Source organism: Amborella trichopoda, chromosome 3 (genome assembly GCF_054954075.1).
Source record: "Amborella trichopoda isolate Santa Cruz 75 chromosome 3, AtrichopodaSantaCruz75HAP2 v2.0, whole genome shotgun sequence".
Classification (NCBI taxonomy): domain Eukaryota; kingdom Viridiplantae; phylum Streptophyta; class Magnoliopsida; order Amborellales; family Amborellaceae; genus Amborella; species Amborella trichopoda.
Window position 1 is genome coordinate 55,620,512 of NC_142338.1, and position 144,179 is coordinate 55,764,690.

General features: G+C 35.4%; 7 protein-coding genes across 34 annotated transcripts; 2 read left to right on the forward strand and 5 right to left on the reverse strand.

The window, feature by feature from the left end:
• Window positions 1–26,784: 26,784 nt before the first annotated feature.
• On the reverse strand, window positions 26,785–51,884 carry LOC18429461 (uncharacterized). Its single transcript, XM_088861485.1, has 4 exons — window positions 51,699–51,884; window positions 51,162–51,518; window positions 27,592–27,699; window positions 26,785–27,401 (listed from the first exon to the last, which is right to left on the reverse strand). Exons 2-4 carry the CDS (start codon window positions 51,474–51,476, stop codon window positions 27,090–27,092), a joined length of 735 nt encoding a protein of 244 aa, XP_088717611.1. The 5' UTR covers window positions 51,477–51,518; window positions 51,699–51,884; the 3' UTR covers window positions 26,785–27,089.
• A 5,384-nt stretch (window positions 51,885–57,268) lies between these two features.
• On the reverse strand, window positions 57,269–60,783 carry LOC18429464 (ubiquitin-like protein 5). The gene is made up of 2 exons (XM_006838750.4): window positions 60,419–60,783; window positions 57,269–57,595 (listed from the first exon to the last, which is right to left on the reverse strand). The coding sequence occupies exon 1, from the start codon at window positions 60,642–60,644 to the stop codon at window positions 60,423–60,425; it is 222 nt and encodes a 73-aa protein (XP_006838813.1). The 5' UTR covers window positions 60,645–60,783; the 3' UTR covers window positions 57,269–57,595; window positions 60,419–60,422.
• A 13,041-nt stretch (window positions 60,784–73,824) lies between these two features.
• On the reverse strand, window positions 73,825–80,061 carry LOC18429465 (putative myosin-binding protein 5). Of its 3 annotated transcripts, XR_002280174.2 has the most exons (4): window positions 77,920–80,061; window positions 76,528–77,715; window positions 75,357–75,430; window positions 73,825–74,244 (listed from the first exon to the last, which is right to left on the reverse strand). XR_002280174.2 is itself a non-coding variant. In XM_020664556.2 (3 exons), exons 1-2 carry the CDS (start codon window positions 78,974–78,976, stop codon window positions 76,577–76,579), a joined length of 2,196 nt encoding a protein of 731 aa, XP_020520215.1. In that variant the 5' UTR covers window positions 78,977–80,061; the 3' UTR covers window positions 73,825–74,244; window positions 76,528–76,576. The 3 variants fall into 3 exon arrangements, 1 of the variants encoding a protein (XP_020520215.1); XR_016051805.1 differs by lacking the exon at window positions 75,357–75,430 and having other exon boundaries at window positions 76,528–77,834; window positions 77,920–80,050; XM_020664556.2 differs by lacking the exon at window positions 75,357–75,430.
• Window positions 80,062–82,441: 2,380 nt separating this feature from the next.
• LOC18429466 (CwfJ-like family protein) lies at window positions 82,442–97,131 on the forward strand. Of its 5 annotated transcripts, none has more exons than XM_020664546.2 (11): window positions 82,442–82,632; window positions 83,319–83,401; window positions 83,535–83,817; window positions 83,910–84,058; window positions 92,374–92,577; window positions 92,703–93,263; window positions 93,473–93,543; window positions 93,744–94,107; window positions 94,485–94,697; window positions 95,635–95,974; window positions 96,743–97,131. In XM_020664546.2, the coding sequence occupies exons 2-10, from the start codon at window positions 83,357–83,359 to the stop codon at window positions 95,965–95,967; spliced, it is 2,223 nt and encodes a 740-aa protein (XP_020520205.2). In that variant the 5' UTR covers window positions 82,442–82,632; window positions 83,319–83,356; the 3' UTR covers window positions 95,968–95,974; window positions 96,743–97,131. The 5 variants fall into 5 exon arrangements, with proteins under 5 accessions (XP_020520205.2, XP_020520206.2, XP_088717612.1 ...); XM_020664547.2 differs by having other exon boundaries at window positions 96,780–97,131; XM_088861486.1 differs by having other exon boundaries at window positions 83,535–83,802.
• Window positions 97,132–103,186: 6,055 nt separating this feature from the next.
• INDH (INDH1(iron-sulfur protein required for NADH dehydrogenase)) lies at window positions 103,187–117,325 on the forward strand. 22 transcript variants are annotated; one of them, XR_016051811.1, is made up of 9 exons: window positions 103,187–103,273; window positions 103,418–103,556; window positions 104,735–104,857; window positions 105,581–105,678; window positions 105,917–106,043; window positions 106,529–106,627; window positions 107,115–107,240; window positions 108,708–108,910; window positions 117,002–117,325. XR_016051811.1 is itself a non-coding variant. In XM_020664372.2 (9 exons), exons 1-8 carry the CDS (start codon window positions 103,211–103,213, stop codon window positions 108,879–108,881), a joined length of 936 nt encoding a protein of 311 aa, XP_020520031.1. In that variant the 5' UTR covers window positions 103,187–103,210; the 3' UTR covers window positions 108,882–108,910; window positions 117,002–117,325. The 22 variants fall into 22 exon arrangements, 14 of the variants coding, with proteins under 14 accessions (XP_020520031.1, XP_088717620.1, XP_088717616.1 ...); XR_016051808.1 differs by having other exon boundaries at window positions 106,542–106,627; window positions 107,104–107,240; XR_016051810.1 differs by lacking the exon at window positions 117,002–117,325 and adding an exon at window positions 113,984–114,882.
• A 2,641-nt stretch (window positions 117,326–119,966) lies between these two features.
• On the reverse strand, window positions 119,967–122,835 carry MUG3 (MuDR family transposase). Its single transcript, XM_006838754.4, has one exon. The coding sequence runs from the start codon at window positions 122,530–122,532 to the stop codon at window positions 120,487–120,489; it is 2,046 nt and encodes a 681-aa protein (XP_006838817.1). The 5' UTR covers window positions 122,533–122,835; the 3' UTR covers window positions 119,967–120,486.
• Window positions 122,836–126,651: 3,816 nt separating this feature from the next.
• Window positions 126,652–134,450, reverse strand: LOC18429469 (pfkB-like carbohydrate kinase family protein). Its single transcript, XM_006838755.4, has 5 exons — window positions 134,311–134,450; window positions 130,624–130,874; window positions 130,220–130,511; window positions 127,592–127,744; window positions 126,652–127,455 (listed from the first exon to the last, which is right to left on the reverse strand). The coding sequence occupies exons 1-5, from the start codon at window positions 134,341–134,343 to the stop codon at window positions 127,066–127,068; spliced, it is 1,119 nt and encodes a 372-aa protein (XP_006838818.2). The 5' UTR covers window positions 134,344–134,450; the 3' UTR covers window positions 126,652–127,065.
• Window positions 134,451–144,179: the final 9,729 nt, after the last annotated feature.

Here is a 144,179-nt window from a genome sequence, read left to right on the forward strand (position 1 = left end):
ACTTTCTCATGATTTCATTTTCACACCAAAACTTATTTTTTTACGTTTTCAGAGTTCATGTATTTCACTCATTGGCTCTATCGGTGTATTTGATAGGTGGTAAGAAAAAGTTCGAAAAAAAAAGTACTTAAATTTTTTAAAAAAAAATTATCTCAAGCTTTTTAGTGGGAAAATTTTAGTATAATGCAATTTTTTCTATATTGGATTATTGAAAATCGCGTAGGGCCTTCTCCCCTACTGATTTACCCAAAAAACAAAAATAGGGACAGAAAGTATATTAAATTTTAGAGAGAAAGAATATGTTAAAATTTTATAGAGAGAGTACCAAACTTTTTTAGATGGATGAACTATCTCAAAATTATAGAGAGAGAAATTATTTCAATTTTTTTTTAGAGAGAGACAATATATTAAAATTTTAGAGAGAGAAAATAGGTTAAAATTTTAAAGAGAAAAACTATCTCAAAATTTTAGAGAAAGAAACTATCTCAAATTTGAAACTATCTCAAATTTTAAGTTCGAGAGATAAACTATCATATTTTAGAGAGAAAAAGCATATGCAAATTTTTAGAGAGAGATACTACTCTCAATTTTTTAGAGAGATAAATTATTTAAAATTTAGAGAGAGAAACAATCTCATATTTTCATTTTTAGAGTGAGAAACTATATCAAATTTTAAGAGTACCTAAAATGTTTTAGAAATAGAAACTATTTCAAAAAAATTTAGAGAGAGAAACTATATCAAATCTTAAGTTTTAGAGAGAAAAAGTATTCTTAAAATTGTAAAGAGAGAAAGTATTCTTAAACTTTTAGAGAGAAACTTTTATAAATTTTAGAAAGAGAAACGGCAAAAAAAAATTTTGAAAAAAGAAATATCTTGTTTTTTAGAGAGAAACTATCTCAAATTTTTAGTTTTAGAAAGAAACTACCTTGAATTTTTAATTTTAAAAAGAGAAAATATAGTAAAATTTTAGAAATAGAAATTATAGCAAATTTTAAAGGGAGACACTATCTAAAAAATTTTACAGAGAGAAACTATCTAAAAAATTTTGAAGGGAGAAACTATCGCAAAATTTTTGTTTTAAAGAGAAAAAGTATATTAAATTTTTCGAGAGATAAACTATATCAAATTTGAAATAAAGAAAATACATAAATGTTTTAGAGAGAGAAACTATCTCAAAAAAATTTAGAGCGAGAAAATATCTCAAAATTTAAGTTTTACGGAGAGAAAATATCTCAAATTTTAAACATTAGAGAGAGAAAGTATATCAAAGTTTAGAGAGACACTATATCAAATTTTAAAGAGATAAACTATTTCAAAATTTTAGAGAGAGAAACTATCTCAAACTTTGAAGTTTTAGAGAGATAAAACATTTTAAAATTTAAGAGAGTAACTATATCAAATTTTAGAGAGAGAAAGTACATAATTTTTTTTTAAAAAATACACTATTGCAAAAATTTTAGAGAGAAATTATCTCAAATTTTAACTTTTAAAAAGAGAAAGTATCTAAAAATTTGAGAGAAAAACTATATCATAGTTTCGAGAGAAAAGCTATCTCAAAATTATTGAAGAGAGTAACTATCTCAAGTTTTAAGTTTTAGAGAGAGTATCTTAAAAGTTTAGAAAGAAAAATTATATTAAATTTTAGTTGAAGTAAAGTACCTCAAAATTGTAGAGAGAGATTGTAGAGAGAGAAATTATCTCAAAATCTATAGATAGATAATTTCAATTTTGAAATTTTGGATAGAGAGTATATTAAATTTTAGAGAGAGAAACCATATCAAATTTTAGAGAGAGAAACTATCTCAAAATTTTATAGATACACTATCTTAAATTTTGAGTTTTAGAGAGAGAAAGTATATAAAAATTTTAGAGAGAGAAATTGTATTAAGTTTTGTTATCCAACAATAGACACAGAAGTGATTACAAGGAATCCATTAATTTTGTATAGTTTATCTAAACTAGAGATTTGAGGAATTTATAATAATAAAATCCTTAATATTGAAAACTCATAGATTTTTTTAGATTTCAAATATCTAAGATTTCTAATTTCCTCCGATCCAAAAGGGAGTAAATTCTCTCTTTCTGAACGTAATAAGTAATAGGCAAGCTTTCTATGCTTCCCCTACAGCATAAAACTTATATACTTTCCCTTATCCAACCGTCCATTCTGAATGGAGGGCTAAGATCGCGCTAATCACAATGTCATGTCTCAACACTGTTTTATTTTTAATTTTTTTCTATAAACTATTTTGACACCAAAATTTGGACGTCTAATCGTCTATTAAACTCGCACTAGTGAAAAATAAAATAAAAAACCAAAATACCCTTGAAAGTTTCAAGGGGTATTTTGGTTATTATAGTTTATCAAAAAAAATATTTTTAATATTTTTTATACGTGCACTCTAATGAGAAGATGACACGTACCAAATTTCATATTCATACAATTTGTATAAAAAAAACTAAAAATAAAATATTTTGAGACGTCGGATTTAAAGTCAGACGGTGAGTGGCCCTCTTGATCAAAATTAGAAGGCTGGATGGAGGGAAAGCATAGATCTTCGATGCTGTACGGAAAGTATAGAAACATTTCCCATTACTTATGGGCAAGCTTTTTACGCTCTTTCTACAAGATAGAACTTATTTACTTCCCATTATCCAACCATCCATTCTGAATGGAGGGCTAAAATTGCCCCAATCACAATGTCATGTCTCTACACCATTTTATTTTTAATTGTTTTTCTACAAACTATTTTGACACCGAATTTTGTATGTCCAATCCTCTATTAAACTCGCACTAGCAAAAAATATAAAAACATTATTTTCAAAATATAAAATGACCAAAATACTCTTGAAAGTTTCAAGGGGTATTTTGGTTATTATACTTTATCAAAAAATTATTTTTAATATTTTTTATAGGTGCACCCCATTTATAAAATCAAACAGTGAGTGGCTATCTTGGTCAAAATTGGACAGTTGGATGGTAGGGGAAACATAAGTCTTCTATACTGTAGGGAAAGTATAGAAAATATCTCTCTCTCTCAAATTTATATGAGAATGCTTGTGTGAGTTTGTGCAAGTAAGTTGAGTATGTAAAGCTCCAATAGTGCCGTTCTTAAATTTCCAAAAATTTGTTTGAAAATTTTCACTATGAGCACCTCAATAATGCTCTAAAATCATATTCTCTCAAAGAGTAACTCTGATTTTCTTTTCTTTTATTTTTCTTTTTCTGTTTTTTTTTTTTTTTTTTTTTTGTCGGTAAGGTGAATCAAAGATTTTGGAGTATCTTTTTTTTCTTTTGTAGTGTCTAGTCGGAGAATGAAATATTTTGGAAGGGTTTAAAAGGCGAATCAAAGATGATATGAAAATTTTTGAAACGAGATAACCCCAGGTTAATAGTAGGCTTTATGGGGGATACACAACCATGATAAGGTGGTCATGAATTGATTTTCAGCAGAATATCATGTATATAAAGAGATCCACTAAAAGCACGATCCATATTCAAGCTTGGTGGGGTTCTGATATAAAGTGTATTTTGAGCTTCAAATATCGGTTTTTCCAAGTTCCTAGGAATACTCCTTGGGAGGAACTCAAATGAGGATTTTCGACTTGCGGGTCCACCATTTGGTTTGCCTAAAATAATGCGAGAACTGGCAAATGAACTCATGTCTAATAAAGAGGGACTCTGATGAGAAAAATGGAACTCAATGGACCAAAATAATGAATAATAAATCCAATGGAGATGATTTACATACGTCAAAAAAATTGTCTTATGAGGAATTCTCAAGTATTTTACTTCCTAACATAGGGTTTGTCCACCCTTCAAAATTTGCTTTGTGACTTAAACAGTCCCTTCAATAATTCCATGAATTAGCCTATATATGAGACCCTCTTTAAGGCGGTAATGGGTTCTTTACCAAAAAGTTGATTGGCAATTAATCATTTCTAGTGTATTGTCAGTCTTGATAAATTGTGATCGTTCAAAGACTCGTGGGTTTTTAATTTAGGATGTTCCTATCATATGTGACTTCAATGGTTCACTACATACAGGAGCCGTGACAATGGATCAGTTTTGATGGAGAATGACACAGCTTATAAAACCGTCGGTGTTAGGACATTTTTTATCAAGATGTATGATGGAGTCGTGAAGACCTTGACTGATGTAAAACATGTTCCAGATCTGAAAAAGAATATCGTTTATTTTAGTGCCTTATACTCCAATTGTTATAAATTTCAAATAGAAAATTAAAAATTTAAAATTCTAAATAGCTATTTTTCCCTCATAGCATTCTCCTAGTTTTGCTTGGTTAAAGAAAATACATAGATGAATAGAGCAATCCAAAAAGAGATTGTATACTATGAGACTAATTCAACTTTGTTACAAGAAGGTCACAATTACTTCTAACTATTAGAAGTCAAATTGGATGGCTTAAGACGCTTTATGAAGTTGGAGAATTCTTTGTTATTCACAGCTACCCATTTTGTGAGAGAGGGAGAGGAGAAGCATTAGAAATAAGCCTTCATAGAACTAAAATAAAAAAGACATTGTTGTGCACGGAAGCTTTATACCCGATAGGTTGATTTTTGGCAAATAAAGTATGAGAAATAAAACATGAAACGCATACCACAAGAATACAAAGATTTACGTGGTTCACCTCAAAAGGGTTACATCTACGGGCTCGGCAAACTGAAATCTACTATACCAATGAAAGTTACATCAAAGATTTTGGGACAAAGAGTTATCTCACTAACCTCAACAAACCCACCCTCTCTTCTTTATCTTTACTTATGGCAAGATGCTATCAAATAAAGACGCGAGAGCAACGAGAAACTGAATTTTTTTCTAACTAAAAGAAGAAACAATCCAAAATCTCTATGAGCACCACTTCTTTATAAGAAACAAGTTTCTCAATCTTCAGAGTCTACAAGATGCACTATCACATTGTTTCTCTCCATAAGAAGCTCTTCTCTCTAAGAGAAAATCTTAGCTCTTCTCTCTAGAAGAAAATCTTGCATCTTATGCACAAGAAGCCATGCACCTCTCTCTTTAGAGAAACCACCATTCCCAAATAGTTGCCCAAATAAGGCACACAAATTCTATACACTTTCATCTCATATATATAAGATTAAGAATCCATACTAATTGAGATACTTCATATAAATTTACATATATATATAAAACTAAGAGATATATCCATCCAAGTGTCCTAATTTTTTTAGATTTCTATTTTTTTTGGAAAACTTATGAATATCAATCTCAATCCTACATAATAAAGGATTTCTTTATATGGGTGATTTTGAATAACACCAACTCCAACGGACACAACAATTGTCTAACGTGTTCAATTCTCAAATTCTTCTTTAAGCATAGAGTAAAAGCACATCTTACTTCTCTCTCAAATTGTGAAATACCTCACAAGAATCACGGAGAGAGAAAGAGGAAACAATAAAATAGGGATGCAAGCAAAAAAAACAACTAAGAAGAAACTAACGGAAGCGACCAAGGAAGAATCAATCTATTGAGAAGGAAAATCGTGGCTATGATACTATGTAAAATTTTGGAGCACTTTTGCTGGAACTATTTTTCAATACTTTGTCTTACTCAATCCTGGGATATTTATAGGAAAAGATATTGGGCTTAATTGGATAGCACTTGGCGATTTGCAATGCATCAAAAAATAAATTGGAGGATATTTGTAGAAGATAACCCCTGAGGTTTGAATTTCAATTCAAAATTTTGGTAACTCGTGACTAGTGAGAGAATCCCTGAGGTTGGAGTATAGGCCATAGAGAGAGTAGTGCCTGAGCTTGTCGACCTCATACCATAGGGATTACAATGATAGGCTGCTAAAGCCAACCCCATAATTTTTTCTTTGTATTGTTGTTGTTAGTTACTCATAAATTCTTCTTTTCCAGTATGGAATCGCCAACAAGAACTACAACAATGATATTGCTTATTTTGCCATTAATTCTTACTGGTAACCATGCATGTAGAGTTTGCAACAAAAGTGGGACGAGATCTAAAAATGCTACCATGTACCGACCACATATTATCCTGAGAAAATGCAATACACGTTTTGGTCAGTGATGATAAAACAATAAGCCATCAGATTGCTAATTTATGTTATTCAAATTGCTATTTTACATTATTCAAGGGGTGTTAAGCAATCAAACGTAAAGCGCACCTTCAAATATGTCGAGAAATATGGTTTCAATACTGAAAATCATTGTGATAGCCTTAAAATATATTTTCATCACTAATTATATAATTTAATGCTTTAAAAATAGTGTAGATCAAGTAGATCTATGAAAACTTGAGAATCTAAAAAATTGACAGTCCAAAAATGCTATAACATACACTAGTTCCAAAACTTGGAATCCAATTTTTTCTCATGTCCATGCATCTTGAGCTCAAAATGATCAATTTGAGGATATTTGGGCATCAAAACAACCTCTCTAGTGAAATTTTTTATGTGCGCCATAATTTAATTTTTTAGAACCTCGCATTTGTATAAGCTTTTTCCTTATTCCAACATGCCATCAAATTGCTATTTTACATTATTCTTAAATTTTTAAAATTTAATTTCTTTTCTAGATTCATGTTGATCAATTTTGGAAGGGAGGACGCAAGTAAATTGACGAGTCATCGTACACATCAAAACCTTTCCGTTATACATTCGAACTCTGTAAAATTGAGATGGGACCATAGTTTATGCTGATGATGCAAAACACGTATCTTTGATAATACGGATGAAAGGGATTGTCATTTACTTCAGTATTAGGAGGCCACAATTGTTTGAAAAAATCTGATTACTCGGGTAACTTGCAAAATTTAAGAAATTTTTTTTAAAACTTTGAACTTGGTTAAAGGTATAAATATAGCCTCTCAATTTCACATCCAATTGTCAAGATTAATTATGATCGCCTTGTATAATAAGTAAATGGTCTCATTGTATACATTTCATCTTTCCTACATAAAAATTGGTAAGGAGGAGTTCCAATATTGCAGTTGGCATACGTATGCATTCGTAGCTGCAGAGGTAAAATCCACCTTCAAATTTTATCATGGCATATAATTTTGGTGCAAAATGTTCTTTGGATTATCTTAAGATCTATTTTTATATCTAATTATAAAATTTTAAATTTTAAAATTCGTTAAAATCAAGTAGATCTATAAACATATGAAAATCTTGAAAGTGTACGGTTTAGATAATATATTATAAAATGCACTATTTCTAAGACTTAAACCTTTTGATTTTTCATAGTCATACATCTCGATATCGAGATGATTGATCATAGGGTTTTTCAACATTAAAATTATCTTTTTCGATGGATTTTTTAGCTGCATCCGTAGCTATAGAGGTAAGGTTGCAACCTTATATAAACTTTTTCCATAGTTTTTATACACAACGTCTAGCCATATCTAACATGTGTATAAAGTATAAGGGAAAGTTTTATATGTTCCCCCTACAACATAGAAGTTCTTTCTTCTCCGTTATCCAACCGTCCATTTTTTAATGGGAGGCTAAGATTGCCCCAATTACAATGTCACGTCTCCGCACTATTTTATTTTTAATTTTTTTCTATAAACTGTTTTGATACCAAATTTTTTACGTCCATTCCTCTATTAAACGAGCACTAACAGAAAATATAAAAAAAATATTTTCAATAAAATAAAATAACCAAAATACCCCTAAAAGGTTCAACGGGTATTTTGGTTATTATGTTTTATTGAAAAATTATTGTTAACATTTTTTATAGGTGCGCCTCAATGAGAAGATGGCACGTATCAAATTTCATATTCTAAAAAATTATATTAACAAAAACTAAAAATAAAATATTTTAAGACGTCAGATCTAAGATGAAACGATGAGTGGCTCTCTTGATAAAAAATGGATGGCTGGATTGTAGGGGGGATAGAACTTCTATGTTGTAGAGGGAACATAGAAAGCTTTCCCAAAGTATAAACCATATAACAAGTGGAGAACTCCAAGTCTCCCAATGACAAGCATACCATACCCTAAATAAAAAGTCAACTATACTCTAAGGGTGTCTTTGATAACAGGAATTTAGAAGAGGAAGAAGGAACTTTACTTGTTACTGTTCATATTATGTGTTTGATAATTTAAGAACTCCCATTTACTGTTGAAGTTTCCACCTTTTAGGTTTGAGTAAAGTTTGACGGTAAACCATAGAACTTGAAACGGAAATATTTATATATATATATATTATTTTGTATTTATATAATAGATATTTATAATATTATATAATTAAAATATATACATTTTATAATATATAATATATTATTATATTATATATTATATTATAATATATTATATATACAATGTATAATATATTATTTTATTTTATGAAATATAAGATAATTTCATATATATATATGAAAAATAAATATAAAATACAGTATATCATATATTATAGTATGTTATAAAATATTATATATTTCTATTTAAATTATTATCTATATAAATATAAATATAAGATATTTACCATATATTCTAGGAGTTATAACTATGAACTGTTAATTTCTTAACGAGGTTATCAAACACATAAACCATTAACTTCTTAAATAACTTCTAATTTACAGTTTTCAGTAACTTCCAATTTCCGGTTCATGTTCTTACTTCCTGTTATCAATATAGTAACTTCCAATTTCCAATACATTCAAAAGTTATCAAACACATAAACCATGAATGTACTAGGCATCATAAAACCATAAATTTCAGGAAAGAAGCTCATAATTCACCCTTATTCTACGTGAGATCGTGGCTGCAGATCTGTCCCTAAATTTCGGAAAACTCCACGTGGATCGTGTGGTCAATGGCACATTTCTAACAAACGGACTCTATACCTGATGGCTAATAATAATAATTATTTTTTTTAATGGTCTTTGTATAAGGAAATTATTTTTCACAACGAAATGTTGTATGATAAACATGATTTTAAAGCCGCCATTTCTGATTACTTAGGTATTAGAGGTATCAAAATCGGACTGGCCACAAAATTAGTGTAATGTTTGGTCAAGTTTAAATTGGTTCGGCTGAAAAATCTAACCGTATTTAGAACGTATAGAGAAAACTAATAATAGTTTTAAAAAGAATAGGGAATATATATAAGAAAAGGAAAATGGTTGATAGGGCTGCAGCCCTATCAATATAAGTTAAGACTCACCTCATAAGTCATAAAAAATTGCAATTTTAAGTGTTGATAAACCTTTAAATCAATTGTCTCAACTTGAACATCATGGTTGTGCAAAAAAATTGAGATTTCAAATTCTAAAAATATTATATATTGTAGCAAATCATCTAGACCATCCATTTCTCGTTAAAAGTACGTGTTCATATCCACAAGATCTGCACCATTTTTTAACTTTCAAATTTTATTATCAGTATTGGAACTTAATTTTAGAGTCATTGTAAAGATTTTCAATGCTGAAAGTGCTTTTCAAATGAAGAATTTAAGGTGAGACTTTAATTTGTTTTCATAAAGCCAAGGCCCTATAAAAACTTCAACCTATAAAAATACATTTATGCCAAAAAAAAAAAAAAAATCTTCACCAAAAAAATCAAAATTATATACAAGAATTATAGAATAAACCTACAATTTTACAACTCTTATTGATTTATTTCAATTTTCCTATATACATCAAATTACATACAAAAATCGAAGTAAGCTCGCCTCGTTGCCGGAATCCACTCTGCAAGTCCCGTGACACTGATCTCTACCATTGTTTATCGCTAGTTCTCCCATTGGGCCAGGCGGGGCCGGGGCCAGGCAAAGCCCGAATCTAATTTGGCCCGGCCTGAAAATTGCAAGCAAAAAGATGGCCGGGTCTGAAAAAGAAACTATTAAGCTGGGCTTGTCAGCCCGGGGTTATTAAGACACTTTTTTTATTTTTTTTATTTTTTATCTCATTTTTCAAACTTTTTTTCTTTGTAGTAAGCCAAAAAAACATATACTAAAATATTTTTTAGACAATTTAATACTTCATTATAATTTGAGGTGTCCATAACCAAAAAAACAAATGTGGTATTCGCGGCCCACCCCGGATCATGGGCAGCCCTGCTTGCCCCCCTCGCTCCCCCAACCTGAACGCTCTCTCTCTTCCATCCACCATCTCTCTGGGGCTGGTTTCTAGAGAGAGAGAATGGGTTGTTTGAGAGAAAAGAGAAATTGCATTTTTAGAGAGAGAGAGCAAATGGGTTTTTAGAGAGAAAGAGATATTGGGTTTTGAATCTTTTGATAAAGAAAACATATTTTTAGAGATAGAAAGAGGGATTAGGTTCCTAAAGAGAGAAAGAGAGATGTGGTTCCTAGAAAGAGAGTGGTTTTAAAGAGAGAAAGAGAGTTTGGGTTTTTAAAAAGACAGTGAGTTTTTAGAAAAAAAAAGAGAGATGGCGTTTAAAGAGAATGCGTTTTTAATGAAAGAGATTGGGTTTTTAGAGAGAGAAAGAAAGATTGTGTTTTTAGAGAGAGAATGGATTTCTAAAAAGAGAAAAAGAGATAGGGTTTCTAGAGAGATAGAGAGCGATTAGGTTTTTAGAGAAAGAGAATTGGGTTTCCCGAAAAAGAACGAATTTTTAGAGATAAAAAAGGGATTGGGCTTTTAGAAAGAAAATGGGTTCTAGAGTTTCGAAATAATAATTTAATGTCTGTTTATTTTTATTTTTTATTTTTCTTATTACAAAAAACATTTAAAGAGTGAAGATTAAAAAAAAAGCTTCTAAGTGGGCCTGACCACATCGGGCTGGGCCAAAGTATATCCTGAGCTCACCGGCCCGGCTTGGTGTCAAGTCTTTAGGTTTTCCTGGCCATTTCGGACCAGCCCGTAACAGCCCGACTCGAGGCCATAACAGACCCGGATTAGGATGGGAAGCACGAGGCCCGGCAGACCATTGGCAGGCGTATTTGTTGGGAGTTCGCGGGCTTACACTACAGCTTTATGATAAGCTTCCATAGTTAATTAGTCTAGATTCGAGATCTCACATTTTTGGCAATTTTAAAAGGGAAAAGTTTATATAGAGCCAAGGATCTAAACTATCAAATTTGACTCTACTACAAAAATTTCATTAGAGGAGGTTGTTTTGATGTCTAAATATCTTCAAATTAATCATCTCAACATCAAGATGTATGCGTATGAAAAAAAAAAAAAAATGGATTTCAAGTTTTGGAAATAGTGTATTTTATAATGTATTTTTCTACCGTCAAGTTTCAAGATTTTCAAATTTTCAAATTTTCATAAATCTGTCTATCTATAGTATTTTTGAAGCTTTAAACTTTATAAATAAATATAAAAATCTGTAACAGATTTCCAATATTGAAACCACATTTCTCGACACTATTTGAAAGTAAGCTCTAATTTGATTGTTTAGAGCCTAAGCTCTATACGTACCCAACCCATTTAAAAAAGGCTTAATTATCTTATATTCCTCATCTGACAACTAACTTCTTAATAATGTGAACCACGAAGCCGGATTAATGGGGGGCTCAAGTCAATGATGTGCAGCCCAGAGGAAATTCAAACGCCTCTATAAATTTACTTTACCAGGATCACAAGCTCCACAGATCTCTATCCTACATTACAGAGAGAGAGGATCTCTATCCTACATTACAGAGAGAGAGAAGACAGAGAAAGAGAAATCGTTTTGCAAGGTATGGTCCCTTTCCCCTCTTTCTGATACCCATGCTCATGTGCGCGCACAGAGACAGAGAACCTGCTGTGTATTTAGACTGGTTTGCTTTAGAGGGGCTGCTCTGTATCAGGATAGGGAGTGGTTGCTATAGACGTGGAGAGAGAGAGAGCTTTAGTTTTCCTTGGTGGCTTTTCCTTGAATCTTCATAGCATGCACGGGTGTTCGAACGAACACTCGAGGCAAGCACCGAGCATAGTGAAAAGGAGTTGTATATGATTTTTTGCGGAAAATATGGGCCTCTTAATAAATCTATTTTTTGAGATGGATATTAAAACTTAATTTTTCTAACACGGAGATTATGAATATGAAAAAATAAATAATTTTAAAAAACTAGAATAATAATTATAGTTAAAAAACATTTGAACCGTTAGTTTCCATTGTTTTTAAATGAAACACCTACTTGCATCCATCTTTAAGATGGATGCTTTATACTTTTTGGACCGTATATGTAGAAATGCAATTTAACCCACATGAAACAATTTTCCATTGTATATTATAAAACTATTTATTTTTTATACAAGGAGGTCACAATCATTTTTATCTATTAGATGTGAAATCTAATAGATAATAATATATCATAATATTCAAAAAACTTTGTTTTGGATTTTATGCTTAAACGATGACACATTATTAACCACCCAATTTCAAATCTAACGGTAAATGATGATTATGACATCTTTATGTCAAAAGTAAATGGTCTCATTCTATACATTTCTTGGTGAAAATGTCTCCCTATACGAACATCTACCATTTCATTTATACCAATAACATATGGGACATGTGGTTTAAGATTTTTCGACCAACTCAGGTTCGTCGAGCGTGAGTATTCTTGAGTTGGGTATCCAACTTGGTGATCTTGAAAAAAAATTATAAAAATTTCAAAGAAATTAAGAAATCTATTTATAACATATTTTTTTATGTTCTATAATTTTGTCAAAAATTGGAAAGTATTTTGTCCATGAATACTTATTTTTATATAATCCCTTCTTTTTAAATTATTTCAAAAATATCCCCACTCACAAATTGATTTCTACAAATGGAAAAATTATAGATACCCCAAGTGAACCTGGTTGACATCCACCCCTCAATACTTTTAGTATCACACCCACAATCCAAACATTGCTTGTTCTTACTCTTACCCCAGTCAAAAAATTCATGATTAAAATGCATTTCTTCTCTATCACTCTCTATCCACCCTCTCTATATCTCTCTCTTTCCACCCTCTCTACCCTTCTCCCTCTCTATCCACCCTCTTTCTATCTCTATTTCTCTCTACCCACCCTCTCTCCTTTCGATCTCTCTCCTCTACCGTTCTCTCTCTCTCTTTTGGATCTTATTCTCTTTTTCTCTCCCTCACTCTCTCTCTCTCTCTACTAGCCCTCTCTTTCCTTTGGATCTCTCTCAACCACCCTTTCTCTACCTAAGAATAGAGATTGGAAGAGAGATTTTAGGAGAGAGAAAGAGAGCGGAATCATGGGTGAAGCCAAATGGCAGCTTTGACTAGTGTATTCTATGGCTAGCTTTATTATTCTCAATGACCCAACAATTTAGAGTGTTTTCGCTCTAAACGGAAAAGGGAGTGAGAGAGAGAAAGGTCTAATGGAGAGAGAGGGCAGGTAGAGAGAGAGATAGAGAGAGGGTGGGTAGAGAGACTAAGAGATGGAAGGGCTTTTTTGTTCTAAACTTTTTGAGGTTTTGACTAGGGGATAACAGTGTTTGGGTTGCGGATGTGATATGAAAAGTAATAGAAAAAAATGTATACAAAGTTCATTTGGGGGAACCTATTTTGTAACTTCATTTTGATGTGTTTTGTTTAATTTTATTTTAAACTCTTTTTTAAAATAAAAAAAAATTAACTTTTGTATTTTATTAACTTGAAATACTGGGGCCAAGTTACTCGCACTAAGCCGGAGTTGTTCAATCGAACACTAGTTTATCTTTTAGGTTGTCAAATTTTTGAAGTAATGATCGGTGTTTTACGAAAGAGCTGGTGGCCGGAATTGGTGGGAGCCAACGGTGTGCGTGCAGCGGCAGTAATCGAGAGTGAGAATCCAACGGTGAAAGCAACGATCGTGACAGAAGGGACTACGGTCGGCACCGATTTTCGGAAGGACAGGGTTTGGGTTAAACCGGACCTTGACATTGCAACTTGGCCTAAAATTATCATATTATAGGAAAGGCGAGGAATATCAAGGATCTTGTTGAAAATAAGTGGCATATTTATGTTTGTTAAAAATAAGTGGCCCTAATGGGTATGTGAGGGTCCTTGTGCATTCTTTTATTCTTCATTTTTTCCCATTGTATTTTGTTGTAATGAGTCGAAATGGGCCTTAATGTAAGAATGTGTTGCATCTCTCATAAAATGTTACTTAGTTGTTTAGCTTGTCGTGAGATTAGGGTTTCTTAAACAATAACAAAATATAGAGAAGAAACGAGGATGTGAAAGCCATGATGAGCTTGAAAAAAATAATTTCACAAAATTGAGTAGAGACTGTCAATATTTGGATAGTGAGATCTAAGTACTAGCGAAGTTATTCAAGTTTTTTTTCTTTTAAAATAATCATTTAGGGCCAGTTTGGATGTCAAATAAAAAATCTTTTACATTGAAAAAAATTGTAAGTTTTTTCATTCTTAATTGAGAAATATAATCATCTTTATTTATTGTTATGTTGAACGGTTTGGATGGTGTGTGAAAATACGAAAAGCAAATTTCGCATTCTTCCCTTTCGAAATTGTCTTGTCATTCCAAAACGTTTTTCTATATCCCTCCCATCAATGAAAAAAAAAAAAAATAGCTTCCATACAACTTTCTCTCTAAAAGCCAAACACTCAAACTTTCCTGAAAAAACTCCCACCCGAAAATCCCAAAAATTAACAGAACCATGAAACCCAAAGAAACCCGCTTGAAAGTAAGAAGACCATTACCCCTAAAACCTCCATTGAAGTAAATCGACCTCCATTGCTGTAAAGCGTGGTTTTAAGTTCAGCCCTTTCATTTGGAGCAACACCATTAAAATCAGCCCTTTTCTTTTTTATGAGATAGGACACTAAGGGGTCAAATTTACTAGGAGCAAAAATGCCCTGGTTTGGAAAGGTATGTCTATTTTACATAGAAAAGGAGTCCAAAACTTGAAAGACGGCTTTTTGTTATTTTTTATAGATGACGGGTTGCTGCGAAAACTTGTACGTCTATGCAAATTTGGGGTTTTATTAATGGCACAATCTGACCAAGAGAGCTCCATTAGCAGCATCACTCTAACTGGTCTATCTCTTGCAGTACAAAAGAAGCCATAGCAAGAAGTTTTGTTGACTGTGAAGCCTCAGAATCTTCATCCTTCAAGGTGCACCACAACCTTCCTTAAAGGTGCACCATAGATTCGGATTCTGCAACGCATGATGCGTGGTGCCACTAAACCATTAGCAGCAAGGAGCTTCTTAGATAGAGAGAGAGTTGGGTAGCAGGGTGCTAGAGAGAGAGTTTGGGTTTTTTGGGTTTGCAATAAGAGAGAGTGAGAGAGTTGGGTTGTTGAGGTAGAGGGAGCTGGGTGGGGGTTCTCACGGGGGTGAGAGTGTCGCACTTTCATCCAAAAAAATTTAACTCCGACTTGTTTTTTTTTTGCGGTAACTTTTGCATTGGCACTGCAATATTTTTTATTTTAATTTAAAAATCTAGTAAAATTTTGCGGTTATCCAACGGTTCAAAGTCCATTTCACAAGATTTTTGAATTGTAATCCAATAATGTTTAAATTTTGCATACATCCAAACCGGCACCTAGTGATTCTTAGGTGGATTCAAAAATTTCAGTTCTAAAAAGTCCTCTGAAGTAGGATACTAGCCGAGGGAATAATGTATAATATGCTCCCATTGGAGCATATTATATAGAGCATATTATATACGTGTGAACCATTTTTACAAGTTTAAATGTTTATCTCAATTTTTAAAGTATGCATTTACTATTCCTAGGTCATTGGCCAAAGCAAAATCAAGATTAGTCTCAGCGATCTCATTTCTTTTTGCGAACTCTATCCTTCTGTACCATTTCATATCCTCTACTATCTTATCCTACAGCACCAGTTGTGTCTCCTCTTAAAAAAATCTTTCTTCATTTGGTATTTCATGGATTAGTCCATCCAAAACCTCCCATAATTGTCTTTTAATTTTATCCTATAGGCCTACCTACGGGGCATAAGCACTAATTACTTAAATTTTCTCCTTCCTAACACAAATTTAATTATAACTTACTAGCCTCGCATCTACTACTTTTTCATTTAAAATCTTTGTCTACTATTATGCTTATGTCATTTTTCTTATTATCTTTTTATTTATTATGAAAATTTATATCCATCAATGTTTTAAGCTTTTGCCCCTTTTCACTTAGTTTCCAATAGGTAAGCTATGTTGAATATCATTCATCTCATTGTATTCACCAACTTCATACTTTTATCTACTAGATTTCTTATATTCTATGTGGGTAAATGAATCTTATTTTATTGGACACGCTTCTCGATCCATGCTTATCCAAAATGGATGAGGAAGCTTTGCCTATTTATCAACAGAACTAGACGATGTTGCCGTGCATCACTTCAGGGGAATGCCCTAGCTAATCGTTGGTCACTTCTTACTATGCCTGGTGCTTGCACAAGCGTCACTTGCAAAAAGCTCCTTATCATGAGTATATAACATTGGTTTAAGATTCATAAAAAGATGTCGAAAAGTTTTCCGCCTAACACAACTCTCCTCTTTTCTCTAAGCTTGGCACTGGCATGACCAGCTTGGGGCGGGCATGATGGAGTCAACACTCACTGTTAGTTATGATTTCAAAATCTCGAACTATGACTTGTAAGTTTGTTGTGCGATGTAAAACTACATAATTATTTTCAAAAATAAAATAAAATAAAATTTTGATACTATGGGCTAGCGCAATAGGTTTCCATTAAATCGAAATAGGGGAGAATCTCTCTTTAAGTTCACCCACGTCTAATATATCGGTTTAAGCTTTAAGGTTCAAAGGGAGAGTCCTCCCACACAATAAATTTTTTTTTTTTTTTTTCCTATACACTTGCACCACAGCACCAGAATTACTGATAAATAAACCTAAATTAAGAATAGAAGATAAGGATTAAATTAAGAGGTAGAAATATCCCACCTCGGAAGGCACCATTCAATGTCACGAGTCCTACGTGGAATAAGTAGTGTTTATTTCCTACTCGAATCTTCTATTTTAGTAAGTTTATTTACTACTTGAAAATTTGTGCTTACCCGAATTCGAATTTGTGCACGTAAAATTAAAAGCCAGAAATCTTATACTAGAAATATTCTTCTTTAATTTAGGCAGGATCCTAGTTCATAGTTTTTGAATTTCAAATGTAAAACAAAAAATACATGAAATTAATAACTCTAAATTTTGTCTTCTGGTGCATAAATACTTAGTGCCCCCATCATCTTCTACCATCACTAAGGGGAAAAGGAAGAAATATGACTTTACCATGCCCCAAAGCACGTAACTCTCACTCTCTCTCTCTATGTTTTGTGAAATAACGGGCTGCTATCTTTCTCTCTATGTTTTGTGAAATAACTGGCTGTTCTCTCTGTCTCTCTCTTTGTTTTGTGAATCAACGGGCTGTTTTTGTAAAGAAACACAATTGTAACCTGCATTGCTGCCAACGTTTTTTCTACATGCTCTAGAAATAAAATGACGCCTTTTTAAAGAGGAATCTTATTCAACAGTATAAAGTGTTATGAAATGTGTAGTGATGAATTTCTTGATGTTGTTTTCGACTCTCTTAGTTTTTTGTTACACCAGCAAACTCCTTTACATGATGCACAACGATTGTCCACCGTCTATCTGAACGGGAAGGTAGATTAACCACAGTACGGCAGTGGTTACTATTTGTAACTATCTGATGTGAAATCTAATAGTTTGGGTGTGTCACAAAGTTCAAAAAAACTTCTTTTGAAGTTTGAATTTGGTGAATAAAATAAATTCAAACTATCAAATTTCACGTACAACGGTCAAGATTAATTATGACCACGTTGTACCAAAGATAAATGATTTAACTGTATACTTTTCTATAATCTATAGAGTTGCTTATTGCAGTTCATCTTCACAACATATTTTTGGTGATGGATGGTGTTGGAGCCGATGTTTATTTTCCAACCATCCATATGGGGTCTTTTGGCCTGTAATGTCCTGGCTCCTTTTTAGATCTGACTCAGACAAATGTTATCAAGACCACATGTCATTTTTCTAAAATACAATCCAACTAATTCGATCGTTTGACCGATTTTGATTGTACCAAAACCTTCAACGGTTCAGTAATGGTTGGATCCTCATAACAACGATCACAATTGTCTACCTTTCCTCGCTTTTCATAGAAGTAGAAATGATAGAGTTTTGGAATGCCTTGTTTTCTCAAATTTCACAAAAATGAGATCAGCCATATCAAGATCGCAAATTAGCGGGAAACAACCCAGATCCCAATCAAAACCGAGAACAACCTGGTTTCCACAATTTATATTTTTATTACTTTTTTTTATTATATATTTTTTTCGATTACTGAAAGAATATGTAGGACTGCCGATCCAAACCAGGTTGTTGAATGGCCAGTACATGTACCGATGCGGGATCCGGATTTTAAAACATTGATAATTATAATGCTATTCTGTCTAGCTAGGACAAAACATATCAGCTCTATGGCATTAATGTGATGCCACTTATAAAAAATGTGTATGGCCTACACAACACATGCAATCGTATCTCACGTATCTCAGTATTATACATATCAGTATGGATATGGATATGGATATCTCGTGTTAGTATTGATATACATCATTACTGCTATGTATAATACTGATATGTACAATAATAATGATGTATATCAATACTAACATGAAATATCCACACTCTAACACTCTCCTTCAAACTCAAAATTACTAACATGAGATATCCATACTCTAACATATACTGGTTTTCAAATGAGAGAAAACGAGAGAAGACATGTGGTGTACACTCGAGATTAATGTCCAAAATTACGTGTAGGTGAGATGCAAGGTTAAGCAGCTCTATTAATAGCCAGCAGTGCCAGCATTCTCAGTGGAAGAGGGAAGGACAGGTGAAACAATGGCCGAAGAAATAATGTGTCCAGGTTAAGTATGAGCACCTCATGGTTTATATGAGGGTTCTCCTTCTCTTGTTATTTCGTTTTTTCTTTATTTAGTAGACATACATACTATTTGAAAAGGCTATGGGGATTGCTTCATGTCCTCTCGAGGAAATAGGATCAAGAGGATATGACCGAATCTTTATAGCCTTGTACAAGGAAATCATACAACGAGACCATTTGCTTTTGTTACAAAGTAGTCACAATTAATCTTGACTATTGGATGTGAAATTGGATGGATATATTTATTCGATTGACCAAGCTCAAACTTCAAAAGAAATTTTCTCGAACTTTGCAACCCACTTAAGCTATCAGATTTTACATTAAATGATTAAAAATAAGTATGACATCTTTGTATCAAAGGTAAATGGTCTAATTATATACAAATCCGTACCTCATAAAATAATATTATACAATAATATTAATAACTATTGTGAAGGAATTCTCTATTTCTCTCTCTGGAATTCTTTTAGGAAATTTTCTTTCTTTTTTTTTCTTTTTTAAGTTGTTTATCACCCAGGGTGAAAATTTTATAATCAGCCTTTTGTTAAGTTTCGATACAGTGTGGTTTTATACAAGGAAGTGGTATTGAATTGCAGGGAAAGGGAAACTTGCTTGGCCAGAACTAGTGGGAGCAAAAGGAGACAAAGCAAAGGAGATAACAGAGAGATAAAACCATAGGGTTGGAGCCATAATTTTGAAGGATGGAAGCATAGTCACAATGGATTACATATGTGAAAGGGTTCGGGTTTGGGTGGACTGATGATCAGATCGTTGTCAGAGTCCTGCATGTAGGGTAACAATCAATCCTATACGCCTACAACGAATAAATTCAAACCATGAATATCAACCAAACCCCATTGTGCTGTATTTTCCTCCATTTTGATGTCTCTCATCAGCTATTTCCCTCCATTCTAATGTGTGTCAGATAATAATAAGTGAATCTCTTTCTAAACATAATAAGTAATCTCTCTCTCTCGAACTCCCTCTCTCTCTCTCTCTCTCAAATTTCCATGTAAGTGCTTGCGTGAGTTTGTGCACGTAAGTTGGGAATGTAAACCACGATCATACTTCGTTTCCTAAATTTCTAAAAATTTGTTTGAAAATTTTCACAATGAACCCTTCAAAAATGTTCCAAAATCATCTTTTCTCAAAGAGTAACTCCAAATTTTTATTTTTTTTTGTCTACAAGGTGATTCAAACATTTTTTTAGTATCTTCTTTTCTTTTGAAGCGTCTAGTCTGCGAATCAAATATTTTGGAAGGGCTTAGAAGGCGAACCAAAGATGATATGAAATTTTTGAAATGAAAAAGCTTACGGTTAATAATAGGCTTTATGGGGAATACACGACCATAATAAGGTGGTCATGAATTGACTTTCAGTTGAATATCATGTATATTTGAGATCCACTAAAAAGCACGATCCATATTCATGCTTGGTGGGGTGTCTGATGTAAAATGTATTTTGAATTTCAAATATCAGTTTTTCCAAGTTCCAAACGAATACTCCTAAGGAGGAACTCAAATGAGCGATTAGGACTTGCAGGGCCACTATTTCTTTGTATGTATTGTTGTTGTTGGTTACCCATAAATTCTTACTTTCACCAGAATGGAATCGCCAACAACTACAACAATGATATTGCTTACTTACTATGTATGTAGAGTTCGCAACATATTTTCTACCTGCATGCACAATGCTACCCCGTATGTCTCCTGGAAAAAAACGAAATACACGTTGCGGTCAGTGTGATGATTAAACAAGAGTGATTTCCTTATGGATCCCAAAATTATAGGTAAAATACGAAATGCTCCACTCATTAAAATTATTTAATGAATAAATTTACGTACGGACTTTAAAATTTTAGGTAAAATACGAAATGCTCCATATATAAGTGGAAATTGCGAAGAAGGTTGGTCAATCCATTTTTTTTATTTTTTTCAAATTGTCCCCTTGGTCAATCTAAATTTGTATTTTTTTTCATTAGTAGGGCATTTGCCAAATCTAAGTGTGAATAGTGGTTCATTAGTTGATTGCATACATTGTGAGTTAAAAACTCTTTGTTTTACTGGATATTAATATAATTTGCTGGCCGGCCCTAACATGTTTACACATAAATTAACCTCTTTCTTTGACTCTAGTATTTAAGTCAAGTATGAACCAATAACATCTGTTCACTCGGAAGGTTTTTCTTAGCACTATTTTTTCGATGGCTAGTTTACTTGGCTCTCTTGTTTTGGACAAAGACCGAATTAATGGAAACGTATATAACAGGACTATTTATTTTTTGTAGGTCACAATTAATATTGACCATTGGATGTGAAATTGGGTGGCTGCATTTATTCCATTGACCAAGCTCAAACTTCAAAAGAAAATTTTTCAAATTTTGTGATACACCAAGCTATCAAATTTCAAATCGGATGGATGTAAGTAATTGTGGCCACCTTATATCAAAAGTAAATGGTCTCATTGTATCCAATTCCTAAATTCATAGCAACATTTTAGTTTAGCCAAAAGTTATTCTATTCCAACAGGAGTAGAAGGTCCAGTTACTCCCTTGGGTAAACAACTAAAATTAATTTAAGGCTCCTAAATGTTAGCCGTGTAACCTTTGAACCTATAATAAAAAGAAAACTCTAATTGTGCCGTTTATGCACCTGATTAATATCTAAGATTGAAGAGATTGCAGCGAGATCTAAGTGTTAAAAACTCAAATGTCAATTTACTTTTTTTTTTTTAAGAAATAATCATCCAGTAATTCCTGAGTGGTTCTCAAAATTTCAAACTAAAAAATTATCCCAAGTGGGAGTAGAAATAAATTATGCCACCGAGGGTGCATATTATACTTATCTTTTTAGTTTATCGATAAATTGTTGATACACTTACTCTTGCGTATGATTTCAATAAAGGTTATTTTGACTGTTAAATTACGGTGGTATAAAACTGCTTATCGATATATTATTGTTTAATTATGATTTCAACAAAGGTAACTTTGACTTGTAAACTACTGTGATGTCAAGCTGCATGTTATTTTCTCAAAAATTTTGATACTATGGACTAGGTATCCATTAACTCAAAATAGGAGAAAATCTCTAAAAGTTCACACGCATTTAAAATATTTAATTTTGGATAAAGATTCAATACCCATTAAAGGGAAAAATCTCTCAAATTAAATTTTTGTCATACATTTGCAGAAAACCTACTAATTTAATAAAGAAGAGATATGGATTAAATTGGATTAAGAGGCAAATAACCCACCCCTAATGTCTCTCTCCACAGTTCCTACTCAAGCTCAATGTTACGAGTCCTTTGTAGAATAAATAGCAGGTCTATCTCCTCTACTCGAATCTTTTAATTTAGTGAGTTATTTACTGTTTGTAAGGTTGTGCATATCCAAATTCAAATAAGTGTACATAAAATAGGATAAAATATTAAAAACCACACCACCGTACTCGAACCCGACGTAGGACCCATTGGGTATACCCGATACGGGTCTGAGTATGGGTCCAATATTTGGACCTGACGGGTTAGGTCTAGGTCCAAAACCTTGACCTGAAAACTATTCGGATCTGGATCATAGAAGTAGATGTAATAGAGTTTAGGAATGCCTTGTTTTAAAATGATATATCAGCCTTACCAAGATCGCGAATTAGTGGGAACCAAACCAGTTCCCAATCAAAACCGAGAAAAGTTTGGTTTAGGGGTGACCTGACCTAGGACCCGCCGGGTATAACCAACACGGGTTTGGGTATGGGTCCAATATTTGGACCCAGAGAGTCGGATCTGGGTCTAAAACCTGAACCCGAAAAATATTCGGGAATGGATCCAGGTCCGATTGGACCCGACTCGTACATATAAACTGTTGGAGATAAAATACTTTAAGGCCTATTCATTTGGGTGTATTAAGGATTGTATATAAAAAGAATGAGTAGTCATTTTTAGCTATTAAATGACAAATCAGACGGCTTAAAATCCAATGGCAGGTGATTGGGACCTTGTTGTCAATAATATGGGTATATTATGGTAAAAAAATGTCAAAAAAAAACATAAAGAAGAAGCTCATAATGAGGGTAGCAATGGACCCGACCATACTTAGGACCCGACGGGTACAAGTATGAGTCTAACTTTTGGATCAGACGGATGGGGTCTGGGTCCAAAACCTGGACCCGAATACCATTTGGGTCTAGGTTCGGATCCAGCCGGACCCAACTCATACCCAACACGTTGCCATCCCTAGTATGGCTCCCACAATTTATATTTTTCTTTTTTATTTTACAAGTATTTGTATTTTCTATTACATGGAAGAATCTGTCGGATTGCCGATCCAAACTAGTTTGTTGAATGGCCAGTTCACGTAGTGATCTGGGATCCGGATTTTAGGACCATGATAATTATAATGTCATTCTGTCTAGCTAGGACAAAAATGTTAGGAAACAGATCAGTTTCGTGTCACTAATGTGATGCCACTTATAACAAATGTGTATGACTACACAACACTTGCAATGTTGTCTCCCGTTGACTGCCACAAAGTAAAAAGGACTAAAGTATTCACATGCACGTAAGCAATTAAGCATGTGCAGTGCATCAGAGGACTATTTACTGCAAAATAAAAACCAGATCCACGTTGTTGACGCCGGTAACCATTGTCACATACCAAAGTTTGATATTTATGGCTTTTCAAATGCGAGAGAGAGAGTTCTTCAGATGAGAGAGAAGACATGTGGTGTACACTGGAGAATAATGCCAAACATTACGTGTAGGTGAGATGCAAGGTTAAGAAGTTCTATAAATAGCAAGGAATGCCAGCATTCTCTGTGGAAGAGGGAAGGAGAGGAGAAACAATGGCTGAACAAATAATGTGTAAAGGTTAAGTATGGGAGCCTCATGGTTTATTTGAGGGCTCTGCTTCTCTTGTTATTTCGTTTTTTCTTTATCTAGTATACATAGTTACATACTACTTAAAAAGACTATATTTTCATTTCCTCTTGAAGTATTTTCCATGACCTCTCAAACGTATTTTTCTCATGGAAAATAGGTTCCAGAGGATATGAAAAAATCCCTATAGTACTATACAAGGAAAGTATACAATAAGAGCATTTGCCGTTGGTATAAGGTTTTCACATTTAATCTTGACTATTGGATGTGAAATTGGATGGTTGCATTTATTCAATTGACCAAGCTCAAACATTTTTTCTCAGGTTTTCACATTTAATCTTGACTATTGGATGTGAAATTGGATGGTTGCATTTATTCAATTGACCAAGCTCAAACATTTTTTCTCAAACTCTGTAAACCACTCAAGCTATCAGATTTCATATCGATGGTTATAACTAATTATGATCTCATCGTGTCAAAAGTAAATGGTCTCATATACAATCCCATTCCTCATCAAGTAATATTGTACAATAATATTAATCACTATTGTGAAGGAATTCTCTATTTCTCTCTCTGGAATTCATTTAGGAAATTTTTTTCTTTTCTTTTATTTTTTTTTTAATCATCCTGTGGTGAAAAAATTATAATTGGCCTATTGTTATGTTTCAATAACAGTGTGGTTTTATACAAGGAAGTGGTATTGAATTGCAGGGAAAGGGAAAGTTGCTTGGCCAGAACTAGTGGGAGCAAAAGGAGAGAAAGCAAAGGAGATAATAGAGAGAGAAAACCATAGGGTTAGAGCCATAATTTTGAAAGATGGAAGCATAGTCACAATGGATTACATATGTGAAAGGGTTCGGGTTTGGGTCGACGACGATCAGATCGTTGTCAGAGTCCCACATGTAGGCTAACAATCAATCTTGTACGCCTACAACGAATAAACTCAAACCATGAAGATCAACCAAACCCCATTGTGCTGCATTTTCCTCCATTTTGTTTTCTTTCGAAGTGTATTTCCCTCCATTCTTATGTGCGTCAACTAATAGTAAGTGAATTCTCTCTTGTGAACTCTCTGTAAAAAGTAAACTCTCTTTCTAATGCTTGTGTGAGTTTGTTCACGTACGTTGGGAATGTAAACCTCGACCATACGGCCTTTCTTAAATTTCCAAAAATTTGTTTGAAAATTTTCACAATGAAGTATGAACACTTCAAAAATGCTCCAAAATCACTTATCTCAAAGAGTAACTCTGATTTTTTTTTTATTCTTTTATGTCTGCAAGGTGAATCAAAGGTTTTGTAGTCTCTTTTTCTTTTGAAGTGTCTGCTTGGCGAATCAAATATTTTGGTAGGGGTTAGAAGGCGAATTAAAGATGATATGAAAGTATTGAAATGAAAAAACCCCTGGTTAATAATAGCCTTTATGGGGGATACACAACCATAATAAGGTGGTCATGAATTGATTTTCAGCTGAATATCATGTATATTTGAGATCCACTAAAAGCACGATCCATATTCAAGCTTGGTGGGGTTCTGATATAAAGTGTATATTGAGCTTCAAATATCGGTTTTTCCAAGTTCCAAACGAATACACCTTGAGGGGAACTCAAATGAGCAATTTGGACTTGCAGGGCTACCATTTCGTTTCCTAAAATAATGTGAGAACCGTCAAATGAACTCCCTTGCGTCTAATTAAGTGGGGCTGTCTTCCCCCACTGAATTACCCAACAAAAAAAAAAATACAAAAGTACGTCAATGGAGTGGGGAAGACGGCCCCTACCCTTTTTTTCAATGAAGTGGGGCAAACGGCGCCTGCCTTTTTTTTTTCAGTAGATTAGGAATTAGCTTTTTGAAATTATTAATGAGGAGATGTTAGTGGTGGGAATGAAAACTATGCGTGATGATTAGGGTGTAGGGTGCTAGCACCACAACCAGACCTCTTTCCCAAAAAAAAAAAAAAAAAAACAAAGAGGCCTCTAACGAGAAAAATGGAACTCACTGGACCTACAAAATAAAGAATATATCCAATGAAGAGGATTTATATACCTCTAAAACTTTGTCCTTTGAGAAATTCTCAAGTATTTTACTTCCTAACATTGGGCTTGTCCACCCTATACAATTTGCTTTGGGATTTAAACACCTTGAATTTAAGCCCATGAATTAGCCTATATGTGAGACCCTCTTTAAGGCGGTTATGAGACCCACTTTAAGGCGGTTATGGGTACTTTATCTAAAAGTCGACCGGCAATGGTTATGGGTACTTTATCTAAAAGTCGACCGGCAATCAACCGTTCCGATAATAGATAATGATTGTCAGTCTCAATAAATTGTTACCGTTCAAAGATTCGTAAGTTTTTAATTTAATATGTTTATGTGCCCTCATTAGGATTAGTTCATCACAAGAGCCCTAACAAAAGATCATTTTGATGGGGCCTGACGCAACTTATAAAACCATCAAAGCTATGACAGGTATTATTAAGGTATACGATGGAGTCGTAGGGACCTTGATTGATATAAGACAAGTTCTAGATCTGAAAAGAAAATCTCAATCTTTTCCAATGCCTTAGGCTCCAATTGCTACAAATTTTTAAATGGTTAGACTAAACTATTTAGGGACTACAAAATCCAATGTTTTTCAAAATACTCTAGTGCTTCTAAAGTGGATCCTAAAATTTCAAATAGAAAATTAATTAAAAAAAATCGAAATAGCTATTTTTCCCTAGGGTGGAAGCACAATGGTCTCCTAGTCTTGCTCAATTAAGGAAAATACATAGATTTACAGGGCAATACAAAAAGATAGTGTATGAGACCATTTATCTTTGTGACAAAGTCACAATCACTCCTAACCATTAGATGTCAAATTGGATGGCTTGGGACACTTTATAAAGTTCGAGAATTTTTTTTTCCCTGACACTACCCAACTTGAATTATGACGAACAAACGTACTTGTAACCTCCTTGTATTATAGTCCCTATATATAGTTTTCAATACAAATATTTTTTTAGCACATTGAAAGAGTTTGAGAGAAATAAGCGTGCGTGTGTGGGAGGAGAGAAGCATGGGCCTTCATAGACATGATTTAATGTACAAATGTGGGACACGTTTCTCAAAAGAATGGAAATAAAGACAACGATTGCCTAACGAGTTCAATTCTCAAATACGTCTCTAAGAAGATACATACACAAGATCCTCGAGCAAAAGAAAATACAGCATACCAACAGCCAGCCAGATTATCAGAGAAGTAAAAATGATACACAACCAGCACACAGCAAACCTCAGGAGAGAGATACGCAGGGTATAATGAAATCGTATCAATGGAAGCAACAACGAGACAGAGTAAGAGAAGCAACCTAGAAGATGTTGTTGAACTGGCTAGTGAGAGAATCCCTGAGGTTGGAGTATAGGCCATAGAGAGAGTACTGCCTGAGCTTGTCGACCTCATACCATGAGTTGAGCACCACCTCATGCTTATCGGTGCCTGAGAAAGCCATTTGGATGCCAAGGCTGCAGTCAACTGAGCCTCCATGGCCCTTGCAGCTTGATCGCTTAATTGCACAGTCCTGGAAATTCAAGCAAGTAAAGTTTGGGTTTCCCTTGCAAGACTTGCATCCATCTCTTTTCCAGTACAAGTTTTGCAATGTTCCCTTCTTAAACTCGAGCACCTGAAACACACAAACTCAAGAATTAAGTATAGAGATGATAGGGATAGGCTGCCAAAGCAACACCCATAAGTTTTTCTTTGTATTGTTCTCGTTAGTTACCCATGAATTCTTCTTTTCACCAGAATGGAATCCACAAATGGACAAAAACAACTACAACAAGGATAATGCTTACGTTGCCATAAATTCTTACCAAAGTAAAGCTGGTGACTATGTATGTAGAGTTCGCAACAAAAGACGGAGTAGATCTAGCAGCATACTTTCGACCTGCAAATGCTACCATGTAGCCACCATATGTCTCCTGGAAAGATGCAATACATGTTGCGGTCAGTGTGATGATTAAACAATATGCCATTAAATTGCTATTTTACATTATTCTTATCGATATCTTATATGTAAAGAAGATGCATTAACTGGGCCCATGCATTGCCATCATTAGATCGTGCATGTCTCTTTTTGTGTGTCTTGTCTACATGTCAGATCCTGAAAAGTGAAAGGGGATGGCATAGATTCAAAACAAGATGTTGGACCAAGGGTGGGGGGAGGAAGCCCCACAAGAAACCTCTCCATATCTTCCCATGCATGCTCTACTGAGAAGAACCCCCCCCACAGGCACACAAAAAAAAAAGAGGAAAAGAAAAATATGACAAAGATCCACTTCCTAAAGTTTAGACCAAATCCTGCATAGAATGGAGCAAGACAGCCTCTAGGAAGCGAAACACAGCTTCTAGTCAAAGCAAGGTCGAAATACAGTTAGTAGGATAGAGCAAGACAAGTAACTTAGAGCAGACAGCTGATTGATGGAGGCACAACAGGAAGAAAAGCACTTGCGTATGGTCATCATCGATTATCTTCAATGCACGAATGATGACAAACAGGGAAGTGAGTCAGCGAATCATCCACTCAAAATCATTTCCTTCACCGGTTATCTTCAACAAAGAATAATGACAAACAAGGGTAGTGAGTCGGTGAATAATCCACCCAAGATCCATCTGAAATCAAATGGTTCAGTGATGAAGAACATACTACTAAGTTTTGGGCATTGGCTTCAATGATTACAGCATTGACGAGTGCAACACTACATCTTATATTCAGTAAACGTGCTGACCTCTACCAAAAGAAAGCAGCAGATACCACCGAAACCTCTGGTGTGACAGCAAAGAGACTTGTTTCACCACTCATAGCTCAAGCAAGAACAAATGGAAACAGTTAAAACACTAAGTTACAAGGGTGACACTTGCGGCTGAAGAAACGAAAGCCAATGGTGCAGAGAAATGAGACATGAAAGATGAAACAAGTAGCAAAGGGGGATGTTCCGTGTCATATATGCAAGCTAAACAAGTTTTCTTTGACAATAAATTGAGAAGTTTCTCTGCAAACCAATAGTCCACAAGAAAAAGTCACAAAGAATAAAAAATAACCTAGCATGCAGATGAAAACACAGAAAGAAAACAGCTTCAGAATAGAACACCACGGAAAAAATAGAATAATGCGATAAATGTGGCTTCCGAAGCAGCAGCATTGATTCATCAAAGAATTAAAGAAAAAAGAAGTAGGATAAGGTAAACAGTGAATTTAAGAGCTAAATGAAAAGGTTTTATGGGAACAATTAAGACATGCAGATAACATTAAGACTGGGATAGGCCAGGAAGTAGCAACTGCATGCCCTCCAAAAGCCCACATGGGATAATCTTGTCGTTAATCTGGAATCCTGTGCTAGCTTCCCCCTTCAGGTTTGCAGTAATCATTGAAGGACAGTAGTGGTAGCATGACTCTTTCCGGAAAGAAGAATTTACATGTTATGCATTTAGCAGGAATTTCGTCTCTTTGAAATGAACTTAAGTTGCTGTGATAAACAAAACTAGAGTAGTTTGGCTGAGACTCAGGAACTGCATTTTATTGACGAATAGGACTAGTTTGTCAAAGAGAGAGAGAAGACGAGAGTCAAAGTAAAAAGATAAGTTTCAAGATATCATCAAGTGCTTGCAGTTTAAACCTGGAACCTGCATTACTCCTGGGTATCATATGCAAACATGTCTGAATGAGATAATGCTTTAATATACATACTAAAAACACCAAGTTCATATTTGGAAGTAAAGTACCTAAAAGATGGGAAGTAAAGTACTTAAAAGATATTATTTTTGATATCTTAAATCGATAATCCATGAGAAAGGAGAGATTGAGGAAGATGTTGCTTATAGAATTAGAGCCGGGTGGATGAAGTGGAGATGTGCTTCTAGAGTCTTATACCACTAAAACTGAAGGAGAAGTTCTATAGGACAGCTGCAAGACCAACAATGCTTTATAAAACGGAATGTTGGGTGGCAAAGAAATAACATATCTATATAATGAGTGCAGTTGTGATGAGGATGTTGAGATGGATGAGTGGCAGGATAAAGAATGATAGAATTCAAAATGAAAACATTCGAGGGAACTTAGGGATAGTTGAGTAGCTCCAATAAGCAATAAAATGAGAGAAAGTAGACTTAGGTGGTCTGGTCATGTGAAGCGTTGACCTAGAACAGCATCAGTTAGAAGAGGTGATTCGGTTCAAGTGGAAGGTTCTAAAAGGGCAAAGAACAGGTCCCAAAGGACATGGATCGAAGTAGTGAGAAAGATACGGTGACTTATGGCCTGACTGAGGGTATGCCCTTTGATAGAGTGGAATGCCAATACAGGATTCATGTGGCTTACCCCAAATAGACGGTGTAAGGCTTGGATGATAATGATGATTTACTGCTCAAATAGTTTGAGGAGATGCCCTTGACATGAGTGGAAGGCAAAACAGGATTCATGTAGCTTAACCCCAAATTATAGGGATAAGCTTAGATGATGATGATGAAGATGACAATAATAGACGATTCTCAAATGAAACAGAATGTATGTCCATAACACACACACACACACCCCGCCGAAGCTCAAACAAGAATTATCAAAGATACAGCAAAGTGCAAAGTGCAAACATTGGATGACATCATTAAACATTCCCATCAGAAATGTCAAAAATCATTCTTCACGCTTCCCCCGAAATGTTAAACATTTTTTGAGAAGTGGTAGCAAGCACAATCAACACCTCTTTTCAATGTTTCCAACCCAAGGGAAGTGTCAATATGAAGTTTGCAATACTTTTTAAAAATTTAATTTGGTATTATTGCATTTCCTTATGACAATGTTGCAGTGCCCTGTTTTGCAGTCACCATGTCAAACAGTTTTGGCAATCACATGTCTTACACCTACAGCATGCAACACTTCTGCTGGCATCTGCATAATACTGCAAAATAGACTGGAGAAGAGTCTTCCTCCACAAGATTAAAAAATGCAACAAGACCAGATAATATTATCACTTAATGGAGAATGTTTTTTGAGAAATTAATAGTGAATGTTGAACATCTGGTTTGCACAAAGATCAATAACATTAACACGGGGTATCATGAAAGCTTGTATGTAGTGGAGGTCCTTTTTTACTAATCTGATAATCAGTTCCATATGGTGAAGCTGGAGGTCAAATTACTTCATAGATGATACAAAGTGGGGAAAAAAAACACTTAATTAATAAATAATCTTGACAACAAAGCTGTCAGAGAGAAAGTCGTCAGGGTTTGGACATTTGGATGAAATTACTGTGAACTTCTTGACAGGATAGTCCTCACTATGACAAGGATGAGAGTGGCTCCTTCTTTGCTTTCACAGGTCGGTGCTTGTTTTCCAGCTGTAAACCTTAATATCAAAGCCAAGAGACCAACCTGTGGTTTGAAAGAAAAGCCGAAAGCTATATGGAAGTTCAGGAAAATTTTTCAAGCATGCTAATTTTGACTGATGCCACATTTATAACTCACGCAACAAGAAAGGAGCAATATAGAACTTCACATCAGGTAAAAGATGGTAATAATTTTTTGATGTCTCCTTGTCTGGGCAACTCTGTTGAACAGTAAAGATTGGTATTGGGAGCTGGTGGTGATCAATTGCAGGACCTTATTATCTCCTAGAAGGTATCTTTCATTTGTAAGATGGACATAAATTTTTTTTAATAGGTTTACTTATCGCTCCATACTATGCATTGTACACCGTGCAATCCACAGTTCGCCAAACAAATGCACAATCACAAATTTTGCATTGTAGACAACATCTTATTACATGGAATGCACCATACACATATACACATCTTTTTTTTTTTGGATAAATCAATGGGTGAACTACCCATTTTTCACTGATAAGAATAGCAAATTACAGGTCATAAGTTTATAACCCTACAGTAATGCAATTGTGCAACATCATGACGTAGAGTAAGAGAATAAAGTCTGGAGGTGTGTGAGGTGCATGTGCAGCAATGGCTGTGAGGACTAGGGACGCAGTCATGGTGTCTATGGGACAGTCCAGCCATGGTGACGATCCTCCCATGGCGGACTTGTCCATCAAAAAACCTCCTGATCCTATGTTTTCTCTTTCAAAGTTGGGTGGAGTTTCCAGCGAATTCATTAATGGTGATGTGGCCAAGGTGCTGCAATCTGGTTTTCCAACGAAGAGAGATCTTGGATCTCCATCTTTTGGGAATGATATTTATGTTAATGGTGCAGATGTCGACACTGCTGAGGTGAATACTGCTGATGTTAATGATGTTATTGTTAATGTTTATGGTGGTTCTGTTGAGAAGAATGTTTTCCAAGGCAATGGTGTTTTAGATATCCAGGGATCTGATCCAGTAGATGTCAATGCTCCATTTAAAGATGCTGCTGTGCATGAGGATGGTGTTCTCGGTGTTTTGGAAAAAGTTGTTCACAGATCTGATCCTGTAGATAATGTTTACGATGTTCTATTGGATTCTCATATGGAGAATATTCACGGATCTGGATCTGGTTGCAATAGAGTACTAGGTGAGGAGGAGTTTCCACCGTTAAAACCAGATTTGGCTATTAAAGAGAACAACTCAACTTCTACTGGTAATGCAAATTGTTGGAGTGTTGACAAGTCATCAGAGTATTTATTTGACACAAAAGGCATCCAGAATGGAGTTTCCTTGTTTGATGATCTTGATGTGCTCCCTACCAAAACTGTTGATGGAAAATGCTTTGTGAAGATTGAAAATGAGCTTGTTGAGACATGTTTGGGTAGATGGGAGAATTGTCTTTTGGGATACTTTTTGGGTCGCAAGCAGAGTGGACGTACATAAAGAATATGCTACAAAGGATGTGGAGGCTAAAGCATGATCTTGAAATTTTCTCTCTCAATGATGGTTTTCTAGTTTTTCGTTTTCAAACAAAGGAGTAGATGATTGTCGCTCGAACTAGGTGCCCACGGTTTGTGAAAAAAAAAGTGTCTAGTACTTCAAGACTAGGATCCTACCGTGTAGCCATCTAGAAGAACAAGACAAACCGAGCCTGTATGGATCAAACTACCAAATCTCCCCACAGGATTTGGGGAGGCTGAGTTATTGTTTCACATATCATCAAGCGTGGGGAAGCTAATTTTCATGAATAAACCAACGCAATTGAGAACATGATCTAAGCCTCAAATCTGTATTGCAATGGACTTAAAAAAGACATGCTTGAAAGAGGTATGGTTTGAGATTAAAGGGAAGCAATATAAGCAGCAAATTTCTTATGAATTAGTTCCCATAATATGCTAGAATTGCAAAAGAATGGGACATAAGCCTGAATTATGTCGATCATTACCCATGTCTAACGGTCCAAACACTAGTAATGGTACTGTTGTTACATTGCCCTCTGGTAAGGATGGGTAAAGACCCGTAAAAGTCCAAAAGCAATTTATTTACAAGAGGAAAGAAGTGGAAAACACAAGAAATGGTTTTCAATTGCTGTCTAATCTAAATGATGATGTTGAGGTTGTTGTAGCAGAGGGATTGACGGCGTGTGAGCCTAGAACCTCAAAGCTCAGCAGCCATGGCTGCTGCTGCTGAAACAAGCCCACATGGCCTTGATGGTGACATGTCTTCTATAAGATTGCCCGTTGGCAGTGCCTCGCCACATCAGCTTGGGGGCAGCAATGAGATTTCCTTGATAACAGTTGAGCATGATTGTCTTTTGGTGAAGGTATCAACACCTGCTATTTTGGTGGAAAGGAATAACCAAGATAAGTGGGCCGTTTCTAAGTCCAAATTTTTTGAGAGTTTGAATAATATGGAATCCAATGGATTTAATGTTGGGGAGGCGGAAAACATCAGTGATGAAGCCTTTCACATGGACAGTTCATCATCATACGCCAGAACATGCGAGGGAGAAAACACGTGCTGCTGAAGATAGCTCTCGTGTGGAAGGAACCAAACATGCTACTGAGTTACCAGTACCACCCCGCCTTTTCCGTTGAGGACCACCATGGAAGACAGCCAATTAAGCTCACACGAATAGTTCGCAATGAAAATTGCAACGGAGGCAATGGTTAAACTGTCGATTTTACATGACAATGCTACTGTAGCATCTGGTATGGATAATCAGAGGACCGAAATGAGTAATTTGAAGAGTAAGGCACGTGCTAACGCGAATAACATGCATGCTGGAAACAGTAAGGTGATGATGAAGGCTCAACGAATTTTGAAGGAAGCCTTGCTAACTGCAAGTAATTCTTCTACCTCTTCATAATATCTTTAGGTCAGTAGTTTCATGGAATCCACGTGGCCTTCAGGGGAAGAATTCAGGACATTGGTAATCTAGTGAATTGTATAATGTTGAGCTTCTTTTCTTATTAGAAACTAAATGGGCTAGAAAGTTGGGTTTTTATGAAAATGTTGTTGCAAACAAAGTACATGGCAAATCTCATATCATGCTCTTATGGAAACCATGCATATTTTCAATACATGTGGTGGATGTCAACGACTAGATGCTCATAGTCCAAGCAACCCGTTTATGCAATGGCAATGTGTTAAGCAATGATTCAAAAAGTGGAAAGCCCAGCGCCTAGGCGATCCGAAAGGCCTGGGCGCATCGCCCAAGCCGCCAATCTGGGCGGTCGATCCCTGGGCGGCCACCTAGGCGGTACGGAACCCGCCTAGGCGGGCGCCCAGGACCTACGCCCTGCCCAGGGGCGGAAATTGTTTTTGGTAGGGGCAATTTTGGTCATTTTTTTTGTTTTTAATAGCCAAAAATCAGGGTTTTAGATTCATTTGAACCCTAAAACTTGTTGGAGCCAATTTTAGCGAGAGAAAGCCCCAAAAATCTAGTTTTTGGTGAATTTTTTACGATAGAAGGGTTTCTCCAAGTTAAAAAAAATTGATCAAAACATCACCCATTGATATTAGGTTTACTTTTTGATGTTTTGCAAAGTTATTAGGGGGTTTTTTAGAAGATTTTGAGTATTTAGAAGCATCTTTGAGGTGGAAGTTTGAAGATTGAGCAATCAAACTCTAAGTAAGTGATTTTTTTATTGCTTTAGTAATTTGCATTATTTTTTAGATGTCTTCTTCGAGATCTAACAAGAGTAGTGATCCCGGATGAAAATATGGCTATAACTCAGATCCTAATGATAAATATTGCATAAGATGCAAGTTTTGTGAAAAGGATATAGAAGAATGTATAAACTGGTTCAAGAAACATCTTGCCGGTATCAAGGGTGATGTTGCTCCATGTTAAAAGACTCCTGATGTTGTTAAAGAGGAAATAAACAATTTTTAAAATATGGTGAAAATGAAAAAAGATGAGAGATTTGCCTCTATAGCAGAGATTAGGTCTGGGGTTCGGGTCAATTTTGATGATGATGATAGTGATGAGGAAATGGAGGGATGTCACGAGGTTGAGCAATCCATTATTAAGGGAAAGGGGAAGGGAGATGTAATTGCTTCTGGTTTCGGGACTAAGGAGCCTCGGATTAGAGGCCCAATGGATAGTTTTTTACCTCGACTTGACCCTGAGGTTGCAGGAGAAAAAATAAAAAAGCAAACCACCATTGAAAATAGAATCAAGAAGGAAGAGAGACATAGAGCTGTGTATCTTGCTACATGGCTTTATGAGGCAGGCACTCCTTTCAATACCGCTCGCTTAAGCAGCTTCTATGCTGCGATAGAGGCAGTTGGCCAATTTGGCCCTGGGATGAAACTGCCAACCCCATATGAGCTTTCAGAGTCTTTTTTAAAAAAGGCAGTGAGTGCCACGAAGGAAGTTGTAAAACTTAAGAAGGATGCATGGGCTTAGTATGGGGTTTATATTATGACTGATTCTTGGAGTGATAGGAAGAGATGAAGTCAGATGAATTTACTTGTGAATTGTCCTGCAGGGATTGTCTTTTTGAGGTTTATTAATGCCTCTGATCATATCCATGATGCCCATTACATATTTCAAGTGATAGAGAAGGGAATCAAGGAGGTTGGGAAGCATCTTGTTGTACAGGTTGTCACAGACAATGCTGCTGCTAATGTTGCTGCATCTAATTTGTTGCGCATAGTTTATCCTAAAATCTTTTGGACACCATGTGCAGCACATTGTATTGACCTCATGCTTGAGGCTCTTAGCGGTTTAACCGAGATATCAAGTGCAGTGAAGAAGGTCAAGTTAGTTACAAATTTCATTTATAGCCACCATCTCACCCTCAGCATGATGCGTACCTTTACAAAGAAGAAAGAGATTGTGAGGCCTGAGGTCACGAGATTTGCGACTTGGTACTTATGCCTAGATAGCATACATTCGAGGAGAGTGCAGTTGAGGCAAATGTTTATCTCAGATGAGTGGAGCGCATGCAAGTGGTCTAAGGATCAGGTTGGGAAGAAGGTGAGAGATTTTATACTTTCTAAGGCTTTTTAGAGAGGGGTGAAGGGCATTCTAAAGGTAGTTTTTCCTCTTGTCAAAGTCCTTTGCATGGTTGATAATGACAAGCCTTCTATGGGCTACATATATGATGCTATAGAGAAATGCAAAAGAGAGATAGCCCAAAATATCAATGATTAAGAAACCCGCTACAAGCCTGTTTTTTAGATTATTGATGAGAAGTGGGATAGGCAGCTACATTGGCCATTGCATGCAGCTGGTTATTATTTGAACCCAGCTTTTTTTTATATTGACAAGGATATACAAACAAATGACATAATTATGAATAGATTTAATGAGTGTGTAGAGGTGTTAGACCTTGATCCTGATATGCAGGATATTATATGTGTTGATGAGCTGATAAATTACAAGTACCCATTAAAGTCTTTTGGAAGTCCAATGGCGATGAGGCAAAGGGCCAAAATTGATCCAGGTATTAATATTATTCTTAAGTTCAAGCTGTGAAGTAATCAAGTAATTTTATTATTTATTTATGATTTTATTCTATATCTTTGCAGCCCATTGGTTTAGCTAACATGGGTTTAGTTCTCCAAATTTACAAAAGTTGGTCATTCGGATCTTAAACCTAACCACTTCTTCATCCGGTTGTGAGCGCAATTGGAGTACTTTTGAAGGGGTAAGGCCGTAAGGGTAATTTGTATAACTTTATAAATAATACATGAACCATAGATTTTAGATTTTAGTTAGATTCATTTGATTTTGTTAGATTCATACAACGATAAGGAACAGGCTTGAATCAAAGAGGCTCAATGACCTAGTCTATGTCAAGTACATTCGATTCTTGAAAGACAGATTTGCTAAGAGATATAAGAGAGACCCCATCAGATCAAAAAATATGGACCATGCTATGGAGTGGTTAGTTGATGATGATGAGGTCGAGGGGCATGAAAGATTGACATGGGACATGGTCATGAATGCTTCAGGGACATCAGCTGACCCTCCTAGAGCCATTAGATCTTCAACACAGAGAACAAGGATGGAGGAAGAGGATGATTCAGAAGAGATGGAGGAGGACAGGGACGACCAATATGTCGAGGAGGGTGATGACTCCATCGACTCCGATGAATATGATGCCAATGCAGCTGACCCAAGATTTTATGATTATGAATGAATGATGAATGTTGATTGTTGAATAATTATTAAACTTTGAAGTTTGAACTTTGATTGAAGTATTGTGTATTGAACTGTTGCATATTCTTTTGAGTCTTCACGTATTACTTTCATAGTTTCATAATTCAATTTTGTTTTCTTCCTCATGGTGGTATACTGCAGTAATGGTGTAATATTATTTGATAACATGGTTTGATAATTTGATTGGTTGTAACTTTAAGTTTTAATTGGATTATGGATCTGGAGTATGAACCGACTTATAGATTATGGTTATGTTTATGGAGTGTGTGATAAATGCTAATATGTAGTATAATTTGAATTATGTACTGCAATACATATAACTGATACTGACATAACTGCACTGCAGAATCCTTATTTGGATTCAACTGGGCCACCCAGGTTCTAGGCGCGTGCCTAGGCGTTGGGCGGCCTGAACCACCCAGACCGCCTAGGACCCGCCTAGCGCTTTTTGAAAAACTAGTGTTAAGAATAACAGGAGTCTATGCATATAACACGGTTGCTCGGAGGGCCATATATTGGGATCTCTTGAGATAGATGTGTCAATATTATGAGGTCTTGGCTTAGTATTAAGGGACGTTAACACCATCTTAGACAATTCAGAGAAAATGGGTGGGCGAGTTCCTCTGCCTCCTGGCTAAGGAGATTTTGCTCACACATTAGTCGACTGTGCTTTGGCAAACCTTGGCTCTGCTAGAGGGTGGTTCTCGTGGTCTAATAGCCAAGCTACTAAAAAATGCATAAGGGAACGTCTCTTGCAAATACTGATTGGGTCCTCTCTTTTTTAGAATCAAGGTTGGATTTATTGTCAAAGGGTAATTCAGACCATTGTCCTCTACTGATTTCCCTTTTTCAATATTTCACAACATGGTAGAAAGTACCCGATTTTTTGGATATTCTCCCTAAGTCTTGGAATGGTAGGGTGGGAGGAACTCCTATGTATCTGTTTGTAATGACTAATGAAGTTAAAGAGAACAAGAAGGCATCTCCGTGAATGGAACAATAAATGTTTTGGCCACGTGGGGCACTAGATCTCCTCTTTTCACAAGCAACTCTCTTTATTACATGATAACTTAAGCCTTGACTCTTCTAATGAGAGTTTAATAATGGAGGAGAAGGAACGCACTAATAATTTGCAGTAATTATTAATGCATGAGGAGAGAAAGAGGCAGAAATCACGACAAATATGGCTTAGGGATGGCGACTTTAACACAAGGATCTTCCAGCTATATACAAAACATATGGTTGGATTCTTTGAAGATCTTCTAGCACAAAAAAGCAATATTGATCTCCATTTGGCTGATGACTTCTTACCGCCGTCACGACTCATCTTGCATGAGCAAAGGCAGCTTGTTGAGGATGTTACTTTAGAAAAAAACAAAGCTTGCATTTGGGTCATGAAGAGTGAAAGTGCCCCGGGTACAAATGGTTTCATAGTGAAAGTCTATAAGTTCAATTGGGAGATGATTAAAAATGACTTATTTGTGGCCTTGAATGATTTCTTCAAAAGAGGTAAATTTCTCAAACAAATAAACTCTACTTTCCTTTGTCTGATCCCTAAGACTAATTCTCCCAATATCATGAAGGATTTTAGACCTATTGAATTATGCAATGTTCTTTACAAGATAATTAACAAGTTTATCTCGAACCGATTGAGGGAAGTCCTGGGTAGTCTTACTGACCATAGACAGGCTACATTTCTTAAAGAAAGGTTCACTACATATAATATACTGATGGCAAATTAATTGATCTCACCGTCATAAGAATTTTGCTAAACCTGAGATGTGCTTACAATTGGATTTAAGCAGTGCATACGATTGGGTGTCTTGGGAATTTGTACTTGTTAGAATGCGAGCTTTGGGATTTCCAGATCTTTTCATCTCTTGTACTCGTCATTGCATCACCACGCCTTCTTTTTTAGTACTCCATAATGGCTCTCCAAAAGGCTTCTTCAGAGGCAAAAGGGGTCTACAGCAGGGTGATCTATTGCCCCCTTATCTCTTTCTGCTGGTTATGGACTTCTTAAAGAGGCAGTTGGACCACGCCATGACAAAAGGTATTGTTCCTTCAGCTTTCCCATGTGGTTGTGATTATGATGTGTCATATCTCTTTATGTAGATGATGCAGTTATATTCTATGAGACTTCATATAGAGTTCCTAGTGCTATGAATTCTATATTGTCAATATTTGAAAAGATCAAGGGGCAAAAGCTTAATATAGCCAAAAGTAAAGCTTTGTTCTTTGGGGTAGCGAAAAATACTAAGCATATGATCCTGAACAAATTGGGTATTGGTGAAAGTTCCCTCCCAATAATATATTTGGGGCTGCCATTTTTTCATGGAAGCTTGAAACATAACCATTGTAATAGTCTTGTGGAGAAGAATATAGGTAAGATTGAGACATGGCAAGCCCTATCTTTATCTTATGCAGACCGCTTACAGTTGTTAAAGTCAATGCTTAGTTCCTCAGCAATTTTTTGGATCCTATATTTCATTTTACTAAGCCACAAATGTAATGTGATAGAGACACTATAACGCAACTTTCTTGAGGAGGCACAGTTGGGAAGAAAGGGCATCATTTGTCTTCTTTACCATAGAAGAGGGAGGACATGGGATTTGTGATATTCTAGAATTTATTATTGCAAGCATGATGAAATTGGCAAAGAGAGTTGTTGCAAACCCTCCTCTTATATCATGTTTTTTCAAGCAAAGATACTTTAAAGATTTATTTATTTGGAGACCAAGTAGAGGAGTTGTTCTTATGCTTAAAAGGGCATCCAAATGTGGTTATCCAATCTTCAACATAATGTTAGATGAATTATTGTGGACGGTTAGCAGGTGGATTTCTAGGGGGACCCGTGGCTATCAGAAAAATCTATTTGAGAGTCCTATGGAAATCATATTCACAAGGATTTGGATGTTCTTGCCAAATCAAAAGTCTCAGATTATTTGGAAGGTTCTCCTCAAATATGGAATCTTCCCACTCCCACATCTGGCCCTTTACTCAAAGTTTGGAAGGAGACTAAAGGCATTTACATTCCCACTACAATCTCAAAGTGATTTTTTGGTTTGGACCCGTTTTACTAATGGCCTCTATTATGTTACGGATGCATGGGACTTTATTCGGAGTAAGGGAACCATATAGCCCATTTTCAAGGACTTATGGACTTTAGGATGTCACCCCAAAGCAAAATGTTGTTCTGGGTTGGCCCTTCATCAACGCCTTCCCACCTACTCTTTATTACAACAGCGAGGGATAGCTCTGGCATCTGTATACCCCTTTTGCCATCCTAACAATGACAATACATACCATCCTTTGTTTAATTATTTTTCTTGCGAGGCATTTGGACATCGATTGCATGGAGATGCGGTAAAATATTCTATTCAGAACCATCTATTGCAGCTATAATAAGGAAATGGATCGCCTTCAGATTCAAGACAAATGGCCTACTCAATATTTGGCTTTCCCTCTTTTTTACTACTAGTGGATGTTGTGGGAGGATCATAATCACCGAATCTTTTAAGGGAAGGTGTCCAAACTAGAACAACTTCTCAAGATGATCACTTCCCATATTAGAGAACTAGCATATGTTAAAGTCTTGCCTTCCACATATCAGAGAAGGCCATAACAGATAACCTCCACATCACATGGCGTCAACAGAAGATAAAATCTTCTATCCCATTTGCATGGTCTTTTCCTTCTCACCGTTTCAAGTCAAATGTTGATGGGGCGTCTCTTCAAAATCCAGGGCTCGCAGCTGGTGGAGGTGTCATTAGAGGTGACAATGGTTCTTTTATTGCTGCATTCGCACACCTTCTTGGCATTGTGTCAAATAACTATTTAGACTTCCATGCCTTGCAAGCAGGTGTGAATCTAGCCATCAAGTTAGATTGCTTCCCCCTACAGATTGAGAGAGACTCATCCTTACTTGTCAATGTAATTCGTGGTCGATACAAAGCCCCTTGGTCGCTACATATTGTAGCTCTCAATTACCGTTATAAACTCATTAATCGTACGTGGTCCATTTCCCATATTTATCGTGAGGCTAATATGGTGACTGACACACTTGCTAAGAAGGCCACAACCTTCTCAAATGCTACCATTTGGCGCTCTAGACCGCCAGATTTCATTTCTCTTCCTCTACTTCACTATATCGCTCAATTTCCCTACTGCAGGGTTATAAAATTATGAGATGTATTTTGTTATTTTTATTAATGAAAAACAAGTAGAGGGCCTTCTCCCCCACTGGTTTATTGAAAAAAAAGAAATAAACTTTGGAGGTCTAGACTGCCAAATGGTGGCATCTAAAAAAACTATGACCTTCTTATCAAGTGAATCAGCCACCATATTAGCCTCACGATAGATATGAGAGATGGACCATGCACGACCAATGAGTCTATAACGGCAATTAACGGCTACGGTGTGGAGCACCCATGGAGCTTTACAACGATCATGAATTACATTAACAAGTAAAAAGGAGTCGCTCTCGATCTGTAGGAGAAAACAATCCAACTAAATGGCTAAGTCCATACCCGCTTGCGAGGCATGAAACTCTGCATAATTATTCGATGCAATGCCAAGAGGGTTAGCATATGCAGCAATGAAAAATCCATTGTCGGCTCTACTGACATAGCAACAACCTGCTAGCCTTGGATTTGTAGAGAAGCCCTCTCAACATTCAACTTAAAATGTCGGGGAAGTGGAGTAGACCATATAATCGGGATAGAGGACTTTATCTCCTATCGGAGTCATGTTACTTGTAAGTTGCCCGTAATGGCCTTTTCTGGTATGTGAAAAGACCAAGCTTTATCATCTGCCATCTCTTTGACATGACAGGTGATCCTTCTCAGTAGTTGTTCCCTCTTGGACACCTTCCCTTGAAAAATTCGGTGATTTCACTCCTCATAGCATATAAACTGTAGTGAAGAATAAGGAGTGTTATATATTGACAAGCCCCTCGGATTTGAATCTGAATGTAATTCATTTCCTTACTGTCGTTGCAATGGATGGGTCTGGACAGAATATTTTACCACATCTACATGCAACCGATATCCAAATGCCCTGTGAAAAGGAAATAAAAGATAACATATGTTGTCATCTTTAGTATGAGAAAAAAGGCACATGGATGCCAGTGCAATCCCGCTCTATAGTAAAAGAGATGAGGTTTTAAGGCGACGATGTAGAGCCAACTGCGAGAACCACTTCGCCTTAGGTGGCATCACGAAGACCATAAAGCCCTAAAATGGGCTGAGGGGAGCCCCTGCGTAGAATAAAGTTTCATGCCTTCTTAACCAAAAAGAGCCAATTAATACAATGGGTCCATACCAGAAGTCATTCTGAGGCTGTAATGGGATTGTAAATGCCTCTACTTCCTTTCAAATTCTGAGTAAAGGACCAAATGTAAGAGAGGGAAGGTTTCATATCTCAGGAGAACCTTGCAAATAATTCGGTACCTTGAGCTTAGCAAGAACACCCAGATCCTTGTGAATATGATTTCCATATGACTCCCAAATAGATTTTTTGATAACCACATATCTACTCAAAAATCAACAAACCAGTCATTTCCAATAGCCTATCCAACATTATGGCGAAGATAAGACAACCATATTTGGATGCCCTTCTAAGCATAAGAACAACTCTTCTTCCTAGTCCCCCAGATAGACGAATCTTTGAATTATCTGTGCTTGAAGAAAAGTGACATCAGAGAGGAAGTATTATCCAGAACTCTCTATGCCCATTTCATTATGCTTGCGTTATTAAACTCTGAAATATCACATATCCCATGGCCTCCCTCTTCAAAGGTGAGACATAGAGTCTTCCACTTAACCAAGCGAACCCCTTTTTTCCCAGCTGATCCAGCCCAAAGAAAGTTGCGCTGCAACCTTTTTACCATGTTGCATGCATGCCTAGGTCAGCAACAATAAATGACCTGCATATGATTAAGATATAGCCTGTCAAATCCCAATCTTGCCAATAATCCTTATCAAGCTATGATAACGGATATGTTTCAAGCTTCCATGAAAACGTGTCAGCCCCAAATACCTTTTTGGAAGAGAACCTTCACCAAAACTTAACTCCTTCAAAATAATATGCTTAGGTTGTTTGCTGCATTAAGTTTTTGCCCTGTAGTCTTTTCAAAGTTCAAACGAAGTTTCACAAAAAAATAACTGCATCATTCGCATAAAAAAGGTGAGACACACCATAATCACAACCAGATGGGAAAGATGAAGAAATCATGCATTGCATCATAGCGTGATTCAATGGCCTTCTTAGGAAGTCCATAACCAGCAAAAGAGGTAAGGAGACAATGGATAACCTTGCCATAGACCCCTTTTGCCTCTAAAATAACCGTTTGGAGAGCCATTATAAAGCACAGAAAAAGTGGGTGTGACGATGAATCTAAGGGATAAAAAGTTCTGGGAATCCTAAGGCTCGCAGACTAGCAAGTACAAACTCGCAAGATACCCGATTGTATACACTGCTTAGATCTAGAGATAAGCACATCTTAGGCTTAGTAGAATTCTTATGATAGAGTGAAATAAGTTCATTTGCCATGAGTAATGAGCCTTCCTTAAGAAATGATGCATGTTTAGGATCAATAAGACTTTCCAAGACTTCCCTTGATCAGTTAGAGATAATGTTGTTTATTATCTTATAAAGGACATCGCAAGAACCAATAAATCTAAAATCCTTCATAATAGTACAAGAATTAACTTTAAGAATGAGGCAAATGAAAGAGTTTATTTGCTTGATAAACTTACCTCTTCTGATGAAATCATTCAGGGCTGCAAATAAATCCTTTTTAATCACCTCCCAGCTAAACTTATAGAATTCCATAATGAAACCATCTGGACCCAGAGCACTTTCACTCTTCATATTCCAAATGCATGCCTATGCTAATGTGAGCTAAGCAGTGATGGTGGCAAAAACTCATCAACCAAATGAAGATTAATGTTACTTTCATGTGGAAGAGGATCCTCAAAGTATCCAACCATATGCTCTTCAATTTGTGTTTTAGTAGCAATAGGACCCCCATTCTAGTCTTTGAGAAGTGTGATCTTATCATTCCTTCTTCTGATAATAGTGGATAGACGGAAGAACCTTATATTGGAATCACCATCCCTTAACCATGTTTGGCACGACTTCTACCTCCACAGGCTCTCCTCATGCATCAATGATTACTGCAAATCATAAGTACAGTCCCTCTCCTCCAACAGTAAACTCTCATTAAATGGGTCAAGGCATAAACTATCATGTAATGTAAAGGGATGCCGGAGCATAGAAGAAATTTGCTCTCCCACATGGCCAAAAGAATTTTTGTTCCACTCAAGAAGATGCTAATCTCCTCGACTTCTTTACAAACCGGTACATAGGTGTTCCCCCCACCCTACCATTCCAAGACTCAAAGATAATATCTAGTAAATCCAGGACTTCCTGCCATGTTTGTAAATTATTTGAAAGGTTTAGGGCCAACCGGAGCCAAATTCGATATCTCTGCTCGATTCAGTCTTTTGGTCATGCCTGATAGCTTTTGCAGTAGCCTTACCATGTAAAGCCGATGGTTTAGCTATAGAGTTTCGCACAGTTCTCTCTACAAACCATAGTTGTTGGCTACGGCAACAGGAACGGTTCCAAGATTGGGGGTGGGGCGGGATCGGCAGATCGAAGCTATATTGAAGATCACTATGTTAGAGATAGATGCCCGTACAACCTCAAAGGTGGGGTACGAGAACAGGAACGATTCCGAGATCGATGGATCGAAGCTATATTAAAGATCCCTATGTTAGGGATTGATGCATGTACAACCTCAAAGGTCAGGATCGAGGTCCATGTGTGTTGAGGATCGAGCTCCTTTATTACATAGGGTTGAGAGTTATTATAGAAAGGTGTGAGATGCTAAACTTGAAGAAAAGTTCCCAAGGGTTCTTAACTCAAGGAGCGCATTACTAAAAGTGATCCAAAATATTATAGAGCGAGGAATAACTTTTATAAGAGCAAGCTCCATTTTCTTAGAACACGAGTTCCTCGTGTGAGTAATAAGGATCCGTGGCTTTAAAATGTAGCTCCCGGTGTTGTTAACGAATAACATGTAAGCTTAGTCCTTCTATGAAATAAATAAGGAACTTTAAAGCGATCCCATATTGGTGGGATCTAGATGCCATATGTGGTGATGCTTGTGTTCCGTTATTTTGTAATCTAGATCCCAATACACTCTGGAGTACAAAGCATAAGACTAGGGAACTAGATCCTGTAATGAAATTAAATTGTAAGGAACTGGTTCCCTTATAAGATGAAGCGAGATCCCGAAAACACTAAATTGAGTTCAGACGAGATCTGCTCCGGGATCCAGAGAATCGAGGTTCTGCAAGAGATCGCCAAGCATGGGAGGAGATCCTGGTAACTATGCTACAAACCATACATGACTACACAACTGGTTATCCTCCATGGTGTCGCTCGAGGAAGTTGGGGGGGGAAATGGTATTGTTAATGTCAACAGCATTCTTGGTCTCTTTCACAAAGTGGGATCCACAGGAGCACACATGACCTCTCCCTCACACGTGATATTGTTTATTGGTGACTTGCCTGTGTCAATTCTTTCTTCTTTGGTGATTGCCTCCTTTCCAAAATCAAATTCATTGGCTTTCATATTATTCAAAACCTTCGAAGGCATGGAATTAGAAACTGCATTCTTGTCTTGATTATCCTTTTCCAGTAAAACAGCAAGAGGTGATTCCTTCTCTACCAAAAGACCATCATGCAACTCTATTGGCAACGAAATCTCATTGTTACCCCCAAACTGATTTGGCGAGGCACTACCATCAGCCAATCTTGTGAAAGACACATCATCACGAAGGCCACGTGAGCCTATTGCAACAGCAGCAGCCATGGCTGCTAAATCTTGAGCTTCTTGGCTCTCGCACACCGTCAATCTATCATTTACAGCAGCATCAACATCATCATTGAGATTGGACAACACCTGAAAGACATTCCATGTGCTTTCTACAACTTTGTTTTGTAAACAAATTGCTTCCGCCCTTTCACAACTCTCCAATAATCGCACTATTAATGGCTTTTGGAGTTTTAGAAATTGGTAATGAACTGCATAATTCAGATGTGTGCCCCATTTTCTTACAATTTGAGCACATCATGGGAATGAATTCATAATGGATTTGTTGCCTAAATTGCGTTCTTTTAATCTCAAACCATACCTCCTTCATGTCTTCTCCAAGTCCAGTGCAACACAGATTCAACGTTCGGATCGTGTTGTTAGCTTCGTTGGCTTGTCCATGAAAATTGGCTTACCCACACTTGATGAGATGCGAAAGAGAAACTCAAGCTCCCAAAACACCATTGGGAGATTTGGGAGTTTGATCCAAACTAGCACGATTTATCTTGTTCACGTAGATAGTTGCACAATAGCATCCCAGCCTTGAAGTACTAGGCACTATTTATTCACAAACCACGGGCCCCCAATTATGGCAACCATCTCCTCCTTTGTTTGAAAGCAGAAACCATCACTGAGAGAAAAGATTTCAAGATCAGGATGTAACCTAGGCATCTTTTACAGCATACTCTTCATGTACATCCATTCAAGCCTTCATCCAAAGAAACACCCCAAAAGGCAATTCTCCCATCTACCCAAACACGCCTCAACAAGCTCATCTTTAATCTTCACAAAGCACATTCCGTCAACATTTTCAGTGGGGACCACATCAAGATCATCAATGTAGATTAGCATAAAACTCCGTTTTGAATCCCCTTTGTGCCAAAAAGTAAACCTGACGCCTTACCAGCAGTCCAACAGTTTGCGTTGCTAGAAGTGATCGAGTTCTTCTCTTCCGTTTCCAATCACCCTGTTATGTGATGTGCATGCACAATATATGCTTGGAGCACCTCGCACAATGTTTCGTACCCCCACACAATGAATCTATGCATTGTGGATCTTGCATTTGCATTTAAGTGAATGCATTATTCATGCGCACCAGACACTGCTCAAAATGCACTGCAAACTCCACACAATCCAATGCTTGTAGTACAGAATATACCGTACCCGCACTTATGAACCGAGTACTAGTTCTTACTCACGGCATGAATTGAAGAGAATCCTCTCATACTGAATAATTTGAAATATGCGCATGCACGCTGTGAATGGGCATTGATCACACGGACCTCACGCCTGTGCATAGCTGCCCATGCACTGCGAATGCGCTTTGCTTTCCCAACATCGCCTAATTTGCACAAATTTTGCTTCCATACCGATGCTCATTGTGCAAGGTGCGAAATGAATCACATTTATCAGCAATGCATTACATTACGCAATGTTACACAACATATCGCACAATGCACAGTAAACGTATAGCCCTGCACAATACTTAAGGTATGCTACGCCCTACACAGCACGAAATGCACAAAGCACCCTAAACCCACACCATCCAACCAGTAACCTTGTCCTAGCCACCAACCCTGCGCCACCTAATAATTCACTTGCTTGTTAGACATTCAGTACCCTTTGCTGAAATCTCAAAGGTCAGTAAATGTCTACCAAGTAAGTGAAGTATCAAGAGCAAGGTTTTTTTTTTTGAGAAAGTATCAAGAGCAAGGTTGGTTGGCAATGCAGTATAATTCCATTAGGCCAAGTGCAATATTATATCTAACGTCTCACAAATTCATGGTAAATTTCAATAGTAAGAGCTTACCACATCGCACTTGATTTTATTATTAAAAGCAGTCACTTAACATCATCAGCTGGGTTGTCAAGAACTAACCATATCTATGGGATTTTTGCTCATGTCAAAAGGAGGCTCGAGATATGATAATATAACCATATAACAGTTAATTCCTTTTCCCGTAAACCCATCAGCTAGACTAGTGACAACTTACCACATCAATGATGTTTTATCAATGTCCAAGAGGAGGTTGGTCATTAATGATATGACCAAGCATATCTCTCCGCCAACATTCATTGATTCCATAGAAAAAAATCTAGTGGTGATTTCCTGTCAGCTTCGCTAAAATTCATTTCATGATATTTTACCTATGAGAGCACATGGACATTGTACTCTTTGTCCTCTTTAGGGCGTGTTTGTTCCTCAGAAAAGAACTCTCTGAGAAAGTGCTTTGCTTATCGACTCCTACTTTCCCATGTTTGTTTCATAAAAAGCATTGGACACTGTATCATGTGCGAAAGCATGTTCCCACCTTTAAACAGCGTTCTATGCATTTTATTGAGAAAGCAGCTTCATACCTATTTAGGTATTAAAGTGCTTTTCCATGTGACGGAAAGCTCTCTTTGCGAATGAATTCTCTTGAGAGAGCATTCTGACAAAACAAATGTGTTCAAGAATTTTGCTTTATCATGCAAAAGAAACAAATTTTAACTACTTAGTGATCAAAAATCTGCAGAGGAGATGGGAGGGCAAGCCATAGCAGTAAGCAACTGGTTGAGAAGTGGTGAGATTTGTGATTTGAACACTGTAGACCAAGATAAAAATGGGATTTACATGTCCTTTTACTTGAACAAACCTGAATAACCACACATTCAGGAAAAAAATAAATTCCTGACAAGGTTGGCAGTTTCTTAGGATGAATGTTGTTAGGAAATTAGCGCTAAACATAACTCAATACAAGCCCAATCTCCAGTTCTAGTTATAATAGCAACCCACATAAATGCAAAGAATGATCATTAATAATGTGGCGCTCATGAAGAGGAAACAAAAATTAATTGTTGGAACGATATTTTCAACAAATAAAAGTATAAATCAGTTTTGAAAAAACAAAATAAAAGTATAAAACTCCTTAATGAGATATTGACTACAGGAAGGTAGAGCTCTGATAATATTTCAACAGAGGCCTCCTCACCATCCCTACTTGTACAACTATTCCTTTGTAGACAAAAAGGTAGTGTATACCTCAAGGCACATCATAAACCAACTCTAAAACCCATCATTAAAAAATTGAGGCCTCCAAATACATAGTTAAGAAGATTTGTTGTACTTAGAGACCAGTGTTTGCAAAACCGGCCAATCTAACCGGGCCGATCGGAACCGGCCAATGGCCGGTTCCGATTTTGGGCGGTTTTGGTGATGGTATTTTAAACGTTAAATAGAATATTACTTCAAATTCATATCATATGTATTAGAATGGCTCATTGGTTAGCTTTCATGTTTAAGCTTTGTGAATCATGTTAGAATCTTGTCGCCAGCGGCTTTTCTTTTAGTGGTTCAAAAAAATTACTTTACGTTGGTTAAAAAAATTACTTTTCTTTTAAGAATCTTTTCTCGTTGGTTCAAAAAAATTACCATTTATTTAAAGAATCCATTTCATTGGTTCAAAAAAATTACTTTTCTTTTAAGAATCCATTTCGTTGGTTCAAAAAAATTACCTACCCACCGGAATCGAACTCGAAATAAAAATTACCTACCCACCAGAATTGAACTCGAAACATTTTATAAAGAAGTCTTTTAATATTAGACCCAATAACCAATACACCATTTACTACAGGATTGGCAAAAAGAAGGGCCTATATATATATATATATATATATATATATATATATATATAACTTAATTTTTTTTCATTTTCTTTTAAAAAAAGAAGTTGGTCAAGTCGATTTTTTTAACATTATTTTAATATTCTTTACATTATGGTAAAGATTAAAAAAAAATTGGTCATTGATACCCACTTTTATATTTTCCCATCTTTTACAAAATCATTTAACGCCATTTACTACTTAGTTGACAAAAAGAAGGGCCTATTTTATATATAACTTAATTTCTTCTTCATTTTCTTTTAAAAAAAAGAGTTGATTAAGTTGATTTTTTTAACACTATTTTAATATTATTTACATTATGGTAAATATTAAAAAAAAAATTGGTCATTGATATTCACTTTTATATTTTTCCCATTTTTTGCAAAAAGTTTTAAAAATACCCCTAGGTACAAATTGAGTCATTAAAATCCATTTTTTTCATTAATTTTCAACTTCATTTGAGTGTGTTTTGTTTTATTATATGCTTTTCATATTTCAGTATATTATTTTTGTATATTTTTTATCTTTTTCAATATTTTTTAGATCGTTCGCGACTTGTCCGGTTAGAGCGGTTGAATCGGCCGGTTTACCGGTTAGGCCGGTTAAATCGCTTCCGGGCCCATGTCCGGTTAACAGTTCCGGTTCGATTTTGCGAACAATGCGGAGACCAAGCAGGGACAAAATGATTTGGAAGAGTTCACAATTCCAAAACAACAGCAAATTCATATATTCAAAACCCAAATATTTGCCCCATAAACCACACAAGAATTCCCAAATTAAAAGTAAAAGATCATAAATCCTAATATATGTCCACTACCATATAATTATGTCCACTACCATATAATCACAATTTCTCTAAATACCAAAACAAGAAAAAAGGAAATCATGTGTTTGTGTTGCTTCATATAATGCACAACTCTACATCAAGAAATTCCCCACTCAAAGCATTCAACCAATGAATCTAACAAATAAAAACATAAAACCCATGAAATCCAAACAACCACATCCACCAAATAGCGCTATACCAAAACCCAATCTGCCATTCTTCTGATTCTCAACAAAAATCTTGAAAATACAAAGTATCTGCCAAATACCCAGATCAATGCCAAAACCGGATCCCCATTCCTATCATTCTTGAACAACCATCCATAAAAAATAGAAACAAAACATCCATAAAAAAAATTTTCTAGAGTCACACAAATAATGGAAACCCTTGAAGCAAGAGGAAGAATGTGCAAGGGGTAGAAAAAACTCATACAATTTCTCCATAGAAAGGGCAAAAATTGGCCAAAAGATGAAACCCTAGATTCATATTAGGGAGACTGCCAAAAAGCTTACCGGGGCAAAGTTGGTGGTATTAATGGTGAGGAGAGAAATTTGGTCCACCTTGGGCCTGAATATCGCAAGTTGGGCATTGTTTGTAGAGAGAGAAAGCCTGCGATCACAAGGTGAGAGCTGTGTGGTACCGTTGACAAAGAAAGAAGACCTCGAAGAGAAGGCGATACCAAATGTGAAGCCATCAGATTTCTGGATATGAGTGTCTTGGCAAGGCTGGAACACATTGTTATTGTCATCTGCCATGGCCACAACTGCCATTACTGCAATCATCGCGATAGCACTCTGTACCTTAAAGAGAAACCCCAGTTTTTCCATTGCCAAGAATTCGGAAGATAAAAGTTCTCTAGAATGCGACAACTGCGTAGATGAAAACAACGAATTTTTCAGGACTTCTCAATATAAATCAACCATAATAGACAGATTTCGCAATGAAATTGCAGGAGAAGACACAAATAGAGAGAGAGTTTTCCATTCATTTGGAAATCTGAAACAATTTACTATGAACTCGATCTTACATAGAAATTGAAGAGAGCTTACTCTAGGGTTTATAAGTCAATTGGAGTTCATCTTGGATCTCTGAGGAGGAAATTGAAGCCCTTGCTAGAATTTGTGGCCTCCTCAATGTTGAAATTGGGGAGAATCTTCGATTTTTCTTCGGTGGTTTTGAGCTTTTAAGACTCCTTTCAAAAAAGCAGTGATTGCTCCTGTAATACTAAGAAAAGCTTTTGTTTCATGCGGGCTGGACCGCATTTTCTACAACATGCGATCTAGAGGTATACGGCATCCCTATTAAAGATGCAAATAGGTGGTCCATCTAAATAACAAGTACGACTAACTGTCCAAATATTTTCTAATATAACTATTATTTGTTGTTTTTAAAATTTATTTACTTTTTTATATTCATGATCTCCATCTTAAGGATTCTCTAAAAATAAAGATCACATTATATTTAAAACATATATTTATTACCAAAGCTATATTTCTTCATTTGCGGGCTTGGCCGCATGCTAACCGTGTTCTAATGATAATAGAAGTGACTCAATTGCCCGATTTATTAAAAAGGAAAATTGCTTCATGCTGTGTGGACCGCATGTCTATATATATGGTCCACAAGGTATTAAGCATCCATTTTAAAGATGGATGCAAATAGGTGGTCCATCTAAAAACAATTGAAACTAATTGTCCAAATAATTTCATAATAGAATTATTATTTTTATTTTCAAAATTTATTTATTGTTTCATATTATGATCTCCATGTTAAAGATTTCATGTCCTTAAACAATATGTCCAAAAATTTATCTCAAAAATAGATTTTTAAGAGGTGACTCATTTCTACATGGCCTCATATAAAAGGTGTCCTTTGATTTGGACTTTGGATTGTGATGGTTGTACGTGGTTTTTTTTAATGTTAAATAAAAATGAATTGCAAAGTAAAAGATTAGAACTAATTTAAATGTTCCTCGCAAAAGCTAATATAATTAGGGATCGTACACTATAATATCATTTATCTTTGTTATAAAGAGCCCACAATTATTTTTAACTATTAGACATCAAATTAGATAGCTTAAGATGTACCATTAAGTTCGAAAAACAAAAAAAACTTAAACTTAGGTTTAGTTAACGACACATCACAATTGTCAGATTTGAACTCTGACGAACAAGAGACTTTTCCATTTTTCATCTCCTCATTCTCTTTTCCAATGAGCAAATAAACAAAGGAGCATAAATAACAGAAATTAAAGGAAATAATAGAATACGCCCTCACTCCCATGGGAATGATATTGTGTAATAGTATTTCAAAATGGGACAGATCGTCCACCCTATAAATCTATGTTGGTTTGCTATATCGGCGATCAAGATCTTTCATAATTGACAATGTCATAATGATATTGGGATTTTTTTATCCGAGATTTTGGTGATTCATCAAATTAGTCATCAAATGATTTTTTTGAAAAGGAAATATTGGATTTTGATTTCTTGAGTGGCCCAAATCTTGCCCTACAAAAATTGATAGGTTCCGATTCAATCTTGGGATGTCTCTTTCTTCTCTTTTTTTTTTTTTTTGAAACACACAGAGCATGCAATTTATTTATTTATTTTCTTTCAAACAGTTGTTAGGGCAAAACTAAGAGTACAAAAAAAAATTAAGAGTCCAAAAAAACTAAGACCTTTGATCCTAACAGGTCCCCAAAATTAAGAGTCCAAAAAAATTTCCTAGCTTGAGCTTGACCCAAAGCGGCAAAACTTTCCTTTTAATGAAATACATTCAAAGATTGCAGCTTAGTTGAGCATACCAAAGAAATGACTATCTATGTGCCCTAAGTATTCTACTTATAGGTTACCATAATGTCAGCCTTGATAATAAGAATTAACTTCTTTTTTTTTTTATTCCTAGTTCATTTAATATTATTTTTCTAGCTACTTAATTTTCCATCTAGCTTTTAAAACTTTGTATTTTTGTTTGCTCCTATTTCATTTCCAGACTATATTTTAAACATTAAAATTTAGGTAAAAATAAAAGAGATTTTTTATTTATGATACACTAAATTAGTTTAGATGAGGGCAAATTTTCTATGCTTCCCCTACAGCATAGAAGTTCTATTCTTCTTTTTATCCAACCGTTCATTTTGAATGGAGGGCTAAAATTGCCCCAATCACAATGTCACGTCTCTACACTATTTATTTTTAATTTTTTTCTATAAACTATTTTGACACCAAATTTTGAACGTCCATTCCTCTATTAAACTCGCACTAACAAAAAATATAAAAAAAGATATTCAATAAAATAAAATGACCAAAATGCCACTAAAAGATTCAAAGGGTATTTTGGTCATTATATTTTATCGAAAAATTATTTTTAATATTTTTTATAGGTGTGTCCTAATAAGAAGATGGCACGTACCAAATTTCATATTCATACAATTTGTATAAAAAAAACTAAAAATAAAATACTTTGAGACGTCAGATCTAAAATCAAACAGTGAGTAGCTCTTTCAATCAAAATTAGACGGCTGGACGATAAAGGGAGGATAGAACTTCTACGATGTAGGAGAAGCATAGGAACCTTTCCCTTTAGATAAAACCCAAAAACAATGTTACGTAGAGAGATTTTAAGATAAAATTTTAAGGAGACACAAAAGGATGGAAATTTTTAGAAATTTTGGAAGAAAAATATATGACATAAAAAAAATTAACAAAAATAAAAAATAAAAAAGAGAGAGAAGAAGAAGATAAAGAGTATGAGCTGACTAGCCCTAGCACGTTATGATGGATGGCGCAGATTGAAGGAGAAAGCAACCAACGGACAAATTTACATGTTTTTTTATTCTTTCTTTTTCTTTCTTTTTCTTATCCTATAAATAGAAGAAAGTAGGGAGCTGATGGAGTCCAGATTTTGTGCATGGAGGCCTCATTTGTGCATCCGCTATTGTCGGCTGTCTGGTTCATCTTTTCTCGAGTATACCTCTATTCTGATAACTGCATATCCAACCTATAATCATGATGCCATTGAAATTTAAATTTTCAATTTTCTATTGTCGTGGTAACTCCATTTTTTATCATTTACAAAAGGAAAATTCATCACGACCAATAATTAAGGTTTTACATATTCTTTTGGGCCTGCTTTCAAAAAGTTCATCAAGATACACCTCAAGTACACATCACACATTGCAAGAGATCACATGTTGAAGAAGGCTTCTAGAGAAAATACCAACATCTCACGTATTGAAAATTAATTTTAAAAGGGATTGTCTGCAAAGAGATCAATCATCTTTGTATATAAAAGTCACAATCATTATTATCCTTTAAATTTCAAAATGGGAGGTTGTAAGAATGCTATTAAATAGACACCAAGTTCCAAAAAAAAAAAAAAAATATCGAACATTATAACTCACCCCCAAATAATCCAATTTATCTAAAGAGTAACAATAATTGTGACGTCAATATACAAAAGATAAATGGTCACTTTATAAACCATCCCTTAAAAGAAGAATACCATACCAACATCTCACTCTAAACAACCCATGAGGTAGATTAAATATCTCACAAGGGGGTTAGTAAAATACCACATACTGTAATTGGTATAGTTTCATCCAATATCTAAACGGGGCACCAAATGAAAACATCATATCTCATCGAGTGACTTCTTTGGTAAGCAATGTTGTTGAAAAACTACCAACATCTTATAAGGTACTTAGCGTGAAATAGTAAGTAGTGCTCAAACATACCAGATATCTTGTGTGCAATATAAAATTAAGGAAAGAGTTTATATAAGGTTGCAACCTTTAGAATCGAAGTAAAGTGAACCTCAAAAATCCAAGTGAGAGCGTTTCAAAGTAAGAAAACCTTCCAATTGATAATCTCGACCTCAAAATGTATGAATGTAAAGAAAAAAAACAAAACAAATGCTAAAAATAATGCATCTTAAAACAAGTTATTTAAGCCATCTGTTTCAAGTGTCTATATATCTGCTCGACCTGCTCCATTTTTAGAATTTTAAATTTCACAATTAAGGTTAAGTTTCTCACACCAGGATTATATCTTCAAGCAACATTTAGAAGTGCGACTTACTTGTATAGAGTGGGCAACTTATACAAATATCACCCTTAGTAGAATATCCTATCCAAAGACACCAATATAACTGAGTGAAATATTGGTCTTCAGATATACTAATATCTCACAAGATTGTATACAATGCGACCATTCAGTTTTTATAGAAGGAGGTCAAATTCAATATTAGTTATTGGATTTCATATTTAATATATTGTAGTTTGTCTCAACATCTGAGATTTTTTATTTTCGCGAGACATTCTCAACCGCCGATTTCACATGTAACGGCCAATGGTAGTTGTATTCTACTACTACCAAAAGTAAGTATTACATTAAAGACATTTCCATCTCACAAAGGTTCCTTAAAAGACACATCTAGCATAGATGGAAGATCCAAAGGAAGCTGCCCCTCCAAAAATTTCTAACCCATTATTCACTCGTTATGACATTGTCCTTTGATATCTTTTTAAAAAGGACAAAAATAATATAAAGTTGACACTTTAAAATGTATAATTAAAGCACACCTCTAAAATCCTAAAAAAAAAATATTGTTTTGATGTTGGAAAAATATCTGATTAATCATCTCAATATCCAAATGTATAAATATAGAATTTCAAGTCCTAAAAATAATACACATTGCAACACATTATCTCCATAGTCCATTCTCAAAATTGTCATGTTTATAGATTTGCTTGATTTGAACCATTTTATAACTAGAGATCAAAATAGATTCTCGCACCATCCTGAGAATTTTCGGCACCAAAATTATCTCACGATAAAATTTGAAGGTACATTTTAATTTGATTGTTTAAGGTTGCAACCTTATGCAAACCACACCCTATTAAAAATAGAGGAAAAGGAAAAAGTGTAAAATGTTTGATCGTGCACATCAGTTGTGTCATTCAACAAATTCTCCATTCATAAACAAGCCATATACCTTGAGTTGTCTTCAGATTTTTTATTACAAACTGGACATCAAAAGATTCTCTCGGGTGGGTTTCATGAGATGTCCAATTGGGCCTTCCTCCTAAACTGCCCTAATTAGGTCTAAGCAGTCACCTCAATAATAGATTCCATTCGTTTATTCAATTCACTTGGCCAACTACCGAGCATTACAATAACGCAGTTGACATTATAAATACCATCTCAAGTGCAAACCTTCAAGCCCAATCAGTGACACGCAGACAATAATTAGAGGCACAGAGGATGGAGTCAGAATGTGATTGTAGCATCTACGGATGAATGTTCCTGACGGACCATGGCGAATGGATTCAAAATGCACAGGTAATGTGTGTGTGTGAGAAAGAGACCACTTTAAGCAGCTAGGAACTTGTGATGTTGATGAAACAGATGGCTTTTGAATGAAATGTTTTGAAGGTAAAAATTCATGGCCCAAACTATTGGGGATAGATGGACATGAAGCAGCGGCAATAATCAAAAGAAAGAACCTGGAGGTGACTCCATTGCGAAGTCCGGAGAAGGAATCCCACAGAATTTCCAATGCAGTAGAGTATGGGTTCATGTAGACAAAAATGGCATGGTTAGAGTACTTCCTGTGATTGGATTAAAAACAGTGTCGCTCCTCTCGTGATTCTACACCCAAATCTCAGCGTTATTACAGTTTCATCAATGTTATCCATCTCTCTAGAGCCAGATATGTGCTAGTATCCTTACACAATCCTTCAACTTAAGTATGTTAGGAAGTTCGCAAGTTCAGATACTTACTGACAATTTGCCATCATTCAACATCCAGCAGAGAAAACGAAATTACAGTCCAAGACACCATATATACCTGCCCTATTATTGTAGAATCTTGGAAATGCACAAGTCATCTTCCACTGGTGTTTGGACTTCCATCATCCGATGTCCCTTTCCATTACACAGACCTGCACATCAAAGATCTATAATATGTAGGTATTCACAAATGGAACAATTTGAGCAAATTAAATAAAGTGAGACGAAACAGAAGGGCATTCTGTTTTAAATAAGTGAAAGAAAAGGCATTGTGGAGAACATGATTGTTATAGTTGGGGCCAATTCAAATAGCCATTTATAACTGTTGGGATCAATGATGCATCCAATTTCCCCCTCTTTTTTACTTGATACTAAAGCAAGCATCAAGTATAACACACAAACCACACAAATCATTTTCCTATGAAATGTCAAAGCATTCTCTTAAACACATACAGTGATTACATTGCAATCTCTGCAACTTGTGTTCAAGCTATTATAAATGTCCAACCTGCTTCATATACCAAAAACCCTTGTGTCCTCATGATGTATATCACAGGTTCAAGTCATGGCGATAATTTTTTCAATTCAAACATGAAAGATATGGAAGAAGGGGGCGGGTGTGTGGGTGGGGGTGGGGGAAGAGAGAGGGAAAGTAGAATGTCCCAAAGAAGAAAGTGGCTGCCATTGGACTAGTATTAATTCACCAGATCACATCAAACTTCCAAGTTTTAAGCATGCTTTTACAGTAGTAATTCTACATTGGGTAACTTCCCATGTGTGTACAATAAGGGTTTCATCTAAATACAGCAGTAACATACTTTGGCATACCTCAAAGAGCAACTTTGACGATGTTTAGTAATCCATTAAAAATATCAAGGGTGTTCCATAAAAAATGAATAAACTACAACATTCCTTTATCAACAAAAAACAATTGAACTCTTCACTCACTTGTTCTCGCTTATCTTGGCCAAATACCATGAAACTGGTGTCAATCTTGAACCAGATATGCTATATGCACATGGAGACAAATAGAGAAGGTCCGACATGAATTTAAGTCAGAAATCAAGCGCAAGTAGAATTTAGCAATTGTAAAACATGCTGCTTTCATGTCGCAATGGCTCATCTCACACAGCATCATAATCTACAATGTAACCAAATATAAAAGCTCTGAAGTCTGAACCAACACAATTCATTTACAAACATTCCAAGATATCTCCATGACTCTTCTACTCAAGGGTGATTTAATTATAATGCTGTTTCACATCCATGTGTCTTGTCACTCGACTCACTTACGTCTAACATAACCTTTGAAATCTTGTCTAATATAGGCACGGTCACACTACATCCATCAAGAAAATAGACAAGGTCAACAATGTTGCACATATGATGGGATGAATTTAGGGACGAAAGTTCATTCAAAATGAACGATTCTCCATTCCCAAATCACCAAGGAACATCTATTTGCTGATACTCCAAAAACCTTCGCTGATACTACTCCAAAAAATAAACTATCTTGTAAGTTCTTCCTTTTCAAAATTTCTACCTACAAGGATTGCCCTCAGCTGTGAGTAACTAAACATCAATTTCTGAGCTCGCCAACTCCAACAAACACACAAGTATGACTATGAATTATGCTCAAGGCTAGCTCAATTTATTATCGAAGTGTTCACAAGTACATCCCTGACCTCATGCTTTTTCTGGGTAATGCCATCGAAGCACTCAAATCATTTCATTCAAGAAATCATTTCATTCAAGAAAATAACTCACTTATATCACAACAAAATATTCAATATAGATACCACATGCGTACAAGGCACATGCAGGTATCATATGCCCACAATTGTCATACATCTAGAATGTACTATAAGGATCAGCAGAAAATGCGTCATAGCACCACTCAGTAAATACATAACTTCAGAAGTGCTGCCTTTGCTCATATAGTTAGTACAGCACTCTTTATACGATCACTGACTCGGACTTTGACTCGCCGAAGTCACTCAGACATGGCTCCGGATGAACAATCTAAATATCGGTCAGGTCTCAGAGAGTCCCAGTCCCCCTATGCAATTTAACTAGAGACTCAGCTGTGTTGGACCTCTGACACGGCCAAGTAGGCGGTTGACTTGGGCTCAGAACCCTTACTAGCCCGACCCCAAGTCCTGGTCCCGAGTCCAAGTCCTGGTTTTCAACACCGATTGTCAACAATTGTATATTCTCCAACCCCTCAATTATTTGAGGAGCACAAGAACAAAAATGCTCGTGATCTCATAACCTTCAAAAAACAGGCTTCACAAATTGCTACTCTTAAAATGCTCAACTTCACTTTATATCTTTCTCCCCTCTCAACTACATTCATGCTAGCAAGGAAACCCATTATTCTCATCAATTAAAAAAGAATAGGAAGTTGCAGACAGTTTGTTTCATACCAAATTTTGAATTGACGTTCTGTCCAAGTTAAACAAATAAAGCTTACAAATAATCAATTATTACTCCCGGTACAAAGAAAGATAGAAAGCACATGGAAGCGTAGAATTGAGGAACTTGTGCAAAGGATCTGAAGTTCAAATGCTTCCTAAATACTCCACAAATAGTAACACAACATATTGATAAAAAAGTAACCACCACTTATAAAACCCTAATATCCACGAATTCTCAACAAAAAAAACCCTAGAACAAAAGTAACAAAAGAAAGGGAATCATCCACAAAGATTACTATACAATAGCAGTAGCTAGTAAAGATTTTAAGAAAACCTGATTGGCAATCAAAATTCACACATAAACCATATCAAACACGTCCCAAACCCATCCATCAGTAGAAATAGGTGAATTCACAACAAGCCCATACAGAGCCCTAAATCTCCAAAGACCTAGTTGCCATGGAACATCTAAAATCTCATAAGGAAAAAAAAATTATGATAGAGAATAAGATGAACCCATTCCAAACCCTAGAAAGATGTTTTGAGAGAGACGAATACCAAATCAGTTGTAGTAGAGTTCAAGGCCCATTCCATCGTGAATCTCGTAGTCCTTGAGGGTTATGTGGTCCTTGTAAATGTTGTACCATTTCTGAATGCGAATTTTGTCAGCTCTTGTACCAGTTTGAGCAGCTACGAGCTTCTTGAGGTCCCCAATTGTGTCATCTTCGTTGCACTTCACCCTAACCTTCTTTCCCAAACGATCGTTCAACACCACCTCGATCATCTTCTCTCTCTCTCTCTCTCTCTCTCTCTCTCTCTCTCTACAAAAACTCCCTTCCTCTCTCGAAGGAAGACCCTTTCCTCTCCCTTCCCCGCGTCCTCTCTCTCCCCTGCAACACTCGCGGTAGCTCGATTTTTCTCTCTCTTACTTCACTGCGTCAAACTTATAAATAAAGGGAAAATTAAGCGATAGTGAACGGCGTGCAGAGCAAGCAATTTCTGCCATGGTAGAATTCCAGATATGCCACCGGCTCCACCAGCATATTATTGGACCTGTGCGATTTGTATAAGGCCGAGGCTCTAAACAATCAAAGTAAAGCTCACTTTTGAATACATTTGAGAGATGCGGTTACCGTACCCAAAATCTTTGCGAAAACCTCAAAATATATTTTCATCTCTATTTATAAAATTTAAAGTTTTAAAAATAGTATTTTATACCGAACATATATATAAAAACTTGAAAATTAACAATCCAAAAATGTATTACAAGATACACTATTTTCAAAACTTAAAATCTATTTTTCTTCATGTTCATTCATCTTGATGTCAAGATGGTCAATTTGAGGATTTTTGAGCATCAAAACCCTTTTTCTATTGAAATTAGTTTTCACAAACAACTTTTTTATTATTCTTATTATCAAAGTCTTTTTCTAACTAAATGGTGTGGGCTGTATAAATCTTGATCCAAGTTCTATACTATATCTATATAGAAAATAAAAAACAATAAATTAGCAAGTTTATGCTCACACAGGAACATATTATGCGTACTCTTACATCGAGCGACAAAGTTACGGCTATTTTTTACATATGATATTTTAAGATTCATGAATCATGGAATTATTTTTTAAAATTTTAGATATGGAGTTCTCCAATAATATGATTTAGGTATCGAAAATATTTTAAAGACACACAGGGCGCCTGTGAATTTTTATTTATTTATTTATTTTGAGTTGGCTGATGGGTTGTAGGAAAAATTTCTTCGCTTAGAGTTATATGAGAAAATGCTCTACGAAGGTGAGATAAGATATTTTTTTACAACATCAATAAAAAATAAAAGGATGAGGTTTTGTGGCAACACCTCAAATCAATGATTTAAAAATCGGCGTCCGGTTCGACTCTGGAATCTGCACAGCCCGTGCCGGTTCCAGCACAAAATCGGGAACTGCCCGATTCTAGAGCAGAACTGCCGATTCCCACCCGATTCTGTCAGGTTCCCTCTCGGTTCTAGTAGTTCCCACCCAGTTCTGTCTGGTTCCCTCCCGGTTTCAGCGGTTCCCTCCTGGTTCTAGCCTCAAAAGCACCTTCACACGTATGTATGCATCACATGTGCGACACGCACCACTGCCACACATGTGTATACCACACACACTCCCACACATGCCATACGCACCTGCACATGTGCATCGGTACACACTCCCACACGTGCCACGCACGCCATATGTGCCATCGCACATGCACTTGTGCATCGGTACATACTCCCACATGTGCACGCGTGCATGTCACACTCCCACACGTGCCATACGCACATGCACATGTGCATTGGTACACACTCCCACACGTGCCACACACGCCATACGTGCCATCGCACATGCACTTGTGCAACGGTACACACTCCCACACGTGCCACACGCACGTGTGCACATGTGGTTCAGGCCTCAAAAACACTCATACGTGTGTACATGTCACACGTGTGATACACACCTCTCCCACATGTGCACGCGTGCATGTCACACTCCCACACATGCCATACGCACATGCACGTGTGCATCGGTACACACTCCCACACGTGCCACACGCACGTGTGCACATGTGGTTCAGGCCTCAAAAACACTCATACGTGTGTACATGTCACACGTGTGATACACACCTCTCCCACATGTGCACGCGTGCATGTCACACTCCCACACATGCCATACGCACATGCACGTGTGCATCGGTACACACTCCCACACGTGCCACACACCATACGTGCCATCGCACATGCACTTGTGCATCGGTACACACTCCCACACGTGCCACAGGTGCTGCCACAGGTGCGACACGCACGCGTGCACATGTGGTTCAGGCCTCAAAAACACTCATACATGTGTATGTGTCACACGTGTGATACACACCTCTCCCACATGTGTCGTACGATACACACCTCTCCCACGTGTGGGAGTGCCACAGGTGGGCCACGTAAATGCATGCGTGCACAAATGCCCTAATGTTTTCACACTTGTATTTATCTTCCAATTACATAGTTATTTATATGACATATTTGAATACTCATCATTCGATGTGGGATAATTCCCAAACATCATTAAATGAAAACAAAATGTAAATATATACTATTAATAGGCAATTGTAAACACATATGCTAAGGAGGCATGATGGTTATCACTAATATTATTTGCTTTGACTTCTCAAGTTCAAATCCCCCCTTGGGCCATGTTTGAATCCCCCCTTAGGTCATATAATAGTTTATTTCCTCTTGAGTTAATTTTTGTTCCCCCTTGAGTATATAATAATTTTTTGTTCCCCCCCTCTTAAGTTAATTTTTGTCTCCTCTTGGGCATATAATAAATTAAAGTGTTATTTTCAAAATTTTTACGCATTTTATTAATTTTTCCATTGATAACCAAATCTTTTATTTTATTTATTAATTTTTATATTATAAATCATGTAATGTACTATTTTTCTTACAGTTGTTAATACTACATTTTAAATTAGATAATATTATAAAATATTTTTAATTTGTTATTATTTATCTAATAAAATAATTATAAAATGTAAACTAATAATTATAATTTCAGTATATAATATTATAATTAGTTAGGTTGTAATAATTTTGGATTATAGTTAGTTAGGTTGTAATAATTTGGGTTTTTTTAGCAGATTAGGATTTTTTGCCAAAACGATATTTTAATGGCCATTATTTCATTGATTTAGTCTACTCTTTATTATAGTCCATGAATAATTATATATTTTATCCATGATAATTCTATGATTTATTTTTTATGTGCTGCAAATTTAATACTTAAGTTTATACAGGGAAAGAGCATCTCAATATTCACAAATTGATGAAAAAAATGAAAGTTAATAATGTAGTATCCTTATTTCTTATTGGATTCCTAAAAAACAACATTTATAATGAATTTTAACAATTTTTTCGGATTTTTTTAAGCTTTAATCCGACCGATTCAGCCTATTCCCGATCTGGATCGCAAATTCGCTGATCTGAATTGGTTTTTGAGGTGCCCGATGCGGGTCACCGATCCGCTTTTTAAACCATTGTCTCGAACTATTTTAAAAATTAAAAACGGATCTCTAACTGGTTCGGATTGGCAATTTGGACTAGTTTAGTGGGTCCAAACAATATTATAAAAAATAAAAATTTTAAAACCAGGGATTGGGCGATTTGGGTTTTCCTAAACGCATATTACCTCTCTACTTTGAAATTCATGCTGAAAAGTAAAAAGAAAAACCCATCTCCCATCACTGACTCAGAAAAAAAAAATAAAAAAAAAATAAAAATAATAATAATAATAAATAAATAAATAAAATAAAATGGGAAGGCCTACAAAAGGTCATCAGTTTTTAATAAATTATATATCTCAAGTCTTCGTGGGAGCATTGGAGCTCTAAATTCCACAACAAGAACAAATGGATGCAGTAATCAAGGTACTCAATCCATCTCCAAGGTGGTTGTTGTATGATGTCCAACCTCATACAACTCTGATCTATTTCGAGAAGGGTGCAGTTTTCTTAGGTCCAGATGATTATTAAATTTGGTAAAGCCACACTTCAAAAACCAGTGAGGTTATGCCTGATATTTTCCGTTTCCAAAATAAAATGGATCTCAATGAATGATAAGGAGGGGTTTACACATCTTTCTATGCGTCAATAAAATCCTTTTTTTTTTTTCTTCTTTTTCTTCACATACTCAAAAAAAAAAATGTTTCATGCGAGCTGGACAACGTTTCTACACATATGGTCTAGAAGTATAAAGCATCCATCTGGTCCATCTAAAAACAATTGAAATTAATAGTCCAAATATTTTATTAGTAGAATTATTATTTATAGTTTTTTATATTTATTTATTTTTTTCATATTCATGATCTCCATGTTAGAGATTACATATCCTTAAAAATTAAATCCAAAAAATATCTCAAAACAAATTTATTAAGGGCACGGGTTTCTACATGTGCGGGCTTGGCCCGCATGCTAAATGCATCCCATACTTAAATATATTGTACAGTTACTCCCACGTATAGAAAACGTATTTGTTTTTTTTTTTTTTTTTTTTCTGGGTGCTATTTGTATAACGTTGCAACTTTAAACGATCAAATTAACAAGCACATCCATAATTTTGGGGTCAAATATTTTTAGGATGGCTTGAGAATCTATTTTCATATCTAAGTATTAAATTTAAAACTCTAAAAATGATTCAAATTAAGTAAGGAAAAAGTTTATATAAGGTTGCAACCTTAAAATATAGAATCATAGATGCACCTCATAAATCTATCGGAAATGTTGTTTTAATATTGAGAAAACCTTCTAATCGATCATCTCAACATTGAGCTGTATAAATATGAAAAACGAAATAGTTTTTGAGTCCCGGAAATAGTGCATCTTGCAACACATTATCTAGACCGTCAATTTGCAACACATATATTTATAGATCTACTTGATTCTAACCATTTTTGGAATTTAAAATTTTCTAATTAGATATGAAAATAGATTTTAAGATAATACTAAGATTTTTTTCTAACAAAATTATATGCTATGATAAAAATTTAAGGTGCCGCCTTGATTGGTTTGTTTAAGGTAGCATCTTTATAGAAACCGTACCCATTAAGTAAATCTATAAACACTTGGAAATCTTGAAAATAGACTATCCAGGTAATGCGTTACAATATATACTATTTTTAGGACTTGAATTTTTTTTTTTCTTTTCATATTCATACATCTCGATATCGAGATGATCTATTAGAGAGTTTTCGAACATCAAAACAAAATTTTATGATGGATTTTTATGTGTAACTTAATTTAAGGTTGCAACTTGATATAATTTTTTTTCCTCTTTTTTATCCTAGATTTTGGAGACTAGATAAAAAACAGTAGAAGATTATGCTAAAAAGAAAAAAAAAAGAATTTTGAGCTTTCTAATACTTAGATTTCACTCTTTAAAAATTGGATAAGTTCTATTTAATCTTGAGGCATTATTTTTTTTCGATCCTATAGAACTGCTATTTGGGAAAAAAAAATGGAGTTTAACATATGGTTTGAAGAGGTTACATCCCCAGAATTCGGGGTCCTAGATATACTCCTAGGTTGGGTTTTACCTAAGGGAGTAAATAGGCATTATGCTCCTTCAAGAGCATGAAATCTTTTGGCCCTATATTGTGTACAAGAGCGACAGAGAGAATGAGAGGAAAACGTTTATATAGGGTGTCAATTTTAGACTATTGAAGAAGGGTTGATGCAAATAAAAATCAAGGTTTTTTAATTTTTTAATTTTGATATTTTAGAAAATATCTTATTCTAGCTTTTAGTTTTATTTTTTATTCTTTATTTGTAAAAATTTAAGGAGTAAAATAATAAATTTTCTATGAAAGTTAGTCCGTATAGCAACAAAACAAAAGAAAATAGATTAGGAAGTGCAAAAAAAGGAATTAGGAAGTGCATTGAGATGAGTGGGAGCTTCTTAAAATTGTAACGTTTTACGTGAAGTTTGGAATGGTGGATGGAGAGGGAAAATCATGGGGATAGAAAAAGAGGGAGCTAGTAAGTATACAAACAGAAAAAAAAAAAAAAGAAGGATTAGGAACGCAAAGAAAGGGATTAGGAAGTGCATTGAGAAGAGTGGGAGTTTCCTAAAATTGTGAGTTTTATGTGAAGTTTGGAGTGGTAGATGGAGAGAGAAAATCATAGGGGAGAGAGTGTGTGTGTTTATTTTATTTTTCAAGAAAGAGTTTGATATTGTGAAAAGATTATGAAGGTGGACTCCTGACTCAAAGATAGTATATAATCTCTTAAAATCTTTTTATTTTTTTTTCGTGAATTAGTTGGTATCAAATATCCATTAACTCTATGGAGCGTTAGGAATGATTTGAGCCATTGGATCAACCATTTGATAAAACATGAAATACCTTCACAGAATAATATATCAATACTTACAAGATCGACTTAGTAAATTGCAACGAGAAGAATGAGAATATGAAGCAGTAGATCTTGATACAAAAGACGATGTTGATAACCCCAAAGTGTAAAAAATTATGAAAATCAACTATGAAGAAGAAGGGTTTCTAAAATATTTAAGCTCCATAAATTCAAGGTTGAGCTTTTATTAACACGGGAATAATGATGCAAATAAAAATTTGGGTGTTTTAATTTTTTATTTTACATTTTTAAATTAAAAAAATTGTGTTATTTGAGGTTTTAATTTTATTTAAGGGTATTCTTATATTCTTTAGTTGTAGATATTTAAAAAGTATAATAGGAATTTTTTTATAAGAGTTAGTATTAATTTTTATTCATGATATAGTTTTTATGTTTGGGGGGTTGATGTTGTTATCTCTGAATGGTAGATAAGCATCACGAGAAAAAATAAAAATAAAAAAAAAAAAAAAGGGAGAAAAGAATTAGGAAGTGCATGGAGACGGATGGGAGCTTTCTAAAATTGTGGAGTTTCATGTGAGGTTTGGAGCGGTAGATGGAGAGAGAAAATCATAGGATAGAGAGAGAGAGAGAGAGAGAGTTTTTTTTTATTCTAAATTGTATTTATAGGGGAGATGCCTCTTATTTGAAAAAGAAGTGATTGGTGATTCAATAAAAGATTGATGTTGTGAAAAGATGTTAAGGTAGACCCACTTGTAGATAGAATATCTCAATAAAAAATATATATATATATATATATTCCTGTTTTTTATTTTTTCGAGCATCAAAGATGAACCTCAAAAATCATCTAGAAGATAGTGTTTTCTAGAAGATAGTGTTATGACGTTGGAAAACACTAACTTGTCATCTTGACCTTAGAACATATGGGCATGAATTTTTTTGTATAGATTTTGTACTAGTTTTAAAAAATTAAATTTCATAACTAGGGATAGAATAGATGTTCATACATGTTTTCAACATCAAAACAAAAACCACATGTCCAAAACAAAGTACACCCATCTGTTTTTCTGCTTTTCTTCACTGACTGCAGCGTGCATCTAGTTTTCTTTTCTTTGCTAGCTGGTAAAAGTAAAGGGTTTTCCTTCCGCTCTTCTCTTCTTTTCCATCTAAAGATGAAAGAAAGAGATTTGATTCAAAGTTACGATCCAGTAACTAAGCAAAGCAGCTTTATTTGTCAACGTGAACTGACGTAGGCTTCAGAGAAAAACAGTCCCTACCAAACGTTATAAATATGAGGGTAGAGCATGCAGCGGGTCATATCTACCGTCCGTCCTTCCTTCCTTCCTTCCTTCCTCAGCGATGCGATGGATGGTGATGGTGGTGGTGGAAAAAGGATATTAAAAATGAGAGGGTGATCTCTACCGAACGTAGGTGAGGATGGACGGTGGAGCGGATATGGTACAGATTTCTATATTGGATAGTCCCCCACGTGATTCTATTTTCCACAAGTGGTCCACATTAGTGTCTCCCAATCCCCACGTGCGTCAAATTCTTGGACCGTTCAGTAACATCAACGTTTTATAAATGTCATCCTCATCCTCACCTGAACCTCCAAGAAACAGCGCTGCATCGTGATCCGTATACCCCATTCCCATGCTATATATACGAACACCGCTCTTTCTCTCTCTAGGTTTCCTGATTGTTTTGCTGTCTCTCTATCTATAGAGATCTTAGAGAGAGAGAGAGTGTGTGTGTCTTTTGAGAGAGTGAAAAGGAGTCTGAGGTAGAGAGAGAACGAGGAGTGTGAGGTAGAGAGATGGGACTACCCCAGGCGGTTTTTTTTACGCGAGAGTTCTCACGGCCGGTGCTCCTCATTTTCTCTCTCATGTCCATGCTTGATGACTGCATAGTTTGGCTTTGGGGGGTTGCAGAAACATGGGAACTTGAGACGGTGCAGCCTGTGGAAGATGCTCTTGGGAAGATCCAAATTACCAGCTTTGTTCCTGGTGTGAGACAAGTGGATGCCTGCTCCGTCTGCCTCTGCGATTTTCGGAACAGGGACAAAATTGGAATTCCGGTAAATTGTGGACACCACTTTCACAAGGATTGTATTTACAAATGGGTGAATTTAAACAAGAATTCTTGCCCCCTTTGTCGATCTCCAATTTTCTAAATCTCTCGCAATTTGGGACTGTTTGGTTGGTGCTTTTGTTAAGATTGCCTTTGTTTCATCCAATTCAATGTATTCCTTCTTATGCATACAAACGAATAATGTCAAATTTGAAATATCAATTACCCCTTGTAAAGTAAGTGATCTCTCTCTCTCTCTCTAAAACCTCTCTTTCCTGCATTTTCTCTCTCTATAAAAGCAACCTAAATAGAAAATAACAACCCAAAAATGACCTCCTAGTTTCCTAGCTCTAGCATTATTCTAATTTTGGGTCCACATGTCCATTCCTAATTCAAATAGGACATCACCCAAACTAAACTCCTAAATTAACAGTTGGTTGTTAATACTATTTCACCCAAAACAAACTCCTAAAGTGAACGTAGGTTATTAATATAATTCATCAAATAATGAGAAATACCCATAAAAATAAGAAACCTAGAATAAAAATAAATAATTCCTTAATTATTTGGGATCCGAGACGTGTCCAATATCTTCAATGTGATAAAAGGACAAAAAGGAGTACATAGTACCGCGTAGATATATGCTTTTAGGACTATATAATACATTAAAAAACATGGGTTCAGATTGTATAGAGTCTAGCTCGGAACATTTAGGGCCTACCTTCAAATAGTATCAAGAAATGTGGTTTTAGTACTGAAATTTTTTGTAATAGCTTTAAAATATATTTTTATATTTATTTATAAAGTTTAAAGTTTCAAAATAGTGTAGATTAACGGATCTATGAAAACTTAAAAATCTTGAAAATTGACGGTCTAAAAATACACGTTACAAAATACACTATTTTCAAAACTTGAAATCCATTTTTTTCTCATGTCCATACATCTTGATGTCAATATGATCAATTTGAGGATATTTGGGCATCAAAACAATCTCTTCTAATTAAATTTTTGAGGTAGGCTCTTATTTGATTGTTTAGGGCCTAAGCTCTATATAAACTTTTTCCTTAAAAAATTGACCCAAAAGGGCATTGCAACATGCCATGTTACAAGGAACCGGTTTCTATACCGCCAGGCCCGCATACGTAGAAATGTGAGCCTATGGATAAATCTATTTTGAGATATGGATTTTTTAACTTAATTTTTAAGAACATGTAATCTCTAACATGGAGATCATGAATACGAAAAAATAAGTAAAATTTTAAAAATTATAAATAATAATTCTAATAAAAAAATATTTGGATCGTTTGTTTTTATTGTTTTTAGATGAAACACCAACTTGCATTTATCTTTAAGATGAATGCTTTACACTGTTTTAACCGCATATGTAGTCGGTCCAGCCCACATGAAACAATTGTTGTTGTTGCAATTCACTTTTTTTGGATTAAAACCATTCAGAATTTGACCTTTTTCTGGACATTTTATCCCTTCTAAATTCTATTTTAATACAATACAATTACATTATGTCTCGTTCAACTTTCAATGCATTTTCCCTTCTTTTCATTTCTCTCTTACACCTGTTTGATACAGGCAATTTTACGCACGGACATATTATTGATCCGTTATCGGAAAAGGCCCAGAAATGAGATATTATTATTGAGGACAGAATCCCCATTTTTTTTTTTGATAAATTTGCCCTCGGTTCATCATTTTGCTTTTTAACCTCCCATCTCTTTCTTTACGGACATGCCCTTGAGTATTTTTCTTTTTATCTTTTTTTTTTTTTATCTTTATACCCTCGGTTCGATGTTAGAAACATCTTACCGCCAATTGTTCAATCTTTTTTATAAATCAAACGATCTGATGTTAGAAACATCGGATCGCAAATTGTTCAATTTTTTTTTTTCCAATGTTATATCACAAGAACTCTATTTTAAAACAGTGTATTTAAATACTATGGTCGAAAACTTCTAATTTGCTTTGATTGAACTCGAGTTTCATGAAAACCTAGGATACAAGGCAATGGACTTGATGTGAATGCAAACGTAATGACATGGGATAAACTAGGGGCACATGTTGGTTTAATTGGGGTATGGCATGCACGTTGAATAGCTTGATTTGGAAAATAAAAGTTTGAACACTAAGCGGTCTGCTTGATTTAGAAAATAAATTGAATAATTTTTGGGCAGCTTATTTTTGACAAAAAATTTGGAAAGTCGGTGATTTGATGTTTCTAATATCACACCGAAGGTAAAACACTAAAAATAAATAAAAAATACTCAAGGGGACCTCCGCAGATAAAGGGATGGGGGGTTAAAAGCAATGGGCAAACTTGTCAGGAAAAAAAACAACAAAAATTCCGTCCTTTTAGGTAATAGCAGCCTATTTTTTGGCCATTTCATTATAACGGATTAATAATCCGGTTCGTACGTACATTTCCCTCTAATATTTAAATCTCGAACATGTTCTTGCAATTTTATACTTCGTTCTTTTTTTCTTTTTTTTGTTTGTTTAGTGTGTTACAAAATTATACTTAGTATTTAGAATTAAGATACTAAATTATGGATTATAGACTGGTTCCGACACTTGTTACTTTTGAATAAATTAGAGTTTACATTATAGCTATGTAACATGTTACAATATTTTTTCGTATCTCAACACTACAAAGACGCAACGGTTGTGTCGAGCACATTAAAAACCTTGAACACTTTTTCTTGACAATCTTGCTATAAAGTACTTAATATCACATAATCAGTCATCGCCATTTCTTTAATCAAATGGTGTAGAGAATTTTGAAGATTAGCACTCTGACACTCGTATCCAGTGTTTAAAAAAATGTCGAGTCGAACCGACTGTGTCGGTTCCGGCATAAAATCGGGAACCGCCCGCTTCTAGAGCAAAACCGTCGGTTTCCACCCGATTTTAGCGATTCCTACACGGTTCTAGCCGTCACATATGCCACACACAAACTCCCACACACATGCACCGGCTCAGGCCTCACATGAGTGACATGTGGCCATCGCACAAAAGTGACACGTGGCCACACATGGCAACTCATCTCACATTTGCCTCCATCACGTTTCTACACGCGCAACAAAAAATCTAATACACATGACTTCATAGAAAACCAAGCAACACTTATCCTTCAATGTAGGATAATTCCCACAAAAAATCATTAAAGCAATATCATTGAATATATATTATCATGGAAGCTAAAAAAATCAGATGTGGTGATGTGGCTATGTTGGTTGACAACATTGAATTTTGGATGTATGTCTTGAGTTCGTACCCCATAGCAAACACCAAAAAGTATTTTGAGTTCGAACCCCTTAGTGCACAACAAAAAGTATTTTCAGTTCGAACCCCTTAGCGCACAGCAAAACAAAATTTTAACAAAGGTTGAAAATACTGTTGTAAAAAAATAGGAAAAATATAAAATAAAAGGCTCTTAAAGATAAAGATAAAAAAGATAATACAACATTCTTTTATTTTTCTTGTAAAAAAAATACAATTTGTTGTCAAAAAAATAAACAAAGGCAAAAAATACTGTTGTAAAAAAATATAAAAAATATAAAATAAAAGGCTTTTCAAGATAAAGATAAAAAAGATAATACAATAATTTTTTATTTTTCTTGTAAAAAAAAATACAAGGTAATATAACAAGTATTTATTGCAAATAAAATAAAACAAAAGGCATAAAAAAATAAAATGTACTTTGACAACATCATTTTTTTATTTTTCTTGTAAAAAAAAATAAAAAGTAATACAACAAGCAAAAAAAAAAATGTAGTACAACATAGTCTTCTTTTGTCAAAAAAAAAAAAACAAAGATAATCAACAAGTATCATATTTTTCTTGTAAAAAAAAATAAACGATAACACAATAAGTATTTATTGTCAAAAAAATAAAAAGTATTTTCTTCATACAACCTAGGAATAAATGGTCTAATTATATTTTTTATTTTTATAACAAGATGGTCTTTAACATAAATTTAGTAATATTAATTTAAAGATAGGATTCATACAATGAGACCATTTGAAATCTCTCTCTTTCTGCTAACAATCTCTTCCACTAATTTATTCTAGAAACCTAAAAAATTAAAGAAAATTGGTACGCATTCTAATAATTTCTACATTGATAACCAAATCTTTTATTTTATCTTTTAATTTTTGTATTATAAATCATAGTGTACTATTTTTCTTACAGTTGTCAATAATACATTTTAAATTAGATGATATTATAAAATATTTTGGATTTGTTATTATTTAAATAATAAAATAATTATAAAATATTGTTGGTATATAATATTATAGTTAGTTAGGTTGTAATAATTTGGGTTTTTTTAACGGATTAGGGTTTTTCACAAATTCGATATTTTAGTGGCCAAATTTCATCGATTTAGTCAACTTTTTATTGTAGTCCATATATGATTATAATTAATTCATGATAATTCTATGATTTCTTTTGTGTGATGTAAATTTAATGGTCAACATAAGTCTATACAGGGAAAAAGCATATCAATATTCACAAATTGATGAAAAAAATAAAAGTTAATAATGTAATACCCTCATTTCTTATTAGATTATTAAAAAACAACATTTATAATGAATTTTAATAATTTTTACAGATTTTTTTGAAGCTTTAATCCGACCGATTCAGCCGATTCTCGATCCGGATCATTAATTCGCCAATCCTGGATCGGTTTTTTAAGGTGCCCGATCATGGTCACCGATCCGCTTTTTAAACCATTGCCTGTATCTATATGTCATCGTGCTTATGCACCTGTTTGTGTTTTTGTAAGGCCCTCACCAACCGACTGGCTACTTTCTGTATTTCATGATCAACGCGCAAATCACAAGAGATGGTATATGCATGTATTTGTTGGAGTTGTATCCAATCATGCCGTCTACTTTGGCAACCAAATATATTCATCTCATTAACATTCAATACATATGTGTGTGTATACACTCATCTTATGTGAATTTCAGTTTTTTTGCTATCTTTTCCTCATGATGGAGTTAAAATATCACTACTATAAGCAAACCAAGTTAAATCCAAATTTGTTACAATGTACAATATCAGAAGGTGGGACGAAAGGACACACATGACATTCATTGCTCATTACATCATGAGAAGAGGGAAAAGAAAATACAAAAAAAATAAATAAATCAAAAATACAATTATGGACACTCAATCCCCAAAAAAATGATAAAATCAGCCTTTTCAAACTCTTCGCGCTGAGGACAATATTTTTTGGTCTAATTCAATAAGAATCAACTTCGACGCTCATTCCATTGTCTAATTCAATAAGAATCAACTTCGATGCTCATTCCAATGTCTTCCCTTATGAAAAGAGGCCTGAACCATCCCCGAAAAGAGCAGCGTCTCATTACCTCTTCCTTTTCAGTTAACAATTGGTCGTTCATAGCTATCCCCTGGAGGAAAGAAGTCAAGCCAGTGGGCTTCTTTAAATTATTCTCTGAAGAAAGTCTAATTGGTATCACTCGCATTGAATCAGAATTCCACACGCATACATAGATTCATGCATGGGTACGCACATACTGCGCATGCAAACACATATGCACCCATACTCATACATCATGCGTATGACTCATGCACGTATATCAAGCATTCAGGTGCATATATCACTTGCACATGAACATGAATGTAAATAAGTGTGTGAGTCAAGGTTCTAAAAATCGGATCGGATGGGCTGATTTTCCTGGTTCAACTCGGAACTGGTGAGTGACTGGTCCAAGTTTCTCACTAAATCGGAACTTGCACCTACTCACCCCAAAATCATATTTGTTTAATGCAAAAAAATATATTTTTAGAATGATTTGAGGTACCTAAACTTTGTCTAAACTTTAAAGTTCGGTAACTTTATTTTTTTAGGAGAAGTTGGCTGAGTCAAGTAAGTCAACTTGTCAATTCAGCTGGTTCGTCTTGGAACGAACAGGGGACCGTTTCGACCCTTCCAATCATTTAAAACTGGTGTGAGTACAATGTCTGTATGCATCATGCACATGCATGATAGCAGGCTTATCCAACCATTATTTCCACCATTCACACCTTGCTACAGCAGGGCAATAGGGCAAAATCCCAACAACAGCATGCATAAATGGATTGTAACTACCAGGACACGTACAGAGGACACTTCTATGATAGACTCTAAATTCCATAATTCGGAATTCTCCATTTAAAGCTGACTGAAAAACTTTGGCAATATCACAAACAAAAGTACAAAGAAGTCTAAAGATTCTAACAGTAAAAGTATTGAATTGTGGTTTATCTTAATCCAATTTGACCGACTGTAAAGTAAGATTCTTCACACCCCAAATGTCACCATGGAAATGATCATAAATTGCTAATAAGGTATTCTTTCATGGGAAGTGATCATGAATTGCCTGTGCAATGGCTGATTCTTTTACGTTTGTCAGATATATAACTGGCTTTATGTTGTCTTTTTGTGGTTCCATTGGGCTAGCAAGCTGTGAATACTGAAGGAATTAATAAATGAGTGAAGTGGAAGAAGTGAAAACATTACAGTAAATTAAGGCAAAACTTGCAGACAATCTCCCGAGTACAAGTTTCTATCCGAGCTGCTTCTGATTGTGGCCACTGCGTTAAAAGAGTGGGGTTTCTTAAGCAACTCCCATTGAAATGATGAGCGGATTAAGTTAATCAAGCCATGAATACAAGGTTAAAATGCCCACAAATCCTTGAAAGTGAAGAAGAAAAAAGGAGACCACTAATTAGATGTTTTTGGTCTAATCTATACTTTCAAAAAGGAGACCACTATCACGGAAATGAGATGTCTTCTAGGTTAGTCATGGATAGGATGCATCGTACACTTCAAAAAAAAGACATTAACTATTTTAAAATGATGAAATAGCATACCCAACACAAAAGAACAGTAAAGTTTCTAGAGAAAAGAAGGGATGAGAGAAACTGGGGCAGGAGATACCTACCTTAGCACTTCTTGCTCCCATACCAAATGGTCCAAATCAATGAAGAGAGCCCAAATGAGGACACTTGAGAATAAGATATGATAAAAGACATATAAGGGTTGGATTTTAGTCTTTTAAAAGAATTTTTCCCTTTAGTTTTATAGCAAGTTCTCTTTTTTAGTAATAGAGAAACAATGTGATACAAGTTGGCCCACATTTTATTGCTCCACAACTTTCCTAAGACTCGAAAGTCTTGAATAATTCTTTTCACAGTAAATTGAATTTTCTTTTCAATTTGTCACATCTGCTTCCACAAACTCCATAGAGTTTTGGGTGTATTTCCAACCCTGTTTCAAAACCATGACTTAAAAAGGTTTCAGTTCAAAATATAGATCTCTTGATTGGTGGGGTTGTTGGTATTTGTGATGATAACAGAGTTTGCATATGACTACAAATTGCTTTGAGAACAAAGTTCAGTTGACTTTTGAATGAAATGTAAGCATGCAAGGTTTCCAATAAGTCAGCTGACATAAATTCCATTGTCTAAAAAAAAAAGAGTCATTTAGGAAAAAAGACAAGACTTAAAGAGAAAAGTCATAAAGGCCATTCAACTCTCGAATTAGGTATTAGAGCGATATTTTCACTTCATGCTTACATGACATGACCCACATCTTGCAAAACCGTTCAATGAATTCTCATGGAGAAGCAACAAAATCAACAGAGTCAGGTGTTTCAAAAAATAAGTGGCAGGGGTTTAGAAAGTGTTACCATAGTGATTATCTGCCGTAGAAGATCCCCTAGCAAAACCATGTATGTTTTACTTCTGCATTCCTCTTAAGCCCCTCAAGTGTTGACCAACCTCTTGAATGAGATTTATCCCTGTATTTCCTTTCCTCAGGGAATTAACAATGTGCAGCAGAAATTCACGGTCCTCTTCAATGGCTTCCAACCTCGCTCTCAATGTCTTCACTTCACTCTCAATGGTTCCCAAATCATTCTCTCTCTTAACATTATTTTCCGGAGTACTAGTGTCCACAACACTGGTATATGAGTACAGCCTCTTCTCCAAGTTTTCCAGGCATTCTAAGATGTGCAATCTTTCATCTTCCGGATCTACAAATGTTTCCTCTAAGATACCCATTTTATTCCCTTTGCTTTCTCTTACTTCCCCGTCTTTTTGCTCTTTCCTGTACATTTTGACCTCTTCCTCAAGATCTTTCATTTCCTTCTCTCTCTTATCAAGAAGATCATTCAATTTCTGCAATGCTTCTTGGTCATATTCTGCTTGCTCCTCCATCATTCTCTGGTATTGCTGAGACTCCATTTGCATCATCGCTTTCTCCTCCTGCAACCGAGTAATCATGGCCATCGCCTGGTTCACTGAGATAGCAGATGCACTCCGCTCTTCTTCGAGTTCTCTATACAAAGCACGCATGGACTTTCGATCGAATTCAACTTGCCTTTTCAGGCGATCCACCCCACTTTCGCCTTCAATTTCACTCAGAACACTACCATCCAGTGACTCCATGCCTGATTCCTTTCTATCCATAGAAATCTTCTTGTAAAGCTTATGAAGATCAATTGGACTAGATGCACCAGCAAGCCTAAAAGCTTCATTGGTCTTCTGGGTTCTTGGACTATCAGCGGGTAAAAACTCAAGGCCACGAAAAGATGGTAGGGGAGATAATAACAATTTCAGATCATCTTGAATTCGACTTGGGTCTTTTCCAATAGGTGGGCTGCCCTTACTTCCTATAGCCAGAATGTATGCCTCATTTAGGTCCAAAGTCGTAGACCCAGAAGGACCAGGCTCACCTATTCCCCTTCTTGATATCAAGTTCGAATCAGTTCGAATGAGCGCTTCTTTGGCTTTGATGGTTCCACCCTTGCTACCCGAAGATTCTCCATTTGTATCATGATGAAAGCACTCTGCTTTGTCGATATACTTAGCACCCACTTTATCAAAGTGCAACAAATAGAGTATAAGAGTAAGGTTAATGGAACAGTTAAAATTATGACAGAAAGAAACAAGCAGCTTTAGCTTAATCACATGGCTTTGTCCAGGCAACCTTGACCTACATACCAAAAAACAAAAAGAAAATAAAAAAAAAACATTTAATTTTGTAGAACTTATAGAACGAAAGTACAATTCAAACTCACTCTTTTGTTTGGCTTCTTTCGAAACATTGCCTCGGTCATGCTCCTCTGAATCAAGTCCAACTAGAACAGCTTCCTTTGTCTCTTCCATAGAAGTCCTTTCCATACTGAGGTTATCATCTGAACCATTATTTTCATCATAAGGCAAGCTTGTTCTCCTAAACCCTAATGGCTTGTCTGAAACCAACAAAGGAGCCTCAGATAAAGGAACTGAATTCTGTCTGCTCAGGCTCTGCAGAATGGGTCGAGGATTTCCAGATTTAGGTCTAGAAGTGATTATATTTGACATAACAGCTGAAGCACTAATATCATCCTTGTCTGAGAAAGGAACTTCTGATTCTGAATCAGATGTAATGTTCAGTCTTTCATATCTGAAATGTGAAGAGTCGGACCCAAACTTCGTGGCATACCCAGCAATTTGGGATGATTCATATCCCTCTCTCTTTTTCTTATTCAAATTCTCTTGTTGGGTTCCATGACCATCGTCTAAGGAGTCAGATATTCTCCTTAAAGTCACCCCACAACAAGAACAATTTCTCATTTCATTAGAATCATCTGCAGAATTCTCAATTAAGGGATCATGATCCAGGTCATCAACATGCACATCCATGGAAAATCCATCGTAATCAACGTCATCATTAGTTGCAGCCAATTTTAGCATATTTCTGCGATCACCTGTATCGCGTCCGATGCCCAATTTAGAGGAGATAGAACCCTTCCCGATTTGAGAGGGAGGAAGGCAATTCCCACATATTTTCTGGACATTTGCTAGTTTTTCATGGACGTGGCAGTAGGCGAGAGAGGATATCTCCAAACCATGGAAGTGGCAGATCAACTTTCTGTAAAAACCAGGTTCATGGCTCCCTATTTTGTGATCAATTCTTGAGCATAATAGACATGGAGTTTGCAATCCAAAGAAATCAGCAAATTCGGTCACGACATAAGAGAGCACAGCATTGAGGAATAACAAGAGTATTAAGAACCATTCAAGAATCGCATAGACCAGTAAGGAACTGAAATTTCGAGAGTAAGCTTGGCATGATACGGAAGCCCCCGACATAGCTAGTTTTCTATGTTTGAATTGGTTATGGAGATCCAAATTGATAATTTCAGAAACAGAATGAATTGTATCAAACCAGAAGTCAATTGATGTAGAATTCAATAAAATTCATGGCATCTGATCGAAATTCATGATATAACACAGGAATATCTCTCATGTGGAATATTGGCATCTGATCGAAATTCATGATATAACAGAGGAATATCTCTCATGTGGAATATTCTAACAAAACCCATTTATATCTTTTCATTTAAGTCAACAGAAAATTTGGCCCAAAAAAAAAGGTTATCGAACAAAAGAGGAAACTGGGACCCAAGCCAAAGATTTTTTTTTGAATGATAGGGGCCCAAGCTAAAGATTCCATATTTACTTTTCACCATGAAAGACAAAGAACAAAACAATATCACCAAATTAATAAAGCAAAAAACATGTAATTCACTAAATTATTGAATAACAAAACCAAACTGGGAATAAAGAATTTTGCAAAGCCAGAGGACTCACCTCATCGACAGAGAGAGTATAGAGATATCAAATCATAAATCTATGAAAAACTCCAGTTTTTGTTCCACTTGCTTCATTGTGGAAATAAAGAAAACCAGAAATACAGTTAAAGACAAAATTTTAAGAAAGAGAACAAGATCAGGTGAAAAAGGTGGTAGTTAACCAATGATAAGGAATAAAACTAATCAGATAGATCTGCCCCACTGATCAAAAGCAAAGTTGAGAATAAAGAGTCGGCAGCAAAGTGTCAAATAAAATTGCAGATCCAGTTATTAAATAACGCATTAGGGATTATAATAAAACACCTAGAATTAAGAGGGAAAAGGGGGGTTAGAGAGAGAGAGAGAGGTGGTGAATACATAAGAACGAGGTGATTGAAGTGGGGATCATGCACAAATAATGTGATCATTTCCTTTCAAATTTTGAAACAAATATCTTCCATGTGAAATGTATTGAAGCCCACCAAGCTGGCACCCTGAAAATATGTTCTTGAAAATTTCGAGGAGAGAGAGAACTGAGGGCTCGTGGGAGAGAACTTTGGGGGGCATATGAGAGATGGTTAGCGGTGAACAAGCTTTATTTCCAGAATAAGTTTTCATCTGTGTATTTATTTTTTTATTTTTATTTTTTTTAAGGGTGTGATTTGTATAATGTTGCAACTTCAAACAATCAAAGGTGCACCTCCAAACTTTGTCATGTTATGTGATTTTGGTGTAAAAAAATCTCAAAGAAAGTTAAAACTCAAAAAATAGCTCCAAATCAAGCAAATTTATAAACACGTGAAAATGTTGCAAATGAACCATTCAGATAATATATTTTAAGATGAACTACTTTTAGAACTTAAAATCTTTAATTTTCTCGATATCCATGCATTTCGATGCCAAGATGATAAATTTGATGTTCTCAAAAGATTTTAGAAATAAACCTTAATTATACATTAACATGTCAATCTTATATAAACTTTTCCTTCTTCTTTTTTAACTATAAAGTAAGGGATGACGAGATTTACTCCTTACATTGGACATCAATTATTCGAAATTATTAGAGAGGTTGCATTTTTAAATAAGAATATATCGAAAATTAATTGTCAAAAACTCAAATGGGCCCTTAGACTTAAGTTTGATTCCGACTACCAAACTGCCCTAAAAGAATATGGACCCCCAGAAAAAAAAAAATTTCCTATCTTGTTGAAAATTATATTTTTTTTACATGGGGTTACCAAGTCCATTGTGACATTAAGTGAAGGATTTTGTCTAGAGACCATAAAACCCTAAAAAGAGTACCTTGTTCTTCCACTCCTAGTTTTGAGGGCAAGCCCATTGGTGCTTGCCATGAGGGCTAAAGTTGACATGCAATGGTGAGGCTTGGGCCTTCAAGTACTGTTTACTTGTTCATCCCCCCAAAAAACCAAAAAAAAATGTGTACTCAAGTGGTACTTGCCTGCTAAAAGCTTAAGGCAACTCTGATTTTATATAAAATTTTTTTTTTGCTTGCCCTGGCCCTTTCTCCATCCGAAGGGAGGCAAAGCTGGGGGACCTGGTCCATCCCAACTTGGGGTGCTGGGGCCTTTGATGATTTTCTGAAAGAAATAATTTATGTTTCGTTTCAACTTTACACTATAGAAGTGGGGTGCATCTAAAACCCCCTCGAAAAGCGATTTGTTCCGATCGTCATTTGAAAAACCGTTTATTTCGGTTCAATTTTGTAAACACTAGTTCCAATTTAATGAGACAATTTACTTTTGATATAAAGTAATCACAATTAATCTTAATTGTGGGACGTTATTGGGTGTTTGCATTTATTTTATTGACCAAGCTCAAAATTTAAAAAGAAATTTTATTGAACTTTACAACACACCCAAGCTATCAGATTTCATATTGAATGATTATAAACAATTGTGGCCTCCTTGTATCAAGATAGATAGCATACAATTGCGGCTTTATACAATTGTAGCCTCCTTGTATCTATTTAAAATTAGATGTGAAAACAAATTCTCAGACAGTAAAAAGTTTCCACCGCCAAAATTGTTTCTTCCGGTGGGTGGTAATAACTCACTTAGATTACCGCATGAGGGTTACAATCACACTAACAACCAGAGTGGTGACAACTCGTCCTAGTAGTGAGCTCATGACCACATTGAACCATGCATTGGGGAGTAGAGCTAGTATTGAAGATAAAGTCTATTGTGAAGGGTTATCATGCGATAAAATAGGGAAAAAGAATATCATAAAGACAATTGTGAAGGTTTATCATGTGATAAAATAGGGAGAAATAATATTACAATAAAAGCATGTATATTATGCTCCCTTGGGAACATAGTTTACTTTTATTCTTTTGGTCAAATAACTTATTTTGCAGGATTTGTTCAATCTGAAATTTTGTTAACCGCCTTATAATTATTAGATGGTTGTTCTTAAATCATTTTTTTGAAAAAATTTGAGTTTCCTACCCTCTAAAAATTAGATAATTTCTATTCAATGTTGAGACATTATTATTTTTAAGTGCTTAGGGGATGCAATTAGAATTTCTTTTTATTGATGTTAACCTATATGTCAAATAGGTTATATCCCCAAAGCTAATCCCTACTTGGGGTTTTGGAATAAATAGATAGCATACTCCCAAGATAGCGGTATATCTTTCGGCTTACAACAAAGCACATTGACATAAAAAAGTACGGACGAGAACGAAATTAGGCCTTTGATGGGTGTTCTTGCCAATGTTGTTGAGAACTGGACCTGACCGGCTGTTTCGAATCTAAAACCTGTGAACTCGTTGCTAGACCCGCGTATCTGGTGTATTGAACTGGATGGTCTATTGGACTAGCCATGTATCACTCACCGGACGGTCCATACTAGACTGAACCGTCCATGGATCTGTGTCCGGTTTAATGCCGAACGGGCTGTGGCCTTTACTTTTACTGAAAATATTACTCTCTATAATCTTTTATTTGGTCTTTTTTGAATCATTCAGGGGTTGTTTTAACGAATTTGTAGAGAGTTTATTCACTAATTTTCAGATATATTGGAGGGAGCGATTGGTTTGGGAAATTCTCTGTACAAAAACTCTACAGTTCCTAGGGCGTTTCTTATGCGATTTTCCTTGGCTAATCGCCTTAGCAAATCGGGCCATCATTTGGCGCTCTTTTTGAAGCTCAAGTAAGTGTTTTCAATCCCCATGTTAATTGCTTGATTTATTGTTGGAAAAAATTCGGTTGATTTATGGTTGGAAAAAATTAGGAAAAATTCGGTATTATTGGGTTTTGCAATAATCTTACTATGAGCCTTGAATCTTCTTGATTTGTGATCATTAAATCTCAATTCAATATCTATTATATGGGATAGTTTTATCATAGTTATTTATGTGTGAAAATACTTTTCTTAGGTTTTTTCATAATTTTTTTTTTCTTTTGTTGGTTTTTACGAGCTCTTTTTTTTGTTCTGTCTAGAAGTCATTTAGGTTTCCACCAAGCAAGATTTTTATTTTTTTTGTAATAGTTGAACGAACTTTTGTTTCTAATAATTGAACAAACTTTGAAGTTGATAGTGTTACTTTATTAGAGACGTTTTGATTTGGGGATTTGGATGGGTCCTTTAATATCAGGGATATTTTCTATTTATGCTTTTATGTGATTTATTATTGTGATTTTTCAAAATAGTAATACCCACTGTTTTGTTGAAGCGTATTTTCTGTTTATACGAAAGGTGTTATGGACTTATGGTATTCTCCGTCATGGAAGCGTATTTTCTCTCTATACAATTTGGGGTTCGTTCATAAATTCTAGTGTTTATAGATAGACCTTCCTTTCTTGTTGAAGCTCAGAGTAATTATCTGTAATTTGCAGTCGAAATCAAATTGTAGAATACCTAATTCTGCTATAAGATGCTCTCTGGTGTAAAGTTCATCCCTCGAGATCATCTCCACAATGTGAGTTTTTTTTATCCACTTGTGTAGAGTCCTTCTCTTTCTGATGCTAATTTTCTTTTTCTCAGTTATGGTGGTTTCTATATGTGTGGTTTATTGAGAACCTGTAAAAAAAAATTGAATCTCATGTTCTTAGGTTCAAGAGAAGCGTGATTTGGATTCTTCTCCAAAAGCAAGAAACAAAGCCAAAAAAGAAGAGAAAAAGCATAGAAAGAAGAAGAAGAAATCTCACCATGATAGCTCAAGTGATGAAGAGAGGTGGAGGAAGAGATCAAGAAGGAAAAAGGCACGTTATTCATCAGAGGAGTCTTTATCGTCTCTCTTTGGAAGTGATGGAGAGAGCTCTAGTGATGAGAGAGAAAATAATCATAAGAAAAGTAGAAAAGGTTCCGAGGCTAGCGAAGGTGCATATGCATCTGGTGTGTTCTCTCGCTACTGTTGTTTTTTTGGAATTATTAACTGTCTTGTAAAACCATGAATCTAATACAACAAAGTTATTGCTGTTGTATAGATGATAGTAGGGAAATTCTCCCTCTAGAAGACATGGGGATTGCCAGAAAAGAAATGGGACTAGAATGGATGTTGAGACCTGCTCAAAAACCAGATTTGAGACCACCCACTAAAACTGATAGTCCTCCCGATGAACCTGACATTGATGAGGTAAATGAATTCACTTATAATATATAAGACAAGTATGGAAATAGAGATATTTGAGTATATAATTGCAGCCATGTTTAGTAATAGTTCTCAGGATCTCACACGGGTATCTATGTCCTTTTCGACAATTTTAGATAGCTGTGCACAAGATATAGGTTGGTACTTAAATAAGCCACCCAATCCTATAGCAAATTTATGTGTCTTTTGAATCTACTTCTTCTCAAGCTACCACCTTCCAAACAATTTAATATTGTTTTCTTATAAAGATTCCAAGAATCATGTGATTTCTTGTCATGAATTTTAAATTATCGTTTATCACATAATGTTTAATACATATTTGCATGGCCATCCCAATTAATCTCTCTTATGTTATGATTTTATCATAACTTCTTCTGAAAAGTTGTGCTATTACTTCAAAGACCTTAATCTTTTCAGGTTTTGCACTTATATATGTTCTAAAGAATTCTTTTTTTTTTTTGGGTAAATCAGTGGGGGTCAGGCCCCCCTACCTGTTTTAATTAACAAATACAAGAAAATATTGGGGATACATCAATATACAGCCTAGCATAGGGAATTTGAACTACATTGTAAGGAAGCAGTAAAGTTAAAAAATCTAGTGGGCAGGCTCTCCACACAGTGGCTTCTGAAAAGCCGGCGTCTTTCTTAGCTCGAGAGTCTGTGACCATGTTCGATTCCCGATAGGCATGTGAGATAGTCCATTCATAGCTAGAGGAGGATAGTTTGTAGAGACAATTGGTGGCAAGGTTATGTAGTCTCCATGGGACCTTAAATCTGCCACACATCGTCTCTACGAGAATCTGGGAGTCGCTCTAGATGAATAGAGGGAAGCAGTGTAGTTGAATGGCCAAATCGACCCGATTCTAGTGCTTTAAACTTTGCAAAGTTGTTGGAAGCAGTACTGAGTAGTTTAGCAAAGGCAGCAATAAAGCGGCCTGTGTCATTTCTGAGTATTCGCCTTTGCCTGCAGCACCAGCATTTTGAAAGGAGGCCTTGTCGATGTTTAATTTGAAGGAACCATAAGGGGGGAAGGACCATGAAATGTATTGTGCTTCCGGGTTTTTGCAAGCGCCATGGGATCTTCATATTATGTAGATTTGATTGTTTGGATGGGTCGAATGACCAAAATTTAGCAATGGCAAGGTCTTTGACAATGATATAGGCAACTAGGGAATCGCGCTTTGAACACTTCCCTTCGGAAATCCGTCTATTGTGTCTAGTGAAGAGGGCAAACATTGTGTAGTCCAGTCAATTTAACGAGAATTTTATCCACTTTCCAAACATGAATGGATCGGACTGTTTTGGGGGCCATGAGTTTTCTGCATCTCCAGAGAACCTGTAAAAAACACATTGTGATAATAAATGGTTGGCATTTTCGTCTTCCCGAAGACAGAGGGCATCTGGAGACCAAGGTGAACCCTTGAGACTAGAGGTAGGTCATAGTGGGGAGGCTCTGGTGTAGAGACAACCAAGAGAACCACTTGGACCTTGTGTGAGATTGGGAGGACCATAGGGCTTTGAAAATGGGTTGTGTTCCTCCTGCATCTTGTCTGTTCCCAGGTGCTCTTCACAGTAAAGTGATTATTTGGGAGAATAGATGCAAACCAAAAAACTCGTCCTCAAGTTTCATAAAGGAATTATTTTGCTCCTAGGCATGTACAAGAGGGCTTGAGAAGGGATGAGACAAGACTTGCATAGGTGGAGTGCCTTGTAGGTAGTTGGCAACCTTATGTTCGGTGAGCCTGCCTAGATCTTGATGAATATCTATGCCAAAGGAGTCCTAAATACTTTTTTTCAGAAAGCCACGGGTCGGCCTAAAAATCCCATGAGGCACCATTGCTTATAATCCTTCTCACATGGTACCGCTGCTTATTGATACCCGTCCTAATGCCTTTCCGCGAGTAAGAAGATGCTTTAATTTTAGCATACCCAATTGATGAATTCTAGAAATATCTATATTCCTCACAAAAAAATTCTAGAAATATCTGTGCTTAAAGAAGGGAGCAAAAAAAGAGGAGGGATTCACAATTATTCTCTAGGCCAATGTCATCATCCCGGCCATGTTATAGTTGGCAATAAGATGGATCCCCAAACCTCCTTGTATTTGAGGCTAACAGTATTCCGTTAACCAGGTGGAACCCCTTTTGTTTTGATAAGCTCGTCCACAGGAACTTGTGCTGCAATCTCCCAATTATGTGACAATTGCTAATTGGAAGTGGAAAGGATAGAATCTAGTAGATGGAAGATGTGTTGAGGATGAACTTGAGCAATTGGAGGTGGTCAACGAATGACAGGAATAGGGCCTGCTTTTAGCCAATTTTTTAAATGGTTTTGGCAATGAGACTATGGCAAAGAGAATGCTTAAGAGAGCCTTGAAATAAAGGTAAACCTAAATATTTCAGCGGAAGGGCCCCTTCACCAAATTTGAGGATGTCTCAAATCCTAGATTTCAAGTTGTTATTCGCCCCAAAGAAGAGAATTTTGCTTTTGGCAACATTCGGCTGTTGACTATGGAATTGCTGAAGGATTCTATAATGACTTTCACAGTTTGGCAGATTGGGTGGAAGCCTCACAAAAGCCTAAGGCATCATCTGCATATAACAAATGAGAGACCCCATAATCACAACTCTAGGGGAAGGCTTTTGGTAGAAATCCATTGGAGGTTGCTTCTCCTAGTCGCCGGCTAAGGAAATCCATGACTAGAAGAAAAAGGTATGACGATAGAGGGTCACCCTAACCTAGACCTCTATTCCCCTTGAAAAAGCCTTTGGGGGACTTGTTATGAAGCACCAAAAAACGGGAGGTAGAAATGCAGTGACGAGCCCAGGGCACAAAAACTTGAGGAAAGCCCAAAGCCTCTAACCTGTCAAGAATAAACCTCCAGGATACCTAGTTTTAGGTGCCACTCAGATCAAGCTGTAGACACATCTTAGGTTTGGCTGCATACCGGTGACATAGAGAGAATTTCATTGGCCATGAGGATATTGTTTGAAATGATTTTGCCCTTGAGGAATGCTGTCTGGCAAGGATGAATGAGATTCTTCAAGAAATTTTGTAGTCTATTGGCAATAATATTGTTGGTTATTTTATAGAGCACATTGCATAGGCCAATTGGTCTGAAATCCTTCATAAGGCTAGGAGACTTGACATCAGGAATGAGATAGATAAATGTCGAATTGATCTTGACTTTAGGAATGAGATAGATAAATGTCAAATTGATGTCGTTTAAAAATTTACCCCTTTTGAAGAAATCAAAAAGAGCAAGGCCAAGGTCTCTCTTGTTAACTTCCCAACTGAATTTGTAAAATTTAATGGCAAAACTATCAGGACCAGGTGCGCTTTCACTCCTTCCCATATGCTGAGCGTTCCTTCTTTTGAGAATCTGAGAGCTTTGATTCTGGTAGAAAATCATGCATCAAAGAACGAGATGTTTCAGAAGGCCATGTAAATCTGTTGTTAGTGTGGCAATATTGCTGTGCATGTGTTTTCTCTTTTGAGATCAGGATCTACAGAGAGGTCGCGACTTAGTCTCTGTGATGGCAGCGTGGCGATGCTCAAATGCGGTAATGTGGTGTTGCCCTAATATATTCAAGCGTGTGAATGTGACCAGATATAAATGATAAGTATCTCTGTCCTCTCTATGTGGTTTCTAACATTGTACTAGGCTTGCCTGTCCTTGTTGCCCTCTTTCCCTTTATTTTATATACTCATGAATAAGGAAATTGAAATACTTGACTGAGGACAAGCATAGTGAATTTGATAAATGATATGAAGAATGGATGAAGGAGAATTATATAATCATGACCTGGTTATAGAGTCGTACGGAACCCCAACTAAGTGCCAATGAGCTGTTTGAGGAAATGTTTCAATTGCAATAGGGCAATAAGAGTGTGGGAGGAGCTGAACCTATATCAACCTATATCTTGTGATTTGGAATTACAGAAGAGGCAGCTTGAAGAATTTAGGGTTACCAATTTTTTCTCTGGCATTAATCTTGAGTACCATTTGGTACATGGACAGGTCTTGGCAATTAGTGAACTCCCATCTCTCACAAATGTTTACTCATGCATTTAATGAGTCAATATATCTGCTTCTCCCACCCCTTTTGACTGAAGTATTAATGATGGATCGGTCTTGACCCTTGAATACAATAGTAGGGAGAGATTATGGAGATAGAGGTCAAGGACGTGGTTGTGACTTAGGTTGAGGTCGAGGTGATGGTGGTAGGGCATGTGGAACACGCAAGTGTACATCTTGTAGGCATTACAAATCATACGGTTGATAAGAGTGATAACCATTATCTGAATAGACCCAGTGATCGCCAAGAACAGTAGGATACTACTGGTGAATTTGTTGTGCTTTCCAAAAGAAAATATAACAAACGTGTTGAACAAGTACATAGGTCTATGGTTCCCTCTTTCTCTTCTACTACCTCCTTGCCAATTGAGGTTCTTTTGTGCTTCTTGCTCTTAAAAACCTATTCCCTGGCTTATTGACTCAAGAGTCTATGATCAAATGACTGTTGAGTCCTCTTTTTTTGTATCTCCAAATAAGTGTATTCCTAACTCCTTTGCTGCATGGCTGATGGATCACTCTCCAAATGTGTTAGGGTAGGATATAATTATACCTACTTCTTGCCTTTCTCTGTCATCTGTACGATACGTACCAAAGTTCTTGTTCAGTTTATTATCTGTGAGCAAATTAACCAAATCTCTTCATTGCTCTATAACCTTCTATTCTCCTTCTTGTGTCTTTCAGAATCTAAAGGCGAAGAGGACTATTGGTGGCGGATATGAGTCAAATGGCCTTTACTACTTGGATCATAGCCTAATTAGTGCTGCTTTTCACTCTACTGGTTCTCCTTTCTTTTGGCATTGTCAGCTTGTTTATCCTTCTCTCAAGAACTTGAAGTTGCTAGTTCATTATTGGGAGTTTGTATCTGCTTCAAAGTGTGAAGCAAGCTTGTTAATTGGGAAAGCAACATAGGTTGTCATTTCGTCTAAGACTTGTTCCGTTTACAGTGGTTCATATATATGGGGTCCAACTAGAGTACAAAGTTTGTCTTGTCATAGGTATTTTCTAACTTTTGTGGATGATTGTTCACGAAAGACGTGGTTCAATTTAGAAAAAGAGAGAGAAGAGATTTTCACCATTTTTAGATTGTTTCACAAAGAGATCCAAACTCATTTCAATAAGAATGTGTATTTTACGTTCTGATAATGCTAAAGAGTATCTTTATTGAGAATTTCAGAATTATTTTTCTCAAAATGGGATTTTACACCAAACCTCTTGTGCGCATACTCCTCAACAGAATGGGGTTGCTAAAAGGAAAAATCAACAATTGAAGTAACCCATTCTTTGCTCATTAATATGCATTTTCCAAAGGTTTATTAGGGAGATGCCTTGCTAACGACATGCTATTTAATTAATCATATGCTCTCTTCAGTCTTGAATAGAAAAACACCACATTTGGTTCTCTTTCGTGATGCTCATCTGTTTGTTGTTCCTCCTCAAGTGTTTGGGTGTATTTACTTTTGTTGATAGGTTAGGTACTGTAAATGATTAGCTCTATCGCGGGGCTGTCAAGTATGTCTTTCTCGGGGTATTCACGCTTCCAGAAAGATTATCGTTGTAATCATCCTGGTTTAAGAAAGAAATTTGTTTGTATTGATGTTTTTTTTTCAAAAAATACTCCTTAGTTTTCAGAAAAGAATCGTGTGCTTGATACGAATATTTGTTATCCTGCTTCTAAAAAAGTCTCAGTCATTGCCTTCTATAATTCCTCTTCCTATTCCTGTTGATACTTATTCTTTACCCTAGTTACCTGACTCAACTGAGTCTAGTACATCTAGACATCATAATCTTTCTCAAGAGCAGACCATAAAGGTTTATAGTATAGAAAAATATAGGGTGGACATCACCCACCAACTCAGCTAGCCACTCAATCATTATCTTCGTCTACTGATCCACTTTCTTCTTGTGACAGGATGTACCAATTGCGATACCTTTATAGTATCAAATCTTGTACTTAACATCCAATTGCACATTACAAATTTGTTTCCATCATATTAAAGTTTTGTTTTAGCCTCTTCATCTCTTTTGTTCCTAAGACTTATCAAGAAGTACTTGCTCATACTGGGTGGAAGAGAGCAACGAAAGAGGAGATGGATGCATTTCAATCAAATGATGCATGGGTTACCAATTGGAAAAAGGCTTTTGGGTGTTTATGGGTTTATGCAGTCAAATATCAACCTAATCGCACTGTAGAAATATTAAAATTCAGATTGGTAGCCAAAGGATACACACAATATTTGGCATTGACTACTCCTAAATATTTGCCCCTATTGCTAAACTTAATTAAGTTTGAGTGGTATATCTGTGGCCGCCAAAAGGATGGCCGTTGTGGCAACTTGATGTCAAGAATGATTTTCTCCATTATGATTTACAAGAAGAGGTCTACATGAAGCAACCACATGGTTTGTTGCTTAGGGGGAGTCAAATAAACTGTGCAGAAAGCCATTTATGGCCTGAAATAGTCCCAACGTGCATGCTTTGAAAAATTCAATGAAATTATTATAGCATATGGATTTTGGCACAATCATGTTGATGATTTAGTGTTTATTTGGAAATAGGACTCTAGGATAATTGCTTTAGTCGTCTATTTTGATGATATTGGTGTTACTGGCAATAATCAAGAAGGAATCAATCATTTGAAGAGACATAAAACAATACCTTCAGGTGAAGGATTTAGATCAACTAAGGTATTTTCTAGCATTTGAAGTAGCCATATCAAAGCATGGCATTAGTTTGTCTCAAATAAAATATGTGATTGATTTGTCGATAAAAACTAGAATATTGGGTGCAAGACTAGTGGATATGCCTATGGATTCAAATACAAAATATTACTTTATCAAGACAAGTTGTTTGAGGATCCGGGAAGGTACATAAGACTGGTTGGTAGGCTGATTTATATGACCATTATGAGGCCTGATATTGCTTTTGCAGTAAGTGTTGTGAGTCAATTTATGCATGCATTGAGGATTCCTCTCTGGGAATTTGTTCTTACGAATTTTTAGGTATCCGAAGGGAGCTCTAGGTTGAGGTTTTATTTACAAGCCAAATAATCATTTGACCATTGAAAGATACGTAGATGCAGTTTGGTTAGGTTCACCATCTGATAGGCTGTCTATCACAAGTTATTGTACATTTATTGGTGGAAACCTGGTAACATGGAGAAGCAAGAAACAAAATGTTGTAGCTAGTACACATGTGAATTGATGTGGCTGAAAAAAAAGATGCAGGAGATGGGGTTTACTGTTGCTATCTTGTGAAGATGTATTGCAATAATAAAGCTGCCACTTGTATAGCCAGTAAACCAGTGTTTTATGAAAGGGACAAGCACATTGAAGTATACTATCATTTTATCCGAGGAAAATTGCGAGAAAGTAGGTATCTATTCCGTATGTGTAATCTAAGGATCAGTTCGCAGACATCTTCACCAAAGGCCTCGGCCGTAATATGTTCCAAACAATTTGTTCCAAACTGCGCATGGGTGACATTTATGTTCTAGCTTGATGGGGAGTGTTAAAAGTCCGTTTATCTAAGCTCTAGGACCTAAGTGTCCTTTCTATTTTGTATGGACAGTTTTGCCTTTTAATATTTTTTAATAATATTTTAGTAGTTTATGAGGTGGGTGAGGGGTTCAACCTCACATCACTCTCTTCTCTCTCACATGTCTCTCATATCTATCTCTCCTCACTCTCCGGTTTCTCATCTCTCTCGTCTTTTTCTCTTTTCTCACTCTAGATTCTCTGACACATTTAACGACTTACTTCTTCTAAAGACTTCTTGTATTACTTCAACTCAGTTTTTTTCATGGTTTTACAAATGATTCAAATTGTCTTTGGTTAATGGACTTCTAATCAACAGTCCTACCCGAGAACTCGGATGGATGACTTGGGAAAATTATCTTATTTATTACAGAAATGGATATATATTGTATTTGATTCGAACATTGTATAGATTGTATTTGTTAGTAACAGTTTTGTTGCAATAGATTCTGAAGAATGATCAATCATATAGAAACATTGATAAATCAAAAGATTGTGGGATGAAATATTGTGTTCTATATCTCAGTTCTACGACCATTTATCCCATGAATCATTGATATACTATTTTCTTATCAATTAGCATTACTTATGTCAGAAGACTCCTTTTCCTGAGAAAGTTGGGTTGTCTTCTTCAGTTTTTTTCTTTGTTTTAACTCACAGCCGCTGACTATTTCTCTTGTTTATTCATAGATTAAGAAACCAAACCCAAAGGAGCTAAACCCGTACCTCAAGGATAATGGCTCTGGCTATCCAGATGAATCCAATATGAATACAAAGGATGAAAGTCTCCTTCCACCTTCTCTTGTAGTTGGTGATGGGGGTGCAAGTTGGCGTCTAAAAGCCTTGAAACGTGCACAAGAGCAAGCTGATCGTGAAGGACGCAAACTCGATGCGGTAATGAATCGTACTTCTTGAGAAAGATAGGGTGTTACATTTTTTGAGGCATGCATATGAGACATAATTAGATAATTTTTAAATATTATATTTTTCATTATTATTTTTTATTTTATTTTTTCCAGGTCATTGAAGAGCGTTGGGGTTCTGCAGGTCAAATGGCTGTATCATTGGCTTCTACCAAAGCTGCTCCTGCTCGTGCTCATCTACATGCAATCAAGGATAGAAAAAGGGGAATAATAAATTCTAGTGAAAAAGTTGCAGGTGATGAAAGAGAAGAGAGTAAGGATTATTTGAGGGATGTATCTTCTTGCCATCCCAAAATGAAAGCACCCAAATTTGATGATTCTTTGTCATGGAGAAAGAGGAAGGGACCAAATATGTCCACTAAAGATGCAAAGCTCGTCTCGGCGGCTGCCTCTAGTGTTAATAAGTATGCCAATGATGGTCGTTTCTTGGCTCAGATTAATCAACACCTGAGCAAGGATATTGATGGTGGTGCCAGCCCGTCTTGTAGACTTGACAAGGCAAATGAAACCAGTGAACCTGGAATGGTTTCTAACAAGTATGATGGTGCTAATGGTGAATCTTCGGTTAGTAATCAAGTATTAAGTGCAAACCAGTTGGCTGCTAAGGTATTGCAATTACGCATGAAAGGGAAGCATGAAGAGGCAGAAAAGCTTTTGGTATGATATACTTGTCACTTTATCAGCTACTTTTTTTATCCTGTCTACTCTTTATTGGATGGTTTTAAAGTTATATTTGGCACACTCATGTATGATTTTATAGATGTGTACATGTCTATGTTTGTATGTACCTTGACGACTATCTCTATACTATTCTTTTTAAGCAACTATATGTAACCTGAGAATCCGTTCTCTGTATTTTGTTTCAGAAAGAATCAGAGTCCACAAGTACCACATCGAATCGAGAGCACAAAGCTATCATACAGGGTAATGCCACTAGGTAAATATGCTGACATTTTAAATCATCTTTGTTTTGCATCAGAAATGTTGAATTCTTCTTATGATCAATTTTTATTGGTTATGGTTTTCTCTAAGTACTACAAGAATATTATAAAGTTGTTATGAGACAAGTACTGTACATTTTTTTTGGTAAGACATTATACACAGTCTCTGGTCAATTGCCCTGACACACTTTTATAGACGTAGATCTGGGGACTTTTATGCTCGAAAGAAAAGGGAGGAGGATGCTGACATGCATCTAGCCAAGAGAATAGTTCAGAATAAACAGTACACGACTTATGGACAGGCAGATGATGAGTATGATTTTGATGAAGCACCAAGAAAGAAGCAAAAGCAAAAGGGAAAAGCTGCATTAGAGCAAAAATTAACTGAGAAACCCAGTTTCCAGAAGCGATTAGGGACTCAACAAGAGCGATGCCACTTCTGCTTTGAGAATCGTGATAGACCAAAACATCTTGTCATATCCATTGCTAATTTCACATACCTGATGCTACCGCAATGGCAACCTGTTGTTCAAGGGCATTGTTGCATTTTACCAATGCAGGTAAATTGGTCATGTTTATCTCTCAGGGGATGTGCACCATAAAGCCATTGTCCGATCGGTATTTATCTTTGTCCATGGAATGCTGAATAGTTTTGGAGAGAGATTGGGATCCATCACTAGATTGTACCTTGTTCTGGTGGGTTACACTGTCTCCATCACTATCTATTACTTCATTGGATGAAGATGACCCTATGGACAACAGTTTCCATAGTCGGATATATTATAGCATACTTTCTCGTTCTCCTATTTATTTCCTTTCATAGGACTCCTGTGGATATATGACTTTCTTGATTTTTTATTGATAGTGTTGCCATCCTCTTTGACATTGAGCTAGTTGTGAAAGCACCAATTGTTTAATGTTATGATTTTATTTGCAGCATGAAGGATCGACTCGAAACCTTGATGATGATGCTTGGAACGAAATCCGTAACTTCAAAAAATGTCTTATTAGAATGTTTGCTGAACAAGAAAAGGATGTGATTTTTATCGAGACTGCGATGGGCTTGTCACAACAGCGTCGTCACTGCATGGTTGAATGCATACCTATACCACGTCATATTGCACCTGAAGCCCCCATGTATTTTAAACAGGTTGGTTTCCTTTTTGTTGCCAACTTTTTTTTTCTTTTTTTTGAAATATAGGCTGTTATTTGTGTTGCTACCCCAAAAAATTACAATTTACAACATAAAGTCAGCCGACATACAGGCCCCTGTAAATGCATGTACAAATTAGCCATACATAAGCCAAATGTTTCTTCTTTTTTGCTTGTAAGTTAATTTCAATGCTTGAGAGTCTAGTGGTGCTAAGAACCTGTCTTTCTCAGTTTTGATGATCATGACATTGCCTGCAATTTTGTTGGTAATCCTGGTCATGTAAGTGTTAGGTCACTTAGGTATGATATTGGAGAACTTAAGTGATGTTTTTCTGGGACTAAGAATCGTCTTGCATTTCAAAGCGGCTGAGGATGTTTCTTCATGGTCCTGGAATCTTGGGCGCCTATTTTTCTGGTCCTTTTATAGCTGAAGGGGGACTCTTTTACTATGTCATATCTGTCAGTCTCTTGGACAATGGAAGAGAGCATATAATAAAAGAGGGTTCTAATGATTGCTGGAGCAGATTTATTGGCTACAGGATATTCATTCTAACAAATCTGCAGAAACTTGTTAGTTCTTGAACAGTATCTTATGTAAATCATGCATTCTTCATGTTTTGCTTGACGATAGAACTTACATGCAAAAGTTCTGGTCGCTAAATTGATGGCCTGATTTTATAACCAAACCCTTCCATTTCTCAAGCTCTTCAGTGTACTTAGATTAGTTTTAAATAAGGTTAAGCTAAGTGGCTCTCGCCAAACTTACAATCCGTGATCACACTTTCGAAGTTCTGCTCTTTCGTTTTGTTTTTTGTTTTTTTGTTTTTGAAATGGTAATGTTTGGGACTTTCATATTTCTTGATTCCTGGACTTTAAAATCACTTGATGAACAATTTTATGATTGAAATTAGCTTAAAATTAATATGATTTTGCAGGCAATTGATGAAGCTGAAGAAGAGTGGAGCCAACACAATGCGAAGAAACTTATAGACACGAGCGTGAAAGGGTTGCGTGGTTCTATCCCAAAAAATTTCCCCTATTTTCATGTGGAATTTGGTTTGCAAAGGGGTTTTGTGCATGTCATTGATGATGAAAAGCAATTCAAGAGCAACATGGGCTTGAACGTCATTAGAGGCATGCTTGAGCTCCCAGAGGAAGACATGTACAGACGTAGGCAGCATGAATCAGTTGAGGCCCAAAAACAAGCAGTCTCAAGGTTTGCTCGAGAGTGGGAACCTTTTGATTGGACTAGAGCATTGGATGAATAGAGAAGAGGTATGTAGGTAATTTATGTTTTCCTTGTGTTTACCTGTTTGATTAGTCTGAATAGAATATAAGAAACGATCCAATGTCCCGTATTGTTTTAGAAGGTGATGGGTCTTTGTTAAGTTTATCGAGTGATGAAATGGTGAAAGTTTTATAAACTTGTAGGAAGTGAAGGATTTTTCTGCCCTCTGTTAATAGTTATTATGGCTGCTATAAACTTTTGGGATTGTGGCGATGTCAATTTCAGGCATTTTTTGTTTCAAAAACTATTGCAAAATATGATTGTTTTGGTTTTGGTTTTGTTTTGAATTTTAACTTCTGCTAAGGGTAAATTTGTCATCTCTTCTGATTTACATGATTGTCTCATTAGGAGAGACAGCGGTGCCATTTCATTTCTGAAAACTTTCTGGTGTTACTCTGTGCTTGGGAATGAGTTTGATTATTTCTTAATGTTTGAATAGCTTGACTTTCATGGTTTATGCTAGCCCAGCTGCTTTATATTGAAAGCAGTTTGGCTAGCAATTGTTGTATGTCAACTCTATCATTGTTTGCGTCATATAGCACCTGTGTTTTTAATGGCTATGCACACACAGGTGAGTTTGTCTGTGTGTGTGTGTGTGAGAGAGAGAGAGATTTTCAACACTGGTGCGGTATTTGGTTTTGTAATGCATTTGGGTTTCTAAGAATGAGTGGGTTTCACTTCTTGCTTTCTACCCCTTTTGCATACTTCCCAATTTGCGTGCTTCCTTCCACCCCATTCTCTCCAAACTGGTACAGGGAAACCAATATCAAGAAATCAGTACAAACTGTGCAGTATCTGGAATCCCAAATGTGGAGGTGGACCTTGTTTATGGATTGCAGAGGATGAGCAACATTGGGTCTGCAGGCTCTTGAATTTATGGTCCACGCAATGTGTAATACTGTAGCCTAGTTCTTTACTTGTTTGGCATAAGTTTTGTAGATTTATTTTATGCTATCAACTCAATTTTATTGCGGTTTGAGCTGGGTTTGGGAAAGTTAGTCAAGTCTTATTAAAACATTGGGTTTAAGGTGCACTTAAAAAACCACTAGAAAAAGTTGTTTTTATGCTGGAAAACCCTCAAATTGATCATCTTGATCTTGAGATTCATAGACATGAAAAAAAAGGAGATTTCTAGTCCTAAAAATAATTCATCTTCTGACATATTATCTGGATAGTCTATTTTTAAGATTTTCAAGTGTTCAATATCTGCTTGATTAACACCATTTATAAAAAAATTTAAATTAGATGATTGGGGGCAACAATAGTTTTTAATATCATTGCAAGGCTTTGCGGCACGAAAACCGCATTTTCAGCATAGTTTTCAGGTGCACTTTACGTCAATGGTATAAGATTCGACACTTTATGCAAACCTCACCTTTTACAATAACATAAAGCAAACATAAGCCTTATGAGCAGAAGCTAACCTGTCCATCTATATTACATGACCATAGATCCATACTCAAATCGTGCCAAAGTTGGGCTAAAAAGAAACTTGCAAAGACGGGACAAAACAAATGGAATTTAGAGTAGGCAATAACAAACTTGGCTTTTCATTCCACTTCGTGGAAAGTACAATTTTGACGTTGAAAAAACTCTCTCTAAACCCTCCGTCATGTGATATCTTTCTCCCGCCATGTTGAATGCTTTCCATTACAGCACATTCTCCTCCCTTCTCGGCTTCCTTCGATGGCCATCAATACAAGCACAAATTCCTTCTTAGGATCAGGGCAAGTTGGAATGAATGCCGTTGGAACCGAAAATTCACTATGTTCGCATACGGGTCTACGAAATTCAGTTCAATCGTGTTCCGATTCATTAGATGATATATCGCAAGAAATACACTAATATGACATGGGGATATAATGGACTTTTTCAATTCGCCGATTTAATAAGGCAGAAATGGTGTTGAAGAAATAAAATATCAGGAAAATGATAAAAATGAACTATTTAATATTTTGGGATTGTATACAATGAGACTATTTATCTTTGGTATAGAAATGTCACAATTACTTATAACCATTAGATTTTATATAAAATCTGATAGTTTATGTCTGTCACAATTACTTATAACTCAATAAAAAATACCTAAAATATTAGGGAAAGTGTACAATGAGAACATTAACGTCTAGTACAAGGTGGTCACAATTAATCTTAACCATTAGATGTGAAATTTGGTGGCTACGTTTATTTTATTTACCAAGCTCAAAGTTCAAAAGATATTTTTTCGAACTTTGTGACACACTTAAACTATCAGATTTTACATCTAATAGTTATATATAAGGGTTATGTTAGGGTGCTCACATATAGAGTAATTTATCATTGCACTCAACAAATTTTGGATACTTCTGTGCTCTTGTTTTATACATGGAGTATATTTTAATGAGGGTATTTTTTTATCATTATGATAGGTGTGACAACATCCACATAGGGTGTGACATCATCCACATAGGTTGTAACATCACTTACATGGAGCACACTAGTGGCATTTAATGCTCCATGTGGGTGATGTCACATCTCATGGGAATGTCATCACACCCTCCTAATGACAAAGAATATCCTTATTAAAAAAATGGTTATCTTAGAATGCTCACATTATAGAGTAATTTATCATTGTGCTTATCAAATTTTGGACATTTATATACCTTTATTTTGTACATGGAGTTTTTTTTAGTAAGGGTATTTTTGTTCATTAGGAGATAGAGTTTTTTTTAGTAATGATATTTTTGTTCATTAGGAAAGGTACGACATCATCTACACGGGGTGTGACATCACTCACATAGTGCATTAAAAGCTACTAGTGTGCTCCGTGTGGATGATGCCACACCTATGTGGATGACGTCACACTTATCATAATGACTAAAAATACCTTTATTAAAAAATACCCCATGTACAAAACAAGGGTATAAAAGTGTCCAAAATTTATTGAGTATATTGATAAATTGCTTCATAATTTACTCCATAGTGTGAGCACCCTTACATAACCATTTTTTGTTTACTTTCAATAAGCTCATCAAATACATATACTCAGAGTTGGAATTTGAAAATAATTAAATGCATGGTGGTCACAATTAATCTTGACTATTGGATGTGAAATTGGGTGGCTGCATTTATTTCATTGACCAAGCTCAAAAGAAATTTTCTCAAACTTTGTGACCACCCAAGCTATCGGATTTTATTTCATGAACTTTGTGACACACCCAAGCCATCATATTTCACATTGGATAGTTATAAATAATTGTGATATTCCTATATCAAAGGTAAATGATCTTATTGTATGCAATCCTTTCGTCAAAATACCCATGAGAGATGCCTTATTCAACATTTACATATTTGTACCTATTCTAATTCATTAGGGCAGGTATTTGTGCTCCCTTGGGAGCATATTTATTTCTCCACCCTCGGTTAGAAGAATTGTTTGGGGGGATTTTTTCAATCTTAAAATTTTGGAACCACTTAAGAATTTACCAGATGATTATTTTTTTTTTATTTTTTTTTGAAATTTAAGTTTTTATAACACTTAGATCTCACAAGTTAAAAATTGGATGATCCCTATTCAATTTCAAGACATTATTTTTTCAAGTGTATAGAAGGTAAAAGTATATAAAAGGTACAATTAGAATTGTTTTTTGTTAAGATTTATCTACGGGTTGTGGATGTTATATCCCCAAATTTTGGGTTCCTAAAATTAATTCTAAATGAGATTTTACTTGAGGAGTAGAATATCTATTGGCATTCATAATCATGCATCTTTTGATAAGTATTTTGATATTTAATCAAATGATATAAATAAAATGTTACATAGTTAATGCCTAATAGGTATTTTAGTAAGGAAAATTGTTTCATGCAATAGGGGTCGCATTTATACATTTGCGGTCCCCGAGGTATAAAGCATCCATTTTAAAGATGGATACAAATATGTGGTCCATTAAAAAAAAACAGAAACTAACGATCTAAATGTTTTCTTAACAGAATTATTATCTTTAATTTTTAAAATTTATTTATTTATTTATATTCATGATCTCAATGTTAGAGATTACATGTCCTTAAAACTTAGGTCAAAAGTTCTATCTCAAAAATAGATTTTTAAGAGGTGATTCATTTCTACATGGACTCATAAAAACCATGTCATTTCCTTAATAAAATATTAAATTGTTAATAAGAGAAGCATTGACTTGGTGAATTTCCCTAAAATACATAAATGAGTGGTGAACAGTATTCACAAAACCAGCCGATCTAACTACTAACCGTCCGGTTAGATCGAAACCGGCTAGTGACCGGTTCCAATTTTGGCTGGCTTTGTGGTCACCCAGTATTTTAAACTTTAAGTAGAATTATACTTAATATTTATATCAAATATGTTAGAATGGCTTATTTGTTAGCATTGACAATTGGTTTTTATGTGACTAAGGATTCGAATTGTTTAAAAAACCATATGCCATTTATTACTTAGTTGACCAGCATTTACTACTTAGTTGATAAAAAAATGGGTTTATATGATATATAACATAATTTTTTCTTCATTTTCTTTAAGAAAAAAAAGATCATTTTCTTTAAAAAACCCCAGCGTTGTTTTCTTTTATGTTAAAAAACCATATGCATTGTTTTCTTTTAAAATACCATGGTTAAAAAACCATATGCCATTTATTACTTAGTTGATCAACATTTACTACTTAGTTGATAAAAATATGGGTTTATATTGTATATAACATAATTTTTTCTTCATTTTCTTTTAAGAAAAAAAATATCATTTTCTTTAAAAAAAAAAAAAAGATAAAAAAAGATCTTTCTTTTTAAAAAAGGAATATCATTTTCTTAAAAAAAAAGAGTTGGTCAAGTTGATTTTTTTTTTAACACTATTTTAATATTCTTTACATTATGGTAAAGATTAAAAATATTTTGATCTTTGATACTCACTTTTATAGTTTCCTATATTTTCAGAAAATTAAAAAAAAACCCCTAGACACAAATTGACTCATTAAAATCTATTTTTTCATTAATTTTCAACTTCATTTGAGTGTGTTTTGTTTTAATCACATTCTTTATATATTTTTCATATTTTAGTATATTTTTTTTGGATCTTTTTTATTTTTTTAATTGTTCTAGACTTATCCGGTTAGAACGGTTGAATTGGCCAGTTTACCAATTAGACCAATTAAATCACTTCCAGGTCCATGTCCGATTAACCGTTACGGTTCGATTTTGCAAACGCTGATGGTAAATCTCCAATCTCCTCAGGCATCTTAACACGATATTTAGTACTCGTGCCACCCATCATTCAGAGTATAAAACTTTTTAGGTTTATAATATGGACCTGGTCTCTATGCGGCCAGTATATGTAAACATGCGGGCCTTTTAAAAATCTATTTTGGAGATGGATTTTAAGATTTAATTTTTAAAGACACGTAATCTCTAATTTTAATATTTAAATCATGAATATAAAAACATAAATAAATTTTAAAAGTTAAGAATAATAATTCAAGCAAGAAAACATTTGGAGTGTTACTTAAAATGCGGTCCAGTTCGGCATGGAGCAATTTTCCTAATAATATTTGGGCCAAGGGTTAGTCTATGAGAATAATGCAATCGAAGGGGTAGGCTCTCTCTGCAAACCTCGCTAATGAAAGTCCTTTTCCATATTTTCTAAAGGGAAATAATCAATCAAGCCAGGAATCACGAGGCTATATAATTTTTGTAAATTTTTGAAATATGAAAATGACATATGAAAACTCCGAGGATGTTTAGTGATATTTCCCTCCTATAAATCTGAGATCATCTTTATATTGTAACAGGACCTGTCCTTTATCTCGCCCCCAAAGGAACTCTGTCACACGAGAAACGCAACTCTCTCTCCCTCTTTCTTGTGAGGAATGCACCTCGCTCCCTTTCATTTTAGGGCTTTTGTAGTTTTGGTGTTTATGAATGCGAATTCTTTTATCTTTAAAGAATAAGTTAATTCAATCCAATGGAACGATTTCAATGGTGGGATTTTCTTATTTTAACTGTGGTGATACTGAAGAACCATTTTTTAAGGTGGTATGTGAAATTTTTTTATTGAAGGCTTTTATAGCTCCAATTTTTATGTCTGCTGAACCTTTTTTTGCAAGAATATTAGATAATTGAATCCAATGTAATAATTTTAATGGTGGAACTGTCTCATTTTAATGGGATGATCTTAAAGAATGTTTAGGTGTGCTGAATGAATGTAATGTTTATAACTCCAATGTTTCAAGCATTTTCAGGTTGCAATGATTCAGTTTTTTTTCCCCCTCTTTTATTGAGCTTTTTGAGCTCAAGAAACCCCGATAATCGTGGAAGCTCGATGGTTCCATTGCTATTGGTAACTAAAAAGGAAATTGAATAGGATGAAACTTCATATCTCATTAGTTATAAAATTCAGGTTTTCTTCCAAAATTACAGTATATGATTTAGAAATTCGATGAAATTTCACTTAAGTTTGAATACTCTAGATGGTTAAACAACATTAAGCTTTATTTATGCTGATTTGACTTAGAGGTCTTATTGCTCAATGCATAAGCATGCTGATTCAATCTTCATGTTCCTAGTCTCTTGAATAAGGAAATGGAACTGATAGCATAATGTGATAACGAAATGGAAAAGTATACAATGACACATTTTATCTTTGGTACAAGGTGGTCACAATTAATCTTGACTATTGGGTGTGAAATTAGATGGCTGAATTTATACCATTGACCAATCTCAAATTTCAAAAGAAATTTTTTTGAACTTTACAACACCCAAGCTATCAGATTTCACATCGGATGATTGTAAGTAATTGTGACCACCTTGTATCAAAGGTAAATAGTCTCATTATATACAATCCCTAATAAAACTTGCTATAGAATAGTTGGACCACTTATTTCTTTTGGTTACATTTTGGGGAGGATCAAACTATTCTTCTTGCTTGATCTATGGTGGATGACCTATTATATTCTAATATTACCCCGATGCGAATTCTGTTGATTAAACAGGTTATCAAACCTATGTTTCTAGGCTCCCCTAAATTCCATTACCGAACACAGTATTTTCCAAGGAGCTTGATCATCCAACTTCACAAGGAGAAGGGGCTTCCAGGTTCCAGATAACAGCTAGCTTCTGGTTGTCAAACAACCCGTAAATAAACTGAGCAGTTCGTGATTTTGGGTATATCTCTATCCTCCTCTCCCAGTTCCAGGCTCTTGGAAGTTGGAAGCCAGTCAGTTTTTATGGCTCTGGCTAGAATCTTTCGAAGTGGGCACCGATTGTTGAGACCATCTTTTGCAACGCAAGTATATATCAGGCCTTTTATTTTTCTTTTTTCTTTTTCTACATTTTCCCTTTTCTTTTTTGTTTTTTTGGGTTTTTTCTGATTCAGTAGCTGCTATTTATTTATTGGGTTCTGAATTTCTTTCATGACTAACTGTAACTTTCAGAGTGTTCAAAGGCTAGTAAGTGCCATTGGTTCAGATAATAAGAATAGGGTTCATGGAAGAAGGCCATCAATTGATGGAGTTAAGGATATCATAGCTGTAGCTTCTGGGAAAGGTGGTGTAGGCAAGTCCACTACTGCAGGTTAATCTTCCCATTCTTAATTTTTTCCTTTTTTTCTCTGTAATTTATTTTACTTTTTTTGTTTTTTATGTATGAGTTTGGCTTTTTTCATTTGGGGGATTCATATGCAAATATTGTGCCATTTCTTGTAAAGAGTTTTATTCCCTTCTGAAATCATGTGTAAATAATGTGTCATTTCTTATAAAAAAAAACACCCTGGCATTAAGTGCGAATAGACTCTAAATGTTCTTCCTTTACACATTAAATTCAAGAGACTGAGCCTGGGCACAGTTATGTAGATGAAAACACTCCAGAACTGTTTTTATTGGATTGGCTTTGTTCAGGGAAAATATCATTTGGTGTTTGTAGTTCTAAAAAGAAAAATAACATTACTTTTTGGTTTTGTGTTCACTTCAAAATAATATGAATTGGAAAATGAAGAAATTTGAAGATTCATTCTATAGCTCATAGAAATATCACATTGGGAGCTATTGATTATACATGACAAGAAAGGAAAATCTATTTTTTAACTAGCTTGCCTCGAAGTGAAGTTGAATATCTAAATATAGCTCGTATGGCCAGAATCTTTTGGTATATGGGGTAATCTACTGTAGAATAAAATTAGATAAACAACATTGCCTGCCCTTCGCGCTCTAGACTTATTTTGAATGATCGATGATTTTTGTTTTACTTTCTATTCAACATGTATAAAACTTGCTTCATATTAAAGGTTTTCAACAATCCTTTCAAAATGTCTCCATATGGAACGCTCAGAAAGTAAATGCTTACAAAAAATGAAAACCAGGACCACCATGGCAGGTAGGTAGGAATTGAGTGGGCACATAAGCGGCAGATAGGTAGGAATCGAGTGGGCACCTAAGTGGCAGATAGTAGGGTAGAAAGAGGTTGGGGTTTTGAGTTTGCACTATTTAAGGTGATGGCGGCATCAAGCTGGTCCTTTCCATTGTATAAGCCTTATGCGTCACTTAATTGCATGAGTTATTATTATTTCTTACTTAATCCCCTTTTTATTGATTGCAGTTGCACTATTATTAGCTATATTAATAATTGCCTCCACTGTGTAGTTGCGGTATCATACTGGATGTTCGGTTAATAGTTATATAGTCTAGAAGGCTCTTGAGGGTTCTTGATCTTTTGGAAGTTTGCGCATTTACTGGTACCATATCTATAAATTTCAGTGAATTTGGCTGTTGCACTTGCCATGGAGTGTCGATTGAGGGTGGGTTTGCTGGATGCTGATGTGTATGGACCATCCATTCCTACCATGATGAAGCTCCATGGAAAGCCAGAAGTGAGTAAAGGTGCTCCTCTCCTTGTTTTATTACATTTGATGACAAATAAAATATGTGATTCTGATGTATGCTTTTGATTCCTTGGCAAAAGCATCATTTATATTAATAAATACATCTTCTCTTGTTGTTCACCCGAATAGCTGGTAAATATTGGTTTCATTTATCACCAATAAATAGAGAGAAGCTTTTATTCATCTATTCATGAATGCTATGTAAGCACAATCAATATCAATATTTGTGCAGTTTCGCTTATTGTATCGAATCAGAAAGAAGAGTCGTAAACTTGTGATCTGATTGTCCTTTATGGCACTTTCCAATAAACTTATATGCATCCCTATTATCCTTCAATAAAGTAGAATTTTATTTGCAAGAAGTGAGCACTCCTTAATCTTTACAACGGGATATGACTTGGTTTGATTTTTTTTTTTGGAAGAATGCTTTATCATTTTCTGTTTCTTGTACAAATAGCCCGAATATGCAATGCTTTGTAAATTTACCACTTTTTAACATGATGTGGGACATGGATACTATGGAGCTAATGTGCCTTTCTCCACAGCATTGGTTCAGAACTTCAGATCCTACTTCATACATAAGAACTAAGACCATAACTCCAACCATAACTCAAAGAGTTATATGCTGACTGTGGGCATGTTCCCTGGATTTGACAAGGAGCACCTTGTTTAGCAGAGGTCAGTGTTTTGTTTTAACGTTTTTCCATCATATTTCTGACAGATATGAAGATGATCCCTATTGAAAACTATGGAGTGCGATGCATGTCAATTGGATTTTTGGTAGATAAAGGTGCTCCAATTGTATGGAGAGGCCCCATGGTAAGTAAGTGAGTGCTACTGCGTAAGCTTGTGAATGGAAATTTAGAACCAAAATAAGGTAAACTTCATACCAGGTTATGATGGATGCATTGAATACCAAGTTGCATGGGTGATTTTCATCCTTTGCTCTTGGATTTATTGGATGCATTTCTGGTGCCACTTCCCATAACCATCCATTTATTTGTTTTTGTTGTAGTTTATTTTGCTAGAAAATTTGTGCGGCTAAATTTACTTGCAGGTTATGAGTGCTCTACAAAAATTGACCAAGGGGGTTGCATGGGGAGATCTGGACATTCTTGTTGTGGACATGCCTCCTGGTACTGGGGATGCTCAGCTGTCCATGTCGCAGAATTTGCAATTATCGGGTAATCCTCAAAGAACAAGTTGACCGATGCATGATCTGTATTAGAATTTGTCTTCCTTTATGTTGTTGTGTGAATTACCTCTCACTTCTTAGTAAACAATCTTGAACGTTTACAAGGTAATAGTTACATCGAGGAGGAGATTTTTTTTCTGTGTATGTTAGTGTAAAGTTTGTAAATGACAAATGTCAGATGTTTATTTGCATTCTCATTGTAGTTGTAATTCTATTCTCTAGGAAGTGCTGGTGCTGGTACCATGTGATTTATTGTCCTCTCTAGTTTATGATACTAATGCACAATTATTTTTATTTTAGATCATTCTGAATGACAAATATCATTATTTTTGCTTTCTAAAAATAAAGGACATTTGTTCTCTTACAAGCAAAATTTTAATTGTAACTAGTCTAGTATCTAATACCATCTTTGGTAGAACTTTTTATGTGATTGCTTTATCACATTTCTTTAATTTGTGAACATAACACCTGCAGATCCAATTTGCAGGCACATTGATTGTTTCAACTCCACAGGACATTGCGTTATTGGATGCCAGGAGAGGTGCAAACATGTTTCGTAAAGTTGAAGTTCCTGTAAGAACAACCATATATGTATCTCTCTTTGCTTGGTTTTGCCATCTTTTACAATTTAGAACTGTAGATTATTCATTGTCAAAAAAAAGAATGATACTACAGTCCAGACTCTGGATTTATTTTGACCATTTACAGGGATTTTTCTTGCTTAGCACTTGTACCTGTTTTCTAGGATTAATAGTCTCAGTAGACAACGTCACAAAAATATTTGTGAATAACAAAAGCTGGCATATTGTCCCACGTCTCCACTCATTCCCATCTTCCATAAAAACATGTACAAGATGATAATGAATATTTGCGTAACAGATAGGAGTGATTGTTCTCACTTTCTTTCACTTGGTATTGATATACTTCCACCTTCAATAAGTAACTTCAGTAAGGTCTAAGAGGCATGTTATAGATTCAAGTAGTCTCATTATTTTTCATTTTGATGTCATGGCTATCATTATTCTTATTCTTGAAATGTTTAATGCTAGACATTTTGCAGATATTGGGACTGATAGAGAACATGAGCTGCTTCAAATGTCCACATTGTGGTGAGAAATCATATATATTTGGACAGGGAGGTGGTAGGCATACAGCTGATGAAATGGATATGAAATTCCTAGGAGAGGTAATCTTTATTTAGACCTTTGGAAAAGAAAAAACAGTATATTTAGGCGTGTCTGTCCATGCTTCTGCTGATAAATTGAAGTTTTTGCATACCCATATAATTAGGCCGCTCAAGCTGATTCACTTTTTTCTTTTCCATGTATTACACTCGGGGCGATGTGGCCAAGATTCAGAAAGGGAAATGTATAAATGACTAGAATAACAATTTCTGAGCAATGTGGCCATTATTTTATATAAAAAAGAGAAATTTACATACAGACACAAAAAAAAGTGTATAAAATACAAAAATGGGTGTAATTTAGCCAAAAATTACACGAATGGTCAGTGCCGCAGTGGTTTTTTATTTTTTCCCATATTGCCCCTTGTTCTGAGAATGCCATTTTCGGACTGCTTTTTATTTTATTTAATTTAATTTAATTTTTTTTGATAGTAGGGATGTGCCCTAAGGCTTAGAACAGTGCAAAAAGCAATCCGAGGTCCCCATCCTCGGACCACCTATGTTCAGCTATTAGAACTCAAAGTACGCGGTCCGAGGATGGGGAACTCGGACTGCATTTGGACAGCCTTGGTGACTCCATAGAGTGCTCCGAGGTCCCCATCCTTGGACTGCCTGGGCACTATCCTAAACCTAAGGGCACAACCGTATTATCAATTTTTTTTTTTAAGCAAAGTTAAGAAGCAGTCCGAGAATGGCATTCTCGGACGGAGGGGCAATACGGGAAAAAAATAAAAAACTATGGGGGACTGACCCTCCGCGTAATTTTTGTCTAAATTAGACCCATTTTGTATTTTAATTACTTTTTTCGTGTCTGTATGTAAACTTCTCTATAAAAATATGGATGCTTATGTCTCTTAGAACAATCCGATCCAAGTTTCCAAGAGACACTAACTTCAATTTTAACCGTTGTGCTCTAGGAATATATGAAAGTGAACAGGATTCAAGAAAAAGAGGGAGAAAATAAGGGATGCTAGCATTAGTTTGATATTTCGAATACCATAAGTTTCTTTCCACTATACAAAATTGAGTAAATAAATAAATATGGAGAAATGGTTTATGCGTCGGGGGATGGAATTCTACAATTACGTCCCCTAAGGCATCGAACTTCCATCTTTCAGATGGATGAAAGTGGTGGTCCCTCTCAAAAAAATAAAAATTAACGTGTCCAAAAACCTTTTCCAAAAAGTTATATTTTTAGCTTTTAAAATGTACTTATTTTTTATATATTAATAATAAAATGATTTCCATGTTTTATTTTTCTGACAAATTAGGTCCAAAGTTCATCTAAAAAATATATAGATCATAAAGAGGGGATAGATATCTACATATGAGTCCTAGACTCGTAGAAACAGTGTCCAATAAATATTAGCAAAATGCATAATACCTTGGAAAGCTATTTGTTTGAATTTCTGCTGCATGGTTTGTAATAAAGAAGACGTGTTTATTTAATTTAGAGATTGTCTTGATCAGGTACCCCTAGATGTGGAAATTAGGAGAACTTCAGATGAAGGGACTCCTATTGTTTTCTCGTCACCTCATTGTGGGGTCGCTGAAGCCTACAAAAATATAGCAAATCAAATCGTGAGTAGACTCGAAGAACTTGAAAAGGAACGCAGTATCAACTTTCCCGAGATTCGATTGTAACCATACGAGTTTCTACTACTTTCTTAGAGGTATGTAACTTAAAAACATATTTAACTTCATTCCATAGGAAATTTTTTGGCAGGCATGTGAGGGTTATTAAGGAGAATGTTTTCTTCTCTATATTTGTTTGAAAATGAGGTTTTGAAATAAACTGTCCCTTCAAATGTTCCAAATGATGGTCACTTGACATTGTAGGTTTTTTTAACGGCTAAAGACTTTGATTTTACATCATCATCATATCAGAGTTTTTTGCCAACTATTTGGCTACGAAAATCCTGGTATGCAGTTTTGTTATACCAAGGCTAAAATTATTGGGAGGCACCTTTCGACCATGCTATTGATATCCTGAAACTTGGACTATGATTGGCAAAACTTCACTGAAAACATGATTTTTCAGAACTATAGTTTTTAAAAAGTTTGAACAGGTGTAATTCTCAATATAATTTTAAAACTCACATTTTTTAAGAAAATGAAAAGCTACCGTTTTACATCAATTTTTAAAAAACTGTCGAAAGAACGCTTTAAAAAATTGTCTTAGCATTATTCTAGATTTACAATACTATATATATATATATATATTCTTCTCTGTCATTTTTGTAAATTTACAATACTATATGCCTTCGTCTGAGCAATGACATATATTATGCCCTATTGGTTAATACGTACGTTGTGAACTAATTGTTTCTCTTGAAAGATAATGCAACTATTACGCCTTGGAAAAAAAGCCGACTCCCTAGCACCTTAAAAAAAAGTGAGGAAAAAAAAAGAGAAAAAAGAGAGAGGATAATGCAACTATTTGGTGTCCATGTAAGTAAGCATCTTCCCCTTGTGTCATCATTATCATTTTAGCCTTTTTCCAATTAATTGGGGTTGGCTACATGAATTCTGATTAGTGTTTGCAAAACCGGGCGATCTAACCACTAACCTTTCAGTTAGATTAGAACCGGCGAGTGGTTGGTTTGGCTGGTTTCGGTTTTGGGCAGTTTTGGTGATCAACTGGTATTTAAAAAAATAAATAAAAAAATTGTATATAAATTCCTAAAAATAGGAATTTTATTTGTAATACATTTTTTTAATATTCTTTACAATATGATAAAGATTAAAATTGTATTGGTCATCAATACTCACTTTTATATTTTTTTATCTTTTTCAGAAAATTTTAAAAGTACCTCTAAGCACAAATTGATTCGTTAAAATCCATTTTTTTCATTAATTTTCAACTTCATTTGAATGTGTTTTGTTTTAATCATTTATTTATATGTTTTTCATATTTTAGTAGATTTTTTTTTTTATATATATTTTTTTATTTTTTTCAACACTTTTTTGATTGCCCGGGACTTGTTTGGTTAGAGCGGTCGAATCAGTCGGTCTACCGGTTAGGCCGGTTAAACCGCTTCCGGGCTCATGTTCGGTTAATCGTTTCGTTTTGATTTTTCGCACACTAATCTTGGTTCTCCATTATGGTCTTTAAAGGCCATAAGTTCTCGTATCTTTTCGAACTATTTCCATAAGTTCCAATATTTTTTCGTATTGCTTTCAACTACATCCTTTTGGACCTATTTTTTACTATTTTTAGTCCTTCCATTTGAACTAATTCGCACATCCTAACCGTTACTATATATATATACAAATAGATATCTTTTTGCATATTATGTTCGAACATATGTACTTAAAAAATGCACCTCTTTGGGTTGTGTTTTTTTAGCAAAATCCTAACAAACCATGTTTTTTTACTCAAATGATTTTGTGGATCTCTTTTTGGGCTTATGATTTTTTTAAGTGAAATCCTAACAAATCATTTGGGTGAAATTTTTTCACTCAAATGACTTTTGGGATCTCTGTTTCCTTCTTTGGTTCGGCTATTTTCGATAGAAATCGAATTAATATTGACCTTATAATGCGGTTACAAGAATTGCTAATTCGGGTAATAAGAAAGAAGCGAGGTTGGCATACCTTAGCATGCATAATGGCTTAATGAATTTGGAAGTAGTGTGTTTTTTGGGTAATATAGTGGGAAGCCGTGTCCCTACCTATTTTTTAAAATAATTTAGGAGTGAATTTATTTGAAGGTGTTAGTGGGTGGTGGCAGTAAAGATGAAAAGAATATGCGTAGAGTAGAGTAGAGTGTGGGGGTGTTACCACGGCGCGATCAATGTGTTTTTAATATGCGTACCAAGCCGTTGTGCAATGCACAGCTTGCCCTTCCCTTCTCTTCCCATTGTGAAATATGCATTTTTGCTTTCTAAACATATGCTTAATTTCGTACTGCTGAAATGGGATCTGATGCTTGGCCGCATGGTACATATTAGTGTCTATTTTCGGTTAAATAGTAAAATGAGCAATTTTATTCATTGTGTTTTATAAACAATTTAAATATTGTAATTGTCTAACTTTACTAAACATAACTTTAGGAAGAGAAGAGGAAACTAAAGACAAAAAATAAGGAAATAAACATTTTTATAAGAAAACCAAAGAAAATGTACGACCTGTTGATTTCCTCCGGTTCACCCGGCCTCTTCTGGGAATCTGGTCTGCATTGGCAAATTGGATCCATTAAAAAAAAAAAGATATTGAGAACAATAAAAAGATAATAAATAAATATGATAGGTAGGAACCGGGCAATTTATCCGATTTCCTAACTGATGCAGGCAGGGAAAATGGAGGGAGGAAATAATTAAAATAAAAATAATAATAAAGGGTGAGAGAGTATATCCTTTTTTTGGGTATGCAAGGCAGTCCACTTCAAAAACATAACTTTTTACTCAAATCCAGGTCTTCCCTCTTCACAATGAGGACTTCTGCCTTTAAATACACTTAGAAAAAAAATAAAATAAAATAAACCTACAAAATATAAACTCTCTCTCTTAAATACACTTAAAAGAAAAATAAATAAATAAATAAACCCATAAAATATAAACTCTCTCTCTCACTCAAACTCCCGTATCCCTTATCAAACTATCTCAAAACTCATTTCTCCCTTACAAACCAAGTAATCCTTACTGCAACTAAACCTAATTAATATTTATCTCTTTAAAACCAACTTAATCATTTACCTAATATTAAAACCAACTATATCCCCAAAACAGCTCATGCACTACCTTATTCATTAAACAACTCGCACACTATCATATTTATTAAGTAACTCATGCACTACCCTATTTATTAAAATAAAAATTAATCTATTAAAAAATAGTTTTTTTATAACCCCAATTTTAATTTAAATTATTCTCATGGGGTTAGGGTAAACTCGACCTCAAGCTTACACCTTGTAGAGGCCAAGCAAATAATTGGTGATGCAGTCCCAATATGCGTCTCAATACTTGTTTTTCTTCAAATAAACAATCGATCAAATATAATTTGTAGTGGAACTATGAGATATCGAACTATGGGATACTAAATTGAATCTTGATTTTTCTTTTCCAAGTTCACAGGGATGGATTTCACATATTGCATCACGCAAGTCTTCTTCTTCATAGTTAATTTTCAAAATTTCTTGCACTTTAGGGTCACATATTGCATCACGCAAGTCTTCTTCTTCATAGTTAATTTTCAAATTTTCTTGCACTTTAGGGTTATTGACACCGTCCTTTATATTGTGTTCATATTCTTGTTCCTCTTGTTGCAATATACTAAGTCGATCTTGTAGATATTGTTGTATTGATATTGTTGTATTCATTTGCGATGGTGTTTCATGTGTCTATCGAATTGTTGATCCAATTGCTCAAACCGATCCAAACTCTCCATTTAGTGAATGGATCTTTGATCTCAAGGCTCTAATACCAATTGATATAAGAAGAAATAATAATATAATAATAATAATAAATGTAAGAGAATATACCATATCTCTAGGTTTGTTAGGGATTCCACTCCAAAAGGGAGTCCACCTCAAAATATATTTTCACAAGATTAACTCTTTACTCTAGTCCAATTCTCTGCTCTTTACAATGAGTGATTTCTTCATTTTAAATACATTTGAAGAAAAATAAATAAATAAAAAAGATCCCACAAAAAATAAAAGGAAAATATCTCTATACCCATATTTTTAAGTTGACCCAAGGTTTCAAAACATATCTTAGGTCCTAAAAATTCTAAGTTTTATATTTTTTAACCCCCTAAGTTAACTTTATTCCCTTTAAACCTATTTTTTTTGTCCCAAACAAATATAAGAAAGACATATCATTTCTAAACACCATTCTTTTTATCTCTTCACATGATTTTCTCTTCAATCTCTCTCTACCTATTTTCCCACTCTCTCTCTCTCGTTAGAGAGATAAAGAGGTGAATGTTAGATAGAGAAATTTGGGGGAATATATCATGTAAAGAGAGTAGGGGTTTAAAATGAACATGTCTTTTTTATATTTGCTAGGGTTAAAAAAGTAGTTGAAAGTGGGTAAAGTTAGTCAGGGGGTTAGGAGATATGTTTTGAATTTTTGAGTATATTGAGATATGAAAACGAAAAATAAGGGGTATGAAAATATTTATTCAAAAACTAAACTCTCTCTCTCAAACTCATGTCTCCCTTATTAAAGCACCTCAAAACCCATGTCTCATTTATCAAACCGAGTAAGCCTTACCCTAACTAAGCCTAATTAACATTTATCTCTTTAAAACCAACAAACCACCTCCAAACTCACTTCTCTTTTATTAAACCAAGAAAGCCTTATCTTAACTAAACGTAGTTAATATTTTTTCTTTTTAAAATTAGCTTAATCCTTTGCTTAATATTAAAACCAACCATATCTCCAAAACAACTCACGCACTACCCTATTCAATAAAACAAAAATTAATCTATTAAAAATAAAGTAAAATATTGAAAACCCCAATTTTTATTTGCATAAGTGACATAAGTACATAAGCAACCCATAGGAACCATAACAATTCTTGGTTTCAACAAGGAAACCAGTTGGTCTAGACTAATTCCTTATCCGAATCGGTTGTTCTTGATTCAGACTACCGGTTTTTAAAACATTGCATCGAGCCCTATTAGCTAATATTGAAGAAAGGAGAACTATCCAAGGGATTGATGATGAGTTGGTTTGGGAAGTAGAATGTGATGGATGTTTTTCGGTGAAATCAGCCTTTGATCTTTTGTTTCATGATAGGATCAGATGGAGTCAATGCTCTTTAAAAAAGATACGGTGCTGGCATATCCCACGGAAAGTTAGTCTTCTTATGGGTGTTCTAAGGTAAGACACTAACAGTTGATACTCTCATGAAAAGATGAAGAACTTTGATTAATATTTGCCTTTTATGCGAGGAGAGTGATGAAAATAGGGATTATTTGTTTCTCCATTGTCGTTTTATTTTTCAAATATGGTGTTGGTCGTTTAGAAAAATGGGGATTGGCGTTACTTTGCCATGCTCCCACACAAATGTTCTAGACCATTTGAGTTGTGATGGATTGCCAAAAGTTGAATGTATGATCCTACATATTGGAAGAACAATTGTATTCAGGGAGGTATGGTTGGAATGTAATCAAAAGGCTTTTTGAAGGGGTGGTTATGGAGGGTGAGATGGTCTAAAGGAGAGTACAACATACAATGTGGAGTTGGTTCTCAATAACAAAAGAAAGGTTCGAGATCTCGATAACATGGAAGTATATCTTCCAAACCTTATGGTGCAGGAATTCATAGAAATTAGACCAAAAGGGCGATGGGAAGTATCATGGGTTGGAAACTTGAAGTTGAACTTTGACGGAAGTTCATTAGGAAACCCATAGCCAGTTGGAGTTGGCTGGGGAGATTGGTTTTTGTTATGCGGGTCCGTGTGGGGAGAAAACAAAAATGAAGTGGAGTTTGATAATTTTGAAGTAAAGGGATGTGGTGGAACCGTACATAATCGAAGGAGATTCTTTAAATGTTATTAACTAGTGTAACAATGTCTCTAGATCCCGTGGCGATTGAGAACTCAATGGATGCTGTGATCGAGATTGTCAATCAATTGTATGTCACCTATAAATATATTTATAGAGAGGCTAATGAAGTTGTTGATTCTCTTGCAAGGGGAGTTTTGTTTTAATCCCTTCAAGTTTCCGATGCTTTATTTGTACAAGTCTGATATAAGTTTCTTTTAAGCAATAAAATTTCAATACTCTTATCCAAAAAAAAAGAAAAAAAACTGCATGGAGGTGTAACTTCATAGTTTACATGCAATATAAGCAATTCAGGAGTCGTCCTGGTCCGATTTTTCGAGTTGAACAAAGCGCTCGAGTTTTTGAAACCAATGTTTAAAACATCTAATGGATATGAGCCCATAGTATCAATCGGATCATTTGCCAACAAATAAAGGAATGTGAGCAGATTAAAAGACATTACGACATCTGATGCTCCTTCTAATTCAAACCCATTCTATCCATTGATCTGAGCAATAGTTTCCAGAAAAGCCCATAAGCACACGTTTGAGTATAAAAAGAAGAGAAAGACATACCCCATATTTAAAATTATGGTCCCATGCACACCTTCGGCTCCACGGGGACGCTCCAAATTAAAAAAACAGTCAAAGAACCCCTTAATCTCTTCCCCTACTTCTTTTCCGAAAGTACGAATTTTATATTTTTTTGGGAAAGGTTTCTATACTACTCATATATAATAGAAGATATATATATATATATACCCATGTAGCCGTTTAATTTAGATCAAGTGAGGCACTCACTTTTTTATCTTAGATAGCTTCAAAGTATTTTATTTTTAATTTTTCTCTAAAAATTGTATGAATATGAAATTTGGTACATGCCATCTTCTCAATGGGGCGTACTTAAAAAAATACTAACAACTTAAGTACCATTTGAATTTTTCAAAGGTATTTTGGAATTTTTATTTCATTGAAAATATTTTTTTTATAGTTTTGATGGAGTTTTTATTTCATTGGGAATATTTTTTTTTATATTTTTGATAATGGTAAGTTGGATAAGAAAAGTCGTAAGAGGAACCTTGCCCTTCTGTTTTTCTTCTAAAAACACTTTGGGGGTGAGGGTAAGAATGAGAGTGAGAGAGGGAGAAAAAAATGGCGGGCAAACATGGAGGGTTGTGCGAGAGAGAGAGAGAGAGAGAGAGAGGGATGTTTCACGGGCGGAGAGGGAAGGGAAAGATAGGAGTGTTTGTTTCACAAGAGTGAGATCCCAAAGAATAGAAGCAGGGAAAGTGACTTGCACTAAGGGGGTATAAGTAAAACAAAAAAAAGAAAAACAAAAGGGGAGAGAGTTTTAAGAAAGAAAAGAAAAAAAGGTTTTTTTCTTTTTTTTTCAACTTTTGAAGGGTTCTATGGGCTTTTTGTCGACATGAAGGTATATACAGGAACATCAATTTATAAATTGGGTATTCTTGTAGACATCTTGTTCCCATGTCAGCAACATTCTATAACAACAATTACACAAAATGGAGCCACCACAGACAACAATATTCACTTGTAGCAAAGGTTAAATTTTATCTTTTCTATAGAAGAAAACCCATAATTCTATTCTATCTTGAGATGCTGGTTAGGTTGAGACCATGCCATTTTGAAGGAAAAGACTATGTGTGTGCACGTGCATTTAAAAAGATATGTTGCATCCTGTAAACAAATGTTGGATTGAATTATAATGACTTCGTTCCATCCATCCTTCCTGTCGATGGTACGCGTCAGCCATGCAGCAGAATCGCATTCAAGTAACGAACACGTTCATCCAATAGTAAAACAACATGAGAAATTTACGTCAATATCCCTCCAAGTTGTTACGGATACACCTAAAAAATCCATAGTTTTGGCCTAGTTTGGATGTCAAAGAAAAAAATACTCATATTGAAAAAAAAAAATACAATTTTTTTATCCTCAATTGAAAAACATTATCGTTTTATTTTATTATATTGGTAGATTGTTTGGATGTCTTTTAAAATATAGAAAGAAAATTTTATTCCTCAATTGAAAAACACTATCGTTTTATTTTATTATGTTGGTAGATTGTTTGAATGTCTTTTAAAATATAAGAAAAAAATTTTATTTACCAGATAGGTCTGATTGGATGCGTTGCAAGAAATCCCAAACCCAATTTATACCATTCTATAATTAAAATCCCAAACCCAATTTATACCGTTCTATAATTTAATTATATATAATTTAATTATATTGATGCTTCTCTTTTGCAGGTTATTATTTTGATTCTTCTCTCTAGATTTGTAGTTTATTTCTACAAATATAGGAGACAAAGAGAATGAGAAGAATCAGAAAACAGGAGCAGGGAGGAGTTCAATATTATTATTAGAGAAAGGAACAGGGAATAGTTGAACATTATTATTAGAGAGAGTAATGGATGGCAAAAAGAGGTTTCCTCTGTAAGTGTTTTAGGTTTGGGCGAAAGAGGTTTGCTATGCAAGTATTTTGAAGTTGTAAAACATCTAATTCTGTATACTCAGAAAACCACTCCATTAAATTTAGATAGAGAATAAAGGTTCTTAGAGATATTGAGCAAACACCTCATTCTGTATACTCAGAAAACCACTCCATTAAATTTAGATAGAGAATAAAGGTTCTTAGAGATATCGAACAAAAACCTAAAAAGGAATCACTATCCAGCAACCCGTCGAAATGCTAGAGCCCCTCTATGAAATTAGCATTAAATTTAGATAGAGAATAAAGGTTCTTAAAGATATCGAGAAAAAACCTAAAAAGGAATCACTATCCAGCAACCCGTCCAATGTTAGAGGCCCTCTATGAAATTAGGGGCTTGGAATGCTAAAAAGCTCTATGAAATTAGGGGCTTTCTAGAGAGAAGATGGAAAGGATTATAGTGAGAGCTCTATGAAATTAGGGGCTTTCTAGAGAAAAAGATGGAAAGGATGTTAGGGAGAGCTCAATGAAATTAGGGGCTTTCTAGATACAGAAATATGGAAAATAAAGGTTCATTTTTTAGAGAGAAAAAAATTTGATGGGATCTAAAAAAGATGTTAGGATATGGAGTTGAGTATGAAAGAATGAAATAGCAGCGAGATGGTGGAAAGGCTAAGAGGGAAGCGAGTTTGGGGGAAAACCGGAAAGGCCAAAAGAGAAGCGAAAGTTTGGGGGACAAACGCGAAGAGAGAATCTAAAAAAAATTGTGAGCCAAAAAATATCCATTTTTTCTCCTCACGTTTTTTTTTTTTGGCACATTTGACTTAGCGTCGTAATCTATTTTGTTGAGATATAAATACCGATAGGGTTATCCAAACGGTTCCAATGCCTATCTCAATCTTTTTTTCTTGTCATTGAAAAATATTGCAAGTTTGGATACATCCAAACTAGCCCTTTAATCTTTCTGTTCACGTTTTTTTTGGCACATTTGACTTAGTATCATAGTCTATTTTGTTGAGAAATAAAGGCTGATGGAGTTATCCAAATGGTTCCAATGCTTGTCTCAATCTTTTTTTCTTGTCATTAAAAAATATTGCAATTTTGGGTACATCCAAACTCGCCCTTTGATATTGTAAAACCCTTTGATTGATCATCGAGAGATGTATGACCATGAAAAATAAAAGGGAAAAATTTATATAGAGCCTGAGGCTCTAAACAATCAAATATGAGCCTATCTCAAAAATTTTACTAGAAGAGGTTGTTTTGATGTTCAAATATCTTCAAATTGATCACCACGACATTAAGAAGCATGGACATGAGAAAAAAATAGATTTCAAATTTTAAAAATAGTGTATTTTGTAACACATTTTTGGACAGTCAATTTTCAAGATTTTCAAGTTTTCATAGATCTGTCTACACAAATTTTGAAGCTTTAAACTGTATAAATAAATATAAAACATATTTTAAGGCTATCACAAAGCTTTCCAATATTGAAACCACATTTTTTGATACTATTTGAAGGTAGGCTCTAATTTGATTGTTTAGAGCCTAGGCTCTATACAAACCGCACCCAAAATAAAAAGATTTTAAGTCTAAAAAATTGTGCATTTTACAAAATATTATCTACACCGTCCATTTTCAAGATGTTCATATGTTTATAGATCTACTTGATTTTAACCATGTTTGAAATTTAAAATTTTATAATTAGAGATAAAAATAGATTTTGAGATAATCCTAAAACCATTTTACATCAAAATTATATACCATGATAAAATTTGAAGATGCACCTTAACTTTACAGCTACATATGCATCTATATGCTAACTGCACCCTTAAATAAACACTCTTAAAATATCGGTTATTACATTCATACCTTTTTTTAAAAAAATTGTTCACAGATTACTCCTACTTTGGACCTTTAAGATCTAATGTTTAACTTAATAGTCTTAACTTCAACTTGAAACAAAACAAGTTTTGGACCTTGAAAGTCCGATATTTTTCCATATCGGTAAGGGCAAGATAAACATTGCACTACTAAGTAAAAGCATCGGATCTTGAAAATTCAAAATTAAGGTTTGAAACGTTTGATCATCAAGATCAAAGCATCAGATTTTGAAAGTTCAAAGTTAAGGTTTGAAACGCTAATATGAATGATAACCTTCTCTTAGCTAAAGTTGGATCATTAGGTTAATCTTCAAGGCCCAAAATAAAGATAATTTTAAAAACAGAATTTTTTTAAAAAAACGAGTGTGGATGGAAAAACAAACTTTTTGAGGGGATTTCTAAAAAAAAGCTAATTTGGAGGGATATTAGCATAAATATCTCAAGAAAGCAACTTAGCTTTAAAGTGTTTCAATAAAGACGAATCTTAGCTTAGAGAGTTAAGCATAGAATGAACAAAAATATAACACAATACAAAATAACACCATACAATAGCATTTACTTGTATGAACCACATTCTGATATATTAGAACCAAACAGTACAGATATCATTTTCAAAGTCATTCATCACCTAAAATGTATCATACATCAGAACAGAGAGTGGATGCGATGGAAAATGAAATCCATTCCTCTCTGCTAAGTAAGTAAGAACAGAAGAAATAAATAGTTCTATTCTGGGTCAACCCATGATAGCGATCGTCACTTAAAAGAATGTCACTTGGAATAGATTGAAGAGGAAACTCAAGTCTCCCCAAATTTTTACCCATTCGACTCGTAATATTTCTTTGAACTCAGCATATAAAGCCGAAATGAAGACTAGCCCATTATGGTAGTTATGCCAGAATTTTCAGTCCAACTGTTATCTAAGGGAAGTGCAGTAACATTTTACAAAACCAAAAACCAAAGGAAACTTTGATGATGAGTAATTCCACTCTCTGGGGGACTAACCACATATACATAAATTCAACCTAGCAATACAACAAACAAGAAAATAAATCAGCTTATGACTGACCAGAATGGAATCATCAGCTCAATCCCAAGCTTCAGAACTCGGACAAGCCCCCAACATGGCATGGGTGCAAAATACGCAATGTAAGCACTTTGATAGCGAAGTACTGAAATACAATATTGAAGCCATCAACTCAAGTGCTCAATTATGCTCGGTTCCTTGTATAAATTTGAAAAACACCCATCGGTGAGAACGAAGAGGAAACTTAAATTCCATATACTAAGCTAATCCAAGTTCCAATTACATGGAGCACCCCTAATTTTTCACAGGAAAAAAGGAAGAAGAGAAACCCAAAAAAGTTCAAAAAAAATTTAAGCATACCCCAATTACCCATAAAAAAGACTACTAAAGAACCCTAAATTGGCGTCGTACACGTGGTCCTAAAATGCCCAGTCTGATTGCACCGGCTGCAATGCACCACTCGCTTCACTCTCCCACGATCTTCAGCCTTAATCCTCTTCTTCCGTGGTCGGCCTGGCGGTCGAAGAGATTTCGGAGGGTTTATTGAAATTTCAACTGCATTGGCCACCCCATTTTGAGACCCCTCTGATAACTCTTTCCACAGGGTCTTATCAGGTACTGGGTGTATAGTTTGTGAATAAGTCTTCCGATAATTTGCCACAGTGAAGCAACTCTCAGTAAACCGATGCACATTTTGCCGACAAGACAAGAGAGCAGCAACAGCATGAGAGCAAGGCAAACCATACAGCTGCCACCCTCTACAAAGGCAACAACGATTCCTTATGTCCACTATGTTGGTCCCTTCATGTGATATAACTTCAAATTCAGCTTCATTGGCTCGCAAGACCTGGTAGCTACGAGCTCGATCTAGAGCATCAGCTACTCGGCGCTCAGCAGAGGGAACAAGTATACTTACCCATGAACTGCTAGTCTCTCTCCGCTCATTAAACCAAGTCATGAGTTGCCTTCTAATACACTCCATCATCTGAACTATAGGCAAACCTGACGCCTCAAGGATCCAACTATTCAATGACTCTGTGATGTTTGCTGTAAGGTGACCAAATCGGGTCCCCTCGAAATAGGCGGTGGCCCATAAACGAGGGGGAATTCGCCTAATCCAATAGGCAGCATCAGCTGAAATCTCTTCGATTTCAACAATTTTGGCCTCGAATTCAATCACAGTAAGGGCATAGGCAGCATCCCAAAGGAGGTGGACAAGCGTTGAATTGTTGAATTCTTTGCGAAAGCTCTCACTCAAATGGCGCATGCAAAACCCATGAAAAGCAGTAGGAAAATTGGCCTCGACACCGTCTACTATCCCCTTTTGCCTGTCAGATAAGATCGTGAGCCTAGGCATGTTCTCAGTGTTCACCTCAAGCAAATTGTGAAGCTCCGACAAAAACCACATCCAATTATCATCAGTTTCTTCATCAACAACCCCAAAAGCCAGTGGAAAAAGCTGACCATCCCCATCAAAACCAGTCGCAAAAAGAAGAGTACCCAAATACTTGCTCTTCAAAAGTGTACGATCAAGCCCAAGCAAAGGCCTACAAGCATTCACAAACCCATAAATTGAAGCATGGAACGAAACAAACAGTCTCTGAAAGCAATTATCGACTGGGTTTCCATACACCGCAGCTATACTCCCTGGATTGGTCCTCCTAATCTGTTCACAATAAGCAGGGAGAAGCCTATAACCTTCTTCAAAAGAACCTCGAACTGCTTGCATAATCCTCTCTTTTCCACGCCATGCTTGCTTATACGAGAGGGTAATCCCATAACTCCTATGAATATCCTCTAAAATCTCTTTGGGTTTATAACTAGGGTTTTCTCTTAACCGTTCTTCAACCGAGTTTGCAACCCAAGCAACTGAGGCTTGTTGATGACCTGAATGAGTTATCCCACCACAAGTATGACCTTCGTGAATTGTTCGTATTGAGAAGGTGGGTACTCCAGGTAATTTAGCGGCATGAATTCTCCATGGACAACCTTCGCTAGCACACTTAGCAGTGAACCTAGTTTTGTCTGATTTCACAGTTTGTATCTCGAAATGGAGAGCAATTGCTGCATCTCTAAGAGCCCTCCGACAAGCTTTAACATCAGGGAATTCTTGACCAACTGTAAGGTCATGGTTTTGGGCAATTGCTAAATCAAGACTGCTTATCCTTGGTTGAACGGGGGTTACTTGTTGAACAGCCTCAATGGCAAGCTCATGGGACTGGGCAGACACGAGGTCCCCATGGGCCTGGCCGTGAACCACAGAGAGGTCTTCGTGGCCCTGAGGCCCGACGGATAGCTCATGGGCATGATCGAGTTCATGGTCAGGGAGCTCATGGTCAGGTGCAATGGTCATGTGGTGGTCGGAGCCCACAGTTAGGTCATGGTCTTGACCTAGGGCGAGGTCATGGCCCTGAGCTCGGCCTAATTCATGGTTTGCCATTAGAGAGAGGTTCAAAAGGCTTCGACAGCTTGAGTTCAGGCGTAATGCTAGGCTCTTAATGGTTGGGAAACCCTAAACGTAGCTTACCATCGCTGAAACCGACAGAAAGACACCCCACAAACGAGAAAAGAGAGCAGAGAACAAAGCACGGAAAACAGAGCACCAGAGGGGGGATGTAACAATGGTTTGGAAACCCTAACCAGAGCGCTCCATTCGTGTAAGGAGCAACATAAAACCCCAATCCTAACCCAAAATACAAGCGTTCATTGAAAGAAGCTTACCTTCAGAGAGAGTTTCCTCTGCTGATCTTTGAGGAGGAGCTGGTACGAACGGAACCCTAATTTTGGCCGGAGCAGGAGGGAATATGGACTTGACGGCGTTAAGGAGAGGGAGAGAGGCAAAAGAGAGAGAGAGAGGGCTGAGAGAGGTTTTAGAGAGAGAAAGAGTTGCAGAGGGGTAGAGAGAGAAGATTTGGGGAGGGTTGCAGAGAGAGAGAGGATCAAGGGCAAGGGTTTGGGAGAAGAAGGGAAAGGGCAATTTAGGTCAAAACAGGATTGGCCATCGATCGCCCACTATCAATCCTGAAATACCCCATTGGCTCCTCGTCAAATGACGAAATTACCCTCAGACTGTCGCCCTCTCCCCTCACGGCACGATTGCCCTTTCTACCTTACTTTCTCCCTCTACCCCTTCGCTTCGGCCTAAACAAAAACACTAATTCCTATCTAGCCCTACACTGTCTTGTTCTGCAATTTTCTTTTCTATTTTTCAACTATTTTTAATAACTTAGTTTTATACTTTTACTGATAAAAAAAACAGATATTTGTTATTATCTTTAGGTTTTCCTAGCTTATTATAAATAAAATAATTATCTAGCTAATAGAAAAACATAAAAATTGTACTAAAAAATAATTCCCCTTGTTACATTTAATAGTGTTTTAATTAATGATATGGAGAGGAAAACTATAGTGTGTTCTATTTTTTAAAATATTACTATCCGTAACTCCTTAGTCCCATATCAAATCTTCTCTACCTTTTCAAGATTTTTCTTCACTTTTTGTCCCTCAGAATAAACTTAAAAAACAAAATTGACTTCATTAATTTAAGAAAAAATCCTATATCATGAGGTGCTATTTGATTTATATTATTTTTTTAGACAGTTCAACATTAGGAATCGAACTTGCTATGAGGCACTAATAGTCGCTAATTTGCTAACTATTGCGTTTAATACTTATCTTATTTTAAACCATAAATTAAATCTTTGTCCTTAATTAAAAAAAATTATTACATAAAAAATTTCTAAATTTTAATGATTTTACCTATATATATGTAAACATTTTTACTTGCACGTGAGTGCCTTGTGGTAAAAAAAAGGCATTAGAGGGCACAAGTCAAATGGTCCCTAAAAATGTATACATACAATTAAGGGGTATTTAGGGTATTTATGAGGGGATGGGCTCTTTTGTCTTGTTTTGGGAAAGAGTTTGGGTATTTGAGCAAATTTAAAGGAAATAAGAGCCCTATTGCAACTGTCCAGTCAAAAATGTACCCTTCGTCACTCTTTTTCTTCACATTTCGAGGGTTTTTGCACCCCCTCTCAACGGTACCCTGAGACCCTTTTCGTAATTTGTCACTTACCTGTTATATGCAAAAATAGAATGGGCATTTCTTGTAATTATTATATAGTTTTGGAGAAATTAAGAATACAACACTTGGTTGTTTGTTTTTTTTTGGCAAATAATTTTAGGATGTGGAGCTTTATTTGAAGCAATCCGAACCGTTAAGAGCTAATTTTGAAGGCATCAGTTGGCCAAGCTTCCCATTCTCATACCTCGGGTGTAGAGTATATACGTTTCGAGAGTTAAGACGCCAATTTGTTGAAATTTTGAACACTAATGCTTCCAAGTCCCAAGAAAAAAAAACTAAACTGTTTCAGCTATTGCTCAATGAAGTTCGGGTGCGTGTTTGAACTATTGTGCATGATATTATTATTTATTCGAAAATATCTTGAATATTTATTATGAATAAGTTAAGTTGTTTATTAAAAGGTATGACCCTTGATACAGCGCAATCAGGATTTGTGTAATCAACTTTAAATAGTTGAAAAAAAGATTATGAGGATGATGAATAAGTTGTTCATTTTATAATAAAATGTATTATAGAGTAAAAAGTTGAATATACTAATGGTAACTCATTGCAAATTCATTGAGAAAAAGATAAATTTGTCAAATTATTGAGAAAAACTCTTTAACATTGAATTTAATTTCAAAAATCAAATCAAAGCATGAGTTGGAACGGGAAAAAAGAAGTAAAATGATAAATCAATCGGATGTATTTTGATAAATTTCTAGAAAAAAGATAAAAGGACCACGTCATCCAAAATAGTTTCCATAATTATCAAAATTGCGCTTTTATTCTATGCTATCTTAGGAAGAACTTATTTAGAATGGCAAACATGAAAGATCTCCTTCGCAGCGAGTTCTAGAGTTGTACCTCCAATAAAAAAAAAAAGAAAAAAAAAAAGGAAAAGCTGAGTGTTTGCGTCAGCACCTTAACATAACAAAATTTGAAGATTTATTTAAAATTTTTTATTTTATTTTCCTTGGAAAGTTGATAGATGACCCACACGCAAATATTGTGAGCAAAAGGAGGTCTAGATTTGTAATAGGGAAAATAATAATACCAAATATTGTGAGCGAAAGGAGGTCTAGGTTTGTAACAAGGGAAATAATAGTTATTAGCGTTGTCAGATTCGCTTCGCTTTAGTTGAAGTCGAAGCCTTCGAATTTTAAGACTAGACTGAAGTGAAGCGAAGCTTTGTGGTGTAGCTTCAGTCAGCTTCATCCAGCTTCGGGCCAATTCAACCCCAGCAAAGAAATATCTATAATTTTTTTTCTTTATTGTTTTTATTTTTGAATTTTTATTTATTTTTTATTTTTTATATGCTCTTATATAAAATCTAAATAATTTCTATTAAAATTTTTAAAAAAATCCGAAGTCTTCATTTGAATCAGCCGAAGTACCAAATTACTTCGTTTTTCTCACTAAACCGACGAAGACTCCTAAATGAATCTCACAACATTGAATAATACCCATAATTGAATGCTACCTCATGTTTTTGAACCATGTACAAAATTTTGAAACCTCTAATACTGAAAAGAAAGAAATATACAAAATGGCAGCCAGCTATGGACATAGACACTTTACCAATCACACCTGAGAAAAGGACAGGCGGTATTCATTAAAATTAGTAAGGCTTTTTTCTCAGGTAGTTCGGCCACAGGAGTAAATCCGGGGGATGTAGTGTCGAATGCAGAATATAACTTTTAAAGGGTGGAATAATACATTTCCGAACAGAAAGTGTTCATAAAACTGCAGAAGGAAATGGAATTCAATTCTACAACCAAATTTATAATTTAAAGTAATTTACGTGCATATCCTTTTAAATTACCGCTATTATAAAAATCTCGCAAAAAATTTGAATATTAGGTTAATACTTATTTTTTGCATTTTTTGTCAAAATCCGACATCCACTATGGAAGTTCTACATCAGGCCAGCAAGTTCACTCTGGCCACTAATTCCACAAGCTTGCTGGATGATTAGTACTTGAAAATTCGAAATTCACTCGAAGTATTTTACGCCTCATAATCACTTTAAGACGAGGTTCAAGTATTATATTACTAATGTTAAACTTTCAGATCTTGAAAACTTGAAATAAAAGCAATGTCATCATTTTGAGAATAAAAAAAACAAAAAAACTAACTGAGCATAATAATGCACAAAAATTTGACTTCTTGGACTACGGAATTTTAGGAGGATATTAAACAGGACCAACAAGTATTCCCCCATGGGTAACTAAAGCCACGCTGCAGAAAGGAAACGGAGCAGCTCATAAAACCAAAAAAAAGAAAAAAAGTAGAGCTCAAACTTTTATGCACTTTAATATTCACTGATTCAAACTCGAGCCCAAAAAGGCAAAAAGTACTTAGGAGTTCACACTCCATTTTGCAATACATAAGCACTAGCCTTTGGTTATAGAGAGATTCAGTATCACGAAGTGTGGAGAGAGAGAGAGAGCATATGAAACTCAAGGACAAAAACGTGTATAACACACAAGAAGCATAAGAAGAACCAATTTACTCAAATATATTATTTTTTGGCACTTCAGCAGGCAGGATTCAAACTTGGGACATAATGCTGCTATTGTTAACACCTTAAACAAGCCCAAGCAGGAATCCCAATTTAGCCAAATACATAAATGTACTTGAAACCAATAAGCAAAATCTCTCAAGGTTGATAGCACTCCACAATGCCCCACATACTCTATGCATCAGGAACTATCAATCGTGATGGCGGGTTCAGTGCATCAGTGACAAAAGAATCATGGCTGGAGCATAGGAGAAGCTACCACTAGCATTTATTATGAATCAAAACCTGGCTCCAGCACTATGGGAGAGAAAAACCCCAAACCACCCTTTTGAACGACTTTCGTCATCTCAAAGGCCCTTACAGCTCCTTAGACTCATTTCTTCTCAACTTAACGGCGCTATTGTTCTTTCCTTCATATTCTCAAGCCGAGGCAAGAGGTCTGCGACAACCTTTTTCACAGAGATACGATTTAAATGATCCCTTGAGCCATTAATTGCTGTTTTTTGAAGCACTGTTACCTCCATACCATCAACATCTCCATCATTTAACTCACTCCATAATCTCTCCTCCTCATATAGATTTGAGGCGCGCAAAAGCTCTAACACTTTATCTAATGTGGCAACATGCCGACCTGCTCCACAGCCTGTTGCAGTTGCACCACCTACTGCATTTGCAAGTAGTAGTGTGTGGATCTCTGGTATATTATTTAAGAATCCATAGATTATGGCTGCTGAAAAGCTATCACCGCATCCCACAGTGTCAACCACATCAACCTGTTGAACAATCACATTGATGATGAATGATAAAAAGGAACCAACATACCGACATCTCTCTCTCTCTCTCTCTCTCTCAGCACACACACATACACAAATATAACCAAGGAAATATGACATGACAACATGACCATACCTTGAAAGCTGGTGCACAAAATATATGTGATTTTGTTATCAAAATGGAACCCATTGAACCAAGTTTTATTATGACCCATTTGGTGTGCAGTCCTCTCCTGATTAGCTCTTGACCAGCCATAACTGGGTTGGCCACACCAGTTAATGATTCAGCCTGGTACCATTGTGTCAACAAACCAAATGTCAAGGGGAAAATGGAAAAAAATAAGCAAAGCATATAATAGAATCCAATGACGTAGATCATCATCATCATTCATTATCCGAGCTTTATCCCAACTATTTGGGTTCAGCTAATCCCACCAATTAGGTATCATAGAAAATAACCAATGCCTAAATTTTTATAATAAGGAGCATACAATAAAAAATTATATCATCTTCAAAATATATATATTTTTAAAAGGTCTGCGTCAGAATGCTTTTAATTGTTGATGTAATGAGCTTTTGTATTTTTTATATTTTTTATTTTACTGTTGTCTCGATGTTAGGTTTGGGCTTATTTTGAGTTTCTAGCTTTCTTTAAGGGTATTTTTATCTTTTTTTAGTTGTAGATAATTGAGGGGTAGAACTGGAAGTTTATTTTTTAAAATACGAAGGTTGGATTTAATATTGATTAGGGTTTCTTAAAAAGCAAGTTAGGTTTTAGGATTTTCTTCTATAAATATGTAATTGAGCAAGAAAAAAGATGAGAGAATAAAAGTTTATTTTGGGTTTTGTGAAGAAATTTGTTTTTTGGGGTGGACACCTTTGCAGATCTTGAGAGGGGTATAATCTCTCATCATTTTATATTTTATCTTTTATTTTTATTTTATTTCTCATTACATCAATTGGTATCAGAGCTTCTACCTATTTATTTATTTTTTTCTTTCTTCCTCTTCCCTACATCAATTGCTATAAGAGGCCTTGAGATCCATATGCCATGATGCTATCACAAACATCTACCAATCTAGTTATAGAGCATGTGGATCAAATAATTGAGAGGCCAAAAAATAACTAACAAAACGTCTTGGCAGACAAATACAAGTTCTATGAGGTCTACTAAGCAGATTGCAACATGGGGAATAATAATATGAAGCAGGTGGAAATGGAAAATTAAAAACTGATCATCAATTCGAGCTTCGCTCACACACCGCAACATGCTCCAAAAGTAGATGTGGTGGGGCATTAAAAAAAAATGGCGGACACTGCAAGAGATTTTGGCATCAGTCAGGTTACCAAACATCAAAGTTTTGTTGGATTAAGTCCAACAATCAAAAATCCGATAAAGGGTGAAAATTTCTAGTTTGAACAAGGTGGAGAAAACATATATGGAAAATTTACGAATTCCATAAGCTCAAGGTCAAGCTTCTTTCAACCCCAGGAGAATGATGTAATGAGTTTTTATTTTTTATTTATTTTACTATTTTCTCAACTTGAGGTTTAGGTTCTAGTTTTCTTTTAAGGTATTTGTGTCTTTGTTTTAGCTGTAGATAAAGGGTTATAATTTAATATTGATTAGGGTTTCTTTGGAAGCAAGCTAGGTTTTAGGGCATTCTTCTATAAATATGTCATTGGACAAGAAAAAGAATAGAAAAGAGAGGAATAATAGATTTCGGGTCTTGTAAAAAAATCTTTCGGGGTGGACTCCCTTGCAGACCTTGAGGGGGGTATATTCTCACACAATTTATTTTTTATTTTTATTTTTCTGATTTGCTTTTTTTTTTCTCCATCCTCCCTGCATCACTTGCTAAGTAAGAATGGAAAATGACACGTGCTGAACCAATGATTGTAGATACCCACAATTCAAATAAAATGGGTACGTCACATGCATTATTTGTAAGTAAACCATGATATGTGTAACCAAAGAATTTTGATAACAATGATATTTGATTATTTTGAATTTCCTCAACAAATATTTGAGCTTAGTTTTGCACAAAATAGGGCATTTACAAGAAATTGACAAAATCGTCGTACAAAAATGAATTCTAGTTATCCTAGCGACATAGGCACTCCACAAGATATTGACAAGGTATGGATGAAGAGCCATAGTTCAGCAAAATCTCATTAAACAAAACTTTAGATAAATTGCATTATCAACCACAATGCCAACAAAAGATATCACCGTTTTCAGACTTGGATGAGTTGAATAGGACTTGCCTGAATAACCTGGGCTTGGCAGGGCGCAAGCCTGAGTTCGCCTCCAAACTCAGGGGTATATATAATTGATAAATAAGTGGTTGTAATGGACTTATAATTGCTTTAATATTTTACAAAATCAATTCTGATTGAGTTATAACTAGTTTTCTATACACTTTTTATGGTTCTATGTTTACTAGTTTTTTTCCTCTGATTATCTCTTTTTTTTTTCTTTTTTTATAACGTTAACCAGTTTTCTAATTTTCTTTACTTTTGAAAACTTCTTTTCTCATCTTTTACACACTTTTAGTGTTGTTTATCATTTTTTCTCCTTATTTTTACCAATTTCTCAGGATTTTTTCCTATTTTTCTGGGTTCTTTGGCTCTTTGATTGGCTCAGTGCACACTCGAGTAAGTCAACTGGGACTTTCCCGAGTAACTTGACCAGGGCGGGGACCGAGTTCCGAGCTCAAGCTGAGCTTAAAAATAAAACATGTTATGAAACAAATGAACAAACCTCATCAGCAGTCAAAAGAAGAACATCACTCATCCCCAGAAACTTGTTAAGAGCTCTTTGTTCAATAGGTAGACCCTTAGAAAGAGACTTTGCTCGTGGCCCAGGATCAAAAAATATTGACGTACCCACATCGCTTGCAAAATTTATTGCAGAGACAATAAGATCAGGAGAAAGTTCATCAAAGATATAACCATTGCAGAATAATATCTTTGATTGTCTGATTGCCAATTCCACGTTCCTTGATAGTTTTATCATCCAATTGAATGCTGGATCCTTGCTAAAATCAGATCGGCTGAAAGTTTTATACGGCATAAGATGCATAGTCAAATAATGCCCAACCATGAAGAAGAAAGCTTCTAGAACAAACTTGAATGGAGAACTTAAAAAAATAAAAAATATTGTACCTGCAAAATCCATGCCTTTGCAAAGGGTCCACCAAAACCCAGCATATAAGTGTTTCATAGAAGGAACTGTTTTCTGCACCAAGTTCGGTATCTCCATCCATTCCTACCATGGTAATACCCTCATCTCCTAACACATCCAGTAGGAACCTTCCATAAATTTCATGACCAACATGACCAAGAGTGACACAACAGAGCCCAAGCCGAGCTGCAGCTATTGCCAAGTTGCAGTTACCACCAGCTTCCCAGTATTTCTACAAGGGATCAGAACAAGTCAACAAAGATGTGCATAACCAAGCATTATTCACTTCCTAAGTTGATAAAAACTCACTGAGAGTCTTCCATGCTTGCCATATATATAGAGGATGGTGAGAGACAAGAAAGAAGAAATTAAAGAGCAAGTCCATAAAATAGGTATGGATACAGTGAAAATGTAAAACTCATTGTTTGAAATCACGAGGAACTAGAATCTCATGCATCGATGTTTGACTAGTCTCTCTGATGGTTCAGTGATCATCACTCAAATTGCAACCATTATTAAGGCTATTTCACACATGGTCAGAATGCCTGTCCCAAGAAAGAAGGGAGAAGATAATCCCCTAGATAATTTTACTCATGAACAGAGTTCATTCAAGGATCCCTTTCATGTGGCAGATACAGAAAAGCATGCATCTGTGGCTCTTCAAATTCACAAATGCAAGATGCTATCAAAGGCCAAAGTTTCATTTCCACAGTTTTTCTATTAAAAAACCATCCTTGTAAACCTTGAGACTGGGAAAATGAATATAAAGCAAAAAAAGGTATACATGAACAATCTGTATTTATAGCACTAAATAATATATCAGAAGACCACTGTAAAATTTAACTTTTTCAGCATTCTTGAGGTATATGTTCATCCATATAGATATGGGGAATGCAGTGGATCAAACAATTGGATAACCCAAAACAAAAGAAAAGCATGTGACTGACTAATGTAAATATAAATGGAATACATATTCTTATAATGTATTAATAATATATCAACACATATGTTAATATATTTCTTCATTTATTTTCTGATAGCTATTTGCTCAATTATATTTCAATTTATAGATGCTCCCCAGCCACTCCAAACCTCAAGGTTCTCCATAGGCAATGTTTTACAACTCAGACAAGTTGACTCGGACTCGCTGAGTAACTCAGGCTTGCCAGGTTTCCAAGCCTGAGTCCCCTCAAAACTCAGGAGTAAATAATCACTATAAATTTTATATTAATGTAATCAGAGTTGATTTAAATGATTTAATCCGTGATTTCAAAATTCTAAATGACTTGGATTATTTTTTTATACTTTTAAGGGTTTTATATTTTTTTTATTTTTTTATGATGATTTCTTTATTTTCACAATTTCTTGAGGAAATGATCTTTAAACAGTGTTTCATTTTTTTGAAAAATTTTTCACATCTCTTACATACATTTTCTATTGTTTATCATTTTCTTCCCCCCCCCAACCCCATGTTAACAGATTTTTAAGGATTTTTCTTATTAATTTAACTTTTCCTTTTGACCATTTTCAAGTTTGGCATGGACTCGGATGAGTCGAACTGGACTCACCCGAGTAACTCAGCCAGGTTGGCGAGCGACTTCCACGGCTGAGCTGAGTTCTAAGACATTGTCCAAAAAAGTTACTTAAGCCATTGCCAATGACGAAACCAAACCTCATCCACATAGTCTCCATGGATCTCTAATGGCATTCAATACCATCAATGCATTACTAGATTTTCTCCAATTCCCTTCCCATATCTCCAAATCTTCCCACACATATTTCTCTAACAAAGTGTTCTTCCATATATATCATATTGCCTATTGAGCACCAAACTCACCTAAGCAGTAAAGTCTCATCAACCGCACATAATCCACTTTTATCAAACCTCTCCTCTAAATAATCTCCATCATCAGTTCAAAGTTCATCCTCTCTCTCTCTCTCTCTCTCTCTCTCTCTCTCTCTCTCTCTCTTTTGGGAGATGTCCTAAAATGTTTGCATAGGACTAATGGTTTGCAATTTGAGTCCCCAAGAGAATTCCTTTTAAGTTTTTTGTTCTCTTAATTTTACCATGAGCATTCCTAGAGGAAGACTTAACAAAGATGAAGATTTTCCAAAGTGGCTTAAAGCCAAGTAGTTCTATGTTTAGCGATACTCATAAAAATAATACTCGTCCTACCTCTAATGAACAAACATCTTTGTGCATACAAGCCTTTGCCCAGATCCTCATGAATAGGATCCCAAAGATCCCTTCTTGGAGATCAAGGGACGCCCAACACAAGCACATTGTAGTACTGCTTACCACCAAATCCACCTTTTCCATATCAACCTTTGTCCTTAAGCACATCAGTATTGCTCTACTACAACTAGTACCTTACTAGAAGTACCCCAGGCCAATATTGAGGGCCTGATGTACCAAACCCTCACCAATGTCTGTATATTAATCTCAAATTGTAGGTCTCCTGTTTCCATCCCATGCCCAGTAACACACCCATCTGCACCTTCAACACTAGCACAATAAACGACTCAATCACAATCATAAATGGAAAGGATGATAAAGCATATGGCCCTTTTTATCAACACCCCTGAACCCTAGAAACAGCATCTATGGGAAGCATCTATCATGATTAAGAATCTAACTAAAGGCAAGTAAACTTTGAGCCACAAGAAGCAGCTCGTAATAAACAAACTTATTCTAATGAGACCAAATGCACATGAGAAAAAGAGATGCTTCTTAAATTGGCTAAATTTGTTTTATGTTCTATTGCTGAAATATTCACTTTATTCAATATTCTAATATTCTCCATACTCCATAGCATTCCACTGAAGCATTTTTAGCACTGAAACCAAATGACTTGCACACAGTTTTGTAACATTGTTCATACACACCCTAACAATGGATACTCATTCTGTGTAACGAAACAACCCAATGAACATAATTGTCTCTGTTTTTATACCCATCAATGGAAAAGACAATAAAAATTAATTCCAACATTGAATACCAAGTAGGTCCATGGGAAAATGGAGTCCCAAAGATGTAGTAAAAAGAACCTGAACGATTCCAAACAACCCAAAGAAGAAGAAATGAAAATCCCTATACAACTAACAAGGCAAGAAACAGTAATTTGCTTATTTGAGAAAGAGTTAATCATATAATTAGTCACCAATTAACCAAAATAATAATAATCTGCAATCCCCACGAGTTCCAGTCCAACTTAAAGCACCAATTCTTTATTTCCATTCTCAGTTGCAGACATTATAGCAGAGCCTTTCTTTTTCTACTTAAAAATTTCTTAAAAAGTGAACACAATTTCAAGCTTCGCCCTCTTCCTCACCATGGAAAGCTGCAGTAATATGAATTCTATAAATTTTGCTGCTATCAAATGCCAATATCAAGCTATCAAATGCCAATATCAAACTAAACAATGGAGGAAGCAAAATAAACAGCCAAGTTCTTGAAACCCAAAGGTGGAAGAGAGAAATCAAATTTCTAAAAACGTTGATGCCATCAAATGCCCATCGCAACAACAAACTTTGAAAACAGAACAAACAACTAAACCTAAAGGATCCTAATAGAGAGAGCAAAAAAGGAAGGGAGAGAGACCGAAAGAGGAAGAGTGAGAAGACAGAGAAACAGGACGAGTGGAACATAAATAGAAACAATCTCTAACCATATCCGGCTTCGAAGCAGAAAGCCTGCCCATGTATTCTCTCTTCTCCTCAACAGAGGCAGGAGGCAAGCTTGGCACGTTGAGAACGATATCAACACAGAGATTACCCAAAGTGGAAACATCTGTACACTTCCGAAGGCCAGCATCGCCATGAAACCGGTGACAAATCTGATGATTACTGATATGGCATGGTGTGGCCTCTGCATATATGCTAAATTTAACAGCGTGAGGACATTTTTGGGTGCTACAGAAACAATTGTTTAAGAAGAAGCCATTGGAATGAGATTGTTGAGATTTTAGGGTTTGAAGGCAAGGGAAATGGCAGAGAGGTGTGATTACAGGTCGCAAAGTGGAGAAGGGGGAGACTAAGGGAGACGTCTGCATTGAGAGAGAGAGAGAGGGAGAGTAGAGAAAAATGCAGTGAAGAGAGAGAGAAAAAAAGATTTTTATTTTGGGAATAAAAGCGAGTAAATATGCTTTGCCTGCCTTTTACCATCGCGGAGTACCTGGTGTAACGGACCGCCTGTCATAATGTAAAGCAACCAGTAATAAGAAATTTGGAATTTTTTGTTTTCCATGATCCGTGGATTGATCATTTCTTTTGACCATTTATTTCAAGGGCAAGCGTTCTTCGATACTTATTTGTTTCTTACAAAATTATGATTGACCCTCGAGTTCTCGTTTTATACAAACCTTTTTATATGTTGTTCTTATTTATTTGCATCCTCCCCCTCCCCCTAAGTTAAAAAAAGAGAGTAAGTTTACATGCGATAAGAGAATAGATGAAACCCACTCACACCCATATAAATAGGACTCGTATTAATGTTAGAAAGATTTTAAAGGATCACCATTAAATTTTGACACAAATTTTTAGAAAAGTTATTATTTGGATATGGGAATTAGGTAAATGAATTTATTGATAATTTTTTTAAAGATTTGTGTCAAAATTTAACGGTGATCCTTTGTGGTCTTACTCACATGGGTGGGGGAGGGTTTCATACTATCATTAATCGGAATAAAATTACCCCCTCACAGTTTAAAAGGTTGTCAAATTAGCTTTTCTTTTTTTTTTTCCAGGTTGAAACGAATCGAATTCTGGTGCTGCCGCTTTGGTCAGATTCGGGTCTCCTTCAGGCCAAAGCTTTGGCCTCTTCGGCCGAAGCAAAAAAATATCTATATATAAATATTTTTTAAATTTATTTTTAATTTTTTAATATATATACATATATATATATATATATATATATATATATATATATATATATATATATATATATATATATATATATATATATATATATATATATATATATATATATATATATATATATATATATATAGTCTCATCAATGCCTATAGGAAAAAATGAACAGTGATTTCGTTTATCCTCATCATCATCCAAAGTTCATCACACGGTCACGATTGTCCGGTAGTGTTTCATTTTTCATTTTTTTTCTACAAATTGAAATGATCAGAAATTTGGAGCATTTGTACATCTTAGTGATGTGCACTTAATAAAAATATAAAAAATATAATTCGTGAAAAAACAATTGACCAAAATAAACTTAAAACTTTTCGGGGGTATTTTGGTCAATTTATTTCATGTAAAATAGTTTTTTGATATTTTTTTTGTAGATTCTCTTATTTTTTATGAATACACGTTCTAAATTTCAGATCATTTCGATTTGTCAAAAAAAAATGAAAAATGAAAATCGTAACCGCGCGATGAACTTTGGACGGTGATGGGGTAGGTGAAATCATGTTGCGTAGTATTTTCCTACCCCATCACCGTCCAAAGTTCATCGCACGGTCACGATTGTTTGGTAGTGTTTCATTTCATTTTCTACAAAACGAAATGACCTGAAATTTGGAGCGTGTATTCATAAAAAATAGGGGAATCTTCGAAAAAATATAAAAAAAATATTTCACATGAAAAAAATTGATCAAAATATCCCTGAAATTTTTAGGGGATATTTTGGCCTATTTTTTTTTAGGATAATTTTTTTTATATTTTTATTAGATGCACCTTAGTAATATGTATATACCTCCCAAATTTCAGGTCATTCCGATTTATTAAAAAAAAAAATAGAAATAAAATACTATTGGACAATCGTGATTGCGCGATGAAACTTGGACGGTAATGAACGTAAGTGAAATCACTATTCATTTTTTCCTATAGGCATTAAAAATATTTATATATATATATTCAAATAAATAAAAAAAACCGAAATCTTCCTTCGAATCTTTCATCTTTATCATCAAATCGAAGATGACTGAAGCGAATGTGATAATACTGTTTTAAACCCTTTTTTTTCCGTATCCCTTTCTCTCCCTATCCAATATGTGCACAACATTGGCTTAAAGGGAGAAAATCGGCGCATGATAAGAAAAGTAGGAATGCGGTTAAAGAAGAGGGGTACTTTTGTCCGCAAGTCTCTTTTTGAAGCATGAGTTTTTCAAAAAAATTCTGATTTTTTTAAATCAGTTAACAACTGAGTTTTTCAAAAGCTCTTCAAAAAATCTTTTTTTTTTATGGAACTTATATAAATCCATATTTTTTCCAAAAAAACCTTTTCTATATAACTTTCTTATTATTATAGAATTTTAGTTTAAGCTAAACACATTACCAGTAGAAGTAAATTAAGGATCTTGACTTAACAAAAAAATCTAAAAACGTACGAAAAAATACAAGCAATGCATAAAATAAAATATCAAAATAATAGCTAGATTTAGAAGAAGAGTAATCCAATGAAAAATGTTTTTTTTGACCCACAAAGTTCTTATAAAAAGCAAGAGAGGAATTCATTGATACTAAAGATTTAGGCAGCTATGGATTCAATGGAAGCTTCGAATTTTTTTAAGCATTTTATTGTTTTTTAATTTTTTTTATTTCATTTGTGTATACAACATAGCACACTATTTCACATATTTGGATCTTTGCATTTTATTTTAGTTAACTGCAATCTCATACACAAGGAAAGGACATAAAACTGTCGATGGCTTGAACATATTCATACAATGTTTACAAATCACCATCCTATATTGTGCCATCATTACATATTCGATTTTTCATTTTGGTTTTTTAACCAAATCCAAAATTTTCACGATTTTATAACTTACCTTATTTTTTGGTGATTCGTAGTTTTGATCTGATTTTTTTATCTGACGTTTTGAAATAGAACCAATTTATTACCGATAATTTAGTTAGCTGATATATTATTATTCCCCGACTTGCTTACTATTAAAGGACATGCATTTTGAAAAAAAATACATATTTTATAAGGAGTAAAGTTTTATCCACATTGGATGACATGAGAAATCTTCATTATTTCTAAGAATGCGATTAGCAGAAGGCCTAAGCTTTAGTTAAAAAGTAAGGACGTACCTCAAAAGCCACTTCAATATCTAGTTTAGTGTAGTATTTTTGCCATAGGTAAAAAGGTTGGGTTTAATTGGTTAAAGCTTGACAATTTGTACGGCTACGTCCTAAACTCAAATAGTAACAATTATTGTATCTCTCCAGCTTCCACCCACCCCTACAAATTTAAATATCAGCTTTCTTGTTTTTGAATGGTTGAAAGAGAAGACGATTCTGTTTTTCTTCACGTTTCTACCCTTTAAAAATGTTCTTATCCTGTTTATATAGTGCTATAATTCGGGCAATTCTATAGGTTTTGCCGCAAATTAACAAGCTTGAGTTGTGTAATGAAGTTTGAGAAATTTTTTTTAAAATTTTGAATTTGTACTTTTTTTTTTTTTTTCATTTGTCTTACTTGTAGGTAATACATTTTGTATGCTCGTAAATACCCGTTGGACCCAAATATGGTTGGCTTCCAAATTCAGCCTTAGAATTTTGAAAATAAGGGGAGCGAAAAATAATATATCCCCTATTTACTGGTCTAAATAAACACCCTCCTCTTCTTGTTTTACAAACTCAAAATATATAAATTAGCCTAGCTTCTTTTCCAATGTGACTCCTATCATAAAACCATTTCGTATTTTTTCAATTATGTATGGTAGTTTTACCATTCACAATGAATATGTTTCCTTAACATTTTCATCGCGGATGATCTAATTTTAATAGTGGAATTTTAAAACCCGCTATATAGACCCAACCTCATAATATTTTGGTGATGGCTGGCCGCTACACTTTCCGAAAATGAAAGGGAACAAGCACAAGTAATAACAGCCCTAATTCTATGAAGGAAGCATACTAGGAAGGGGGAGGGGAAAGAAAGATAAGGATGCAGTTTCTATAAGGCCTAGGTTATTGAAAACAAAATAAAGCCGCATATCGAATTTTTGTCCGGAAAGCATTTCAGGCATCGGAAATCTCTTTGATGGTTTTAAAATCAATTTTCAACACCAACTATGGTATAGATCTTGCGGATCTATGAACATGTATTTTTAAGGCGCAATAGATGGTTTAGACAATTTTTTAACAATATACATTATTTTTAGGGCTTGAAAATCCTAATTTTTTTCACCACCATAACGGTCAAGACTGAGACGATCGATTTGAAGGTTTTCCAATGCCAAAATTGCAACTTCCTCTGAGTTTTGAGGTGATATTTTACTTCTTTGAAAGGGTTGCAGCCCGATCAAACTACTTTCGCAGATTGGGCTAAATTTATGGCGTTACCCTTTGGTTTATAATTTCAGAAATTTTAGGGCAAGGTCCTCCGTGTTTTATGTTTTATTTTATTTTACTGGTTTTTCCTGTTTTTCTCTCAATTTGATGTTGCAAAATTTATGGCGTTACCCTTTGGTTTATAATTTCAGAAATTTTAGGGCAAGGTCCTCCGTGTTTTATGTTTTATTTTATTTTACTGGTTTTTCCTGTTTTTCTCTCAATTTGATGTTGCAAATATTAAACGCCCTTTATTATTTTATTATTGGGAAAATGACTTCTACCTCCCTCTTCGTAGTTTCTATGCCTATTAACCCCTTGGGTTCAATAAAATCTCTTGTACCCCCTCAAGTTTAAAACTTTGAGACCTTTAGCTCCTCAATTATGTTTTTCTTTGCTTTTTTTACAATTTTGATCCTTTTTTTCTTACAAACTGCCATGCCCATCCATTAGTCAACTCCATTCACTTTCCCTTCTCTTGTCCAAAATCAATCTTACCTCCGTGGACCCCACTCTACAAATTTAGACTTTCATTTTCTTTAATATTATGACCTATTTTACAATTGTGTCAATATCTTTTGAACTTGAAAAATGATTAGTCAAGATCTTAATTATTGTTGTTATTAAATTATTATTATTAAATAAATTTATTAAAATATCTATAAGAGATGAATTATTTAACAATTAATATATTGTTGTTGTTATTATCATTATTATAATAATAATTATCATTATTATTATTATCATCAATACAATTTGTATATCAAGTCACAAAAAATATATAGCACTAATGCATGGGTTTAGCATTTTGTATAAAAAAAAAGATCAAATTTGCAAAACAAACAAAGAAAAACATAATTGAGGGGCTAAAGGTCTCAAAATTTTATACTTAAGGGGGTAGAACCCAATGGGCTAATAGGGATGAAAATTTTGAGGAGGGGGGTAGAGGTCATTTTCCTTTTATTTTTTATTTTTTTTGATAAATATTACTAATTTTTATTCCCCAGGAAAGAGACTACATCATTAGCAACAACAAGATCAGATAAAAAAACACCACTTTTGGCTAGTTCGTCTGCCATAGTATTAGCTTTTCGGTACACATGAGAGAAAGAAACAATCAGAGAGGATAGATCCATAATCCGCAACCATAAACTAAAGCTCCTAAGGAATGCGTTGTTCCTTTTTATACCATTTAATTACATTTAGCGAATCACCCTCTATCACATAATTGCACCCACAATTTTTATCAATAAGGATATTTAAGCCATAGAACAACACACTAAGCTCAGCAAAATTTGCAGTTCCACAACCTAAAGAACTCGTATAAGAAAGAAGGATGTTACTAGAGCTGTCCCGCAGGACCCCACCATAATCTGCTAACCTAGGATTGCTCAAAGAACTGCCATCAAAATTAAGTTTCAGAATACCGACAGGGGGCGCTGACCAATAGCATTCGGTCTATTACTAGCAATACCCATAAGAAAAAAGTTATATAAATTTGCCATCACATCAACCTTCGAAATACCCCAACCTGCCTTATTCACAGATAGCCAAAACCAAATTGTGACTTTAATAGAGTGTGAATCAATCTGTCCATGGGAAGAGAACCCTTCAAATGTCCTTCTGTTTCTCTCTTTCCAGACTTCCCACAAAATGGCTCCTTTCGCTATCTTCCAAATAACATTACCAACGTTCGACAAGTGAGATAAAAACAATTGAGTAACAATCCCCTCCACATTTTGAGAAAGAATCAAATTTATATTAAGCACACCAATCAACCAATACCAAATGCGTACCATAAAAGGACAATGAATAAGAAGGCGTGCAACTGACTCACCATCAGCTTTACACAGTAAGCACAAATTGGGTAGAACCTTTCCCCTTTTGATTAAATTGTTAGTTGTCAAAATCTTGTTTAATGCAGCCAACCAAATAAAGACCTGAACCAAACCTGAGCAATTTGGGGGTAAGACCACCGCCACAATTATGAAATAGGAGATTGTATCCAGACTTGATGGAGAAAACACCATCACATTCGATCTCCCATACCATTTCATCCTATGCATTTGACGAAATATAGACCTTATCCAAAAGTTGCATCAAAGCACACCATTGGGAGAGTAACTCATTATTCAACCGATTATAACCCAAAAAAAATATCCCAAGACATATTAATATCCCTCAGCTCAACTGCCTCGCTAACTTTCATATTTAGTCTCGAAACTATCCCAAAAAGCTCAAAAAATAATGACTTAAGATTAACTCACCCACCCACTTATGATGCCAAAAAGAGACTTCCTCTCCACAACCTACATTCGGCCTACAATTAGCAATAGACCTCCACATCTTAGAGGTATTTCTATCTCTACCTCCACCTAGCCAAACTCAGATCTATCCAAACCATACTTAGAGAGAAGGACTTGGGACCGTAGATGATCCTTAAAATGAATATTCCGCTACCACCACTTGCATAAGAAAGCTTGATTGACAAATCTAATATGTCTAATCCCCAAGCCGCTCTCTTTCTTTGGGGTACAAACTCTCTCCCATCTAAGGAGATGAAATTTTATCGAGTCCCCATGCGAACCCCAAAGAAAATCCCTCATCATTTTTTTTATTTTTCTTGCAACTGAGACCGACGTGTTAATCAGAGACATTTGATAGACTGGAAGATTGGACAGACATGACTTAAGCAAAGTCACGCTCACCCCCCAACGACAAATGCTTATTCTTCCACAAGTCCAGTTTGAATTGGATTATCTCTAATACCTTGTCCCAAACAGCAATGGTCAGCCTTGAATTAGGCAACCCCAGATAAGTAAGAGGAAAAGACCCCACTTGACATTCCATAACAATAGTCAAGGAAGCAGTCAGTGCCTCAAAATAGTTAATACTAACTATGGAAGATTTGTTAAAATTCTCTTTATACCTAATAGTAACCTCGCAAACCTCCAGGAACCTAGCAATATTCCTCACATGAAGAGGATTAACGTCACAAAAAATCAAAGTGTCATCAGCATATTGTAGGCGGGAGACTACAATACTAGAGTTAGCAATATTAAACCCTAAAAAATGGCCTAACCTTTCCACTCTGCTTAACATTGAGCTAAAACACTCAGTGTAAATAGTAAATAAAAAGGGAGATAGAGAATCCCCTTGACGAAGACCTCGAGAGGCTTTGAAGAAACGAACAGGGCTGCCTTTAAAAATTACCGAAAATTGAGCAGAGGATAAAAAACAAAAAATCCAGCTTCTCCATCGATCACCAAAACCCATGGCCTTCATGATTCCCAACAAAATACCTCATTCAACGCGATCATAAGCTTTTTCCATGTCTAATTTGATAACAACACCTGGCATATTACTCAAAACTCTAGAATGAATACATTCTTGCCCTAAAAGAACACTGTTAGTAATCTGGCGACCCTTGAGCTGACTGAGTACTAGAAATAAGAAATGACAAAACAATTTTCAGCCTCTCAGCCAAGACCTTCGCAACAATTTTATAGAGGCTAGTAAGTAGACTGATTGGTCTTATATCAGACAAATCCGATATCAAAGATCTCTTGGGGATAAGGGCCAGAAACGTAGAGTTCACCCCTTTGAACTTATCTCCTATAATCAGGAAGCTTCGAACAAAATCCAACAGTTCACCCTTCACCTAATCCCAAAATCTATGAAAAAATACTCAGGGGAAACTGTCAGGACTCGGTGCTTTATCTCCAGGTAAAGCGAACACAGCCTGAAGCAAATCCTCCATAGAAACCTCCCTCTCCAATACACTTTTCATCTCAGCAGACAACACTTTAAGGCAAGAGTTTCACTTCAGAAGTGAAAGCCCTATTAAAATGATTAATGACTGCATCTTCAATCGCATTCTCATCTTTAGAGTCAACTTCAAAAATTGACAAACCATAAATGTCATTTTGCCTTCTTCTTGCATTGGTAATAGCATGAAAGTATTTTGTATTAAGGTCACCTTCCTTTAACCATTTAGTTCTAGATCGCTGTCTCTAATAGACTTCCTCCAACCTGCGAAGTTCCTCAAGGTCCTTAATTTTCAAACAACGTTCCAACACATCTTGCTCTGAGAGCACACCATTCGATTGGATCTTTAGATCTAACATTTCTATATCAGCAAGGGTACCATCAATTTTAGCTTTGATATCAAAATTATTCTCTTTCTTCCAAGTAATCAACTTATGTTTGATACTCAAAAGCTTTATGTGTAATTGAAAGTCCAATGTGCCCTCCACAATAGTGTTAACCAAGGTACCCTTTATCAACTCAATCACATCCTTCTCTTCCAACCACCCAACATCCAGACGAAAAGGTCTCGGGCCTTCCTTTAACAGTCTCGTATTGAGCATGATGGGACAATGATTCGAAGAAATTCTGGGTAAAGCTTTCACAGACGTAAGAGGGAGCTCCTCCATCCAATCCGTTGATGTCAAAAATCTGTCGCATTTTGATATAGCTAAATTTGAAATACTATTATTGGACCAGGTGAATTTCGATTCAATAATAGGGAGGTCCAACAAGGAATTAATCTCAATAAAACGATTAAACATGGACATAGAAGCATTAATAGGAGTACATGCCAAACACTCATCTGGCCACTAATAAAGTTAAAGTCTCCCCCCAACAACAATGGGAAAAGAAAAAGATTGAAGAACAGTAGAGGGCTCACTAAGAAAAACTTTTTAAGAGCGGGCACAGAGGGCCCATACACATTCAACAAACCCCAAGGAAAACCAACTTTAGGACCATGAAAGCTAACTAATAAGAAGAATCCTTGATAACAACATCAAACTTCACCAAAACCAAAGGATCCATAAGCCACCCGATGCACCACATGCATCTACCCCACAAAAAGCAACATCCCTAGTACCCCAAACCTCTCGGGCCATAGAAACATTAGAACTCGGGAGCTTCGTTTCTTGCAGAAGCAAAACAACATATCTAAATTTAGTAACAAGCATTCACATATCCCTCTTTCTACTAAGATGGCCAAGACCCCTAACATTTCATGATAAGATGTTCATTAAAAACCACAAAGAGAGCTAGAGGAAGAACTTGGTCCTGCAGGACCACAGCCCAAATACGCCTCCTCAAGAGCCATCGCCTCCTTCAAATCAACATCTTCATCTGAGGAAGATGTAAAGGACTCACGTGCCTCAAGCGGCGCAACAGATACAACAGCATCAGACGCATCACCTTTAGCATTTGCACGGGCTAA

Excerpts from the sequence above, each read along its gene's own strand:
- LOC18429469 (XM_006838755.4), bottom strand. The coding sequence starts at position 134,343 with ATGGGCAGGCTTTCTGCTTCGAAGCCGGATATG. Across the intron at positions 130,512-130,623 it reads CAAAGGCATGGATTTTGCAG|CCGATCTGATTTTAGCAAGG; the intron begins GTACAATATTTT and ends TAAAACTTTCAG. Across the intron at positions 127,456-127,591 it reads TTTGTGCACCAGCTTTCAAG|GTTGATGTGGTTGACACTGT; the intron begins GTATGGTCATGT and ends ATTGTTCAACAG.
- LOC18429465 (XM_020664556.2), bottom strand. The coding sequence starts at position 78,976 with ATGTCGGGGGCTTCCGTATCATGCCAAGCTTACTCTCGAAATTTCAGT. Across the intron at positions 77,716-77,919 it reads GAAAGAAGCCAAACAAAAGA|TGGGTGCTAAGTATATCGAC; the intron begins GTGAGTTTGAAT and ends ACTTTGATAAAG.
- LOC18429464 (XM_006838750.4), bottom strand. The coding sequence starts at position 60,644 with ATGATCGAGGTGGTGTTGAACGATCGTTTGGGAAAGAAGGTTAGGGTG.
- INDH (XM_020664372.2), top strand. The coding sequence starts at position 103,211 with ATGGCTCTGGCTAGAATCTTTCGAAGTGGGCACCGATTGTTGAGACCA. Across the intron at positions 103,557-104,734 it reads AGGCAAGTCCACTACTGCAG|TGAATTTGGCTGTTGCACTT; the intron begins GTTAATCTTCCC and ends TATAAATTTCAG. Across the intron at positions 105,679-105,916 it reads TTGTATGGAGAGGCCCCATG|GTTATGAGTGCTCTACAAAA; the intron begins GTAAGTAAGTGA and ends ATTTACTTGCAG.
- LOC18429466 (XM_020664546.2), top strand. The coding sequence starts at position 83,357 with ATGCTCTCTGGTGTAAAGTTCATCCCTCGAGATCATCTCCACAAT. Across the intron at positions 84,059-92,373 it reads ATGAACCTGACATTGATGAG|ATTAAGAAACCAAACCCAAA; the intron begins GTAAATGAATTC and ends GTTTATTCATAG. Across the intron at positions 92,578-92,702 it reads AAGGACGCAAACTCGATGCG|GTCATTGAAGAGCGTTGGGG; the intron begins GTAATGAATCGT and ends TATTTTTTCCAG.
- MUG3 (XM_006838754.4), bottom strand. The coding sequence starts at position 122,532 with ATGGCAAACCATGAATTAGGCCGAGCTCAGGGCCATGACCTCGCCCTA.
- LOC18429461 (XM_088861485.1), bottom strand. The coding sequence starts at position 51,476 with ATGGAAAAACTGGGGTTTCTCTTTAAGGTACAGAGTGCTATCGCGATG. Across the intron at positions 27,700-51,161 it reads ATACCACCAACTTTGCCCCG|GAGACATATGGTGGCTACAT; the intron begins GTAAGCTTTTTG and ends GCATCTTTCCAG. Across the intron at positions 27,402-27,591 it reads TAGTCACCAGCTTTACTTTG|GTGCTCGAGTTTAAGAAGGG; the intron begins GTAAGAATTTAT and ends TGTGTGTTTCAG.